The following is a 144,179-nucleotide window of genomic DNA, read 5'->3' as shown; positions in this document are numbered from 1 at the left end:
TGCTCTCGTTCAAGTCTCGCGGCCACCATGCAGGAAGAGACTCTCCACGACACGGAGGCGGTTCTGAGAAACTGTGCTTTGTGAGAAGGCCGCCTATATTTCAAAGGATGGGAGTTAATAAATTGGATAATTATTTTGAAGTAGGTTGGAAATCTTGAATGATGGTTCGCGCGACGGGGATAAGACTGTTACAGAGGTTCGAATGCCTGTCCAGTTCAAGGGAGGTTAATGTTCGAGGCAGTGTACCGATCACGTGTTTGTACTTCATGCTAGTACATGACTTTACGCTGAGTCTATGTCTAGGTATCAACGATTGATTTGGAGCTGAATCAGTGCGCTAAAAGTTGTTGAAGATTTCTGATAATGTCAATGATGGAGAAATATGATGATGATGATGATAATAATGATGATGGTCATAATCATGTGGATGATGGTGATGATTGATACAGGTGGATGATGATGATGATGATGGTTTGATTAATTCTCCACTTAGTTGTAAAGTTTAAACATTTGTTGCCCTGTTCATGATATCCGCCCATTACGTATGGTTGACATTCTACATCGTAACAGGTTACTCACTACTCAAGAAAACATATTTAATTAACACAACAGTTACTGGAGCATTCGAATACTCTGCACGAACATTACCGTTGGTTTACGCAATTATAAACACAAGATCCTCTTTCTATATACTTCGTGCAACATGTTCAGACACCTAATGAATTACGTTGATAGTAGTTTCAGGGAAACCCTTCATAACTCAATAACAGCTCCCCTCGACTGCCCAAATAACCCAGCCACTTTTGTTGACTGAACTCGAATATGATTGTATTTCAAGTGTACATGATGTGGAGACGAAGTCTGGGTCACATTGTCTCCCATTGCATAACAAGTGATGGGTTTCACCATTGTCTGGGTAACATTGTCTCCCATTGCATAACAAGTGATAGGCTCTCATTGTCTCCCACTGTGTAACAAGTGATGGGTTTCACCATTGTCTGGGTAACATTGTCCCCCATTGTGAAACAAGTGATGGGGTTCACCATTGTCTGGGTAACATTGTCCCCCATTGTATAACAAGTGATGGGTTTCACCATTGTCTGGGTAACATTATCTCCCACTGTGTAACAAGTGATGGGTTTCACCATGGTCTGGGTAACATTTTCCCCATTGTATAACAAGTGATGGGTTTCACCATTGTCTGGGTAACATTGTCTCCCACTGTGTAACAAGTGATGGGTTTCACCATGGTCTGGGTAACTTTTTCCCCCATTGTATAACAAGTGATGGGTTTCACCATTGTCTGGGTAACATTGTCCCCCATTGTATAACAAGTGATGGGGTTCAACATTGTCTGGGTAACATTGTCCCCTATTGTATAACCAGTGATGGGGTTCAACATTGTGTGGGTAACATTGTCTCCCATTGTATAACAAGTGATGGATTTCACCATTGTGTGGATCACATTGTCTTCCATTGTATAACAAGTGATGGGTTTGTTTGGACCATTGTCTGACTCACATTTCGTCCCATTGTATAACAAGTGATGGGCTTCACCAACGGGATGAAAATCCAGAAACTAAGAGGTTACAGATGCAAATCATAATAAACTCAACTTAAATCCTCTCGCTATCATTTCACTGTCACAAATCGTGTAGATATTCTTTCGAGAGCTTTATCCCCAAAGTAGCACTAAGATTTCCATGTTAGCGGATATATCATGAAATGTTTCATAACACCATTTAATGTTGACATTTTGGTAGAGGAAGAGCTGGTGATGGGTTTAACCACTGTCTGGGTCACATTGTCTCCCATTGTATAACAAGTGATGGGTTACACCATTGTCTCTAATTGCATAACAAGTGATTCATTTCACCATTGTATGGGTGACATTATCTCCCATTGTATTTCAAGTGATGGGTTTCACCCTTGTCTGGGTCTCATTGTCTCCCTTTGTATAACAAGTGATGGGTTTCACCATTGTCTGGGTTGCATTGTCTCCCGTTGTATAACAAGCGATGGGTTTCACCATCGTCTTGATCACATTGTCTCTCCCATTGTATAACAAGTGATGAGTTTCACCATTGTCTGGATCACATTGTCTCCCATTGTATAACAAGTAATGAGTTTCACCATTGTCTGGGAAAAATTTTCTCCCATTGTATAACAAGCGATGGGCTTCACCATCGTCTGGATCACATTGTCTCTCCCATTGTATAACAAGTGATGAGTTTCACCATTGTCTCTAATTGCATAACAAGTGATTCATTTCACCATTCTATGGGTGACATTATCTCCCATTGTATTTCAAGTGATTGGTTTCACCATTGTCTGGGAAACATTTTCTCCCATTGTATAACAAGCGATGGGCTTCACCATCGTCTGGATCACATTGTCTCTCCCATTGTATAACAAGTGATGAGTTTCACCATGGTCTGGATCACATTGTCTCCTATTGTATAACAAGTGATGGGTTTTACCATTGTCTGGGTCACATTATCTCCTATTGTATAAAAAAGTGATGGGTTTCACCATTGTCCGGAAGCGATAGGTTTTACCATTGTGTGTGTCACATTATCTCCCATTTTATATCAAGTGATGGGTTTCACCATTGTCTGGGTAACATTGTCCCCCATTGTATAACAAGTGATGGGGTTCAACATTGTGTGTGTCACATTGTCTCCCATTTTATAACAAGTGACTGGTTATACCATTGTGTGGGTCACATTGTCCCCCATTGTATAATAAGTGATGGGTTTGGTTTCATCACTATCTGACTCACATTCGTCCCATTGTATAACAAGTGAAGGGTTTCACCATCGTCTGGATCACATTCGTCCCATTGCATAACAAGTGATGGGTTTCACCATGGTCTGGGTCACATTGTCTCCCTTTGCATAACAAGTGATGGGTTTCACCATCGTCTGGGTCACATTGTCTCCCTTTGTATAACAAGTGATGGGTTTCACCATGGTCTGGATCACATTCGTCCCATTGCATAACAAGTGATGGGTTTCACCATAAATCCTCTCGTTATCATTTCACTGTCACAAATTGTGTAGATATTCATAACTCAACTTAAATTTCGTTATCATTTCACCTTCGAGAGATTTATCCCCAAGCTAGCACTAAGATTTCTATGTTAGTGGAAATATCAGGAAATGTTTCATGACACCATTTAACGTCGATATTTTGATAGAGGAAGAGCTGGTAACATCAAAAACTCTACCAACTCTTTGAAGAAGAAGGTATAACCTCATTACTGGAATAATTATGTTCGTGAAACTGGCACGAGTCTAATACACAAGTGTCACTTTATGTGGGTTTCCAATTACAGGCCAATATGAGAGTGACATTAGCCTGTCAACAGTCAAATCAGGGTGTGCTACCTTCCTGCAACAAGAGGCACTTCGACAAGCGGTGGGAAACTGCTAAACAGATCAAATAATTTGATGGTTTGTGTGTTTCTTCGGAAGTGTTTATGAGAAAACTGTGAAAAGTATCCCACTCATTGAGTGCCAGAATGTTTGTACAAGATAAAAACGTAACTACATCCACATATGGCAATGTTAGAACTTCAACTTTGAATGTTTTAACTTTCGTATGATCTCGTGTGTGCTCAGAAGCGTGTCGTGGGCTACCATTGAGTACAAACTTCAACTCAGCGTTAATGTTTTGGCATGAGCAAAATGTAGTACGGTATCGCCTAGTGACTCATAATTGTTTCCATATTCTTCCCCGTCAGCATTGTATGACTCTCGACAGAGTAAACCATTGTTGCTTTTCTGAATGAATATTCCCCCATCATAAATGGGAGTAGCTTGTGAAGTTGTAATGGAACTTGCGATTTGTTTGAGGTTAGGAAAGGATGCAGAGCTACAGATGACGTTTTGTGGCATTGAGTTATGTACTCGCTTGTGTTCATCTCAATTGGGTATCCAAATTTTCCTTTGAGTAACCAAATAAATTGTACCCACTTCACTCAAACTCAATTGGGTATTTTGCCATTTTCCATTAATTGTAAAAATAAGATAAAGTTTAAATGTTGGTTTACATGTTTGTTATTTATATTGATTTGTAAAATGAGAAACGATACGAAAGACTGCAAATTGCCAAATTCATGTGTTGAAATAGAACCTCTTAATATTCCTCAGTTATATTATTTATCCACCGGTACACAAGCTAAGATTTGACATTTTTGTGTACGCATGTAAGATCAAATTTACTGAGTATTTACACAAATTCAAGCGTACCTGTACGCAATAGACCTAATAGGAATGGAGTTTTCACATAAATATTTGCGTAATTTACGCGGATACGCTGCTTATCTGTAACTCTGGGATGTTATAAAGGATTCATATCTTTATGGCAATATGATATGGTGCTTAGTATCACAACACGCCTGTTACTTATGTAAAAGCATAACAAGTGTTTTAATAAACGAAACATCAACCGACTAACGGAGCGAGGAATATTTCCCATATTAAGACACGCTTGAATTCTTTTTTGATCATTGTCATATTACTATTGCCCTTTTAAGAAATAAGTACATCAAAATTAACATGAGACACTTGTCGAAACCTTACGTATTTATCCTTGGTAGTGATGCATGTTTGCCATTGCCGTGTTAACTAGAATACAACACTCATTCTTGTTCATATTCATTCCGTGAGAATTATTATCTAAATATGATACTTAAACAGAGTTTTATAGAATAATTAAATCTTTAATAGGGTGACAACTAGAAGTTTGAGTTATATCTCTTGTATAATTTCACTGATAATTAAGTTTCGAAGCAAACCGCTTTCCACTAAAACGCCCCTCTTCCGGTTATCCAATTTGCTGACTTATGTCATTGGGGTATGACATACGTGCGTTTTTTTGCCATTAGCTTATGTCACGGAAAATTCATGAAGTTATATGATAAGCCATTTCATTAATTTCAATAGTGTCTGTGGCAACTTTCCATATCTGAGCAGAAACAAGCGCTGTAATAATGTAACGGTATCAAATGTTTCAAAATATACCGTTAAAACTTTAATATTCCACCGTGGAAGAGGAGTTGTATGGTGATGACAAGCGAACTCAAGATTCGTTTCAATGTAAAAATAAAATAAATTAATACCGTCGTGGTTAGTTTTTATTGCATAGATTTGAGCTTTTGTAGGATCTAAGACATGAATTCGATATTGCGGTCTTCTATCATTGTAATTTAAATTTCAGACCTAACCATTACTCTCGGCGTAAGAAATCGGACGAATATAAAATATCTATACATCAATAATGTAAAGATACCCTTAACCAAAACAGAGCGTTTCGAAAAGACGTAGATGGCTAAGTCGTGTCTACCTGTCATCTCTCGTAATGGATTCTTGAACAGAATACTCTCAAGTAGAAGCATCAGACCCCGATTTCAATGGGTGGTCTGAAAAGGGTCACAAACGGCTTTCATTAAAGGACGAGAAATTGATATTTTTCCGATAACATTTTGCGCGATTTTTATAATATTTCTGATGCAACAATAACAGGAATCATAACAGCCCCATGTCTCAACAGGGCGAATCGACAAGTGATAATAAACGTGAAGGAATTCAGGATAATAAATGCAAATGTCAAAAGATTTGGCCAGCGATCAACACAATCAAAGTTAGAGACCATTCCTTGTCAAATAATTCAAGAAGGGATGTGCTATCCATTTGCTTAGTGTCTAGAAGGGCTATGCAGTCAGACTGATGGCGCGGAAATTAAGTGCAAAATTAACAAACACGACCTTCTACAAGCAAATGGATTGCCTTTTGGGAGTGCAATCCATTTATCTTGGACACGATCAAAGTTTCTAGGAAATAGAAATTCATAAGTCACATAAAATCGCCAAGAAAAATCAATCGATTTTTATCATTTGTGTAAAACTCGTGGCTGGAAGTGTCTCCCGAAAGCATCTTTTACGATAAAAAGCGCATCTAGTTCGAAGAAGTGCTTAATTACGCGCACTAATCAAAACTTGCAAGTTGATATCGACACACGTGAATCATGATGGTCCGTGGCAATTTGTCTGCTAACCAATAAGAAAGGCTTTTAGAGCCGCCATTTTGTTCGCGAAGAAACCATCTCCCATCGTGTACAACGATGCCGAACAACCACTTGCCATTTGCAATCATGTTCGATATGAGTTATGCTGTTGGCCTTTTCCCCTCCCCTATCAAACAAGCCGTAATTGCCTTTGCCCCTTCGGCTTGTTGGGGTCTTCTACATCTTTCATCGATTTCCCTGCCTCCCAAGAAAGAAAAGTTATTCAGCCAATTCTCTAACGCAGTTACTGGTCCCAAAGAAAGCCACTCGCTTAGCTGCCGTATCCATTTTGTCAATTTGTATTAGTTTTACTTGTCCCAGGCAAACTCGAAGAGATAAAATAGCCCAGCTGAAATCTCTTGAGAAAAAATAACAACTGGTAATCAAATTTGGAGTGATTGTTAAAGTTTGTAGGAGGTCATGAAGACTCGTTAACCTAAGATACTCTCTTTAAGGCTGATCGAAAGTCCAAGCATGCGAGTCATTCAATGTCAACAAATTCCCTTTCTGATTCGTGAAGATATGTCGACGTAATCATCAGTTTTGTTTGAATGTTCGAGTTTTATTTCACGTGACATACTTTCTGATGGAATTTACTTTCATAAACTTGACGTCTTTTGAGTAAATTATTGATCTTCATGAAATCAATTCACAAAGTCCACATTCAATCATTATCCTTCTGTTTTCTTGACATTGTTTTGATTTTGCTGAATATTTGCTATTTTAAATTCTCAAATCCACATCACGTTCGAAAATGTTGACGTTGAGATGTGGAGTACTATCACTACATTTAAATTTCCCGTCTGAATTCATGGCAGTGTCACTTGAAATATGTTGAGTCGGGACCAAGGAAACATAATATTAAATAATAAACAAGGAGACTTGATATAAATAATGAAACATTGTAAACACAAAATGTATGAAACATAGAAACGCACTGTTTGACAATAAAATATCAAACAATCTGAATGCAACAAAATAGGAAGGAAGCTCTGTGTCAAATAATACAACTCCAAAGAAACCTACTGAAAATAGAAATATAATAAACAAAGAAACTCATTTTAAAATAATAATATACCAAAATTACTTATAAGAAAATAATAACAAGGTAACCGATCTATAAAAGAAGAAGCGTTTTCTTTAAAGAAAAAGACCAAGGCAACTCAAGAGAAAATGATGACATACCGAGAAGGTTTAATATTCAATAATTAAACATTATTTAACTTCATGTATGACTTTTGTAATCATGTGGTTCAACAAAAACTATATTCATACCTCGGGTATATTGGAAAAGTAGGGACAAACATGTCTTTAAAACGTTTTGGAAACTTTTCAAGGACATAACGATGAGGATAACAGATTTTGCAATAACAACAGTTTTGCAAAATTTGAAAGAAAATGTTCAGCACGTCATAACCAAAATAGCCACACAAAACTATACGTGTTTGTGTATTTGTTTGGTAGTTGGTTTGTCTCGTTTGTAAGTATTATACTGACTGACTGAGTTTGGTTTTACGACGCTTTTTGCAATATTCCAGCAACATCACGGCGGGGGACACCAGAAATGGTTAGTATTATACAACCCCTTTAACAAAACTGAGACTTAAGCTGGTTTTATAGTACTAGCCCACTGAGATACCATGCTGGCATGAATACCCCACTCAGACACATTATACTGACTCCGAGCCGACCAGTCCACCCATTAATGTACCATATTTTAACGTCTTTTGGTCAAAAATGGAAAAACATTTAACACCTGTACCGCTTCTCGTATTCCTCCCATATGAAGCTGACACGACTTGACTTCATTGGAATACTGTTCAAAGAGTTTAATGGGTCGGTCGCACACTATCTGGTATATCACGAAATAGCAAACCTAAATGGGACATGTTAGCAGCCAACTGGTGATCACTACAACAGAATCGGAAACATGTATAACTTCATCGTAAGTGTCCATCGAAACAGATTGTATTGGGCGTAAAAATGTAAAGTAGCGGTGAATGTATAGGAATTGAGTACAGAAAATGAATGATGGCACCAGATGGTGTACACAAAAGTGTAAGGATGTCCTGAGTGAAATATAGAGAGAAACATACAGACACTCAAGCACGCTCACACAGATACAGGTACGCACAACCACACAGGTACAAACACACATGTACTCACAGAGAGGCACACACAGTCACACACATACAAGGGGAGGTGGGGTAGCCTAGTGGTTAAAGCGATCGCTCGTCACGCCGAAGAACCGGGTTCGATTCCCCACATGGGTACAACGTGTGAAGCCGATTTCTGGTGTCCCCGTCGTAATATTGTGGAATATTGCTAAAAGCGGCGTAAAACCATACTCATTCACACACATACAAACAAAACATCTTGAAGACAACAACACAAACCAATTCACATGACACAACTGCTTGCGCTGAAATGTTGTGTAAAGGTAATAATCATCACGTGTCAACGTTTCATTGCATGGGGGAGTTGGGATTGTAGGTGCAGTATTTCAGATTCATTTGGTCATGTAAGTTTAAGTGAAATCTTAGAATACGGTGGTGGTAGTGGCGATATAAAGTGGTACAACGTCGATTTAGGCATGCACATTTGTGCGTGAGTGCGCATGCGCGTACCCGCATGTCTATGTGTCTGTACATGACGGGACTAACCCAGTTTTTACAGTGCTAGCCCACCGAAATGCATTGACGCAGTTTTACATTGACATGGATACCCCATCCAGACCCAGCTGTCTGACGCTGAGACAAGCCTTTGTATCATCCCAGCATTACCGATCGCCAGAAACAACAAACACCATCTTTTAACGTTTTGAATGACACAACCGAGGGTCGACTCTCTGACCTTCTGTGCTCCAGGCAGCGCTCCGTGCACCAGACAGGGGTGTCTATTCCTAAAAGCGTCGACTTGTCTCGCTAAAGGTCCGTATTCGATACAACCAGCACTCGCTCTTGGGGAACCCTTCACTTTGACTTAATATTCTGAAAACCAATTGCTTGAAGTTTATCTACATCCTGCCTTTATCCACGGCGTATTTGAAAAAAAGTTACAGTTCTTGTGTGTTTGGGATTTATCTAGACCTTATTCCGCAATATTCGATGACCTGAAACAATGCTCATGCTATCGGTCACTGTTCGTTTACTTGTTTTGAACGTCGACAGCTCTCTATCACGAAGCAGCAACATATTGTATCTTGTTAACAAAGACATTTAAAATAGTGTTCTCCAATCTAAACAACCACAGGCTCGTTAGACTCTGTTGCTTTCAGGCCGTTGTAAAACTGTCATTGCTTCCTGCGGCATAAAAGTAAATTCATTTCCTCTCAAAGAAAATAAAAACAGTTTAAACATATCCAGGAGTCTTGCACAGTGGCTGGGGAATAGCGGCATATAATTGTATCAAAACTGATTTGTAAACATGCAAGTACATACATCTGCATCGCTAGTATGAAATGATCATAAGAATTGCATAATAAAAGGGATAATAAAATCTCTATTTTGAAATTAAAAAAAAAAGTCTCCATTAAGTATAACATCTTGCTTTTATCTTATTTATACTTTTCCACATCCTTTGGTTGAAGCTGTACAAACAATATCACTACCACACTTAGCTGATCACTTGATGGGTTTCCCGTTTTGGGATATATGATGCAATAATTTCTCTGACTGCTTCCTGTATTTTTGTCTGTTCGTTTTTATGAAATAGTGCAAACCTCGTGGTCTCATTGTCCACTGAGATCTTTCTGATATCTAAATCCATTTGTAACAGCATGAAAACTTTTAATGAAAAATGTATTTCTTTTAGATGATATGATTTATGTCTGATAAAGATGAAAAGTTTGTTGTTTTTTTTTTTTTGTTTTTTTTCTATAAAGGTTTTTCTTCACATTTTCCTTACCCTCTTCTATTTGCAGATTTCTATCATACAATCCATGCGAAATGAGATTTTATTGCTTCTATCTGTTTGAAAGTTATAAATTCCAGGGCAGTAAATCCAAGATAACGGAAGACCCCTTACATTTAGTTCTGGTCTAAGAAACCCGCCTACCAGTGGAAATACATCAAAGCCAGCCCGATACAATCAGACAGATCGAACATGGGCAACCCTGGCCAATTCGTCAACAAATCACAACCTTGTGCCCCCATCAAAAGTTGGGAGATTAGGACTTGCCTGTCAGGCGTAACAATTTCACGACTAGTCAAACTAAATATACCGAAAAATGTAAAACTGTCATGTTCAAACGTTTCAATTAGGAAAAAGGAAATTGTCTGTAGCCTGATCAATACTGCGCTCTTTCGGACCATCCTTCGTCCCCCGTTGACCGATTCGAGAGACGCTCAGGATAAATTAAGCAGAACGGACTATTTTCCTGGCGGTAATTAGTCTCGATAGCGGAGAGACTTCCTTTACAACGTAACACCTCACATCTCACTACTACATTACTCTTAATTACCATTATCTCCGAAGATCGATGACAGATCATTTGGTGAAATCACACACGCTGCATCTTTCTTTCAAAGGCCATGTATGGCAATATTCATTAGGAAATTAAATGGTACAATTAGGATCGATATCTTGCCAAACTTGAATTTATCTAATGCTTCAGTTTAATTAATTGGGTTTTAAAACAACAGGACAGTTAAAAATAAGAAATTTATGAATAGTAGTTTTTGAATTAGACAAAAGGGCGTAAATGAATGTATTTATGATCACAGCAGAAACACGAAAAAAACACATCTGGAATTTATACAGAAACCGTTCTAAGGCGTAATTAGAAATAATATATAATATTTGTATCTAATCATTTTACATCTATGTGCCTTTGTGCAATTTGTATTTAGTATTACTCAAAGAAAATGACTGACTGACTGACTGAGTTTAGTTTTACGCCGCTTTTAGCAATATTCCAGCAATATCACGGCGGGGGACACCAGAAATGGGCTTAACACATTGTGCCCATGTGGGGAATCGAACCCGGGTCTTCGGCGTGACGAGCCAACGCTTTAACCACTAGGCTACCCCACCGCACCCAAAGAAAATGAACACCAGTTAGTCCTTCTCAAGACAGATGTCGCGGCAATGGTAATAAATGTATTATCTGAAACAACTATGTAATCTTCAGAAGTTGTCATAAACCTATTAAGGTGAATCCTGACTTTAGAAAGACTGTTATGCTTAGTTGCTCTGCTTAATGTGGCTTCAAATGAGTGAAAGGAAAGAGAGAACTTAAAATGGGAACACAATATTTATAAATGGCATTATCATTCGCACGATAATAAGAAAATGATTCAGTCAAGGAAAGCATTGAATTCGTTCCTCATGTCCACATTCTGAAGACGAAATCAGAATGTATTTAAACATCTTCGTTACAAATACGAAACAAAAAGTTCAGATATCACATGGGAAAAGGCGGGATCTCTTAACAGTTAGGTGTACTTCTTTACTGTGCCATTCTGTATAATTGCTATCAAGAGTCCATGTAAACAATTACTATGTACGAGAGAATGAGTTTCCAAATTTGACGCATCCGTGACAAAAAGTATGTCCAGTGCAATACCCTATTTTGACTTGTATACCAAACATACATTGTTTCAGGTGTACAGTTAACAAGCCTTTGCATGTGTTTATGACGGTTGTCAATGGTAAGACAAAATACGCTCGTTTTTCTGGTATCACTACTTTTTGATAGTGATTCATTAACACGCGCTGGCCATTAGTCGAAACCGTACAATAGACTTACATCTTGGCAGCGATTTCTTGTGGATATGGAATGGGTGTTTTCGCTTTTATTCCTTGTCACATCACAAAGGCAGCAAGTTTGCGATACATGTCCAACAAGAACAGTATTGGGCGTTTTTTATATTCTGACAACCTGTTTCTGTAGTGCCAGGGCCTTCTCCATAGTTACTGTAAAATTTACTTATTTAACTATTTCAAGGAAACGTTCAGAATTTTCATTAATGTAACAAGAAAGTTGTGTCTCAGATCAGAATAATTGTAACATGATTCAGAGAGCACGCGTCCGGGAATTGAGAGGGGGGGACAGGGTTGACCGCCATTAAAAACGCTGAAAGCTTATCCTAGTCTATACGTCACCGCCCATGTTAATTGTTTCCTGATACGATAACGCAGTGGTTCTAATGCGATTAACACGTTTTGTAATACTAACTTTTGAATGAAATGTGGAAACCTGTTGCTATGATGCTGAAACTGTCAATAATTGGGGGGGGGAGGCTGTTACCGTATGCTTAGTCTGCACTGGTTCACTGTGGCGTTTTAGCATCGAGGATGCAGCGGAAAGCTAGTTTTCCCATGACCTTTTCATTGAAATTCAGGCATATATTTATTGACGTTGTCTGAACGTCTATCCGGGGTCATACAAGTCATTTTAAAAAAGGTTTTGGCGAAAGATACTGATGAAAGTGACACAGCTAGTGAATGAAGTACAATTGTACATCGGCAATATTGCAGCCATAGCGAATGATGGACGGCTTGATGATGATTATGATGATTATGATGATGATGATGATGACGACGATGATGAGTGTAATAACAACTATAATAATCCGGTTACAGACCATTTGATATTAAAAAGGGGTTTGGGCGTCGTCAGCTTTTGTAAATTTATGGACAATAAAAATCCCTCAGAAAATGATTTAAAATAAATTATGCTTCAAACAGTTGAAAAATACATGCCACAAAGAATACACTCTTGCAAGACGTATTTTAAAAACAATATTTAGGCTCATAGTTAAAATTGAAAACAAATTATCTGGCTTTGCATATGCAGCTCCAAAATATATATTCCCCCATAACAAAATTCCAGTCACCGGTCATCCATCCAAGGAATCTCCGAAACTGACGTTGTTTAATTTCCCCCGTGTTCGTGCTACTAGTATCAGCGATTCAAACGTAGTATCAGGAATGCATATAATAGAATAGAATAGAATAGAATAATACTTTAATGCCTTTTCAGGAATTTGTGTTACATCAGCAGAGCTACTGACACATTATAGAGATACCAAACATATTTACATAAATTCTTTGATTTAGGTATCTTCACATTTGTTTAAGAGATATATGGTACTTGGAATAAAGGATGTACGGGCTCTCTTAGTTTTCACAATTGGAACTTTGTAGCGGCGGCCTGAAGGGAGGAGGTTGTATTCCGAATTTAAGTAGTGAGTACGGTCAGATATAATTTTGACAGCTTGATTCACGATTTGCCGCTCATATATTGATGAAAAACATTCAATCTGACTCCAGCCATTTTACTTGCAGTGTTAACAATTTTGTCTATTTTAGATTTGAGATGAACTGAGAGAGACCCGTACCAACAAAGGAAGGAAAATGTTAAAATACTCTGAATAAATGCTACATAAAAAGATGACATCACAGATGGGTTAACATAAAAGATCTCAGTTTACGCATGAGATGAAGACGTTGTTGACACTGATAGGGATTCAGTGTTAGAGATCACACACAGCATGTAGAAGCTCATACACAATGTGAGGAATCTGGACCAGTGGTTCATTCCCCAGCATGCTTAATACACCATCATTACCACTGTACATAGCGTTAGAAGTATGTCAAATACCACACTCCATACAACATTATCGTTTTAATTATCTCTCCCATGGCTCAATGTGGGTGAGTCATGCAGAATACTCCTATTGTCCTCCTATTCATTTCATTATTAGTCCAACTGTCAACAGCGAGACATTGTATGTTTATGATATGAAGCTGGTATATTGAAAACCGCAAGGGGTTTACAATAGATAGTATGATATACTCTCAAAAGCGAGGCGGTGCTTCTTTATAACTAGACTAACAACTAGTCTATGAAATGAACATATTTTACTGAAAAAAAGTTCATAGTAAAAAAAATATATATATAATGAAAAGGAGCCCTGAGACTTTCTTCATTTTCAGAAGCTGAGGAAATCTAGACTTGCCACATTTTCTAGACTTGCGTGGGCTTTCTTGGATATATTTACTTATGGGTCTGTACGACAGACTACTTTATAACATACAGGAGATGTTTTGGAAACAGTTTACAGGCTGTCTGTTGACAATATATAGTGTATTATCTTGTAAACAGCGAGACGCGGTCTGTTTATAACATAAAATAAATATAGTGTCTGTTTACAATATATAGCGTATTTTTTTGTAAACAGCGAGACGCGGTATGTTTATAATATACAGGAGATGTAGTGTAAACAGCTGACAGGATGTCTGTTTACAATAACTCGTCTACTATATTGTTTTTAACATGAAGTAGATTATTATAGTGTAAACAGTTGACAGGCGGTCTGTTTACAATGTATATTGTATGATAGCGAGAGGCAGTCTGTTTATAACATAATGCAGAAATATTATAAACAGCGAGGTGTTGAAAAGCTGTCTGTTTACAATATATTATAGAATATATTTTAAACATCAAGAGGTTGACACGCTGTCTGTTTATTTTATACAGTACACAGACGTATATGCATGTACACATTGTTTTGATATATATTGATATTATGTACAAACAGCGATAAATTGCCACGCACTATCCATGTTTCGATGGCATCTACTTTGTTAACGTGTGGTATGTTATCCAACTGTTGCTCTCCGTAATGCGTAATCATAAAACATCCAGTTTCAGTCATACATCTGCAATAGTCTTTGTGTTAAAGACCCGTGTTAGAGTTGATCTTCAGTAACCCATGCTTGTCGTAAGAGGCGACTAACGGGATCTGGTGGTCAGGCTCGCTGACTGGGTTGATACATGTCATCGTGTCCCATTTGCGTAGATTGATGCTCATACTGTTGATCAGTGGATTATCTGGTCCAGACTCGATTATGTACAGACCGCCCCCATTTAGCTGGAATATTGCTGAGTGCGGCGTAAAACAATAAATTAACCAACCAAGCAAACAAACAACTTTGTGTTAAAAAATATATTTTGTAAGAACCCTCGGCTGCATAAATCAAATGACGTTATTTGATGGCACATATTGTTCTACTGCCTGGAGCATAAAAGAGGATATATAAACAGGGACTGGTCGGATTGTATCTGAGTAGGATATCCATGCTAAATTGCGGTATAGTGTCTCAGTGTGCTAGCTTTATACAACAGCCATTTGTTCAGGCATACAGGTAGCAACACTCAAACAAGTCCGCGCACACTCACGAACACAAGGACGCAAGCGAGCGCACACACGCACACACGCACGCGCACACACACACACACACACACACACACACACACACACGAATGTCATACGAATGCCTTAAACTTGAACAAGACCATGAGCCCCTTTTCTACACATCTTACCTCATCGGTATCCGTGTGTTAGGACAAATCGTAGGGACATGCCGTGTCAAAATGAAGTGTGTTAAGTAGGTTAAAATAATACCAATAACATTGTTATTGTTTTATCGACGATGTGGGAAAACGCTCACTGAAAGGGCGAACGCAATAACTTTAACTGTTGATAGTTTTCCTTTCCCGGATATGAAGGAATATACCAGTTCCGGGAGCCAATGCCTTCATGCGATTCTGAACTGCGCCTTGTTGATTGAATTTGTGTGGAATTGTTTTAGAACACAAATGGAACCATGTTTGTAAAATAGCCGTCTCAAGTTTATGCATTCTTACATAAGACACGTGATGAACAGGTATTTGTGCCTGAGCAGTTAAACATCGCACAATATCAGAAACAGAAAAGAGGTAACAGTATTTCAGAAATGGGCCGTCACAGTTGAAAAGAAATAATAAATTACGTAAAAATCCTCCACGCCAGCAAAACGTCTGTCTTGGTTATTCACAGAAGTAAATTTCACTGTGAGTGAAAGGCAAAGTAGTGGTGGAATTTATAAAGAAAACAATACCCCGAAAAGTCTATGCAAATCCTGCCTTACCGGTACAATTTGCATGCAAACATTTAACAAAATAATTTTGAAAATTTACGTGCTTTTATTTTAATAAAATGTGAATAACTCTCATGGTATTAGAACATGCAAGAAATAATTACTTGCAGAAAAAGCTTTCATGTCGACAGAACAATTAAGTTCACATCTGCAGTAACTGTGACATATTGTGACGTTCATTAAACAATACGCTACAGTAGGCAGCTTCACAAGTTCAGTTTTCTCATGTGAAAACATTGAATTTTTTTAAAGATACGTGTGTGAAGATGACGCCAATATTCGAGAGTTCAAGTTATGAAACATTTACAGACTGTTTCCATGTGGTACCTTTGAACCTTTAAGGTTAAAAACGTTTCTTTGATTACCACCGCCATAGCAGCTTCATGCTAGCATTTAAGCCATTGTCACTAATGTCCTACATAAAGTTAAAACACCAAACATCGAAATATTCCTCATGATAAAAAAGAACTTGACATCCACATATTAGTTTTTTTCGTTTGTATTTCCCCTTTGCGCTCCTGTGGACTATGTAATTGAAATTCATGAAGTCTTTATTACTGAACACCCATAATGTCAGTTCTTAGTTTGTAAAACGCAAGATCACCTTGGAGCAATGATTCCACAAGAAGTCACCTAGGGACAGGTATTCCCCACAGTGTCTCGTTACTTCTGGACATGATGGTTCACGTTGAAGTGAACATTAGAATCTGATATAGTTTCTAGATGTATCAAGTAACACCTAAAACAAAAAACATATACGATCGGGTATCAGGTCTGCTGAATATTAAGTTTATGTCTCCTGCTATGGAAGTAGTAGAGGTAAAAGATGCATAGATATCAAGCATTTTGAAAATACAATTTCAAATAAGAAAACATATGGACATATTATGTACCTTAACATGTCCATAAAATAATATAACTGATGCCAGAGGTGTTCAAGGTGTATAAATGCTTCGTAACAGAATGTTTCAAATGTTCTGAAATGACAGTTAACAAAAGCATTTAGTCTCATGCACTGAATGTTCACGGTGCAGTATTTGATAACAAAATGTTCATTCACTGTGAATTCCCCAAATACCTGAAATATTTAGCCTCCTGCACGATGTGATCAAGCTGTAATATGTCATAAGAAATGTTCAAGTACTTTGAGATATGGTAGGTATTTTCGATTTGTAATATTTAAAATTTCATGAATTTTTTTTCACGTTTTGTGAAATAAATGAAACAAAACATCACTCACAACATATGTTCAAATTGTAATTTACCACAAAACGTTTAAATGCAGTGACACGAAATTTACAAAAACAACCAAAATAATACACAAACCAAGGAAAAACATCACCCAAAACGTTTAACCTCGTGCATGGGATGTTCAAGGTGGAATAATTCAAAACAAAATCTTCAAATTCCGTGGAATGTCTCCAAGTGTAGCAACTGATCAGCGCCATAGTGAGGCGACTTAGTGAAGAACAGAGAAGTACAGAATTCATAATCACGATGGACATTACAGCATAGAAAACTAACTAAATTTCGGTGGCGGACAACAGGCTAAGCTAGGACTTGTATATCCAACAAGAACACTACATGTGTTTGTCAAAGACGGGAAATGTTAAGTTTTGTACTTCACAAAACAATAACAATTGAAATACTTAATAATATATTGAATATATTGAAAAACTTACTCTGGTGTCACCCATGTTCATTTCGAGGGACACATATACGTAATAACATACAAAATAAAACAATAACAATTGAAATACTTAATAATATATTGAATATATTAAAAAACTTACTCTGGTGTCACCCATGTTCATTTCGAGGGACACATACACGTAATAACATACAAAATAAAACAATAACAATTGAAATACTTAATAATATATTGAATATATTGAAAAACGTATTCTGGTGTCACCCATGTTCATTTCGAGGGACACATACACGTAATAACATACAAAATAACGTGTATAAAGTCTGTCAGTTTAATAATAAATGAAATGACAAGCATTCAGGTAAAAATTGGTGAGCAATTATGTCATTTCTAGGAACAAAAGAGAATGCGGCAGTGTATAAAGGTGTTCATTTTTTAAAACAGGCATCAGAATACGCAGCATTTCATACGAATCAATTGAAAACACTTTAATTGTTGTATTGTTTATATGGCTCCATATCTTGCTTGTGTGATCTAAAACGGCGGATTTTAGAGTAATTGTTTTCACTTATCTTAAATTATAACAAAGACAAGTATATTCATGTTTTGGAATGTTATTTTGTCTCCCATTTTCCACTCATGTGAGAGGAAAATGTTCAAGTCAAATATGTTTTTGCGCCCAGTGTTGTTTTAAATATAATTATGTGTGTGTAGTCTAGAACATGCTGCAAAAATATAATAATATGTATATGTTGGCAGCTGGGAAAAAGACACGTATGGGTGTGTTTGGGCAACCTGCATCCTCAAATATGGTTCCACGCAAATAGAGGACTAGTTGACTTTTGACTTTTGAGTTTCTGTATAATGATTAAAGCTGGACGTATTTGCATTGCTACACAATGCAAACACACAGCATTGTATTATCGTAAAAATAACATTTAATATGTGTTAAATATCACCCAACAGTCTTTTGTAATATGTGATGCTGATTAATTTCATACCAAAATAACGAAACGAATTCGATAGGGATGTAAATGATCGTGCTACGATGAAATAATAATAATAACTTTGGATTTATAAAGCGCTAGTATCCAGTGATCACTGCTCAAAAGCGCTTCTAGGGGTTCTACATTGACTGGAGTCTATTCAAACACATCTTTCGTGAACATATATGTCTTGAGGTGTTTCTGGAAAGTGGCAATCTGTTCCACAGATTAGGTGCAGCTGCTGCAAAGAACCTATCTCCAAACGATGCTAATGAAGATTGTATCAAGGACCAACGTTGTATTATAATAATAGCATTTTATATGTGTTAAATATCACCCAACAGTCTTTTTTTACGTTTGATGCTGATACATTTCATACCAAAATTACGAAAATAACTCGGAGTGGATGTACATGATCATGTATTTTAGATGTTATCAAATTAATATAATTTGAAAAAAAAAAGAACACGAAGAAGAGTTAAAGGGTGTTTCATTTTGACAGGCGTTCCACACACTACAGGACCCGATAACGGTCACCCCCTGATGACGTTACAAATCTGACATCTACTGCAAGGGTCCACAAATACAGTGAAACATCATTAAGCGAATTTAAATGGAACGGATAAGTTATAAACGGAATTACCAGATTCAGTTTAATTATCATGTCTCATTTATTTCAATTTAAAAATGAACTGTAGACTTTCTTTGATACAAATTGCGCAAAAGTTCTTCGCTGGATTTCGGGAAGTTCCAATGCATCAAGATGAGACAGCAGCCTTTTAAGACTTCATTGTAATGGGCACGTTCATTAAGAAAGTGTGCTAAAGGGAATCCCTTGAGATTGTCATTGGCCTTGATTTGAATACCGACTTTCCTGGGTATGAGGCCGGAGTGTTTGTTTCCTTAGTTTGTTTGCTGCACTTCTGGAACAGATCGATATTACTCGTCCCGGGACATGAAATAGATAGCAGAGAGACCCATCCTGGCCCATCGGAATAAAGCTGAGCTAATCAGATTGTATGATCTTAGTGCCCAACACCAAGCATAGATTAAGTTGCAGGCTGAGAGCTCCACGGTCCATCATCAATAATATGACAGCATCTCTCCCATTTAAAGATGAGCATTCCCTTGAACACAACCACAAACTCCGACAGTAACATTGAGAGGACCCTTCCCACCTCGAGCGCCCCTCTGCATCAACTTGGCATCTCAGGCAAGTTGAACATATATACTTCCTATATTCCAGGTGGTTATGTAATGTGTTAATATTGATGACACATCGACTTGAATTATGTATTCATTATGTATTGATCTTTGATCTGTCTTTTGTCACGAGGTTTAAGTAGGGAGTGAGGGTGGCTTATGCCGACTGTTGTTCATTTCTTGTAGAATGAGGGCATTGGGGAAAATTGCTGATGGTAAGTGTTGGAATTAACATGTTGATATCCAGATACCCCGCTCTGATCCCTGCTGGATCCAGTCATGTGATGGTGTAATGATACCACGCGAGTTATATAGCCCATGTCAATCACGTTCATGTCTTGGGACTTTGATTATTCATAAACGTAATCTCATTCCACCATCTACATTCACGTGACATCCAAACAGCTTCTTGTGTCAGTTTCTTCATGCCATACCATTATCTGCTTACCAATATTTCAAACCAGATCATACCATTCTTCGTGTTTTATTAGTTTACTTATCTCAATGCAACAAAGTTTGAACATTTTATAAACTTTTAAAACTTAACTTTGGAAATGTTAAAAGGTCATACGACTCTTGCGCTAAAGTTATTTGATCAGACAGTCGTAATAAATCTTTAATATATTATATTGTTGTGATTATAACAAGGTTTTTTTTCACTTTTATTTTTAATTATCCGTATGTTTGTTTCATAATGATGGTTTTATTACGCATGAAGTATCAGATATATTCCTTCTGATAGAGCTGTTAAAGTATCAATGTAACTGTAAGTAAATAATTTCAAATTGGAACTATCGCAAAATACCACCTATATGCTGTTGTGCAATTATTGTAGACTTATCGTGTATTTATGTTGGTTTATATGTGTGACGCTGACATAGTTTCTTTTTGTCATAAGTTATACCACTATACATCCGACTATAAACTTACTTCCAAGACAAATTATCATTACTGCACTTAGACGCAAGCTTGAATAGCGCATTCAATACAAACATCACAAAAACTTCTAGTTCTATTCCACATGCTAATAAAATCACTTAGCTGTTATCTACATCCATTTTGTCGTATCAAATTAATATAAGAGTACTGCGCATTAAATAAATAAATAATACTAAGTTATACCACTATAAATCCGACTATAAACTTACTTCCAAGACAAATTATCATTACTGCACTTAGACGCAAGCTTGAATAGCGCATTCAATACTAAACATCACAAAAACTTCTAGTTCTATTCCACATGCTAATAAAATCACTTAGCTGTTATATACTTCCATTTTTTCGTATGAAATTAATATAAGAGTACTGCGCATTAATTAAATAAAAAATACTAATTTTATTTTGCCATTCCATATGCTGGTCGGATTCCAACATAGGTTGCTCCAAGAACTCCGAATATAAGTTTTATAAGGTTGCTATCATGTTATATCATCTTGTTCAATTTCATCCAGTAGCATATTTGTAATATAATATTGTGTTTTTTTATGTTGGTATCCTAGATATAGAAATACATATCAAATTATCAATGTGGAAACAACCAACAGAAATAAACAAATAAAAAACAAATGACGTAATTTATTTCCGTCTGTATATTGAAGTTAATTTTGGTTTGCTTTTGATATTGTGTTTCTGGATGTGCGCATTTATATTTCGGATAGCAATCAACATATCAAAGTATCAGTGATAAATGTGTAATCTATTCCTGCATGGAGATTATCGTGCGTTTTGCTTTTCCCTCAAAATGAACGTGGACTGAAACATTAATAACACCAACATTATTAATATAAGGCAGGATGTATAGCTTCAAGTTCACATGTAGAACAAAACTGAATTATATTTTATTACTTGTGCAAGTTAGTGAAATTGAAGTATTAAAACTAATCTTTCATTTGAGTAGAATATATACAACTCAATAGTTATATGCCTCGGCTGTGCGTGATATTAAACGTTTAGCACCCATGATTACATATCCAGCAATGTATATAAAATATATATTTTATTTCTACTGCATGCCAAATTGTTATCTTTAACGTTCTACCGTCTCCGAACATTTATTGTTTATCCACCTGTAAATAAATACTCTTCGACTGATCTCACTGTAGTTACTTGACACGCCTGCAATTATATTTGAATTAAACACAATATTCTGTTCATTATATAAACATCTATGGACGCGTGCTACTGGGTGAATACAAAACGCCAGAGAATAATGAGAAATAATCAACAAACAAATTCCCTTGGGCGTAAAAAAGAACAAAGAAAGGAAAACGATGAAAAATATATACACTCAACACTATAAAGCAATGACGATACCAGATGTTCGCAAAAAATACCCGAACAAAATGATTGTCATTTTTAATACCTTTATGCCCTAACAGCTCCTTACTTACACCAATTCATTTTACTGTGAATTTTAATGGAGATATCAGTAGTTAAGAAGGAATATAGGCCAAGTCCACAGGCTAGACAGATTCAGGATAACGCCAGGGCGGACCTGAAATGTGCTGGGGTATTACACATATACCCAACATCTAAGTAATTGGTTCATTGTTTATTGTAGTTATTTTTTAATCTTTCTATCCGAAAAAAATAAGATCTTACATTTATGATTTGTGCAATGACATTATGTAACAACTGACTTATGCGTGAGATTGAGTAGAGTGTTTCAGTCTTGTGTAATGCGACAATATTCAACCAACAGAAATTGTGTCATTTAGTTTGACCGAAGCATCGATGGTCAGTCGCGAGTATGCTACGATCCCTTGGGCTTGAGGCAAGTAAGATGGGAAATGTTATGCATGGATCAGTGAAAATCAGTAATGACATCTGTGTTCGCGAATACCAGTAGCAACCGTGACTCTGACTTTTGCTTAAGAAGTAAAATTAATGCTTGTGTGTTTGCTGAGGCTTCATGGCAGTATACACCGGTCTGAAAACAACCATATCTTGAACAGACAATCAAGTGATGGATAAGAAAATCCACTGAGGCGAGAGAGTATTTTTTGTTTCTGTTGAAACGTCAACTTGAAGCAATTTAGCGCTGCCGTCTTTTACTTTTAATTGTAAAAGTACATATTTAGTTGTCAGAAATATCCGTTCTGAATCTATTCCCTACAACTAGGACAAGTCGTTGGAATCTACGGGCTCTGTTCTCACAAAGTTACCTTTCTTAAAAATGGTTCTCGAACACATGAAAAGTTACCACACATGTCCCGATCAAATGTACGGTTTGTACACATAATCTACCCATGGCGAGACCGAGATTCAAATATACATTGTCATGTCGGGGTCGAGTATACTTACTTTTGACGCAAACTGCATGAATAGCGGGTCCTGTACGTGGAGCAGGATATGTTTGCCGGTTTGGTGGACACCTGGTATAGTCATGGGTCCATTCATATAATTTGGATTCACACCAAAAGGAATATGATTCTGAGGATGATGACGTGTGCGTATTCTTTTGCACTGACGATATATTTACTAAAGTGTAACCATTTGTTATAGTAGGAAGTAATGTCAGCAAATGTCAGTCTAATGTCAACATGTCTACGAAGGGCGTTTGATGAAGCGCTTCTTCTTTGTTCGTTAAAGCAATGGTATGACATCAGACCAATCCTTAACGAATGTGTTTTGAAACGTATAAAGCAATACACTATGTAAATAGTGAATTCTGTAACGCATTGTAACATAGGTTAACATAGGAAACACAAGTTGAAATATGAGTTTGGTACTATATAAGCTAAATCATCCAGGTTATATATCCGACATTATCCTGCAAAATTCCATTTTATGCCTGTATGATAAACGTTCGAGAGAACCATTCCTGTGTTCATCAGCTTTATAAGCCAAACATGTAAACCTTGCTTGATGAAGCTGGCACATCGTCATATAAACTGTTGTAAGCAGCACTGAACTGCCAGTTGTTAACACGAGCAGGAACGGCGTGTCTGGCCATGTCACAGATAACCCCACAGTGTTTTGAAATCTGGGGTCGAGTCACTGTAGATTCGGTACTTCATACTTTATCTCTTCACGTGTTGTGTTTCATGACGTCATAGTTTACAGAATCATGGGAATTGACCGGTAATAAGAACCTCTGATATGTTACCGCCCTCAAACATCTGACAGTGGAAGTCTATTTTGCACAATATTTGAGCATTAAATGCAATCAAAAGTATCGCATGGCATGTCATCGCATCGCATTGCATCGCATGTCATCGCATCGCATCGCATCGCATCACCTGGCATGGCTTCACATGTCCTCGCATGTCCTCGCATCGCATCGCGACGTATTGACTGACATAATATCTCCTGGTATCGCATCACTTCGTCTTCCATGGTTCGGCTTGTCATCGCCTCACATCATTTTCAGGCATACCAAAGAAAACTTTCCCACTGCGCAGAAAAACGCAGAAAATTCCAGATTAATCGTGGAAATAGCAACATAAACATAATACCTCGTTACTGAAACAGTAAAAACGGCAACGAAAGACTATGAAACTGCAACATTTTTATATAAGCGAACTTTGACCTCTACTGCGCATGCGCATTACGTTCTGTGCTTCTTTTCAATTTCCGAGCAACCGTGAATCGCCTCGCGTAGAAAAGGTATTAAATATGTCGAAATAATTGCTGTCAATCATTTCATACGAATGGAAAGTAAACTAAACAAGTGTGCACACAAGTATCATGATGATAAATGCCAAATAACACAACAGAAATACTTAAAAAGGGAATGTAACTTTTGTCCAAGCTGGAAAATGTCAACATGCGGTCGAGACTTCCTCTTCCATATGCGCATGCGCAAAATCGAAGTTGCAGGCTCTTCGTTTTTTTATGCAGTTTTAGCGATTTAAAGTTGCCGTTTTTACTGTTTCAGTAGCGAGGTATTATGTTTATGTTGCTATTTCCACGATTAATGTGGGCTTTTCTGCGTTTTACTGCACAGTGGCAAAGTTTTCTTTTTTTTCCCCTGCTTTCTCTGGCAGGGCATTGCATCGCATCGCCTGTCATCGCATCGCATCGCATCGCGTCTCGCATCACCGCGACGCGCACCGCACTGCACCGCACAGCACCCAATACCCACATGAAATGTTAAAGCATTTCTCAATGCCATTGTGTTTCAGTATACAGTTTCTAAAAGGACATTCCTATTAACCAACTGGACATTTGGGGTGTTTTATGGGACATTTCTCATAACATGTGATGACGTCCAGGAAACTGCACCCTTTTTTGTTTTTCATGGCATGAAATTATTCTTTCAAGGAGAGGAATTTAGACATAAATCGACGTGATATAGTTGATAAAAACAAAAATACACACGTATAATAAAAATAGTGTTGAATACTTCAGCGTTACAATGAACAATGCAGGGCTTAGAAAGGATTTATATCTAAAACAACAAACATTTAAACTTTTATCTAAAACGCCCTAAATAACCATCCGAAAAATATTCAACGTCTTGTTTCGTCTGCGACTTCTATATTTACATACGGATGAATATTGTCTATCGATCACGGTCAAGTCCATTTCCGAAGGTCACACGAGGTCAACCCTTACATCTCGGCTCCCATGCATCTCCGGACAGTGCGTGGAGTCGATGGTTTCATGTTTTGGCCAATTATTACTTCCCTTGATAATACGCCCAAGTCAAAGCCACGGGAACCGTCTCTGCGGAGTCGTTAAAAGATAAATTTCGGAAACAATAGACGAATAGGCGGCCATTGATGTCCCAGGTCGCTGGTTCCACTCCAAACTGCCAGTATTAATTCAAAACGCAATTATTTAATGGCTAAATGAGATGTGTAAATCGCTTAACATGTGCTGCGCTTTTGAGAAAATGTCCGTTCAAAACCATTGAACTGGGGCATTACTTACGAAAATCAAATTTGAAACCGGTATAAAACGTAGCTAAGCTAATGGTTATGAATGAACCCTCTCACTATTTGATTATTTGTCTCAGTAGAAATAAATGTAAGTGTAATTCTTTCAGATGTAGCCACCAAAGGAGCTTATTTTGAAAATATTGTCAGTTTAGTTTTGTGTCCGATTCCCAAACGTAAGATAGGATCGTATTTTGTTTGGATCAGTGAGATGTGCAAGGCTTCACAACCAATTTGCATCTATCTGATTAGACATTATAATAGACAAGACGACCAATATAACTAACGGGTAGTGTCAGTTATATTCTGCGTCAAGCTGATGACCAAATATATCCAAGCTGGTTTTAACATATATACTACCCATTAGAAGTCAAGGACGTAACCACTAGAGTTTTTCCATTGAACATTAACTATAGCAATATGAAAGATTCGGATGTTCCGTAACTTCTTTCATGCAGTATAGCTGCAGCTGAACAGAACCAGTATGTGTTAATGGTGATCATACACGTAGAGTATAGGACAATATAAGGATAGAGTGATATAATTACGGCTAATATTTGTAAGATGTAACCAATGCGTCCAAACTGTGTATACGCCCCTTTTTAATAACGTTTTCATCGAAGTTGTCTTTGCTTGTTTGATGTCTAACTCATGAGTCATTTATGTGATGGCGACCTGTAAATAATAGCATCCTGACCAGGCATCCAGTGAGCAACGTTATGAGCATCGATTTGACATTCTAAGATACCATGACATGCATGAACCACTGCATTATTAAGGACCACCAGATCGTTGGTCGGCTCTTACGACACGCATCAAATCTTCACAAGTTGTAAAGTATGCATATGAGTCTGTTTGTAAATAACTTGAGTCGGCGGAGTAGCCTAGTGGTTAAAGGGTTCCCTCGTCACTCCCAAGACCCGGGTTCGATTCGCCACATGGGTACAATGTGTGAAGCCCATTTCTGGTGTCCCCAACCGTGCTATTGCTGGAATACTAGTGAGTGAGTGAGTTTTGTTTTACGCCGCACTCAGCAATATTCCAGCTATATGGCGGCGGTCTGTAAATAATCGAGTCTGAACCAGACAATCCAGTGATCAACAGCATGAGCATCGATCTGCGCAATTGGGAAGCGATGACTTGTGTCAACCAAGTCAGCGAGCCTGACCACCCGATCCCGTTAGTCGCCTCCTACGACAAGCATAGTCACCTTTTGTGGCAAGCATGGGTTGCTGAAGACCTATTCTACCCCGGATGTTCACGGGGCGGAATACTAGTAACTAAAGGCGGCGTAAAACTAAACTCACTCACTCATTGTGTATAACTGCAAACGGGATTTTGTAAGTCATTTCCCGACTGTCCGAACCAGTGCGTAAAACATGACAACTACGCAAGGACTAGCATATAAATGTTTATATGTTGATATATATTATTTCCTTTGGCTCTGACCCATAAAAAGCTGGGTTAGAATTGGTCTTCAACAACCGTACTTGTCGTAAGCTAGGCGACTAACGGGATCGGGTGTTCAGGCTCGCTTACTTGGTTACAGCTTGTGAACGTAATCCCGATTTCGTAGATCGATGCTCATTATGTCAGTCACTTGATTGTCAGGTCCAGGTTCGATCATACAGCTGACACTGGCGTTAAACAATAAACAATACAAACAAAACATCTTTTGGCTCTGAAGCAAAACATCCTTTGGCTCTGAAACAAACAAATTAAAATAACACGTCTCTTTGAATAAACTTCAAGGAAGAACCCTCTGATTTACTTTATCCCATCTCGGATCTGGAAACAGTAGTATAAACGAACCTTGTGTAACTGGGAGTGTAACGCGTCACCTTTCCCAGACAAAAGACTTAAAGAACAATGTCTGTTTTATATACAAATAGGGAATGATAGCTCCGAGGATGTCATTGTTGACATCCCGAAGGGGAAAGGTGAGCGTTTAACGAACATTACAGATGATGTCTAAACAACGAAGTCACGGGTTAACTACCTACCACTCTCAAACACGCCATGTGGCCAAACAAAAAAATGGCGCCTATGTCGCATCCGGGCACTTAGATCAAACTGCGCCCCCTGTAGGTCAGAGGAGAGTTTATGTCTGGGCAAAAGGATGGGAGCACATAGTTCACGTGCGTGTCTGTGTCGGCTCTGGTTGTGACTCAGTCCGGCTGATACAAGATATAATGGGAATGGAAATATAGTCATATATGTCCGCTGTAGATAAACCAGGAAACACAAAACCAGCTTTGTAAGCGTTTTGATTATATCCCTGTGCAAATACGTTGTCCTTATTGTTCTCAATTTGCTATTCATCATATTCTGTTTTCGGTGCAGCATATATCGCACGCCGGAGACATTGTCTGCTGTGGAGTGTCTGTGTCGTATGTAATCAAGAATCTAGTTCTTTACACAGGAACGATAAGTCCCCATGGGACGTCGGTCTGCACGTTCTGTAACATACGAAGTGTAAAGTGTGCTTTTTTAGTTTTTCTCTTTTTTACTCGGAAAGTAAATGTCTTGAAACTTACCTTTCCCCAGTTCTGTATTGCGCAAAATCGCAATAGTACATTTCCCTGATGAGTAACACTTAGTTTTTAATGTAACATTTTCAAGAAAAGTTTGTAACCTTTACAAGAATATTGTAATATCATTTATATGTCAGATACAAATTCAACAAGGATTAAGATTTTGTAAATAAAAACGAATTCAAATTTTCGTTTGAAAGAAGATTATTGTATCATTTGTAAGAACTGTATCCCAACACAAGTAAAAACAGTAGTGTAACACTGATAAGAGCAGTATTGCAACATTGGTAAGAACAGTAAGAACAGTATTGTGGCATTTGCAAGGGCAACATTGTAACATTTGACTGTCTGACTGAGTTTGGTTTTACGCCGCTATTCCAGCAACATCACGGCGGGGGACACCAGAAATGGGCTTCACACATAATTTATTTTATTATATTGTGCCCATGTGGGGATTCGAACCCGGGTCTTCGGCGTGACGAGCCAACGCTTTAGCCATTAGGCTACCCCACCGCCCCTGTAACATTTGAAATATAAATAATTGTAGCATTTGTTAAAACGCTCTTTAAACATTACTAGGAAGAAATTCATTGCGTCTTTGATAAGACTATTCTACAATAAAGGCATGAAAAATGTATCTGCAGATAAAACAATATAATACCAATGGTACCCAAGCATGTTTCCCAACTTTCATGAAATTAGATCTACACAATTATAGTAACACAGAATTTTTGAATTATGTACCGAATTAGATATTTTCTTCTTCGTTTCGTTGATCTTGTGAAGACAAAAGACTAAATTGTTTTGACGGAGAGAATGAGCATGGTCATAACAACAGGATGAGCATTCCAGTGATATAAGCGAATATGGAGGGAACGCCTAAGTGACGCAGGTCATTGCCGTTTTCCATTTTGTTGAAAACCACAAACACAGATATAGCGCAATGTAACTACGGATGTAGTCTGGACGAAGAAGATAAATTAATTTAGAAATACATGAAACTGTTCATGAAATGTCAGCTTGATCCTCTTTCACGATGTCAATCTGTTAAGCGCTTAGCGATACCAGAGAAGAGGAAAAATGAACCACATTCTTTTATTAAGTTCTCTTCCACCCTGTACTTTCTGTAATGCTAAAAGGTATAAAATGAAGCAAGTCTAGACTTCCTCAGGTTCTGAATCTCCTAACCCAATGGGACTCCTATTCAATTTGAATGGATTGTTTTTGTTTCTATCAAAATTATATATCTTAAGAGACTAAGCAATTGTCTAGAGCATCCATTACATTGATTAAAATAAGTCGGTCCATTGATCAGGAAAGGACTCAAATGAAAATTCGAAACCGTTTACAGTAGGTTGGTCTGTCTACGACCGTGAGTGGGTCCATGTTTTGACCAGTGTGGGACGGATGATTCAGCTATTCAGTCATGCACACCCGGAATGTGTGCGCACCGTGCGAACTCTCTATCCAGTGTACGTTGCCATCTACAACAACAAATGTGTGACATGGTGGCTCGATCCATGGAATTTTTCAAACATAATAGGAGTTCATACACTTGGAACTAAGTGTATTTGTAAATACCGCGTTCTGTACTCATGCCCTGGTTTCATCATCCAACTTTCCAATCAACTTCAGAAGATTCGTCCTGTCCCAAAGGAGAATACTCATATGACAATCTGTAATGTCACTAGTGTGAACGATCATCGCGTTTACATTATTCGATTGCCTGTTCCAGACTCGATTATTTACAGACTGCCGCCATATAGCTGGAATGCTGCGGAGTACGGCGTTAAACAACAAACCAATCAACTACATGTACATATTTTAGAACATTGTGATTGTGCGGCGTGTATTAGTCTGACAGTTTGTGTTATTGCGATACTCACACTTGTCCCTTAGTTCAGAACCAAAAGGCAGTACCGTCTCAGTACCATGGTATTAATTCATTATATGTTCATTAATGTAAATCAAACGTGAAGATCCGGGTAAGAATTTGTCTTCAATAACCCATGCTTGTCGTTAAAGTCGAATAACGGGTGGTGAGTTATGCTTATCACTGGATTATCTGGTCCAGACTCGGATATTTACAGAACGCCGCCATATAGCTGGAATATTGGTCAGGTCGGTGGTAAAGAACAAAGTGACAAACAAATATGAATGTAAATCACGTTGGTAATACATTCTCTTCGTGTATTTTGTGAATGTGAATATCGTGCTGGTTAAAATACATCATTTCTATATTATCGCATGATGAACCAATGTCTATTTTTGAGGTTCGGAAGGGGACCTGACCTATGGCTGTCGTAAATGCATGGCGCCTCAGAACCAACGTCATCGCATTGCTACAGCATTGTACGTTACTCATAATATCTCCCACCAGTGTGTCTGGCCGAGGTTCGATACGCTACAGGCAGCCGCCATAAAGCTGAAATAGACCTGCGATGCTGAACTACAAATATATTTTGGCTGTAAGTTCTTTTTTCAGAAACAAACTATGTAATTATACTGGAATTTAACACTATTTAACTTTTATTTCAGGAAGCGTTGGTTGTGAAAGTGCCTAAAGATTTTCATACAGGTAAGGGCATTCATAACACTTACATAAAGTTTACCAATGTTGTCTGGTAAGATCAAAGGCTTGCAAAAAAGTTTTCCGACTTTCCATCGGCTGATGTAGGCAGTAACCAAAACCATGCAACAAAATAGCAAACAAACACTTTACTTACTTTGCAGAACTTTATTCGATTTAGTTTACGCTCATAACGTTTTAAAATTTCTTCAAAAAGTAATCAATCTTTCATCTGCAGAGTAATAATATCGAAATTAGCAAAAACCTACAAGTTGGATATCAATATTTGTTTTGAACTCTCATTCCGAGTTTTGGAAGCCGGCAGTCAAGTGCCTCCGAGAGTGCTCGATACATCAAGCGGAGGAATGACAAGTCTTATTCATATATTTGATAACTCGTGGGAATGAGGGGGCAACTGACAATAGACGCTGATGAAGTAAGAAAAATCGCTGAATTAATCGTGTGATGGAAGGACTCTGAGCAAGGGTCAAACTAAAATCACTTTCTGTACAAATTGCCGGCTGACGCTCCTTTGGCTGTGACCGTGGAGTTATCCATCTTTGAAGAACTCTCCTCTAATGCGTCTCCAGTCGATGCCATTTTCCTCCTTCGCTGTCCAGAGAGTTCCAATAAATGTTATTTGTCCTTAAATGGGATGTAACAAATCTCGTTTGGGTAAACACAAGAATCGATCTGAGTAATTTGCTTTCGGGCCGCGCTCAGCCATGTTCCAACGGCTCTATATTGGAAGTGAAGCAATTGCTCTCTTAAAGCGCCGGGAACCTGGGCTGCCTCTCCTTCATTTACACCGCCCGTTAGTTTCTTTTGGGAGCAAGTAGCAAAGAACTGCGACAAATTTCATTGAGGAATTGATTGAGAAAACCTCTTGAAAATTAGATTGGATGGAAGAACAAACTTGTTAGATTTAATCGTACATTGAAAGTAGTGGTATTTATGACGTGAGCCGTTCTCGGAAGATTTGACACCCCCGATACTGCGGGCAGCTATATCAAGTGTTAGGTTTTTCAATCAATCCTGAAAAAATGTGCAGCAATAAAGACTGATATAGGGATCAAAGATTGCACGGGGAGGAATCGATCCACTGCAGGAATGGAAACAACTATTTTGTTTATGATAATGTTCAAATAGTTTTTAGGATGTTAGAGAAAACCTGTAGAAATGATAATCAAGCTAATAATTAAAGTACTTTTTATAACATACCAGAATAGAAACAGGTTTTGATGACGACATACAATGTATTTATCAGCATTGGCAGAATACAGGATAGTCTAATTCTATAAGTAAATGTGTGTGTATTTGTTGTTCATTAAAGCACATCAGTTTATGCACACGCATCTCCCATATTACTGGACTGACTGGCTGAGTTTGGTTTTACGCCGCTTTTAGCAATATTCCAGCAACATCACGGCGGGGAACACCAGAAATGGGCTTCACACATTGTACCCGTGTGGGGATTCGAACCCGGGTCTTCGGCGTGACGAGCCAACGCTTTAACCATTAGGCTACCCCACCGCCCCCCGTATTATTGGAAGCCAGAGCCAAGAGTAAATGATGGAATAAGAAAACAATTGTATCGATGACAACTATATTTCAGTGTCTGATGAAGGTGTTTGATAAAGGTGTCTGATGAAGTGCTTGATGTAGTGTTTGATGAAGGAGCTTGACGACGTGTTTGATAAAGTAGAGTTTGAGAAAGTGTTTGTTGAAGGCGTTTGTTGAAGTGTTTGTATAAGGTGTTTGATTGGATGTTCGATAAAGTGTTTGATAAAGGTTGTGGATGAAGTGTTTTGATATAGATGCTTGACGACTTGTTTGTTGGAGGCGTTTGTTAAAGTGTTTGGATAATGTGCTTGATGGGATGTTTTTTCGATAAAGTGTTTGATGAAGGTGGTGGATGAAGTTTTTGATGAAGGTTGTAGATAAAGTTTTTGTTAAAAAGATGTGTGATGAAGGTGTTGACGACGTGTTTGTTGAATTCGCTTGATGAAAACTTTGATGAAAGTGGTGTTTGACATAGTGTTTGTTGAAGACGTTCGTTGAAGATTAGATGTTTGACGAAATGTTTGATGAAGTGCTAGATGAAAGTGATTGATGAAGATGCATGATAAAGGTGCTCAATGTAGGTGGTAGATAAATGTTCTCAACATCTGCCCATCATCAAGGTTCTTGATTAAGAACCAACGGAACGGTGTAGATAACGATGTTTCCTTGCATACCAATGTCTTGACAGTTTCTACTCACCTTCGATGCTAGTTCAGGAAACAAATGGACGAGTCTGGTTGTTCATTGGTTCAACTGAGCATCTGTCTGATAAACCGCCCACGTTCCCAATGGCCCCGACGCGTTATTTAATGAAACCGTAAAACATCAGCTTCAATATATTGGAAGTTTACTAACACCCGACCAGCTTCTTTAAGTTTGCATGAACTTTACACTTCTAGCCTTAAAAGCCGTGATCGATGGAAACGTTTCTAATACAATGACCGAGAGTTTATGTATATCCGTATATGATGATGTATTAATGTTTCGCGAGTTCCTGGCGCCATCGGTGCCATTACATTCTCACGTTTAACTGCGAGTGTTGTGTAGTGTTACTCCGGATTACTGCTATTGGTACCATCTGATTAATCACTTAAACGCCTTCTCATGATATTCATATACCGCATCATCTGGCGGCGAAATTGTCAGAAGACGTTAAGTGATCTCATTTGGTGATATTCTCCCTGGTGCTCGCCGTTAAAGGGATAACACGTGTTAAAACTGGTATCCGAGAGGGCGAAGTACTATTAAACCGGCAAAAGTCCTGACTAATACAAACAGACTCACACACGACGCTGTAAGAGTTGAATACTCCTGGGCAGGGAGTTATTACTCATTTCATCTCATCTCCTGTAGTTTGATTTACTCATAAACACGTTTCGTAGTCATGACGTTAAATCGGGATATCACAAAGTCAGCATGATCAACCTAATTCTTGTACCCATGTATGTTAATGTGAATTGTGGTTATTAGAATTTGTCCTCATCATTTGGTGGAAATACTGGTTTGGTTGCTTCCCTTTGTTGTGTCAGGACCCTGAATTCCAATAAATATTCTATCATTATTTGCTGGAATATTGTTTAAAGCGCCGTAAAACTCAGTTCAATTCAACTCAAGTCACTCACTCACTCACCCACAACAAAATCGTGGTATGTGGCTACTGGGCACAAGAGGTTTATGAAAATATACAGGAGGTGATTTCGCACGGTCACCGAGGAGAGCAATGATTGTGTCATAATTAAGTACCAATACAGAATGGATGACATAAGTTAAAGGACACAGCTGTGGATGTTTCAGGTGATTGTGTAGCCTTGCGGTCAGGCCCAGCAATATCATACGGGCGTAGTTCCACAGCAACTTCTTGCATACCTGACGCTCTCCTCTTGCATTCCGCGAGTGAATTAGATAGCCCCAGACATAATCTAGACAATATTAGGTGTATGCACAGGGTGGTGATAACAGGCAGCAGGCACGTGTTATAAGCTGGTATGCACTGTGGAGGAGATAGGTAAGTGTTTACGTGTGTTAGACTTCCAAGAACGGATGAGGGCACTCTGCTGGTGTTTGATGCATGATCGAAGGGTTTTTACGGTTATTGTTTGTTTTCAAAACACATACTCAAACTAGGCGCTTACTTTTTGCTGCATTTATGAATAACATCCACGTGACGTTTTCTGTTGGAACAGTGTACCACATGTATATGATTGGAAAAAGTGATGGTCACGGTGAATGAATGCCAAATATTTGGTACAGATTAAATCGAAATAGTGTTCTTTTATAATGGATTGGTGAGTAAAGGTTGTTTGATAGCAGAAAATATTCATCATCTTAAAATGTGAAGACCCGCTTCTCTCGATTCAGTCTTGGTAGCTACGAGATGTTTTATTCTTCTCTTTGTCATTCTTGCCCGTGTCCATATCGTCCTTGTCCTTGCCCATATCGTCCTTGTCCTTGCCCATATCGTCCTTGCCCTTGTCCTTGCCCTTGCCCTTGTCCTTGCCCTTGCTCTTGCTCTTACCCTTGCCCTTATCGTCCTTGCCCTTGTCCTTATCGTCCTTGCCCTTGTCCTTGCCCTTGCTCTTGCTCTTACCCTTGCCCTTATCGTCCTTGCCCTTGTCCTTATCGTCCTTGCCCTTGTCCTTGCCCTTGCTCTTGCTCTTACCCTTGCCCTTATCGTCCTTGCCCTTGTCCTTATCGCCCTTGCCCGTGTCCTGCCCTTATCGTCCTTGCCCTTGTCCTTATCGTCCTTGCCCTTGTTCTTGCCCTTATCGTCCTTGCCCTTGTCCTATTCCTTACTTCCCTTTGGCCTCCTACCTCAGTTACATCCCTTTGGGGTACCGGAAACCAGTCATCGTTGGGTCGAATCTCAGATACCCGCACTGATTTTGGGACTTGGTTTGTTACATAAAAACATGCCCGGCATTCTGTTCGAAATAATTCTGTTCCAAGCGGATCAACCGCACCCAGTCAGTCACATACCCATTCATATTTTGGTTTTAAGGTCATTCTCTGACAGTCACTAACTGTGTTTCCCTACATGTAACAAGGAGACTAAACTCCGTGATAGAGTGGAATGCAGTTCATATCGACTTTAGCCCAAGCTTACCAACAAACAAATGTTAACGCCCAGTTCAATGAATAATAACAAACATCCTATTGCCAAAACAGGACCATGCATTCAGACTTACCATATGGTATCAGGGGTAGCTGGGAGGTAAGAGTGAGCGGGTGAGTGAGTATTACGCCTCATTTAGCAATATTCCAGCAATATCATGGCGGGGGACACCAGAAATGGGCTTCACATATTATACCCATGTGGGGATTCGAACCCGTGTCTTCGGCGTGACGAGAGAACGCTTTAACCACTGGGCTACCCGACCGCCCCTGAGTGGCAAGAGAGATGGCTCAAATTCTCGAATTCCCTGTGTGTCTAATGTGTAGAACCCATTTAGTGTCCTCTTCATGATAATTCCCCAATACAGATCAAAAGGGCGTAAAACCATTCTCCACCGATCAAATATTAGTAGATAAAATATTAAGCATTTTACTGATACTCCAATCGAACAAAAAACAATGAAGTCATTAAAGAAAAAGTTTTACAAATTTCCCAACAGTAAAGCATCCTTGTTTGAAGCAGAACGTCATGATAATAAATTATCAGAATAAGAGAAGGTAAAACGAAGTTGTTTTGTTAAAGGTAATTTTCTTAATTTCCATCCAAATCATTTCCCCGCAAATGTTGATCTTCACCGCGACAGTCCAGTAGCGTTATCTTGTTCCTTGTTATTACTGCTTCAATAGACTCTTGCTGGGTAAGGAGAACACTGGCGCCGAAAGTGGCATGTTCAAAGCCATTTTAGACACTACTAAGATTTCCTTAGTACTAAATTATAGAAATCAATAGTTATTTACCATAACAGGGATACAATTTGCTGGCCTCCAATCTGCATCGGTTTGGACGTGATGGAAAGCTTCATTGATGGAAAGTGTTTGATTTCAAAATTACACCATTTAGCTGAATTCAGTGTGATTAAGTTACAAGGTTAACCTATAGGAAATATATGCGTGGTATTGAAAATGTAAATTATTTGGAGTTATATTTGTGGCGATCAAAAAGAAAGCATGGTCGTGTTGAATATTACATCAAACATACACGCTGGGATAGATTATACAATTTGGAGGGAGGAATGTTCTCGTTTGAAGGTCCCGGAGGATGTAACTGCTTATTTACCAAGATCATTACGCAAATAAGCAAGCATATATATTTTATCTTTCTTAAACCTCGGTGCTCACGTGTATGGCTTTGTGTGTGTAATGAGTATTGAGGACTTACACATGAAAGGCAAACGTTTAGTAGAAAGATCAAAATGTTATGCGTATACCTGTTGTATATGACAAAAGTTATGCATAAATTCCAAACACTTGTAGCATTTCGGCAGGAATACATAAATGGGACGGTTGTTTTCCCCATACAAATTGAAGATATTTGTGGAACTAGCTGGAGATACTGAGCTATCCCAGATGCAATTTACTTTATGAAGAATGATAACAAATATGATAGTCTTTCCCCTCAGCATTTGAGACTGAGGACGAAGTATGTTACGAGATCAATAGACAATTGATTAAGTCTGTAGATATGACAGCAGGAGAGGTTGCTTGACTTCCAACAAATACCCATCGGCGTCCGAGATAATATTTCAATTCTCCATAAATCTCGCGAGAAGCCAGACTATTCCCCATCCCGTCTTCCGCTTCTGTGACGTGACGCCATTTTGACGTTTTGTGAACCGGCCATCGCCTTGCAAACGTGGTGGCTGTTGTTGGTCAACCCTGGAGCTCAGCCAACGGCGGAAGAACGGATCCCTGGCGAATATTATGGAGTTAAGAGTCACTGATTCGTCTCGCCTCGCCTTCATTGTGAGCGAGTTTAAGATGAATGGCTTAGAAATTTCGGCGTCAGGGTAACACTCAAATCATGACTGATGCAGTTTTGCATACATATCTCAAGTGTGTGTTATTGAATAACGCCAGATAAAGGACGCAGTCTGCAAAGTTCCCTGTACAGCTTTTGATAACCGGATTTGATGACATAAGTGTCAGGAATATCATATAGGCATTCATGGTTCATGGTACAATATTTTCCTTACTGCTGGTCTAAATTACTTAATTTCTTTCTGTCAAAGGATTCTGAATAATATCTTTAGACTTGAGGCTGCATATACAGTGCTGTCCAATGCTCTATGAAAAGCAGAAAATGTATATGATCGTAGCATACATACGTTTCAGGAAGTGTACGAAGGTGCAGCTTTGCATCAAAATTCTGCTGTTTGCAATTTACCCCTTTACAGTCTGGGGGTATGATCAGGAAATGGACAGATATAAATATATTACAGTTATAGTTCTGTAGTTGGTCTATATACATATGCTCAACCACTTCATGCAACAAAGGGTGTATGCGCCATTTTACAGAATATGAATAGAGTAGTATTTGGTGGTTAAAGACACTAAAACGGACCCTTAAACGATCGTTGCTGATTATTCCTGCAAATAAATAATGTGCGATATTCGACATAATCGAGTTAGAAAATGAATAGCGATGATGTGTCCTCATACGAGGGTCGGTCAAAAGGTAGACGGCCTCACCTAGAATATGATACAAATGCAGCTGTTTATATATTTATTTTTCTACATACTATGTTAACCTCAAGCAAATTGGTTTTGCTATGTTCCAGCCTTGACTTTTTATCATGGTAACCCCCCAAAAATGCAAAATCTGCTATAAATGCATCACAAACTTCAGGAAACAAAATACGCAAGAGACATTTTGTGTGTTTGAAATAGGTAGAAGTCGGCTAGAGTCAAACTTAGATCTTGTAGTGCATACAAAAGCAATTGGAAACTACAATCGCATGTTAAAGTGACTCCCCCTTCATGTTTACTGAAAGAGCTTGTTTTGGAGACACTACCCACCCCCTTTTAGATGACGTAATCATAAGGACATAACTTATTCTAATCATTTCACTTATTCACACATGATGCCAAAGGTTCAAACTAAATACCGAATGGTCACATAAGTGTCAGCTCTCAATATATTCTCAACAGGGCCAGTTTGAATATCTGGACACAATGTTTTTGAAAGCCCCCGTTTAAATATAAATCAAGCAATCCAAACCTTTGACTGTTGATTATGCCGGGAAGTCATTCAATACTATCCTGAACATATTTTATATGATATCTGAGGCCATACCATTATCCAAGAGGTACCAAATGACAGATCGTTTTTCATTTTCTGCAATTGTTTAGAAATATTATACCCCAGTCTGTTGTGATGACTAATATCTCGTTAACCACATTACCCACATATGTGAAATTTTGGATTTGCTAATGATTCCTTCAACATAAAAAGGAAGCTTTTCAAACATTGGACATCGGGAATATACCGACCGACCGACCCTCGTACGTTTAGTGTTACTGTGGCTTCAAACAAAATCAAACACGAAGATATTGTAAATGTACTTTGTAACACAAAGTCTTGGGTTGTTTTTTTTGCCATATAGGAACGTGTATTTTTCCTGTTTCAGCAAAATTGGTGATTGGATTTTCCTTTCTGATGTTGCTTTTGAAAAGTGCAAGTATATTTGGAAGTGGATTCTGACAATTAGAATGTGGAAATGCGAAGCGCATTCTGACCTTTGATCACCGCTATTTCGTAAAATAAACGAGTTTCAACACCAGCTTAATATTCAAATATTAAGTACACCATGAGAATTAATTATGTAACGACTTGAGTAACAACGCACGGTGACGCTTTAATCCCTCACTCAAACTGTCACCCAATCAAATATTTGTTTACAATTAATGTCTCTATACGACCAAAACAAACAAATACAAATTCAATCAAACGCATTAAGACTCCTAATTTCGTTGCCGACAGAATCTTAGTGAAAATGGCATCAGCCCAAAAGACAACCTTCGGTCATTCCAGTAATTTACTGAAGCAAGAAAGATGTGTCAAATTCAGCCGTGATAATTTCTACTTTAGAAGCGGAAGTTCCCAGATCAGTATTTGTTATTGTACGTGCTGGCTGAAAATCCAACTTTTTGAAGAGAGAGTCTTAAGTTTGCGTAAAATCAGCTGAAAGGGTGCATACAGCAACGTGCGCCGATTCAAAACTAACAGTTCATAGCTTTTAGCCAATCATAATCGATAACCACGTTGGTTGTCGGACCACAATTCCGTGTCCAACATGGCGTAATTGACTGGTGTTGATTTCCTTTCTGCAAGGAAGCGTCCAATTGGCGGTGGCTAACTGAAGACAGACCTGGCTGATAACGTCGCCCAATTTCGATGAAGCTAATCTCCAAGTCTTGGGAGAACTTCAGATAAATGTTATTGATAAACAGGCAACTTGATGGCTATTCCTACAGGAGGGTAATTGAATTTGACCCCCATCGATCGCAGCCTTTGTTAACTTTGGATTCTTGTCATTTGCATGTGACTCAGAACTTAGATCATATGATAGCACCATCCCTACAATAAGCGTCTCAGCGGGATCAATCAAAGGGGGTCCCTTATGGAAATATTTTTGTCTACCATGGACAAAAAATATGTCAATAGTTCCTCAAAATAGGTATCAAAATATTTGCACGTTATATTTGATAGTAAGTCTCTATCCACGTGGTACAGTTTGAAGCACATTAGACACACACATACAAAAGTCAACCGTTAGGTAGTTTTAGTGTGTGCAATTGTTCTACATTAAAATATCAAAGTGATCACAATTGCTTAGAAGTTCCAACCCTGATTGACTTCATTGATAGTTGTTTATGAACACATATGTTTTTTTCAAATATGATTTATTGTCATTCCTATATTTCTTATTCCTTTATGTTATCGCTTATTGTAATTTCAAGTAGTTCGTGTGTTTTGTATTTACACTGACATCCATACAACAACCAACTGTAACGCGGAATAATGTAGTTTATCAAAATAAGCGTATGAAAGTTCCACTTGCTCCACTAAAAATTCTTGTTTCATTAGGTTACGACAAATCAGTTCAGATAACATATCTTACGAATTACCTGAGGTCTGTAACAGTGGTGACTCGTGCCGTAATACATTACATGGTGGATAGCTGGATGGTTGCTTGTTGTTTAAGGCCCCAGCAATCAGCTGTCTATGGTAGACAAAATATTTCCATAAGGGAACCCCTTTGATTGATGCCGTTGAGACGCTTATTGTAGGGATGGGTGCAATCATATGATCGAAGTTCTGAGTCACATGCAAATGACAAGAATCCAGCAAGTTAATCAGCAATATTCCACCTATGTGGCGGCGGTCTGTACATAACCTACGCAATTAGGTTACGACGACATGTGTTAACCACGGACGTTAAAATGGCCTATGCGACAGGCTTGACGAGATATCCGAAGTTGTTCATAAACCTGTGGCGATTATAAGTGTTAGTCTTTGTTAGTAAATTGGCCGTTCACGAAAGCTGATTGTAAAGTTGTGTTACTAAGGTATATCAGCTGTTATTTAAAACAAACATACAGTTTAGACTTGCGTTTCTTCGTTTCGTTCGCTTGGATCGGTCGAAGCGAGAATATTCTTGCACCGGAACGAAAACATGTACTCTATCTTATCCCAATTGTATTTTTAAAACGGTAGGTTCAAGGTTCAAGGGTCGAAGCGAGCGCAAAAAACGTCATTCGCGGACGTAATGGATATCTTTTCATATGCATACATTTCTGGCATTAAGTGTACTGAAATCATTGTTAACAAGTTCAGTTTGATTCAGAGGAAAGGTTTGAATGACCTCTTCAGTTACACAATGAAACAAATATTTATCAATATTTTAAAAGAATACTTAAACCGTGTGTCTCACACGACCTCTGATCTAATACAAACACGTCATCATCAGAAGGTACTCAGATGTCAAACCAGTTACAAAAAACAACTGAAATGAAATTCTGCTAACCTTTAAACATATGGCATTTCTTGGCAAGTGACATTTTAAATTCATGGCTTTTCAACCTATTATTTCATACGGGTCATACCGCTACTGAGGGTGAGCTAAAAATTACCTTTTGCAATATCATGTTAGATATTAAAGGCAATTCACGTCTGAATTAAGTAAGAAACGGCTACTCAATCGAGGAGAGTGAAGAGTGTCAGTTTCAACTGGTTCACAGACAACTACCTACTAGTAGTATAATTTTGACAACGTGTATAATGTTTTTGTTACATCTAATTTTTATCTATGTATATATATTCTGTTGCCCGTTAGTTTACCTTATTCTTACTAACACTCGTGTTACTGAATCTAGAAGCTACATCTGCCGCTTTATTATATTATTACATCCATTTACTTCATATGGATAAAGCCATCGGGGATATGGTTATAGCCAAGAGGGTAAAGCTTCTACCCATCACGACCAGACCCCGGGTTCATTCCCCCATATGGGTGCAATATTGGAAGCCGTAGAATGATGCCACCGGCCCCGATATCTATGGATTACTGTGCGTAGAACCCATCTCACTCACACATTGAAGTAGTCATCGCATATATTAAACATGCCCTCATACATGTCGTTGGGACAAAGCTGACCAAAGTATTTCCCACAATAACCTGTTCTGCAAAATTAATAGAGCCATTATAACAATGCTACGAAGTCGGAGTTAAAGAATGCTACTCGCAACTTTAACACTACGTTACTGTGATAGCATTGCATATAGGTTAACTGTTCTCTTATATGAGCTTAATCTTAGATTGGCTTTAAAAAATCAGATCTGGATTTAACCTGCTCCAACAACTGAATTTACTGAAAGGATAAAATGAAAAGTGTGTATCTACCAAAGTTCACTCAAATAAATTTTATAGACGTGTAATTATGCAGACAAAAAATGAAAACATAGAAAGAAAAAATTAAGAAACACATTTCCACATGTGGTAGATTAGATAACCAGATCAATTTAGGCCACCTGTCGAGAAATGAGAGGATATCTGTTACTGTTGTTTGTATAATGACAAAAAAATGGCGTTGCGTAATTGAAATAAAAGTGAATTTGAGATAGAATACACATAAGTATAATTTTCACTTGTTCTTGATGACACATATTTTTTCAGCACAGCAAGCAACACATCATCTTAGTATCCATTGGAAATGAAATGAAAATATAATATTAGATTTTGCAGGCAAACAAATACCAGACGCCGAACCCAACCTTTAAAAAACGCCCAAATCAAAGAAAACCTAATAGTCCTATCTGGAATGTCAATTGACATCCTCGATAATACAAATTAAGCAAATGTATTTGGACAACAGTCGAATTAGGCGCTGGCTATCGTCAAATTACGACAATCAAATCAGGTCGGATTATTCTGCGGCACTCGTTGGAAACCGATGAAGGAAAACTACGACCGACCATTTGCAAACAGAGACACTTGCTGCACCAATCATTGGCTGATTCCCAGAAGATTCTTACAAAGCCTTGAAAAGCAAAATGACAAAAAGCAGCCGGATGTTTGAAGGCATTTATGGATAGTTTGGTTCCACTGCTGCGTTCTTAATGCTACGAAGGCACGCAATAAAAGGCTAAGTTATCGAAACGAGAATCAAATTGGACCAATCAAACGCAATTTGAAAGGCAATGAGATGAAATGAAATATGCCTGTTGTTTCGCTAAACATGCAGGATTTTTTGTCCTGTTTTTAGACCTTTCGCATCTGATGTATGCGTGTTAAAATTGAGCAATACAGTTTTGACAACCACTCGTTTATTCATTAAGATTTTAGATATGTATGTATTTCTCGTCAAGTTCGAATCAATCTTATTCTTCCGTGGATGAGTAGAAATTAATGACAATTGACGGCGTCATGAGATCGTAAGTTAAAACGCATCGATCCCTCTCTTGTTACGCATCTTAAAAAAACATGTTGTTATTATAAATACAACTTAATTCAAAATGATAAACAACATTAACGAAAATTGTTTCTCATATTTAAAAATAGGTTATCACCAATGATTCGTTGAAATTTTAAAATGAAACAAGTTTGTAGAATTATTAGTCAAAGGCGCTGTTCATATATCACATTGTGCACACATGAATTCCTTAAAATAATGCTGACTTATGGAACATGGTGGTTCATTCTACACTGGCTATGCTAGGAAGTCCAATTTCGGGAAAAGCTTTTAGACTTTAAATGTCAGACAGCACTGGCTCTTTGGCGTTGGTGTCCAGCTTAATCCTGCCACCCTCATGGCTACTATGTGACGTCATTGCACGTGCTCGGGCTCCCGCAACAGCAAATCAATATTCCAATCTCTGCGAAGAAGTGGCCATTTGATCAGTCACAGTCAAGTAATATTTGCAACTGCGGAACACTCGCTCATTTATGGCCGTTCATTTCCCTAGAGATTAATCCTAAATAGTATCTAACTTGCTTAACCATTCCGATCAGACGGCAGTGCATGGTCGTCGCTCGTCCTAGATTGGACCGTCCTGTGACTGCTGCTAGTCATTGTACAGCGAAGACAAAAGTTTGAAACTTTCATCCGGAGAGAAGACATCATTATAATTTCCCGCCCTTTCTTCCAGCAGCAGACGACAATCGCAGCTTCCAAAGTCCGGTCGGAGGATCATCGTCTGCAAGTTCTGAGGCTCTTCTAAGTCATCATCATGCTTGCGGGAGGTAAGCAAAGATGTTTATCAAAGATGCATGCGTTTTATCTAGATTTTCTAGGGTGCTTTTCGTATCCGTGTAAGGTCTGAAAACTGACGGACATATAGATTTTTTGTCCCACGCCATGCCTTGTGGCCAGGCATGGAATACATTTGGGTGTACTCTGATTGCTGCCAAGAATGTTTGTATTCATTTATACATTGCTTAGAGTGTTACTAGATAGACTCACTGGGGGGATTCTGCAAAAGAACCCTCTTCAGATCACCCCGCTACGAGTCCGATGTATTATTCATTGTTTTAATGTTTCGTTTTGATGGAAACTATTTATCTTACTTATTATATATAACATTTACATATTTTCAAAGGAAAAACGTAGTTCATTAATTTAACTCTGGACAAATAATAAACAGTATTATATCATAAACATCATAAAATTGTAGTTTTGAAAACTTGAAAATAATTTTCTTGAAAGAATATGTTGTCCAATATTATCAATTTAAGTATTCGCTCCCAACTGTTGCTTATGCTATATCACAATTCTGCTAATGACGATAACGAAATTGAAACTAGAGTATTGCATATCACGATGCGCTCTTTCAAAGCATTTGAACTGTAGTACATATTTTCCTGATCTTCTTAATAGTGTACAAGTGGTTTGATTAAAATTCTGTTTTCAAAATGTAGAGGTCTACAGTATATGTTCGGTTTTGGGGATGAAATGTCAGACATATGCAATGTCTAAAGTTCCATTATCTAAGGCAAATATACTATATTACCTCCAGTGCATTGTAACAAGTTGAATAGTTAACACATGTTGAATGTTTGCAAACAATGCTATTTAATATTTGTATTAATATTCAGATATTCCTATTATTCAACATAGTGTTTCATAAATGCATGCGGAAGATTTTATATATAGATAACAATTTTGAAATAAATGATCACAGCAGTTTACAAAACTGTAGTGAGACTATATACGTGTATTTGTGTAATAATGAAATAATGCAATATCAGAAATCCAATTCATTATTTATGTTATTCTTTCACCAGTCAAGATATAAAAAAGTATTGCATGATATAGAGATTTCTTAAAAAGAAACGATACAACCTTTTATGTTATTGTATTGCGATGTGTCCATGCAGATTCGGACATCGTTATCGAGCTGGACTGACCACAACCTAGCCACGAGAGGCCTGGTATTTACACCACATGTTGTGATAAGGGCCAGTTAACGTTATCGTTGTTTTCATTGTATATCTGGCTTCATACACTTATCTGTGTGCTATTTATCTATAACCTAAGGTAGATATTTTATTCACTTTTATCACAACACAGGATGCATACATACATATTTTTACTTGGTTGTAGTCACGCGTGATAGCGGTTTTTGAATCTAGTTCCAAATGCTGCTTCATGCTATAGACCAGAAGTTGTTATCCATAAACTTGTACATTCTCTTTGTATACACCTACTTCTGGAATGCCAATCAAACCATTACTGAGACTTGTTGCTCTTGCAAACGACTGTGATTTCTAAAGAAGGATTTCCAAATGCGCAAATATGTTAAATATGTGTATGACTGCAAAGTTGACTTTAACTAGAGTCAGGATGACCGGCCTGACAATTCGTTACTGGACTACCATCCCTGTATCAGAAGTTTGCAAGTAGCCTGTCTAATACAACGCGCCTGCTGCTAATTGGCGTAGTGACCAATCAGACAAGTGACCGTTAACTATCACTGGGAAGAATCACCAGAGTTGAGTCAGATGCTCAATACCCACCCCTGAAGTGAACAAGGGGTCCATTTCGTTTAATTACTCGTAAAAGAATAAGCGTTCGTTTTATATGTTTCGCGCGTGCCTAGAAAACATCGCGTGCCCATTGCGCTTTCTCCTAACAAGGACACAATGGAATAATTATCATATTATTCAGATTTGATGAGCAGCGTTCCTCAGAAAGGGCTAAGATTGCGACGCCTGTATTCACTGTGCATAAGACGATCTTCCTGTTGTTTTGTGGTATCATGTTTGAGTGTGGGTTTTAGTTTTGTATAAATGTTTTTCGGAATATGCTACGATGCAGCCGTTTCTGAGTTGGGTTGAAGGAGACGTATATCAATAAATATGTAGGATAAGTTTAGATTTTGATGTTGCATCAGTTCGTTTTATGAACAACTATTTCAATGCTTACATTAATACGCAACCTTAATAATTATTTCTGATAGATTGTGTTAATGTGAGATGCCAAATTCGTAGTGTCACTATTTTCATTAACCTTATTTTTAACACACTTAGGATCGGGGTGGGGGTTGATGCACGAATCTTGGTGTATTTGGTAACGATCTCCAGCAGTTACTAATGTAAGAGATGCACGAGTCTAGGTGCATTCGGTAACCGCTTCTTGCAGTTACACATGTAAAAGATGCACGTGCATAGATGTTCTCCGCCGTGGTATGGCTAGAATATTGCTAAATGTGTCGTAAAATCTCACTCACTCACTTCAACACACGCAACTCACTCACAATGCTGGTCATTTGTTGCATTAATTTGAGCTTGCCTATATTATATCGTTCGCATATGAATTTTTCATGTCCCTAATTTGCAATGACATGTACATCTTTATTATGCCTACATTATATCAAACCGATGGTGAAGGAAGTCCTCAAACACAGTAAATAGTAATTATACATTGTCTTGTACACTATACTTGGAGGTGATGTTCAGTAAACCGATAGCCCAGTGTTTTGCCACTCTCTCCTTCACATTATCTAATTTTCAATGGCATGACGATGAATTATTCATCTGATCTGCCACGACCCATACTAGTGGCAGTCAACCTGCCAGGCTGGGTTACATATTAAAGATAAACAGAACAGTTAGACATGGCCGTAGGGGAGGTCTAATGTAATCAGCAACGTCCTGAACCTTGTCATTCATTATGCGCGTCTCCATTTGTTCCTTTGATGTAATTAAATTTGGAAAGTTATGTACAGTAAACAATTCACTCTTGTGTCAATCATTTAGTGTTGTATTTGTCGCTTTCGTTGGAAAGTTATTTACAGTAAACAATTCACTCTTGTGTCAATCATTTAGTATTGTATTTGCCGCTTTCGCTGGAAGGTTATTTACAGTAAACAATTCACTCTTGTGTCAATCATTTAGTGTTGTATTTGTCGCTTTCGTTGGAAAGTTATTCAGAGTAAACAATTCACTCTTGTGTCAATCATTTAGTATTGTATTTGCCGCATGTTTAAATCGGTTACACGTGTAACAAATGCACGTGTATTCGGTAATCGGTTGTAGCAGTTACACATACATGAGATACACGAATCTCGGTGTAGTCGGTAACGATCTCCAGTAGGTACACACGTAGGAGTTGTACGAGTCTAGGTGTATTCGGTAACCGTTTCTTGCAGTTACTCATGTAAAGGATGCACGTGCAAAGATGTGTGCGGTAATTCGGTAACGATCTCCAGCAGTTTCACATATACGAGATACACAAATACAAGCATGATCTGTACTCTCATCTAGCAGTAACGCTTAACTGATGAACGAGTGGACAATGCAGTGCACACCTCTGACAGATACTAATGTACAGACACACGAGTCAGTGTGCCCTTTAACCGCTTCTAGCACTGACACACAGTCATTATTAATCTCAAGACAGTGACTTAATAATGAGCTGAAGGGGTTAAAACTGAACACTGTATCAGTCACTTGTATACTAAGTTTACAAACTATTTAAAGTATTACATACCAGCATTAGGGATCAGCATTAAACATTAGTGAATCAGCGAAGGCCGATTTCACAAATGGTTATCAACTTGATTATGATTCTTTCAAATGTACTTTTGACACACCTTAATAAAATTGTATTGTGTGTTTTCCATAAATTTCGTGTTGGGTGTTGATGACAATAATTCTACAATGTCTGTACAGGCTCTGTAATGAAGAGCCATCAAAATGCACTGTGTGATATATTTCCAAAAAAGACAACTAAAGCTACAGCTATGTTCCTGTACAAAGTCATTGCCGTACTACAGATTTAATGCCGTATGTTCGCAACAGAGCCACCACCTATTGGCAAAATAACCATTTTAAAAATAGCTGATGACGTTTATCCCTATCCTACCCCGTGCAAGGTCGTTGGGTCTGAACCGTGGTCAGTCTCACAGACCCTGAAACAAATATATCCGACCCATGTAAATTTATATTAGGTGGCAAATCTGAATACCTCATGTTTTTGAAAACGTATCTCCTTGTTCCTTTCGACTGAAAACAAGCGTTGACTTAAATACAGAACAAAACTTTAAGGCTTTCAGATTGGTTCGTTTGTTGTTTAACGCCGCACTCAGCAATATTCCAGCTTTTAGGCATTTAGAAATCACACAAGAATACAATTCCAGTTTGCTCAGGCGCTTAATGTTTTATGTGAGTATGCGACGTTGATGAATCGGCTGCAGATAAGGCCTGTTTAAAAGCAGTGGGCAAGAGTTGAATCTTCTTGTACTCCTGCTTGCCACATGTCAGTGGAGGTAAGGGTCAAGCTGGTCGAGGACTGATGAAAATTCATCGTCTCTGGTGATTAAACCCATCCAAATTGGACTGACAAATTAGGAACGGTTGAGCGAGGGAAAGGGGTTTGCAGTTTGACCTTGCACGATGGGGTCAAGAGAAGATCGTGATGGGAGATATTAGAGCCGTGACAACGACAAATAAGATTAAATGCATGGTAATTGTAGTTCGTTATCGGGATGAGGATGAGGATGACGAGAGATAATAGATAACTACAAGAGGAATTGCTTGTTCCAGTGCTGTTAAAGCGATCGTGGACAGCGATGCCCTGCTAATCTTGGTGATGATTACACTTGTCAGTGACATTCATCAGAGATATCGGGAACTTCTCGATAAGTCGCCTTCATGGTAGAAATATATTTATGGGAAAACATAATTTGTCAATAGCCGATGAATAATGGATACTAATAAAATAGTTATGGAAACCGTTCTCGATTGTATACATACATGTATAGAGCACCGTGGAGACAGGGGCACTTGGAGTTAATCGTGTAATGGGCTGCGCATAATAACCACGTCACTATTGGGGATCTATGTTATACATTGACGTGAAACAAATAGCGCCACAGGTAGCTTCCAGCAAGAAGGAGTGTAGCAAGGTTACTGTGCACTCCAGCCTTTCTTGTCATGTTATTTTGTCTTTTCAAGTGTGAAACTGGTTTTGGTTGTTTAGGTATGTATTTTTATGGTTCTTTGGTAATTGTTTTCTTTTGGTGGGCTGGGAAGTCTTTTAGCATCAAAACGAATGTAAGACTCTAAGACACACACACACACACACACACACACACACACACACACACACACACACACATACATATGAATAAAACAATAATTAAATTAAAAAATTGAAAAATTATAACCATAACAATAATAAATAAATGTGTCACTTTACCTGTTGTAACACTTTAAAAAAAGAGAATACATGTATATATATTACCGAATCGTTCACGGCGCTGTGTGACATTAGTGAGTGAGTTTAGTTTAACGCCGCCCTCAGCAATATTCCAGCTATATGGCGGCGGTCTGTAAATAATCCAGTGATCAACAGCATGAGCATCGATCTGCGCAATTGGGAACCGATGACATATGTCAGCTAAGTAAACGAGCCTGACCACCCGATCCCGTTAGTCGCCTCTTACGACAAGCATGGGTTACTGAAGGCTCATTCTGACCCGGACCTTCACGGGTTGCATGACATTGAAAACCTTCCGCTTTTGCATTTAAGATTATCTTTGAAGATTCAGCAGCTTCAGATGTGTAACAGACAATTCAGGTCCATAAGTTGCATAAGCATCCATTTTACTCCTGTTATAGTATGTATAATTCCTGTTCGATAGATCCTAATATAACAATACTTACAACCATATTGATCTAATGCATCAGATTTCTCGGACTAACCCTTAGTCTCTGAATATATGTAAGTTGATAGGAAAACTTAATTCCTTTCAATTGAAAAGGAATCCCAGTCAGATTGGGGATTCAGAACCTGGGGGGATCTGGACTTGCTTCATTTAGGGCTTTAGCATTGCAGAGTTGAGAGGAAGGGAAAATAGTGCGGTGCAGGGACTGTGAGACAAACTACATATGCCTTTACCATGAGCATCACAGATCGTGACAGTAAAGTATATTTAATTCATCTACAGTAATACATGTAAGTTGTTTGCATGTAGAACAGGGTCACAAACGATAGGCATAGGTTTTGAATAATTCATCATCATAATAATACATATATTCATATTATTAAAAGTTGCAGTTCATTGTAACCACTTAGTCTTCAACTATTTCATGACTGATTTTTTTCAGATTTCCTTCCTCTGTGGTACACACTGTTCTCACACTGTTATAGGCGACAGAACTTTTATAGACTTCACTAAATCAGTTTTGCTTCCGCCTTTCAAACTGTGTCACTAGCACCTTACATAGAGGTTACAGTGAGTAGAGGAAGTCCACATGCAAACACTTCCGATTAGTGATCCGACCGAGAGAGGAAGAAACGTGTGACGTCACTGATTTAATGTGAAATTGCACAAGCAATGTCGCTGGCCAGAGTTTCTTAAATACAAACAGATCTTGGATATATATAGGCATTTAAAGTTTACCGACATCACGGAGAGTCAAAGGTCAGGCATGTGGTCCACAGTTGCACGTGGTCGCCATCCAGGGAACCATCTGGGTCACGTGACTTTGACGTTCATGTGACGTAATTGAGGGGCTTCATCAACTCTTTGATTCTTTTGTAAAACAGACGTACGTATTAGAAAATATTTGTATATTGATGTTGATTGTGGAGTGGGGAAATGACAGTTTTATCTGCATATACGATTGTTTTGAATATCGATTAGGGACTTTGAAGGTGGCGGGAGGATAAAACAATTTTGTTGGGGAGGTGGGTCGTGCGGGGCGCTGCTGCATCAAAATCTGATCCAGTCACATGACCAAGGCATCCCAGCCTTGTAGAAATGAGCTTCTGACTTACCTAAACATAATCGTGCTTGTTTTTGTGTGTGTTTTTATGTATTTGAACTACCATTTTCTAGTAAATATGAGGAGGCTACTGAATCTGTGTTTCACATCTTGTCCATAACTGGGTGATCGAAACTGTTAATGTCTTCAGAGTAAAGTTCCCACGTTTGAAAGCTACCACGAGTCCACCAATGCTACGTTAAAGAGCACGTCCTCTTTGTGTCGAGGCTACCAAAATACACACGAACCATCCATATATTTTCACAGGAAATGTGTCTGAACAATTTTCATATTTCATTTATCAAGACAGAGATGCGTGTTATGCTGCGCAAACTCTCGGGGACGGGTTCCTCGTCACGTGGTCTGACTGTGGGGCGAGAACTAACCCAGACATGTTGTGTTTTTGTGAAAGTTAAGAACGCGGTGTGAATCTACTCTTGGAAATGTGGAGACAATTTCCAGTATTTATACAAAGAGCAGCCAAAGTGCTTTCCAATGCCTACCACCCGGGAATAATTCCCCGGCATGACACTGGAATCGTAGGTAATTTGGTCGCTTTTAGAATCCACACTTTAAAGCACAAACTGGCATTTGTGAATATTTCAGAAAATACGCCAAAGTGTTTTGAACGGTTTGCCTGGTCTGTGAGAGGGTCTTGCTGTTTATTGTGATTTTTTTCAGGATTTGAGCCTAAAATTAAATCATATAAATAATACCAAACATATAGAGAAAGACGTGTTAACAAATATTTTAATTCAATAATTACTTTAATGGCCCAGCACATTATCTTTAGGGGTTTTCTAAATGGAGAGCTTTATATTAATTTTTATATGTTTGAATTATGATTATTTTTTCTGTGGTGGAGTCATCTTTTGTGCTAATGGCTTTTAAATATAACAAGAAGTTATATATGTAATTTAACACCGCAATCAACATTATTCCAGTTAAATGACAGCGGCCTGTAAATAAGGCAATGCAGCAACTTGCAAAGTCGTTGCACGATCAACCCATTTAACCCACGATCAACCCGATCAATCCACGATCAACCCAATCAACCCACGATCAACGCAATCAACCCACGATCAACCCGATCAACCCAATTAACCCACGATCAACCCAATCAACCCGATCAACCGATCAACCCACGATAAACCCACGATAAACCCAATCAAACCTCGATCAACCCAATCAACCCAGGATCAACCCAATCAACAAACGGACAGACACGAGTTTATTTAATGGACCACTTGATCGTACGACCGGGAGAGGTAGCAGAACGCCTTTTCTCAAAGCTATCATAGCTAATCGACTTTCGTGAACACATGTCGAAGTATCAGAGGTACGATGGCGTTAACGTGTAAATGGATTTGTCGAATTGGAAACAATTCTATCGTTGTGTGTAAACATACAATCTGTCTCTCAGATCCTAGAAAATAAATAAGAAATGAAACTATCTCAAAGAATGATTTGGCAATTTGGATTACCTCAACTATATGCTGAAATTGTTGTAAAATATGTTGTAAAATATACACATGCTTGCATACAGACAGAGGCAGATTGAATTACGATCGCGTTTACTCTAAAAGGATTTTTCGAACGGATCATTTGGGAAACACTTTCATGTATGAGGAAACCAACAATCTTTCTCCCATATCCTTGAGAATCTATCTCGAAATGAACCTATTTTAAGTCTAAAATGATTTGGCTACCCAAGAATACCCCAGCTTTATGCTGAAGCTGTTCTCGACTCTATTGTGGTTTTATTGTATATTGTGTGAATATAAATTATGTTATGTATGAGGGAAACCAAACACTGAGACATACTAATATCCTACATCAATCCTGGTTTCATGCAATCAAGTCTGTGCACTGCACGACCGCAACAGATGCTACATGCACGTGCATCTGTCGCCGTCTTATTACCTTTCTTACAGCCGGCACCTAACACAAAACCAGGAACTGCGCCCAGAACAATGGAACGTCAATGTGGAAAGTACTTTCTATGTAGATTGACAGTGACGATAATGGAGAAAGATGTTACAATCTGTTCTGAACATGTGAAAGGAAACTTATTTACATTATTGAAAATACATCACATGCATCAGTGGTTCTTTGAATAGGCAAGCTCAATACCATAACTTTGTTGATTGTTTAGCTGACAGGCATTGATTCCCATTCGCCACGCCCAGCGATGTCGATCTATACATACATAAGTACATTTTACGACACTTTGGTAAAATATTATCAACTTAATCTGATATGATTCCGGCTGCGATCCTGTTGACATGAAGGTATCAATGTAAAGTAAATATAGTGAGTGAGTTTAGTTTTACGCCGCACTCAGCAATATTCCAGCTATATGACGGCGGTCTGGACCAGACAATCCAGTGATCGACAGCATGAGCATCGATCTGCGCAATTGGGAACCGATGACATGTAGCAACCAAGTCAACAAGCCTGACCACCCGATCCCGTTAGTCGCCTCTTACGACAAGCATGGGTTACTGAAGGCCAATATTCTAACCCGGACCTTCACGGGTCTAAAGTAAACATAAAACGTTGAAGTTTGAAATACCAACTTTCGCTTTTCCGAAGAAACAGTTTGACTTTGTCGTAAAAGGCAAAATAGAGGTGATAAATTTATGAATTGATCACTGTATATCAATGGTGACACCAGGTGTTCACTAAACGACAGACGTGACCGGATGTGGCCATCAGCGTTTGACGTGATTTATCCCCGACATCTGTAGGCGAGGAACAGAAATGTGAGTGGCTGAAGTAAAAGTAAAAATCGACCGTCATACAGTTCGATTATATAAAACAGTAAAACATCTTCAGTATCACCGGCTTGCGTTTCAAACAGATGGTTGTGACTATTATACGACACTAAAACTCAGAAACAGAACAGCCTAGAACACAATGTTACATGCATCGCAACTCAGTTTGTCGAGCGACAGCTGAAAGGAACTCGAAGTACGTTGTATGCTTGTTCTTTCGCTACAGATATACTTAGTTTTGCCACATTGATACACCCTGGTACTGATACACTGCACTGAGTATATCACAAAACGTCACCCAATGTAAGGATTTCATAACTTAGCAGTCTCTCCACCTTGTGGAGATCCTGTAAATTAGGGAGGGATTATGTAATCTTTTTTGGCCGTTTATCTATCCTTCTTATGTTAAATTTAATCCTGGAAGATAAACAAAATATATATATTTACCTTCCCAATAATTATAATTTGATAGGCCATGAAAAGTTTTGAACGATAGGATCCTGCTTTGCCGAAGGGACGTTATTCGGTACAGCGAAATGTTGTGGCAGGACGACAGGTTCAGAAACGCGCGCAACCCACGTAAGAACATTGTTTCCAAGTTCATGACACGTATTAAGATGTTGGTATCAAATAAGGTGCATAAGTACAGTTACTCAGCTTCAGAAGCTGCTGTTGTCTTCCCTATGGTGATGCTTCAGCTCTCTTGAAATCGATAGTGTATCATTTAGTACATAATCCGCAGCTATGTAAACACTCAGCACTGACGAAATAATGCCACAGTAATATACATCATACACCGTTCCTGGTTATGATAATATCGCTGAAATATGAACATTACAGGAATTGTCTGGAGAACAAAGTTCGGCAGCATCTGTGTAGCGAGGTCATGGCCTCACGTGTATCAGCTCTGAGTCAGCGGTATATAGCCTTCATTATGTCATAATCATATCTTATCTCTCGCATAGCACACCAAGTAACTTGCCTCCATATCTCCAAAACTGCAGCATTGGCTTCATAGTGTGCATGTTTATGTAAGTCGGCTCCTGGTGCGCGCTTTGAGCTGCAACTGTTGCTGGTACAGGTTAGAGGATGCATATTTCCCCATCCGTGCATATTTCTTTACACAGGGATTATGCAACTGCTTTTTTGTGTGAGCAATCATGTAGGGATGATTTGATAATTTGTGTATTTACTCGTATACTAGTGTTGCTGGGTGGGGTGGATTTGGATGGGGTTGGATGCCATCCTCCCAAAACGCAGACCCGTTAAAACAACACTTGTTATGGTTGGTTGCATCCATGTTTAGTAGGCTGTACCCTTGATTAAGAAAGATGGTACCACCCATGTTTGGATGGAGTTGGGTGGAGTTGGGGTTGGTGAATCCAAGATCATCGCTGATTGGGATGCTAGTTTTTCAGCATTATACAAGTGCATTGTATACGTTAGTCTGTCTCACGGTTCCTGAACCGCATTATTTTCCATTCTGCCTAGACCTGACTGCAATGACAAAGTCTTCAAGGAATCAAGTCTAGATACCCTCAGGTTATGAATCTCCCTTCTCACTGGGATTCATTTTTAATTTAATAGGAATTGTTTGTTTGTTATCAAAATTATAGATATTCAGAGACTAAGCGTTAGTCTATCTATATGCTTGTCGTAAGAGGCGACTAATGGGATCGGGTGGTCAGGCTCGCTGACTTGTATGACACGTCATCGTATCCCAATTGCGTAGATCGATGATCATGTTGTTGATCACTGGATTGTCTGGTCCAGACTCGATTATTTACAGACCGCCGCCATATGGTTGGAATGTTGCTGAGTGCGGCGTAAAACAACAACAAACATCCAACTTAATCGTACGCCTTTAACAGAGTAGTTTACATGCAGCGTGTGTATTGCACAAGGCGCTGTTCAAGACATCTGCATGTTGCCATGGTAAAAACGTCATAACGAAATATTGCAAAAAACATGCAAAGGTATCTGGGACAAATCCATGCCAGGTGTGTTGGCGTGTCATCACCATCAACTTCATCTACGTTGTAAACATCAACGACCTGCCTCACAACTACGTTCCCTCACCCATAACGCTGACACGGTGTGGTATAACTGTCATTAAACCTACTAAACGCTGCTATAGTAGCTGGGTTTACAAACGCGTGATGATCTTTTCCTGATAATTGCGATAAGAAGTAACATGTTTATTTTCCTACGTCGTACGTAATCTGGAAAAGTGTTGATTGTCTTTTAAATGAATCAGTACTTATCGTGCGTAATAACACGCGTACGTGTAAGAATCTCGTCATCCAACGTGAGACTTCACGCCATGGAAAATGCAATAAGAATCATGACTTGATAATGGCAACATGCTTTATCATTTCATAAAACGTACACGTAAAACGCCAGTAAAATCACGTACAACGTAATTGTATATTTGAGATATGTCAATCATTCCACAATACATACAGTCAGGAATAAACGGTTATAGAAAACACAGAACCCACTGTGTAGCGAGTTCATGGCGCGACATGAAAAGTTCAAATTTCTTTGTTGACCTTCCCACTCTCTCTGGTCCAATCTGCCGGTTAATTTAAAACGCTGATGTCATCGACGTGTTAACAAAGGCCTCGGTACATCTATACCCCCGACTCAGCAAATCTCTGTTTTTTCTATTACTCACATACGTGTTATGCCATTTGCTGACATTCTCGCAGCGATTCCAGAAATCCAGGCACAAGGGAAGGCAACAGAGCCCCTTATGTAATCATTAGGCAACGGCCGTCACATCGTGGAAGCACGGTAGGGCGAGGTGACCTTGAACTTGGAACGCAATGCACATACATGTGCGTCAGGTGGAGTGTTTGACGGTATCGCACTCGGCTCCAGAATAAGAATGGTATATTTAGCTTCGTGAAGCACATGCATTGCTTTCCGGATTTTTAAAAGGAACTTAATTCCAACTTCTTGCGGTAAAGTACTTTTGCTTACTGTGCAAATATTCACAGTATTTTGTCCTTGAGTCGAGATATCACTTGTTGAAAGCTCTTCATTAAAGCTACAATATGCAAGTTAATATAAAATGTATAAACCCAAAAGCAAATATATATTCATAGTAATTTCACCAATGCATCCATGCATCACTGTACCAGTGAAGGTCCGGGTTAGAATATTAATCTTCAGTAACCCATGCTTGTCGTAAGAGGCGACTAACGGGATCGGATGGTCAGTCTCGCTGACGTGGTTGACACATGTCATCGGTTCCCAATTCCGCAGATCGATGCTCATGCTGTTGATCACTGGATTGTCTAGTCCAGACTCGATTATTTACAGACCGCCGCCATATAGCTGGAATATTACTGAGTGCAGCGTAAAACTATCTCACTCACTCACTCACTGACTTAAGTGGGCGTCGAAATGGGGCAAATATAAGTGTAACGATAACATCAATGACATTAAGTGGATGATTAGTTTTTTATTTTAGTGTAACAGAATAAAAGATACTTTAAAACAAGACTCAACACGCAGGACAATGTTACCTGCACTTGAAGGAACATATAATTCACATAGAGCGTCCGATGTCGTGAGTCAATCAATCAATCAATCAGTTTATTGCATGAAGGCCAGAGGCCCATATACAAAATAAATATGTATGATATGTACAGCATATACAACATGCGACACACACGTTACATTGAATCTCTTCTCAATATAAGCACGTTATAAATAAATAGAGCTACCTTATACTGTAACAGGGATGCTTTACATGAAAGTATTGAATACAGTTTTGTAGCATTAATGTTTGATTGTAGCCATTGTGGAAAATACAGTTGCCTTAAATCATTATATGCAGGACAAAGAAATAGAAAGTGTAATTCATTCTCTACAGTATTACAAAATGGACAGAACCTTTGTGATTTTATAATAGATGAATATCTTCCTTGATTGATATATAAATCATTTAGGCCAAGTCGAACCAAGAGGTCTGCCGAACAATCGTACATTTCCGCTCCTAAACGTTCGCGAAACTTGCGTTACGATAAGTCCACTCTGCAGACTCGGAAACAACTACATGTATATCCACTACAGCCCATGCATGTCTATAGCAGTTGGAATGTCTAGAGCATTGCAGTTTCTGAAAATAGTGAAACCACCTTGGCTCCTTGTATGATATTATTAAGTTAATTTAGAAACTATTTATTTCTGTAAAATATTTTTCATTTCTGAGACAAGATGTTAGACTACGTTATGATCAATTCCAATATACATTCCATGCCTAACAACAATCGCGTCTCTACCAAAGACGGAATACTGTTGAATGCGAAATAATAACATTATGTTAGACAGACTCGAGCTGCAGGCAGACACGGGGCTTCTCGTTTAACATATTTTGATAAGAGAAACCCTTCGAATATCGTCATGGCGTCTTGCAGCAATCTGATCGGTCGCGGTAGGAGACAGGCAGCCTATGTGAACACAGTGAACAACACAATACTCTGAGTCATGTTGTGTGGAGTTGATAGCATAGCAGGACAACAGCATTGATAGCATTGGCTTGCAAACACATTGATAGCATTGGCCTACAAATACATTGATAACATTGACCTGCAATTAAATTTGTAGTATTGGCCTACAAATACAGAGATAGCATTGGCTTGCAAATGCATTGTTAGCATTGGACTGTCAGCTTCATAGCACTGGCCTGCAAACACATTGATAGCATTCGCTTGCAAATACATCGATAGCATTGGACTGTCAGCTTCATAGCACTGGCCTGCAAACACATTGATAATATTCGCTTGCAAATACATCGATAGCATTGGACTGTCAACTTCATAGCACTGGCCTGCAAACACATTGATCGCATTGGCTTGCAAATGCATTGTTAGCATTGGACTGTCAGCTTCATAGCACTGGCCTGCAAACACATTGATAGCATTCGCTTGCAAATGCATTGTTAGCATTGGACTGTCAGCTTCATAGCACTGGCCTGCAAACACATTGATAGCATTCGCTTGCAAATACATCGATAGCATTGGACCGTTAACTTCATAGCACTGGCCTGCAAACACATTGATAGCATTGGCTTGCAAATGCATTGTTAGCATTGGACTGTCAGCTTCATAGCACTGGCCTGCAAACACATTGATAGCATTCGCTTGCAAATACATCGATAGCATTGGCCAGCAAACACATTGATAGTATTGCCCTGAAAATATACAGAATACAATGATGGCATTGAACTGCAACTACATTGATAGCATTTGCCTGCAACTAAATTGATAGCAACGGCCCACAACTACATAGCATTGGCCTGCAAACACATTGATAGCATTGGCTCGAAAAATAAATCGATAGCATTGGATCGCAAATGCATGGATAGTATTGCCCTGAAACTACAATGATGGCATTCAACTGCAACTACATTGATAGCATCGCCTGCCACTAACCTGATAGCACCGAGATTGATAACATTGGCTTTCGACTGCTTCGATTGCATTGTCTAGCATCTAAATTGACAGAATTGGTCTGCAACAACATTGGTAGACTAATGCTTAGTCTCTGAATATATATAATTTTGACAGTAACAAACAAGCCCATTTAAATTGAAAAGGGGCCCCAGGGAGACCAGAGATTCGGAGCCTGAGGAAATCTAGACTTGATTTGTTGAGGGTTTTAACACTGCAGGGACGGCTAGGCAGTAGGGGAAATAATGTGGTTCAAGGATTGTGAGACAGACTACAACATTGGAAGTGTTGGCTTGTAACTACATTGATAGCATTGGCCGACAAATACATTGTTGGCATTGGCCAGCCACTAAATTGATAGCATTGGCCGACAAATTCATTGATAGCATTGGCAAGCAACTAAATTGATAGCATTGACCGACAAATACATTGATAGCATTGGCGTGCATCTACAAAGACGTACACGCAGGCGTATGTACTTCAAATCAGACAAGCGAACTCGATATAACAGCAAAGTGGTGCAAAAACACCATCCTCCCTTTGCGGCCATTTATTTCTCGGGACACATGAAAAACGGTCATGTTTCCAGAAACTGTAAAGCTTCTCCTGGTCAGATCTACCACACGCAAACAGAAATAAGTAGCCTCTCGGCTTGTGGGCAGATCCTCCGAGACCGGATGGTCCGTTTCCACAGTGCAGGATTTGCCATTCCTGGAGGTGCACCTGTAGATTGGACGTTGTCCAACACACCTTCGGATGTACAAAGGCTGTTGCTGACATCCCCAATAGCGCAGGTGATGATTGTTTAACCTCGGGCAATCAGGCAGAATGTAGGTGAGGCGAGGTATATACAAATATGTTAGCACTTGCTTAGTAAGAGGATAGTCTTGTTGGAGACGGGTGTCTTTAATCTTGGTATTTAAGTAGTATTTATGTTATATCATTGATATAATATGAAAAATATTAACATATGACAAAATAATACATATTATACATTGTTCTTAGATACAGTCCGTGTATTTGACTGGGTCAAGACTGGGTAACACTGTTCATATTCTACTGTTTAAAGGGGCGGTGGTGTGGCCCAGTGGTTTATGTGAAAGCTCGTCATGTTGAAGGACCGGGTTCAATTTCCAACATGGAACAAGGTTCCATGAGATCCCCATTGTCATATTTCAAACATATTTACAAAAATCGACGTAAATGGACTGATATGTTATAAAACAAATTCTTTCATTTATCTCACAAGTGCATCCTTATGGAGCAATTATGTGCAAAGCGCACTGGTCACTGGACATTTTAACTGAATTTTACTTTAGAGCACTATGTGCGCCGGTCAGTTTACACTCAGATTCTGAAAGGGATTGGCGATAATTACATTATCTTTAATGAAAATTGCTCGTTTATCAATCGATGGCGTGTACGGGATGATACGCCACGCGAAGAACCAATATCCCTCAAGACGCTAATTAATAATGTTAAAACCGTACAGAGAGCATACGTCCGTACCATTGACTATCTGACACTGAGGTAGACAGACACAGCCGTGCAATCAGCCGGGCTAAAGAACGAGTGCACTTGAAATTGAATTTGACCCAAAATGTACAAAACGTTACGGTCGTCCATCACTGCCAACCTAAGGTCCAAAACATTATGATACTCACATCGAATACATCACCATTTAATAGCCGTTTCTTATTTGCTTTGGGCCGGGCGATGGGGTAGCCTAGTTGTGAAAGTGTTCGCCCGTTCGCGGGTTCGATTCCCCACATAGGTACACTGTGTGCAGCCCATTTCTGGTGTCCCCTGCCGTGGTATTGATGTAATATTTCTAAAAGCGGCGTAAAACTTAACTCACGCACTATCTCTTATTTGTTTCACTCGTGACAACAATCTAACATGGGTGTATAGTTTTTTTGCCGGCAATCAATCTACCATTGTATTCAGTCAAAAGGTCTTAGGTCCACGTACATAAATGTTACAGTTTAACGCAGTTGTGAGTTGAGTTTCAACTATAGTTCACAGCAGTTATAGGACCTTTGTAAGTTCAAGGCGTTTTTAATGAAATTAGACAAAGATTTGCCCGGAAATTCAGTAACATGGTTAGGCGGCTGACTTTGTGTGCTGGCGATTAGGTGCCTGACTCTGAGGGTGTGGGTTCGAAACCCGGATGGGACTCAACCCAACAAAAGTACTAGAATCTGTACTTTACTAAGAACCAAGTATAACATATGTTATGAGTCACATTTCTAGAGAAGTAGAAGTTGAACTTGAATGGAGTTTAAGTATGATTACTGATTTTATAAAGCGACGTTCTAAAGACAAATGTCGATTAAGGAGGTTTCGTTCCAGACAAAGTAATCTTGGATTACAACTACGACACAGGATATTTTAAGTCTTAAACAAAGTAATAATTAATGTTTACCGAAATTCCTTGAAATTCATAACGGGAAAGGCTAGTATCATCACCCACACATGGTTCATGAACATGGAAGAATTATAATTACCAACAGCAAATTAATTTGTACAGCACAAACTCATATCTGGTACCACATGGTTGTTCGTTGTAGATACTGTAGGTGCACAGATATTATTACAATTACTGAAATAACGCAATTATGTCGAATGCGGACAATAAAAGCTAATTACTATCATTACTGCTTGTACAATGACCGGCAATTAAGTTATCCGCTTCGCTGCACAAAAGACCTCCTCCGAGATTTCAATCACAATCGACACATGGTTGAGTGTGGACAAGGGACCATTGTTTTTTGTTCAGTTTAATTTTACCCCTAACAAAGGTTGTGTCTGTGGACTGCGAACCCTCCGCAAGCCCTCCACTCGGACCTGTCACCACGTGGTCTCCATATGCTCCGACATTAAATGGCAATATAAACACGGATGTAGAAACTCGACTTTGCCTTATTCTGCTTCACAGATGTTCAGATGTCTGTTTCTTTAGGGAAATTTACAAGTCATTCCAACATGGCTTTGTTTTGTTTTCATCCGATGAGAACGACATCCCGCTTTTGCTAACACGGCAAGTTAACATAGCACGGTGTAGATATTCCTTTGACGCCCTCTTCTGAATAAGCAAACAGTCATTCTACTCTCACAGTGCGTTGCCCTCACGAAGCTTGTTATCGATTCAGTTTTTTTGTACTGCCATGAATTATCATTGCTGTAATATTAAATATCACGTATTTTTTACATACGACATTATATTTGAAATACGGTTAGTGGGGGTCTTTATAGGCAGTTTGTGGGATTGGTCGACTGCTGTGATGCGATGATAATGATTATCACGTAATTGGAATGGAACTCAACACGCACTGACTGGAGAATAGCTGGATATATACCAAATACATTTGACATAATACAATTCAAGTTAGCAAATTTCCGTATACAACCATTTGATATAGAAAACGTAATGCTTTGTAATACAGAAAATAATAATAATAAAAGTAACAAACTAATAATAAACGCCGCAGGATGTGATAGTCATCATCAACCTGAAATTGGTTAATATCTACTGGGAGAATATTTCATATCTATAAATAATGAGACATAAATAATTTTGTAATATCCATCATCTTCCAAGTGCTTCCAGTTATTTATTGAGAACCACAATTACACTCAATTACGTGATCAATTCACGTCGGTTATTACTGATACACGATGGCTACAGACAGGATCACGCCATCATGAAATATAATGAATTTCCATCATGATGAATATTTTCAATTTACATGATATAAATAACTTGACCCACAGATTACGTGGCCCCACGAAGCCGCGGTGTTTAGGTATTTCCCCAAGTATTTAAAACCCGACGATTTCTATTATATAGGAATGCACTGATGTCATAACTGGTCGCATTTAGGACATACGTGTGACGCCGATGCGGAATAGTAATTGTCTTGTTATCCGTATTAATAATTCATGCCTCTGCCCCGCCGGGTCCGAATGACAAGACAGAACCCAGTCTGTCAGCCATTAAACCCATTGCTCGGTACTCGATTAATCCGGTGTACATGATAGATGTGAGCTGATACAAATGTTACTATGGTTACGGATCGATATTACGTTCATTCCAAGGCTATACCAACTGTGCCGCGAACCATGACTGATTATTCTCGGTGTTCTTTGATATCTGATTCCTTATTGTAATAAATGGAACATGAGTGCTTTTGTATTTAAAGAGGTATAGCTACGGAGGTTGTTATTAATGCATAAACAGGCCGCGTCTCTATCACAGTTAGCTCATTTTGATGAACTGGTTTGTTTGTTAAAGATGGTTGAGTATGTTTGATTGACAAAAAACGTGAAACAGTGGCGCGCGCAGATGATTACTTCACAAAAACGAATACATATATCTGTCGTTAAATTAATGACAGTTAAATGTCTCGTATGCATTTTAAAAAATATTTCATAAATAAAAGAATGTGTGAGTTTGGTATTGTGGCGCTTTATGCAATTTTCCTGCAATTTCACGGCGGGGCACACAAGATGACATAAACAAAGGCGAGGAAGGGAGTGCGACATTTCCGCAGTATGCGTACGAATATGTAATCTTTATAATATTGGGGTAGAAATTGGTATAATTCTCAAACACACATGTATCAATTCATAACAAAACACGTCACAATAACAAATTACTCATTTCCGATAATTATGTATAAAAGATGTATGAAGTAAATAATAGCTATACAGGGAAGATTGCTTTCAAAAAGCAGAGAAATATATCAACGGTATTGTTGACTCATGGGTCCCCAAGGAATCCGTTTTTCTAAATGGTAAGAATGGCGAAGAGGAACAGTTTTTAATGATAGACAACTTCTTTACTGCAATAGAATGCCATAGAATGCCACTAAAAGAAGTAAAGAATGGCCACTAGCATCGTATAGGGAACCAACCGGTGACGGCGGATGAGACAAAGAAATGTCTGTTTTATAGCCGAGTGTTGGAGACAGATTAACACCGTACATCTGTGCTGTTCGCCTCCACGTGGAATCGACCGAGTTTGTCACCAAGCTGGATGACTCATGTCTGAAGTAACAACACTCCCTCGCTTACCGCAGAATCTGGGAAGAACGGCGGACAATCGCGTCAGGTTGAATGAATATTGTAGCACTCGACCTTTCCATAGTCGCGTTGTTACGTCGTTCACAGAGTAGAGTCAAGCGACGTTAACAAGCCAGATGTGGCACTGCCTTGTTCGTAGATAGTGATATAGACTATAGACTTTGTTTACCTGATGAACGGGATGTATGTCAGATATATGAACTGGCTGTAGGTAGAAATACTGATTAGGTCTGACAGTATCGTTACGTTTATTTGACACGTGTATCAGGTGCTCAGAATGACGAAGGACGTTCTGTTGGGATTGTAAAGGGATCAGTATACATCGCACTACCTGTATGCTTTGATCGGGATGTGTCACGAATAGTGTCAATGCTAATTGACCGGGATAGATCGACGGTCATTCATTCATTCACTCAGCTGGCTAGCCGAGCGGAGTCCCAGGCTCAACGATCGTCTGCTTCTGTCGACTGGCAGCGAGTCGTCTGCTCGGAACACAGGAAGTGCCAAGCTACCATATTTAGAGGGTTCAGCTAGCAGCTGTGGGGAAACAGTGTGCACCTCAAAGTCGCGCGGTGTATTAACTGGGTCGGATCTAGTAAGACGGCTAGTTAGATTGAACACACAGCCCACGTTTTGGCCCTATATCCTCTCGCTCAATTTCCCCACATTCAAAGACGGAGGCCCGGAGAGTCGGTAGATTCCTGCCAGACTATATTTAGAACCGGTACACGGAGCGTGCGCCGACTGGTGCTGATCTAGTTGGAGTTGTGAGCGAGGGAGTGGACGGGAGTTTTGACAATAATTCCCCCATATGGAGAGAAGGACTTAGCAAGGGTTAATCCCATAACAGCTTGGGTACAGTGTTGTTTGCAAAATGTGGGATTAGGATTAACCGGGAACAAGGATTTGGTCCGAGAGAAGGAAACATTTCTCCAACTGTTGAGATACTGCTCCGGACTTGTGAAGTTGCCCCATCATTTGTTTACCTTTGTCTCAGTCGCCCAGGACTATAAGGAGCTGGTCAAAGGATGGAATCTGGATACCGACTGACCAGTTGTCTGACCAGGAACCGATGTGCTCGATGTAGCAACATGGACAAATGTTGTAAACGTGATTCCTCGCGCTGCGTTCGGTCAGACCAGCCCAGGTGTAATTCTCCCCTCTCCTCCGTCGACAGACTCTCTCTACCTGCCGTGTCTTTCATCATGCTAAAGTTATGTATATTAGTCGTTTTGTTTGGATACTCGAATGCCATATCTAACACAGAGAGACACAACAAGGAAATGAGGAACAAGGCTGTGGTGAGTTCATTACATCCTACTTATAATGTATACTTAGAATATATTTAATTCATTTACATTTATGTTTCATTCATTCATTCCCCTATTCATTCATCCACCCACCCACCCATTCATTCATTCATTCATTCGTTCATTCATTCATTCATTCATTCATTCATTCATTCATTCATTCATTCATCAACATAGGTCTCTATCAAATGTCACAGTACAACAACGGAATTGTTCGTAATTTGATTTTTTAAATACCGTTCACAGACATGACATCAGCAAATATGATCACGCATTAAAAGTCAGTCGAAATCATACAAATCTGAATTCAGTCTTGAGTTATAATGAAGATAATTATTTAATCATTATTCATATGAAATATTAAACCCTCTTAACATAATAAACTGAACTTATATTGATCGATTTACAAAAAAGCTAATGGTATGGCAGACTTTGTGCAGCTGTACCAGTTAGCACTTTAGGCTATTAAAGCTATTAAGAAAGTTAAATCTATATCGTTCTGATTTATCCATCCACTATCCAATGTCTGTATTAGATTCCACCATGTAGAAGCTGTTTATCGTTAAGGTTGGTGATCTATATCGGTGTCTGTGTGTAATGGGGCACGTGAGATGATGTGTCCGATACAGATGGCTGCAGTCACAATATCGCCAGGCCTGTGTGACTCATAAACTACTTAATCAATGTGCATTTGCACGGGGCACACCTCCTATTAACGATCTCCTGATACGTCCCAACTTCAGGGGATGGAGAGAGAGCTATGGGGAGGTGATTGTTAGGATAGGAGTTTAGGGAGAGCGTCTCCTGACCCCTAACAAAAGTGTACCTGTGAGACATGTATCTGGACATAAAACAATGTGTTATGACTGATAACATCGAACCGTGCCACTAATGAATATTAAAAAAAATGTACGTCTGTGATATTCGTTTGCGCTGAGTTTACTTAGCGTCTGTCAGGGTATATATAGGGATACATGCATGTATGTGGATATAAAACTGCGTTATGACTGGCAACATCGAACCGTGCCCCTGATGAATATATATATACTCATGTGCCAATAATGGTTGTCACCCCCTTCAATTTTTTAATTGAGTTTCGGAGGGGGTTGGGGAGTTGGGGTGGGGAGGCGGGTGACAACCATTATTGGCATGAGTATATAAATGTACGTCTGTGATATTTGTTTTGCGCCGAATTTACTTAGGGTCTGTCAAGGTATAGGAATACATGCGTCTATTTAAACACAGCCAACAAGCCTACATTTCAAGTTATTCAACAAGCTTCATCCCAAGATGCAACAACACGTATTTAGTCCGCCCATCACCACAAAGCCTGTTATACTACTAGTACCAAGGACGTACACACTGCCAATTTCTGACACAGTTTTAACCGACTTGTCTACCAGCCTGGCGAGTCTTAAAGAAGAGCATCCGTCTGCACTTGTACATTAAGGCAAAATGCCAAAGGATTTAGTTTATTGGAAATACATGTGTATGGTACCTTATCTTCACACCCACGATCGTTTCACTTTATTCATGGTATCCCTACGTTATAAGGTCACAGTTTCGTATTGCTTCCTTGTCTACGAAGTCATATGAGAAATGAAATCAAAACCTTTGTTCGCATGAATCAACGGAAAGTTAATCATAGTCACGGAAATGTTCATTACTCTCCCGGGAAGCCATTGCAGTTGCACTTTAACAGCCTCTGTATATCCATGCAACACAGATGATCGGGTTTAAGTTTGTTTTGACTTTGTGGAGAGAATAATCCGAATGGAAGATTAGATGTAGTGATAGTTTTTGCGTTTATATATACTCATGCCAATAATGGTTGTCACCCCTCCCCACCCCAACCCCGTACACTCCCCTCTCCAATTAAAAACATCGAAGGGGGTGACAACCATTATTGGCATGAGTATATTTTCTTGTATGAGTGCGGTGAGACAGGTAGGGTAGGACATGTTTACCCGTTTCACAAACACCCGGTGTCATGGTAGACTTTCGTGGTGTCATAGGATACATTCATAAGACAGTCGGGCTGATTTTACTTTAAAACCCAGATACTGTTCTGATGATGGAGATTTGTTTTCTGGCGCTGAGGTTATCCTTTTACTTCAACATTACTCATTATGTGAGACTCACTCTTTCTAATTCACTCTCTTTCGAAGGGCCTCTTTCGAACACTCGTTCTTGACAACTTATGGCAATACATCATGATTCTAATTATAGTATGAGGAAGATGTCTCTACAATCCACTACGTATCTGCAAGATTGATCGCACAGGATTAACAACATGCAACTCGCTATTTCACTTTTTGCTGCATTTTTATAATTTTCTTTCTTTTTCTCCGCGTGACACGGGCCTACCCAGATGCTACGTGGGGCACGTGCTGTATCCCCATCTTATGTCATCACTATAGTATAACACCGGGGGTTATCAGTGAACCTTTCGCTGCTTCAACAACCCCCACAACGCCCTTTACAATGCGAAGGCACACAGCGTTGTCTTGTTCAGTCAGTTAAATAAGGCGGTGTCTTCTTAATTCTACACCGCCGGATCACTGATAATAAGGGGCGAGTGATTGAATTAGGGGTCTTTGAGTCATCCTTTACTGGCTATTGTTAGGGAATTATCCGTGCACTTTAGGGTTAGGGTCAAGCAATAGAGTATCTGAGATGCCTATTTCAAGTGCACATTGGTCTTTAGAAATGGCACTCAGATCAGAGAATTTATTTTAAGGCGATGACGAAATATTGCTTTGAGTGTCTTTGTGAACTTGTGGACATTTGATTAGTTTTGCTATAAAACAGAAAATGATTGATCAACGCCCGTTTTGACAAAATGATATTTCCAGGATGTTCAGGCTGTTTTGCAATAAAGAACACATGGGTAATTACAACACAGCATGGCTAATAAGATGCTGTTTGAAAACGTATGATATTCTGGTAGCCATGGTAACGGATGGTGCTTTAAATTGCGTCAATTAGGTTTCCTGGTTTTATTTTGGTTAATGTGACTTTGATGGATATGAAAGTTTCATGGCTGGTTTTGTTTTAGACGATTGATGCCATTTTAAACAGCTTCGTTGTTCTTACCTTTGTCATGCATCTGAACCATGTGTAAGTAATGATCGCTTTGTTCATTGTGCAGTTATCAGTTGACTGAACCGTGAGATATTTACTTTAGTCGTTTCACTACAGGTTTCAGAACTTTAGTCGTTTCACTACAGGTTTCACTACAGGTTTCAGAACTTTAGTCGTTTAACTACAGGTTTCACACAGGTTTCAGAGGTTTCACTACAGGTTTCAGAACTTTAGTCGTTTAACTACAGGTTTGTTTCAGAAAGGTCGTTTCAGAACTTTAGTCGTTTCACTACAGGTTTCAGAACTTTAGTCGTTTCACTACAGGTTTCACTACATGAGACTTTAGTCGTTTAACTACACAGAACAGTTTAGTCGTTTCACTACAGGTTTCACTACAGGTTTCAGAACTTTAGTCGTTTCACTACAGGTTTCAGAACTTTAGTCGTTTCACTACAGGTTTCAGAACTTTAGTCGTTTCACTACAGGTTTCACTACATGTTTCAGAACTTTAGTCGTTTAACTACAGGTTTCGCTACAGGTTTCAGAACTTGAGTCGTTTCACTACAGGTTTCACTACAGGTTTCAGAACTTTAGTCGTTTCACTACAGGTTTCACTACATGTTTCAGGTTTTTAGAACTTTGTTTCGTTTCAGAACTACAGGTTTCACTACATGTTTCAGAACGTTTAACTACAGGTTTCGCTACAGGTTCAGAACTTGAGTCGTTTCACTACAGGTTTCACTACAGGTTTCAGAACTTTAGTCGTTTCACTACAGGTTTTCGTTACTACATGTTTCAGAACTTTAGTCGTTTCACTACAGGTTTCAGATCGTTAGTCGTTTCACTACAGGTTTCAGATCGTTTGGCGTTTCACTACATGTTTTACTACAGGTTTCCCTACAGGTTTCAGAACGTTTGGCGTTTCACTACAGGTTGCACGACAGGTTTCAGAACTTTAGTCGTTTCACTACAGATATTACTACAGGTTTGTGTATTGAGGGTGGGGGTTATACATCTGACACCATCACTACACATACTGATTCTTTAACCCATGTCACTCTGCCATACATATCCTGGAGAAAACATATCCAAGAAAGCCAGCGAAAGTCGGTAACAAGTGGCAAGTCTAGATTTCATGTAGGATATTATGAAGGTCTAAATATAATTAAAAACCCTGGCTCCTTTTATTATTCTTTTAATTCAAATTAAGAACGGTTTCTCTTAAAATATGTTCATGTCCGATTCTAGATGTCAGTCCAGTTTAGAGTACACACGAAATCGTAAAACATTCAGGAAATGGGCTTCATTTTATCGAACCAGGTCTTCTATGGTGATGGAACAGTTTTAGTTTAGATATGGCTGAAATCGTAAAACATTCAGGTTCATTTTATATCTCCTATGGTGATGGAACAGTTTTGGATATGGCTGAGAAAAAAAATCGTGACAGAATTACTTACCTGAACTTTACTGGGACTTCCAAAGTTTTAGACGAAGTACATTTTTCAAATACTAAAATGGTACAATATGGTCATCCTTGTAACCGTGTTGAAAGCGATATATAGTTAAAACTATTGCCCTTTGATAACTTTAGACTATAAGTAGTGTCTCTGAAAGAAATATGATTTGAAAAGAAGCAAACTGCGTGTGTAAATTGAATAGGTTCCCAAGTGACTTGGTAGATTAGACCTGTGAAATATCTAGATCTGCATGAAGGCAAGAATTTTATGGATGTCAACTTTTTTTGGTGATGGACACGACGTTTCGGAATATTCGTACGTCATGTCCATCACAATGAAGAAGTTGACATCCATTAAAATTGTTGCCATGTGTATCACATGTAAATGCCGTTCAAGGACTCTAGATCTGCATGGATCCCTAAAATAACAAACTGGCTGTGTGAAATTGGAAAGTCATCTTGTTCACTGGCTGAGAGACTGTATGCTCTACATGATCCTTTATGAATTCACATATATTTGACATTTAATCTTGAAACTATAGACGTGTCCATTGATGCCTGATAACGGCATGGGTTATCAAAGCGTCCTTGCAATTGAAACCTCCATCTGTGTACGTTAGACCAGGAAGACAATATGGCTTTGTCTAATTGACACCGGAAGTGATAGTGTTATGATACTTATGCAGAGTTCCGGGCCCAAGGGGATGCTGGGATTCATTAACACTGGGGTCACATTGCAGGGGTCGCTGGTCTCAAGCGTCACAAGTGAAACACAGATGTTAGACATGCTCATAAAAGTCAAATTGAAATATATTGGAAGGGCTACTGGTTGTTGTCCAGCTTTTAACCAGTTACACTGGTGTTTCATTGACTTGCAAAAGTCTCTGAGGTAATAATTAATAGTTTGAATGAAAATTTCTAAAAATATAAATAACAGACTGGCGTCCCCAGTCCGCTTATCAAGACTTGCCTCTTTAAAGGATGGAATTACTATTCATTCATGGGCTTAGCATTCAGTACATCCTTGAAGCAGGGTTAGGGTTTCAATATGTGTGTGTGGTTGTGTATGCTCTTTTCTTAAATAACGCAACCAAATGCTTATATAATGCAACAGTAATTTTGTGTAGCTGAATTCAAAGTTTAACCGTAACGGGCGGTTGGGTAGCCTTGTGGTTAAAGCGTTCGCTCGTGACGCCGAAGACAAGGGTTCGATTCCCCACATGGGTACAATGTGTGAAGCCCATTTCTGGTGTCCCCCGATGTGATATTACTGGAATACTGCTAAACGCGGTGTAAAACTAAACTCACTCACTTTAACTGTAACGGGATATTATTTCTTTTTTTTTAAAGAATGCTATTTGTGAGAAAAGCAAAGCACTATGGACAAAAAACACGAAATACTAATATGAATGATAATGCTGTACATATCTGCACACGAATGTTATCACAAATGACAAATTAATGGCCGTTCCACATCTGTCGATGCATCACGGTCCATGAATGACACACGATCAATACTCGACAGACGACACAATCGATCCTGAGCGACTGTGTACCGAGAGATTATATTTACACGTGCATGTGTCACAGCAGTACGTGACGCACATGGAACTCATCCCACACCTGACGTCGTTGCACTGATGCAGCTCAAGCTGTGTGTGTGATGTAATGACGACTTAATCTGGTAGTTGTTCTGCGTGGCACTGAATGTTCACAGATTGCGTGTTACGTGGGCTGTTGGGAAGGGGAAGGGATTAGTGCTTCAGAAGAAGGTTTGGGAGGGAGGTGGGAGGGGGTAGTCTTAGACTAACAACTAGTCTCTGAAATGAACATTTTACAGAAAAAGAAGTTCCTCAGGTTCTGAATATCTGGCCTCCCTGGGGCTCCTTTTCAATTGGGGCGGTGGGGTAGCCTAGTGGTTAAAGCGTTGGCTCGTCACGCCGAAGACCCGGGTTCGAATCCCCACATGGGTACAATGTGTGAAGCCCATTTCTGGTGTCCCCCGCCATGATGTTGCTGGAATATTGCTAAAAGCGGCGTAAAACCAAAACTCAGTCCTTTCCAATTTAAATGTTGTTATTTGTTACTATCAAAATTATATATTCAGAGACAAAGCGTTAGTCTAGGAGTGGGGTAGATGTCGGTAGGTTGTGTGTACAGTGTAATTGCGTTGGATTAAGAACGTATTGTAGAGTATCGTTTTACGCCGCTTTTAGAATTTCCAATATTAGGCCTACGCATGGGAATACCCGAAAGTGAGTGAGTGAGTATTGTTTTACGCCGCTCTTAGCAATATTCCAGCAACATCATGGCGGGGGACACCAGAAATGGGCTTCACACATTGTACCCGTGCGTTCGCTCCCCCCTCCCAAATGGGTGCAATGTGTGAAGTCTATTTCTGGTGTCCCCCGCCGTGATATTGCTGGAATATTGCTAAAAGCGGCGTAAAACACAACTCACTCACTCTCTCGTCCATTCTGTTCCATATTTACCGAGTACTATATCCGCTTGGCCGTGTATGGAACATTCTCTCTGAACCTCTGGTACAAGTGTGTATCTATATACCAAATAAATACATTTGTGGAAAAATACACAGAAATGTCACATCTCCTTAATCACGAACTTAATGGATGGCGAGGTTACTGAGACTATGGCCAAACGCTTCTTGCCACGATGAAGATGAAGCACTATCATACGAACAACCTGTCACGTAAACGGTCTCACAAGGTCACGGGGGACCTCACCGAATGTGACGTGGCGTTCAAGATGTCAATGTACACATGAAGTGCCATTCATGAATAATTAAACATTAGTGTATCGTTAGGAAGGTTATGACATATTTGATGGGAGTTGTGGCATGCCTCATCCTTTCCCGGGCTCTCCACTTGCAGGAGCTGTCAGTCGACGTAGTTCTTGCACGGGATGTTTGACATTTGACGTTGCTGTTGCCGTCAGTCATAAATTCGTGACGACAACAGGCTGTGATCTCTTGTGTCTGATCCGCGAGAAATGCAACACGAATAGTTACATAGCTATAAGAGAAATCGTGATATATTTAGTAGGAGATAAAGGTGTTGGAAAATCAGAGGTATATAACGAAAATATAATTTCTCTAAAGCGTCAGGTTTTAATATTTTTTAAAATTATATTTTCGTTGTATACCCTTTGATTTTCCATCACAGTATCTTTATCTCCATTCTGCCATAACCGCGTTATTAAGATCTTTTTAAAAATACATACTGTGTTGGAAACGTGATTATATACCTCTGAATGGCTTTAATTAACCAATCACAATCACAATCCATGACTGAAGTCATGGTAGAATAATTCGTGCCATCCTTTAGTTTTGCAGAATCGTGCATGAACGCTTGTAGATAAGCAAATCATATTTCATTTTAGTAATCCCGGACTTGACATGACACAATTATTAGAATCTGTACTTTACTAAGAAAATGTAATATAACATGTTGCATTCGACAACTTTCTAAATGCCATAGTGTGTATTCATAGTCACACCGTGTTCAAATGAACCCACCAACATTACTTTGCAGTGTTTAAAAAAAAAATCATCTTGTTACTAAATTGGGAAAGTTTATGTCAGAAAAGCTCAAGGGTGAAATTTCAAACATCTTTAGACAAACTGATAATTCATCTCTGGTTAAATGAAAAGTACAAAACGATTTACTTCTGTGTTTTCTTATATTATGATTTCATTTGGTTTACACGACAGGAAAGGTTACGGAGCCGCCTCATAAGCAAATATCAACCTACTTCACATAAACTTCCTAGACATCTTTAGTCATAATGAAAAGTACAAAACCATTTACTCGTGTATCGTTGAACTCTATTAATATTAATTAATCTTATTAAGACGTCAAGAAATGATGCTTTACATCCCCTCAGACAAATTATCAAGTCTAGATTTCTTCAGGTCCTGAGGCTCCTTTTCAATTGAAATGTGTTTATTTGTTACTATCAAAATTATATATATTCAGGGACTAAGACTTAGTGTAGTGTATAATGGATAGAATTACTATACATCCATGGACTCCGCTTTCAGTACAGCCTTGGAGCAAGGCTAACACTGATTTTACGAGAACACCATCTTTGTATCGGAAAAGCTGTCATAAGGATCTTTAGGTTCTCGTTGATCGTTGCGTGTGGCATATGGTAGACAAGTAGGGTATCCAGTGTTTATTATGCCGATCGAGACTGGAACATAACAGTGTAATGGACGCCGGACATCCATAGTAATGAATTATGCGGACGTGATCGTTTCAATCCCACGCGCTTTGGGACCGTTCATAATTTATGGCTAGGAGGGGTGATGATGATTTCTATGGAGAAGCATGTATAATGTGAATGACACCCCCCACCCCCACCCCCACTAAACTCTATGTACAAAGAGAGTGACCCCCCTGCATGTCATGTACAAAATCAATTACCCCCCTCCCCTTCCAATAATTTTAAACCATAATTTTTAATAATATTTATGTAAAAACTTCTGACCCCCCAATGGATGTGTACAAAATTGATGATCCCCTACCTTCCCAGAACAAAATGGGTGACCCCCTTAAAATCATCATCACCCCCCCTAGCCATAAATTATGAACGGTCCCTTATCTCATCATGCACATATTTTTTGCATGTCAATTGCCAGACAAAGTTTGAGTTTGCCCGGTCGACGGTGTTGTTTACTAATTTCGCGTCTGACATTTGTCGTCATGGTGAACTATAGACTAGACTGGTATGTGACTCTGTAATTGTCGGCACAATTGGTCACATTGGGGCGACCGCAGGCGGAAGCGTGTGTGCAGGATAGTCGAGTCTGAATGCACAAAATTCAGAATATGAGGTTATTGCCCGACATTTCATACAGCCCCTAACGTGTATTCAAATTCCGGTTTCTATGTTCTTTGTAGCCTCACAGTCCCTGAAAAAAAGTACTTTCCCTACTGCCTCGCCCTTCTAGACTGTCTCACAGTCCCCGAACCACATTATTTTCCCTACTGCCGAGCCCTCCCTGCAATGCTAACTCTCCTCTGGACGCAAGTCTAGATTTTCCTCAGGTTCAAAATCTCCCTTTACTTTGGGGCTCCTTTTCAATTACAATGTTTTATTTGTTACTATCAAAATAATATATATTCAGAGACTAATGTTCTTTATTACTTATGGAGATACATTTACTTATGGAGATACATTTACTTATGGAGATACAGAGGTAATGGGAATGGTATCGTTCGCCGACATTTTGAAAATTGATATTCCCATGATATTGTCATACCCCGAGGATGCATACTGGCTGCATTTATGTTGGATATATCTCTTAATTTGACAATATAAGTAGATAATTTTCTTACGGAGGTAGTCAAGTGTTGTTCTGTAATGAGACGTTATTGATTATGAGATTATCAGGTATTGTTTCCTGCATTAATATTCCACCGCGTACAAGACACATTACGACCTGCAACTACTCCAGAACATCGACGTCAAGTAATACTTGAACAGAGTTGTAGTATAGAGTATTGGTAGTGCTGCTAGTAGTAGTGAACACTGATGTTGCCTCAAGGTTAACGATGGTCTCTGCATGTTCTTTATTCCCTTCATGTTGCTGTTCTCTCGAACTTCCGATAACTCGAAGTACATGCGTAGGTCGACTTCGACACAACGGTGTTTGTTGATACAGTGAATATTTACAGCAGTTATTAAGACTGTTCGATATATTTCTTTGAGGCAACACATATTGTATGACTTGAAAGCTACGAATGCCATTTAGAAAGTGATAAAATATATGATATGTTATCCGTGCATATTCTCGTAATGAATCGGGTGGAGTCGCATCCGGGAATCCGATCCACAATCTCAGGGTCAGGCGCCCAATCGTCAACACACAAAGTCAGTTGTACCTTACTGAGAAGGTGAGGTGAGGTGAAATTGGGTTTAACGTCGTGCTTCAGCTCATATGACCGCTCAAAAGACCACGTGCATGCATGTGTATGACTAAGTTGGTTTTATGGTGCTAGCCCACTGAGATACCATGCCGCAGTGAAGCATGAATACCCCCTCAAAGACACATTATACTGACTCTGAGCCGACCAGTCCTTGTTGTACCCATTAATGCCGAGCGCCAGGCAGGTACCAACAAGTACCATATTCTAACGTCTTTGGTATGACGCGGTCGGGGATAGAACCCGCGACCTTCCGCTCTCCGGGCGGACGCTCTAACCACTACACCACGGAGGCGGTCGCCCTTACAGAGAAAGAATAACTGCAAATATAACATATTCCACCACGAAAGGTTTAGGGCAGTCTAGGGAGGGTTCTTTAACACCCCACGCCCTCCCTCCCGGAAAAAGATGGCCTATGGGTGACAGACAGTGTATACACGATCGTCTACCTTTTAGATCACACTTTCTGTCGGCCATGTTTCCTGTGACCCACGTCGCTGACTAGACACCCGTTGTTACAGATAGGGAACGTAAACAGACCCTCACCGCCCTCTATGTTATAAACATAAGCATCTGGAGGAAAAGTGTGGCGGCTTGAATCTAATTCACCAGAACGGATACCAACGCTTTTGAAAATTCTCTTGCCAGCGCTAATTACCAAACCGACTAATTTTTGTAGAGTGGTTTCTTAGCTTCAAAGAGATTAAGTAGGTCTATATAGTACGATAAACTACACTTTTCAACATCCTACAAACATTTGTTCTTAGTACGCAATGTCTTAATTTTAACAAATATCTTGTATCTGTATTATCTAATGTAATTCCTTGTGAACTAGAAGCCGTACCACCTGTTCAATGATATATCAATGTTTGTTTATTTAGGAGATTTACCCCAAACCCTGAATAACAATTTGCAAGGATGTTACCTAACCTTCAACCAACTTGATAAACCTGCACCACAGGTGTCCCGACCTTTCAACTCTGACCCTATGACCTTCAAGGCACATGCAACATCTTGAATGTCTCAAGCCTCGTTGATAATTACCCGCAGTCGATCTGGACGAACGCAGTGATTCAGATGATGATGAGAACCTTTGGCGTTACGAGATTCGGCGACAGTAGTACTGCCGTGTTGATGTTCCTCAACCTCAATCTAATTACATCCATGTCTTCTTTAAGTGCATTGTCTGCTGGAGATGTAGGTCACGTCTACTGTATCAACTAGGCCTGTGTACTAATGCTCATGAATATATATAATACAGAACAAACTATATGGATAACAACTTCTTTTTATTCGTGAGTGCGACGTTTCGATACAGATTCTTGTACCGTTGTCAAGCATAATGGAAGCATCCAAGATATATAAACATCTCATTATTATTTGTACATCATTGGCTTCCACGCCTATCCTTTGTCTACTCTCTGGCTTCATCAGCTTTCTGCCTAGCCAATTATGTTAATTATGTTGTTTTCTTTGTTACATTGTTACATCCAGTATATATATACTTCCCCATTCTTCATGTTCCATTATGCTTGACAACGGTACAAGAATCTGTATCGAAACGTCGCACTCACGAATAAAAAGAAGTTGTTATCCATAAAGTTTGTTCTATATTGTACTTCCCAACTTCTAAAATGCCACTCAAAGAAATATATATAATATTTATAGTAACAAATAAACCCAACTGAATTGAAAAGGAACCCAGTGAGTTGGGAGTGAGTATGGTCTTACGCCGCTTTTAGCAATATTCCACCAATATCACGACACCAGAAATAGGCTTCACACATTGTACCCATGTGGGGATTCGAACCCGGGTCTTCGACGTGAACGCGTTAACCACTAGGCTACCCCACCGACACGGTGAGTTGGGAAAACCTGAACCTCGGGTATTTTGACTTGCTTCATTTAGGGCTTTAGCAGGGAGGGCTAGGCTTTAGGGAAAATATCGTGGTTCAGGGACTGTGAGACAGACTACAACTAGGCCGCTATACTCATGTTACATACATTGTGATACTTACTGAAAAGGTTAACACTGTCATTGTGGTATTAATATATCACATAAGGTGGAAATATAAAGGTTACATTTAAGTACTACATTATGTCACATTGTGGAGTATCAGGTATTGACAGATGCACTTCAGAGATAACATGGATGACGATGGATGTCCAGATTAACTGTGCATATACCATGATAACCTGTTCTGGTTAACATTCAGTTTTGTGTCGTTCCCTCGCTTTTCCAACTACTATAAACGCATATCCGTTCTGTACTGTGTCTAGCTCGTACTAACCTATTTAACTTCGTTTTAATTTTGAGTCATACAACATGATGTCGACAGTTACATCCAACCAAATTACATGACTTTTTTTTGTTAAAAGAACTATTATAAAATTTAAACCGTATCAAATATATCACAACTGATTTTCTGTTTCGGTTCGTTACATTTTAGCAACCATCATCATTATCCATAGACCGGCATTCAGAACGGAGTGAGTGAGTTTAGTTTTACGCCGCACTCAGCAATATTTCAGCTAAATGGCGGCGGTTTGTAAATAATCGAGTCTGGACCTGACAATCCAGTGATCAACAGCATGAGTATCGATCTGCGCAATTGGGAACCGATGACATGTGTCAACCAAGTCAGCGAGCTTGACCACCCGATCCCGTTAGTCGCCTCTTACGACAAGCATGGGTGACTGAAGATCAATATTCTAACCCGGACCTTCACGGGTTTCAGAACGGAGAATATTTAGATTTCATAAACAAACTATAAACAATACAGTACAATAAAGTAAGAACTCACTAAAATAGATGTCTCTAATTTTAACCGTAATTCGTTATATGCAGTTCGAATAAAATCTACCACGGTCGGGACAAAACGAGTTCACTATATCCAACAGTTCGTACAAGGGTGTTCGTTATAAACGTAGCTTACTGTAGAAAAAATATATGGTGATGATACGTGTCACCATAATTGTCAGTTAGAGCATGAGCGATTGACCAGGAACAATATATTTATCTGTGTTTTCTCAATTTTCTCTATATATACAGCATTCAATTACAATACAGTAGCGTAACAGACAGTTCAAACAGCGCAAACACAGATTGTGATTATATACACTTATGCAGGTTTACGGCAGGGCGGTATCCTTGCTCATTTGCTTTTCAACTTCAATGTCCACATACATTTATGCTAGCGGTCATGTGAAAGGGTTTCTTTGAGGGTAAACCTGATACTGCTCCCTGGAACTAAATAAGCATAAACACCCCCTGGCCATGTCACTGACCACGTCGTCGCCTCGTTACAGCTGGCATACATTAGTGGACAAGTTTACATCTTGGCAGCGTGCGTACCGAGCGCTGGTGCTGACCTAGTGACTTAGTGTTGACCTATTCGACAGAACCGATCCAACATGATGTTGTGTATGTTATATATGTAGACACAAGTGTAGGCAGTACTGGAGGAATATGAACTCTGGATGTGAGGGAGCACTTACCTAACAACCTAGTGGGTGGGGCTGCTTCAGTTGAAGCTTCAAAATTGTTTTGTTTTTTTTCTGAAAAGAGGCCTAGGTGTCCAGACTGGGTTCCTCACCATGAAAGTGGATTCGAATCCCAGATCGAACCCAACCTCATAAATCTGGCAAATTTGTATTAGCTTAGAATTTTTTTTGCGAAATATGTAATTTTTAGTTTCAGTTCACTATATGTAGGCGACTCATTGGTAGATAATGATGCATATAAAAGTATAATTATTCAAATACCATCCCAAACATGAATATTTATAATTTATGAACAGTAGACTACTCAGTTTGATGTGGTTCCAACCAAAGAGTAAGAGGCCAGACGTATGTTCTTGCTTCTTTTGATACAACGCATGCAGAGGTTCCGGGGTATTTTGTAATTGCAACAAGTTTTGCTCACACATTCCATATTGAAGGGAAATGTCACAATAATGTTTCATGGCATATGCCCAATATAGCAATACTTGTCCTTTCACTCATGAACTACCGTTGACATTTACGAATGACTCAATCTTGACCTCAAAACGCTCCAAATTTGGCAACGTTACAATCAACTAACATGTGAGCCATTCTGGCGATCATCCGCGAACTTCCGTCGACAACCGGAACCCAGGTATGGTTCTCGTTTCCCAATGTTCGCCAGAAATCTTCCACATCTCGTAAGATATAGCGTAACCTCAGAGCCTCCATCAGTACCTAGTCTCTGCCCAATCTGAACGTCATTGCCCGATGATTGGCGGCCGTCCAACAATGCAGTACACAAGACTGGATGTATAACTTGTATAGCACATGTTATTGTAGCCAACAGATCTACACGGAAGGGGGTGTAACTGTTGTTGTGTTAGGATGCAGGTATTATCGGTGATTATGTCACCTTGGGGGTTCCCGTGGCGGCAATGGTAATAGCGATGAAAGTGCAACATAATCCGCGCTCGTTGTGGAGGTGATGTATTGGCCGTATCTGATGAATGTCAGAAATGTTATGAAGTGCAATTCAGTATTCGATAACAGCACCGCAAAGTGCATATGGTGCAGTATTAATAGACGAGCACTCAGTCGCTCAATCCATCGCATTTCGACGTTCAGAGATGAGTCTCACAGACCTAGGTTCGAGTTCCATATTCGCTTTGTTAATGGGTCTGATTCTTTACGCTGTACCATTTCTTGTGAATTCAGCTCACGAATACTTCTTAACACAAGGAGGGGCGGTGGTTAAAGTGTTCGCTCGTCGCGCCGAAGACCCGGGTTCGATTCCCCACATGGGTACAATGTGTGAAGTCTATTTCTGGTGTCCCCGCCGTGATATTGCTGGAATATTGTAAAAAGGGAACGTAAAACTGAACTCACTCAATGGTAAATACAGGAAATAAAATACTTGTAAAGTTTTTTATACGAACACTATTATGGTTTTACATGATGAATCTACGTACAAAACCAATGTTACGTGAATCCTGCATGTCTCATTACAGTGTACCGGATACATTCTAAATAAACCTCTGATTCCCGAATTCTTGAATCTGTTAATGGCGATTTCAGATATTCCAAGACACTTACGACAATGTACCAAATGTTATATTTGGGATTGCACGTTCTCAATAAAGTACAGTTTCTAGTACTTTAGTTGGGTTGAGTCCCATTCGGGATTCGAACCCACACCCTTAGAGTCAGGCACCTAACCCACTCAGCCAGCGCAGCTTACGACAATGATTTGTTAATCCTGTAAAGTGTCAGTCCGGAAGTATTACAAGTCATAATTGCATAAGCCCCTTCATGCAGCCGTTGGAATTTACGACTTAAATCTTTTCAAGTCAGTATCAGTAATATATATTTGCGAAGAAGACTGATATCAATCCCAGTAGGTTTCAGCAAGAGTATCTAAAAGAAGAAGTTTTTCTATTTTTCACTAGGGTCTGAGAGACAGACTAATTTCCAAGTAACGTCACGTCAACTATAAATATCTGATTCATAAATCTTTCATTCCGCGTTACTACGGTCAGCCTGTTTGGACTGTAGTATAACCCCCCGGATATATTCATTGAGGGTTTGCAAACGTAATAACAATGGTCGCGTGCCCCGGCTGCCCGATCCTGTTACCAGGTGTGAGTTCACCTTCAACTCCCCACACCACATTTCGGTTTCTACGGCTATGAGTGAAGCCTAAATGTCAGAGTGAGGAAAATAGCTTTTCGGGCGGAAACTTCAAAGGATTCCATGACTGATTCATTTTCTGCGCAGATGTGAACGTTGGCCTGAAGAACCGAGTTACTACACGCCGTTACCTGTACCAATATAAGGGAGGTAACCGCTGGGGATAACTAACGGAATTACTGACCCGGAAATTTGACCCAGCCGTCAATGTCAGCCATCGTTGAAAGCGTTACGGACTGTACGCGTCCATTGTTTGGCACGTGGCTGGTTGTCGTCGATAATCAAATGTATTTGTCACGGTTTCTATCGAGGTATTAATCACGGGGATGTTGATCCTGGACTGAAAAGACGCTCGTCATCCGTGTTTGAGAAAGCAATTGGAGACAAAAACGTCCCATTCAGCGTGTATTTCGCGCTGTTTCACAATATAAGCCCCTTATTGAGAACACTTCAGAACAAATTACATTATGCGAACTATTTTTGGAATCTAAATCTCAATATTGCAAATGTTTAATGATAGCAAGCTTTAGGAAAGCTGAATCTATTTTAGTTGTTTTTTTCATCGCCGCAAAACGTTAAGAATTTTGATCGATGTTTGTTTTCGAAATTACACTTTCACTTGTTTGTTTTTTAAAAGCGTTGATAAACATCTGCGCAGCTTTAATCGATGTTTTGCATTCGGAAGCAAAGTTTCTTCAGATGCTTAATCGGAACAATGCAGAAAAAATAGTGGCTTTTGTCTGTTTAGCGACTAGGTTTTTGACACAGTACTTGAGACAGTACCACATCCCAAGGAAATTGCTATCTTGAAGATCTCAATGACCAGAAATGACCAATATCCTGCAACCCACGACATCCAGCCTGTGCACGGCCCAGTAGACACCGTGTGTACGTGAGGGATGAGGTGAGCCAGTCGTGGGATGCTGGGGTCCGCACGTCCACGTACATATCGCTGATGAGGATTCACTCGATACAGGCAATAACAGCTACGTGTGTTTGTTTTTTTATTGGGAATGTCGGGTGACTACTTACATCGAGTTTCATTTAAATCGATATTGCGATATATGTTGGTTTATTGTTTAAGGCCGCACTTAGCAAAAATCCAGCTATATGACGGCGGTCTGTAAATAGTCGAGTCTGGACCAGACAATCCAGTGATCAACAGCATGAGCATCAATGGGAAGGATGTTGGAACGGGAAGGGGAGGTTCAATCTGACGGGGGGGGGGGAATTGTGTCCTTTACTAGTACAGTAGCCTCTCTTTCAACTCGTCATTCCTTATTTTCATTGAATAGACGCCGATGCAATTGCTTTCATTTGTGATATATTTTTCGGTAAACGTTATTAAGCAAGGGTACTTACAGTAGGTGGAGCAAGGAAATTTATACGATTGCAAACGCTCTCAATATCTTTTAAAAATAACAAAGTGATCCTAACTGTTTTGATGACTTCATCACAGCCGTCATGCTCTACTGAAGGCACACGCGTCAAAGCGATGACAAAAAGTACACACGATATGAATCACAACGCACAATTGATTAGACTGTGAAACAAAGCCAAGACGCATGAGTCACAGGCACTGTCTGAGTCGACAGATGCTTGTTCTCTCCCTGTCGGGGGTGGCTGTAATACCCGCACTGGGTAGACAGGGGGTGGGGCGGGCAGTAAGGAGATCACAGGCCTTGTGCTCGGAGTTTTCAGTGGAATAATGAGGGGTAGCGTCGTGTCTCGCAGTCCCTGGACCACATTATTTTCTATACTGCCTAGCCCTCCCTGCAATGATATAGCCCTGAATGAAGCATCTAGATTTCTGAATTTCCCATCAAACTGGGGTTTATTTATTATTATCACAATTATATATATTCAGAGACTAAGCGTTAGTCTAGGGTTAGCGTTGTAGCTGCTCATGGTAAAATCTTGGTTATGTTTAGTACAACAAACGCACAGCAGTTACAGTATACCTACTAAGGGCTCTGAATGGCCATATGGTTTTGAATGAAAACCGCATGTGCACGATTTTTGATGTAAACAAACTACTAGCAATGCATAAAGAGTAACCCCAGCGTACCGAAAAGTCGATCGATTACCCAAGGAAAGGGCATTATTACGTCACCTGTTATTACCTGGTGGTGCATTAGTTAGTTGTTTTTAACTCTTTTGTTCAAACTAATTATTTCAGGTGTCACTCTTTTGCTTCCAATCAATGAATTATCGCAAGTGTTCCTGAAGATCAAAACAATACATCTAATCCAAAGGATTTTACTCTCTACAAAACTGTCCGGTATATCGAGGTTCTTTTGTATAGTGATTGAGTTATCTTAGATGAAGACAGATCGCAGGCTGGCGTAAATATATCACTGTTTAATAACCATTACAACCTCAATTCTTTACCAAAATATTTGGTAAGTGAGTATTTGTGCAAGTGGCACACTCCCTACTTAGAACTCCAAAGCTTTCTATATCTCCACAGGAGCTCTGACGCACACGAACCAGAAACTGGAGATATACCTAATTACTTACTACTAAAACAAACAGTTTAGGAAAAGCCTCTTTTCTCACAACTCTCCTGACCTAGCTTGGATAGTTCTAGGGTCTGCATTTCACTGATAACGGGGATGAAAGGGAGATAACTGCCCCAGGCGATAATGCGATCCATTCACCTGGTCCTTGTAAGTCATCTGCACACGTGTATCACATTAAATTTGCTGGCATATGTTTATAACACACTATATGTTAGCCTGCACAACTTAACCTATGTGATTGGTGTGTGGATTAGTTTAATGCGCTCCGTCATTAGTGCTTTCTATGGCACTTCCGGCAACATCATTCGATATGGGAGGTCAAAGTTGGAACCCTTTGTCAGTCAAGGTCATACGGCTATCAAGATGGAGGCATGTCGGAAAGATAGTGGTCTGATATTTCTTTGAATATCGGAGACTGCCAAGAGAGATCGTGGGCATATTATTTTGGGAGAAATATTTCTGATAACTCTTAGTATAAACACACTATATAGTGAGACCATACGCGCCCCGGGTGAAAGATAAAAAAATATACATTCTCTTGCTCCGTCTCCACACCAGATGTTTGCTGTCCGTTTGGGTTTTGTCTTGGTGCTAGCTTAATCTTTGAAAAAAAATATAATTTGATCGAAACCAGTAATGACAGAAAGGAACCCCACTCAGATAATTAGACCTGCTTCATTCAATGCTATGGGATTAAAGGCTTAGCAGATGGGAAAATAATGTTCAAATACTGTGAGACAACTCTTTAAATGTAAATAACCACTGCCTCTTCTGTTGGTGTGGCAGTGACGTCTGTATTGATATTCAACAATTACGACCCGGTATACTGGCGATGATAAGCTCCCTTATCAAAAGTTTAACACTGACCACTTTAGCTCGTAATGTACCAATGGTTTCCAAGACTACGACCTGGGCGGTTTCGCGGTTTGGGATGCAGTCATGGTTTAACGGGGTTTGTCGTGTGAGAGTTCTTGCAGTCGACGATGACCCCTGACAGCTCCTCATTGGGGGGTAGTGATGGCAGAGGAAGAACCTGCTGGGACACAATCTGCATCACCAGTGTGGCAGATCTGCCACTTCTGGAAGGGGTATAGTATTCGTACTCAGTGGCACTTTAATGGTCAGAATGGTCATGCTTGGTGACTTGGTTGACAGCATGGCGGCGTGCTCTGACACGGATCATTGCACACTGAGTTATCCATACTGATAGCTGGATTCCCTTGTCCAGACTGGGTGCCGTTGTATGGCAGGAGTATTACTGGGCGACCAATAGATACCTCCTCATCTCTACGAAACGTGCTGGAGAGGATGGTGCTGCAGATTGTACATGATATGGCGTACTTTTATTATGAACACCCGATGTCATCACTGATTTTCATATGCCTTAAAACAGTATAAGAATCTATACCGAAACGTCGATATTGTGAACAAAGTTGATCATCCATAAAGTTTTGTCATCACCGACTTTCTGCATTCCATTCATAAAAACATCATAAACTATTTGCCATTTACGATCTGTGGAATTAGAAGTTCAGATACTCCAGAATGAAATTGTCGACATTCATGAGTAAAAGATATACAACCCAGATAAAATCAGGGGCAAAGTGTACACACTTGAGCTGTGATATGCAGTGGCGTATCCAGAGGGGGGAGGTGGGGGTGGGGTGTGTTTCACACGCACACACACCATTTTGAAAACGACGAAAGACCACTTTGAAGTTAATGTTTTACAATGGCCACCCCCAACCCCACCCCCACCCTGAACATTTCTGGATCCGCCTATGATATGTGTGAGGGAATCGGCAAAACTCCTCATGATGCAATGTGAAAAACACCTAAACGAACATAACAAGTCGCAGAGATAGTGTTATCCCCCCCAGGGTTATTATCTTTGTGTCACAAGCCAATTTGCTAAACAAACACCGTCAATGCGGTGAATAATTCGAAGCAATTTTCAAGCAGGGTGAGATATTTATACACCTTGGTGATGTCACCTGGCTCCAAGGCTATGCTCAGAGTCTGTGGATGTGCAGAAATGTGCATTTAGCATGGACAAGTCTAAATAAACGGGGGCAAATGGGGCGGTAATGTAGTATAGTGGTTAAAGCATTTGCTCGTCAGACCCACGTGCGATTCCCTACAAGGGTACAATGTGTGAAGCCCATTTCTTGGCTGGGCTGGTCCCCCACCGTGATATAGCTAGAATATTGCTTAAAGCGGCGTAAAACAAAACTCATTCACTTAGTCACTATAGGGACACTATTATATGTGTATCTAGAAGTAATATTTAAACTAATAATTATTGCATGAGATACTTGTGCAAGCCTGCCACAGCTGTTTCAGCTTCTATTCCAACCTCCTGTCTTACTCACGACTGGAGAATTTCATTCACCTGGTCGCACCATGTGCTTGTCGGAGCATAGTGCTAGTCGTGGCAGTGTTCGCAGAAAACTGGCGTCTTATTTATTTCCCTTATAATTGGATCTGTATCCTTGCGTGGATGAGCACATGTCTGTCTCCAGCTGCAGGTAATGCATCCATCAGAAGTAGGATTCATCTCACACCGCATCCCTCAAGGCCAATACCGGAAGCCATACTTCTACATCTCCGACATGCGAGAGTGCTATCACGTGATGTCTTTACTTCCGGTGGAGTGACGTTAGTTACCTAATGACTGATGTTCAAAGCAATTTCCAGCCCATTATTATGGGATTTCTCCTGCTTCATGTTGAAGAATCGTGTTCGATACCTTGCCGAGATCATTATTTGATTGTTACCACGAATTTATTACTAAAACGGCGCATAACATACGAATTTGTAACTGTTATACAAATGAAAACATCGTTTGGTGTTTCTGTTTACAAAATGCTAAATTGGCATGTCCGTAATTCTGAAACCATTAAACATCATCGTACAGATAAATTACATGATCATTATCCACCCCGCGTCTGCATTGACAGCCTGTTGATGTGTTCCGTAAGCAGCTCACGTCTCCGTCACCGAGGTGCTGTCAGCCATGTTGGGAATGTCTAAACCTGCCATACTAACCCTGACATCTCTGATAACGGTTGTGGATTGTTTCCTGTATTGAGTTACGTCTGTACGGGGGAGGAATGAACATAAGGTGGCGGTTACGTGAGGACACATGAACACGAGGCACGTCTTGCAATAATGACTGTTTGTAGTTTTACCTTCTTTGAGTGACCCGTTTGTAGTTGATGGTGTTTCTAGACTAACGCTTAGTCTCCGATTATTCTAGACTAACGCTTAGGCTCCGTGTAATGTTGATGGTAACAAATGCTCCAATTCCAAGTGAAAAGGAGCCACAGTGAAATAACAGATTCTAGACCTGTGTATTTAAATCTAAACTTGGTTCGGTTTGGTTCAGGGCTTTAGCATTGCAGGAAGGACTTATTGGTAGGGGAAATAACGTGGTTCATGGACTGTGAGACAGACTACGCTGTCCCTCATTATTCCACTGAAGACTCCGAACATTAAGCCTGTGATTTCCTATTGCCCGCCTCACTCCCTGTACGGGTTACTAGTTGTTTCCCTGCTCTCAATAGTACTGCTACTGAAACTACTTCGACGCCTTATGCTACCATTATCGCGTCAACGTCTGCTACTACAGAGACTACGCTGGAGGAGAGGGAAACCCACTTGAAGACGTTCTCTGTAAATCTGACACGTTCGAATCCCGGTTCATCGCGTGTGTAGGTTTGTCAGCACCACACCCGTGCCCAAGAGTTTGCATGAGTCAAAGATCAACATCATGCTATGATCACACATTGAACTGAGACGTCGTGTGCTAACTGAGATAATGTTCAAAGCGGTGTTAACCCAAGCTCACTCAACCACCACAACATCCACTTTATAATAATGAGGGGCGGTGGGGTAGCCTAGTGGTTAAAGCGTTAGCTCGTCACGCCGAAGACCCGGGTTCGATTCCCCACATGGGCACAATGTGTTAAGCTCATTTCTGGTGTCCCCCGCCGTGATATTGCTGGAATATTGCTAAAAGCGGCGTAAAACTAAACTCAGTCAGTCAGTTATAATAATGAAATCTAAGCCACTGTTAACAATGTATAAACGTGTATATAGAGTAATGCCCACTAATTTATGGACACCATTCTTCACTGTTAATTAATAAAATAAAGATGCTTTAAATTCTATTTTGAAAAACTAACAGCTTATGCCATATAATTGTAGCCATGATCACACGAAAGCTGGAACTGCAACACGACGTCGCATCTCACGAGTACATCAATCAACCTGAGGCTAGCTTGGTAGGGGTAGCCCCTCGGTTTATGATTCGATTCTCTACATGGGTAGAACGTTTTGGTGCCCAAGTCTGTACGCTTTTTATGCCCATTTCTATTGAACGCCGAGGTGACAACACTGGAATAGTCCTAGAAGCGGCATAAAACAATACTCACTGAAGTACCAGTTCACATTGGCGATACCATCCCTGTTCTTTATCACTTCTAAGCGACTGTGACCACCAAAGGTCGGTTATCTATCTGCCAAGTGTCAGCTGTCGCTACAGAACGGGAGCGGTGGAATAGCCTAGTGGTTAAAGCGTCCGTTCGTCACACCGAAGACCCAGGTTCGATTCCCCATTTGGGTACAATGTGTGAAGCCTGTTTCTGGTGTCCCCCGCCGTGATATTGCTTGAATATTGCTAAAAGCGGCGTAAAACCGTACTAACTCACTCACTCACTCACTCACTACAGAGCGTGTTGTCACAGCTAAACAAGTTCTGTCAGTGTTATCCAGTCGCTGCCAATTTGCCCAAATTGTTGAAATTGTTTTCGTCAAATTTGTCCGAGACGTGTAAAAGGAGGACAAACCCCTTCGTCTTCGTCGCCAGAGACAGCCGGCACAAGGGGTCGGAGTGCCTGTAAACGCTGCCTGCGCTGTAATAAGATTAAAGTGCTTGACTTTAACTCATCTCCTGCCTCTCCAGCTCAAGCACTGGTTTGATCACCGCCGAGTCTCTCCGTGCTAGTCGATAGTAATTTACTGAGCTAGGCAGACAAACTCGCAGCAAATTGGCAACTGGCTTTGACCCTGATTTACAAGTACAGTATAATCATTCCGCTAATATCAGACGCGGTTTTGACCAGCTTCTGATCGGGACACTTGTTAGTGTGATCGCGGTGTCATTAGGGACGTTCAGCGTTCTCTTTAAAGTTGATAAAATTTGTTTTAATCAAATGCTTTCGTTTAAATAATGAGAAATCCTGACTGAACGAATCCGTGATGAATATAACTGTTTCGGCTTCAGAGTCGTAATTCAGGATCGTTTAGAAAGCGGTCCTAAAGACTTAGAATGTTGTTTTTGTTGGTATTTAAGGCATGAAAACGTGAAAACATAAAATAATTCATTTCAACTAAATAGTTTTTTTTAAAATGTGGAAGTTTGCGGTTAGGCGTGAAATTAGCCTGTCATGCTGTTTTCCAAGGGAAGACCACTCTTACTGCCTTGTTGCGACAGCTGTTTGAAAAACTGGGTCAGCCGTTCGGAGCTGTGAGGCAACACACAGGCAAATAGTAGCGCAGTTAGGGTTGCGCAACAAAGAGAACATGACCAGTCTTTCCATATGCGAGCGAAGGGAGCAAAGGTTGACAATAAATGAAATCTCCATCGTATTATGTGTATTTGCAATAATGTTTGTCTCACGATTGAACGGACCATCGTTAAATACTGCAACGTATTTCTCAACCTACAGCTGAGATTTAAAACATAAACTTCTTAATGCAGCCAGCTATCTAAAATAACACTGACATTGCAATAACTCATGTATTGATATATGTACCTCAATAAACACGTGCTATTTGTCGTGTATGTTGTTCACTGTTCAAGGCGATAGGTCAAGTGGGAAAAAGGTATATCCCCCAATGGCAACAATTAACTTTGAAGCATACCGACACTGACAGATAAGCGTCGTCTCGAAAAGTATTACAGCGCTGTTCTCCGATAACGAGACAGCGAATATTCGTCCTACAGAAGGCCTTAGGCTGTATTTCTATTCATGCACCCGTCACACCCAGGGTAATCTGTAGAAGGTTGTACAGATCCTGACGAGACATCAGTATATACCTCGTCCATTAACAAAAGTTGAATAGGGGCGGTGGGGTTGCCTAGTGATGAAAGCGTTCGCTCGTCACGCCGGAGACCCGGGTTCGATTCCCCACATGAGTGTGAAGCTCCTCTCCCCCACCCCCACCCCACCCCCTCCCCCCACCCCTTGATATTGCTGGAATATTGCTAAAAGCGGCGTAAAACCAAACTCACTCACCCAGTTGACTTGGTAACTGGCTAGTTAACAACGTGTTTCAATAATTCTGGTTAGTTTTAAATTCTACAGTAAACATTAATACATACACACGCACGCCCACACGCACATAAATACATACATACGTAGTCTTGGAAGTTATTTCAGGATCGTGTATATTGCTACATACAAAAGTGTCAGTTATGCCTTTATACTGATCGCTGTGGCATCTCAAAGCCTACAGCTTTAACATGTATGTAAATTGTGGAAACTGATATGAAAATCATCGTTAAATGATCGTTAGCGTCGAAACTGCTCATATACACCGATAATCACTAGTATTGGTCGCAAGTGCTATTCGCCCCCAAGACGGCAAGATTACATATGATTTCAAGCAAGTCCAGAGAATTATTTTAACATCCAAGGAAGCCACCACGTATTTTTAGTCATGAATTACACATCTCTAAGATCGTACTTTATCTGTTCACAGCTATTAATGTCTTTGGGTCTGTAGACAAAACCCCTTCTTCCTCCACGACCACTTCGTTGCCTAATTGACTTTCTGAATTGAAGCAGTGTTATTAGATCTGTCTTTAACTTAAGACTCATTCACAAGATCGATCGTCCAATTCACACCAATGTTCTAAACGTATTGGATAAATTGTGGTTTTCTAAAGAGTTGAATTGCTTTACGTGACTGGACGAGATTCCACTTACGAACCAGCTTCTTTGGGCCCGAGAGAGATTACGGGAGGATCGTTAGGATCGTTAATGCGATGTCTGGCGATGTAGTTTTATGTAATTCCATTACGTCTTCAAGTGCACGAAAACAGTAACACCATGCTTGGATCGTATGTATTGAACTTATTCGATGCTTTGAAATGTTCTGACTGTCCGTACAGATTGCTACAAACGTTAAATAATAGCATGTTTTCTGTCGATGAATTTGATACATGCACATTTAAATGTAACTAAATGACAGTTGTGCTGAATATTATATCAGTTGCACTACGAGATTCAGTGGAGGGATTATCTTTAATACCACGGTGTTGTGGTGATGTAGAATTATCGGGAACAACCATGCAATGGCCTTCGCTGTTTACAATGTTGAGTGTTTCCTGTTTTCGACATAGCTGTCTAGTACATGCATCCCTGTAGGATGCAGAGACGGATAGCTACACTTCCTGACAATGTGCAGCCTCTTGTCACTAACACGTTGGGCTTGTTCTCATATACCCAACTACAAAAGAAACGCGTCTTTTTGCTAAATCAGTTTATATTAACTAATTAACTCTCGGGATACATTATCCCATACAAATCTTGAAAAGAATTATTTGTGCTGCAGACTGGTGGAGAAACAGAAATTATTCGACTAAAAAGTATAGACTATCAAATAGTTGCCGGTCAAGCCAATGAATTATATACGACGAGTTCCATGAATACAGGTTAACTGGTCAATGCAGTTCAACTGGCAGGGCAAAGGTCTTTTCAAAACCATCATGGACAGTTCACCTACAATATGACATACATGTACAACCGAAATAAGGCGCTTATCAAACGTTGATGAAACGGATAAAATGTTTATTACTTTTTACCTCTTTCACTATCAATGTAGACTATTTGCGGCAGAGAGGCAAGAGTAAACGATTGACATGACCTAACTGATCACGAAGTTATTTAGTATGTATATATCTTGAAATACATTCAATAGTATATGCATTGTCTTTGCGTTTGAGAGTTCAAAGGGCGGTGGGGGTAGCCTAGTGGTTAAAGCGTTGGCTCGTCACGCCGAAGACCCGGGTTCGATTCCCCACATGGGTACAATGTGTGAAGCCCATTTCTGGTGTCCCCCGCCGTGATGTTGCTGGAATATTGCTAAAAGCGGCGTAAATCCAAACTCAGTCAGTCAGTCAGTGAGAGTTCAAATTGACTTGTTATTTTCCAGGAATACCTCGCAAAGTTCAAGTACCTGTCAGGTCCAAGCCAGGAGACAGGGAACCTCATGTCCCAGAAAGACATGACAAGGGCCATCAAGAACTTCCAGAGAGTCGGACGGATACCGGAGACAGGCATCGTGGACCAGAGGACCATCGAGTTGATGCAGAAACCCCGATGCGGGAACAGCGACGAGAACCTCTCCGATGCTGTACGTCGACGGAGGAAGAGATACTTGTTGGCGCCGACGAAGTGGGAAAAGAAAAACCTCACATTTAAGTAAGTAGTGTACTCCACAGTAATGTATTCAATATTTTCTGCGACCGTCGCCTAGACGCGAAACATTCGCGAAGGATTCGCGGCGCGGTGGTGATGGAAGGGAAGGTTTCCTATTGATGTGAATGTATCTATCTATGTTATAGTTGAGACAGGACCCGTTTAGTATGTGCAGGTCGACTATTTCAAACGGACGCCTTTCCTGCTTGGGATTTTAAGTAACCAAATTTATGTTTCAAAAAGATATTTGTTGTTACCCTGCCTGGCGCTCGACGTAAGGGGATAAAACGGAGACTGGTCGGCGTTCGACGTAAGGGGGTAAAACGGAGACTGGTCGGCTCGGAGTCAATACGTCTGAGTGTTGGATTAATGTATAAATGATTCAATCGGTATGTGAATTGGGGAGCGGTAGGAAATTGATTATAGTAAAATCATGAAATTCTACATGAATCAATAACGCACGCATGCACATACAAACACATACGTACACACATTCATATTGTAACTCCATTTCCCTTGAGCGCGTTTATTACCCAATGCTGTATAAAAGGGGCGGTTTTGCAATACGATGCTCAGCTACATTAATTTCATTCACGTCCTTGTTTCGCACACATGGTTGCAGACCCTGAAACAAATATATAAGTTCACGAGGAAGGCTATACTCTGGCAAATCTAGATCTAATTCCTGAAAAAATAACAACAGTTAACCTGCTTCTTTCACCACCTGTTGACCTGGTATGTGCTACCTTTATCTTGATGGACACGTATGTAAACTGCAGGTAACATTTAATGTAATAGGTCTCTTTATGAGGAAGTGTCATAATGAAATCCCAAAATGTTTTTCGTTTGAGACATAATGATAACGACGTATCTTAACAACGTATACCCTGGTAGATTAACAAAATGACTGGTCAGTATTATAGATATTTTCGAACTTTGGTGAAAGATTTATTTATAATTCTGAAGCCATTGTATATTAATATATATATTTAGAACCAAGTGTTGACCATATTTGGTAGCGAGGCAATAAGGAAGCATCACACGTGATCAAACAATACAAGCACTTATACAGGCATGACCTAATATGGAAAGTGCGGCCATGTTTTAGAAAAAAGTAATATTAACACCACAAGCGCAAGTGCTAAAAAGCGATTTGAATCTTTCCTAACTCAACCGATTCATTTGAATGAAATTCCAACTGTTCGGTGGCACAAATCTGTCGAAATAGGTCAAGTCAGGCAACCTGCCCTCAGATGTAGCTAGCTTCTGTTTGTGACCTACTTCCCGGTCGTTTATCTGGAACCAGTAAACAGAAGAAAATGAGGACTGGCGTTCTTCTGCTCACCCTCCTCCCCTCCCCACCTCCCCCGATGGTTTTGGAGAATGGTGTGAGAATCTCTTCCGAGCGTCCCAAAGACGATATAGTATTCCGCCTGGTGAATGAATTTACCCGACATTGACTACCAGACTGCAGTGTTTTATCATGAACTTGGTGTGCATAATTTGGATGATTGGTGACTGAAATACCATTTTGATATTTTACTTTGTGATGTCAGCTGAGCATACACCTACCCTAGCTACAATGTGGGCGACGGACAGATTATGGAATCATGATGTCTTTGATAGAGTCACGATCAAGGGGAACCAGTGCAACCATTTTCTGCCCTGCTTCAAGTAATAAGGGTCTTGTTTACAGCCGTGATAAGTATCATTATGGCGGATTCACATTTCTGAAGATATTTTGTTTGGTTCAAGATCCACGTCTGTTTGGTTAGGTCGCTCTTGAAAGAGCTGTGGTATAATTGTCCAGTTTTCGATCAGCTTTGGTGTCAAATATCAGTGCGGATGTACACAAGGGGGCAACACGACTCGCCCGAGCCGGCAGGAAAACAGCTCTCAGCGTTCCCGTACTCCATTAGTCATCTACGTTATAAACTTATGGGAGAATTTCAAAGCAAATCATTTGCAGCCAATCAGAACGCGTTTCCTGCGAGCTGGCCCCGGTACAGAGGGTATTAATTCTCAAATTTACTTCTTAAATTACATCTGCTTCGTGGGTTCCCACAGCAGACTGTCACAGACCTAGTCGCAGACGACAAAAGGACAGGCGGGAAACTTGGCTGGACATGGAACTGTCTTGGGAGATGCTGTGGAGGTCTTCGCACATGGTTTCGAGGATAGTCGCCTTGAGGTAACATGGCTGCAGATAAATGTGGCGTGTGTCCTTGTTCAGCGTGGTTGTGATGTATGAAGAGTCATCACAACCTGCATGAATGAGGACATGGGCAGACATACAGTCACGGAAAGTCTGGAACCTCTGAAACTACTTCACTGACCTACGGCAGAAGATGATCAACAGGTTTATAACGTAATTAGTGGATGAGAGAGGATGCACGCCTGGCGTGACTTCATTGCCAAGTTTCTGTCTACTGCGTTTCTTTGAGATAATCAAATAGATTCGGAGGCTGTGCCACGTGGTGTGTGAAGGGATCTGTGGCTCTGGTTGTTTCGTTATTGTGTTTGAACAACATCTTAACACCGGGTGTCTTGTGTTGGAGGATTTATTCAGGGTTTGTTCGAAAATGGCGTCGTGTGTCTGTCGTTGAAATTGTCACGTAATTGGTTTCTGAAATACGGCGTAGCATGTTGAAGCTCTTTCAGTTGTCATTCCTGCTACATGTTGACAATGAGCTGTTGTATTGGTTTCGTATCAACATATTCTAGTTTCCTGGTTTCTGTACTTTGTTGATGTCAGCATCCATGTTTTTGGCGGCAAAACAAACGAGTTCCTCTCTTCCCTCATCTCGCCCCCAATCTTAAGGTCAGGTCAACCCTCAGAGCTGGCTTGTAACGATACACCGTACACAGCTACCGTCTCTTAGCGTCAGCTCTCGGCAGTGCTAGGCACCATCCGACCATTCCTTGGTTTAGAATTACGGCTGAAATGAGGCGTGTTCTGACTCTGTGAGGAGATTTATGCCCTACGATAACTTCACATTATGACTCAGCCGTTGCCCTATTGCTTGCCTTTGTGATGAAAGCTGTTCACATATGAAGGTGGTTTATATCAATATATCAAATATATATCTTTGTAACATAGCACTACACTGCACAGTCGACAACAGATGACAAATAGCACTGAACGTGATAGAATACAAAAGTACGAACTCGTAGTAATAGTCTATGCATTTAAATAAAACATTTGCATGTATATTTGAATATATTTGACCGTCGCACTATTAACTGAACGACAGGCTAGGCAAGATTGATCACAAACGACTTACTATTTTCATGAATTATTTGCATAAACGTATATTTGAAAGGATATTGGCACCATGAGCCAAAAGTTCAAATGGTCACAAATGATTTTGAACAGACATGAAAATCCATCAAAACCTGATATATTGAAACTGGCATTTACGTCTAAATATATTTAAGATATTGCACTCAATGTGATGTAATATGACTTGGAACAAACTTGAAACTCTGGTGAACGTTAATACAAATATTCACAAGGACGATTCATGGAACGACACCCACAATGTGAAATATGTATCCGGCAATAGCCATAAAAACACAAACCAGCGACGGCGGCGTACGAGGAACATGGAACCATTTAGCAGAATAGTTTAAATATATCAAATAGAATAGAATAATTATAGGACATTTCACAAATACACCACTAATTTAGATATAAACAGGGACGTTTTGAAGACTGTATGGTGGTACAATAAATGAAGAAAGAAAGATATGAATTTTAGATTTGCGACGACGTGGAACCAAATGCTTGTAAGGAATGCTTGTACTAAGCTGTCATCGAAACACATTGCTGACATACATAATATAATTTTGCTTGTAACAAATAAAACCATTTAAATTGAAAAGGAACCCACGTGAGACCAGAGAACCTGGACTTGCTTCGTTTAGGGCTTTAGCATAACAGGCAGGGCTAGGCTGTAGGGGAAATAATGTGGTTCAGGGACTGTGTTTCATATCATGTGATCTGTGAGCCAAATGATTAAGTTACAGCTATCAGCGAAGATTCCAAGCAATATTTCATATATTCCACACCGGTAGATGTTTGCTTTCGTGAGCTATTTCAGCTATTTTACACACATACGTTTTGAGGCATTTCCGAATTCGTACTTCCGATTATACCCAGTTAACGATAGTTTTTCTCGGGGATATTGTGAAAGTGTCCTCCTGTGTGTGTGTATTGCCAAATTCCGACATGCAGACAGTACCAACAGTTCCTTATCTCGTAGATTTCTTGCAGGGCAGACATGTTTCCATGAACGCGTCTATCACAGTAACCAGGCAACACATGTATCTAAGTTGCTGGGCAAAACAGAAAATAACGTTATCAAAGTGTTACTTGACTGAAAACAGGTGTTCCAAAACCCGCCAAATCACGTCCTGTTCCTTGCGTTATTCTACCCTCCCCTCGTCATCATACCACGTTATATACCCTATCCTCTTGTTCATACCACGTTACATACATTACCCTCGTGTTCATACCACGTTACATACCCTACCCTCGTGTCAATAAAATATACTCTACCGTGTTCATACCACGTTATATACCCTACCCTCGTACGCGTGTTTATACTACGTTATCCATCCTACCCTCGTGTTCATACCAAGTTATACTATATACCACACCCTCGTCTTCATACCCCGTTATATACTCTACCCTCATATCCATAGCAAGGAAAATACCCTACCCTCGTGTTCATACCACGTTATATACTCTACCCTCGTGCTCATACCACGTTATATACCAGGGCGGTGGGGTAGCCTAATGGTTAAAGCGTTCGCTCGTCACGCTGAAGACCCAGGTTCGATTCCCCACATGGGTACAATGTGTGAAGCCCATTTCTGGTGTCCCCCGCCGTGATATTGCTGGAATATTGCTAAAATGGCCGAAAAAAACTCGATCACTCACGTTAAATACCATACCCTTGTCGTCATACCACATTATATACCCTACCCTCGTGTTCATACCACATCACATACCCTACCCTCATACCCATACCACATAAACCCACCCGCGTGTCCGTCCCTTGTTTCACCCCCTATCTCTGTGTCCTGCGGTACTGGTCGGTGGGGTAGCCTAGTGGTTAAGGCGTTCGCTCGTCACATCGAAGGTACGGGTTCGATTCTCCACATGGGTACAATGTGTGAAGCCCATTTGTGGTGTCCCCGCCGTGATGTTACTGGAATATTTCTAAAAGCGGCGTAAAACTACACTCACTTACTCACTCTTGCAGTACTGTTAACAACGTAAAATACATGTGATCCGTCTCATGCGGAATTTGTTAACTCAGATTATTATTAAACCAGTCGCCTTCCCGGGGAACAGATGCCGGATTAAAAATGAGTTCATCACACACAGCTTGTCTGATGACAATGCCTGCATCAAGGTTACATTGACACTGTTTGCATAACAAAGGAAGTAAATGCTCAAACTACATAAACTAACATCTTCACTGATATGTCACAATGGTGTTCAGCACCCAACCAATCTTTCAGATCACATGATAAACACGAACCAACGAGGCCTGTGCTCACAACGAACTTCCGCGTGTGGCGAGCTCTACAGGAAACACCTTGCAGCGGTGTAGTCCATCCACCAAGTACCAACAATGTAGCCTGTGTGTCAGATCGCTAACACCGACGGACCAGCATCCCCTTCGCAAAGTTGACTTCCTGTTGACAGGGGGTACTTCCGTTTGTACTAAGCTGATAAGAGCTCCAAACACACCCCAGCGAAGACTGGTTTCACAGCGCAGTTTTATCTGCACTAGTTAGCGTTCGTGATTGTTCTCACAGTGATTGTGTTCCTAAGTTATAATGCGTTTAATAATTGCCTAGATGCATATATATAATATGAGTTATATTTATTACTTCATGTTATCTGGTTCTTTTTAAAATGGACATTTTGAAAATCAGTTATGTGCACCATGGAACGCGTGAAGATAAGATAAGTTAACATAACATAAGATGAGATAAGATATTTATTGCATAACATTCCATGAAGGAACAGTGGCAATATTCTATACACTGCAAATATAAACACAATATAAAACGTGAAGTATATATTTATATGCGGAGGAAACTATATTAACATGGTATTAGGGTATTCATAATTACTGCAAATCCACGTTACTAATTTGTGATTTATTTAAATATAAACATAACTATTTGACAATCAGTTTTGTGTATCATGGAACGAGTATAAAGTGAAAGCATATGTTTTCAGGCAAAATAGGAAAACGATATCTAAATGGGATTAGCGTATTCATATTTGGTACAAATCCACGTGACCAATATGTTATCTTAAATATAAACATGATAATATGACAATCAGTTTTGTGTATCAAGGAACGAGTGAATAGTGAAACTATATATTATTCATATGCGGAAAAAAGGAAAACTATATCTAAATGGGATTGGCGATCTATATTTAATGCAAATCTATCTGATCCAAAAGTGATTTTATTTAAATATAAGCATGACATAACAATTAGGTTTGTATATCATGAAAGAAAAAAGGTGAAAGTGTACATCAGTATGCCATACAATACACAAAACCATCTAAATTGGATTATCGTATTCATATTCAATGCAAATCTTCCTGACAAGTATGTGATTAAGTTTAAATATAAACATTACATCAAACACTTTTGGTTATCATGAAAGAAAAAGGTTAAAAGTATACAGTGGACTCCCTCTAAACCGACATCCCTCTAATCCGACATTAAATTCCCTGTAAACCGAAATATTTATTTGGTCCCGAATTTGTCTCTATATTATAAAATATCATATAAGAAACTCTCTCAAATCCGATATCCCTCTATTCCGATTCCCACACTCAAATCCTGTCCCAAAAACATGTTTTTAGTGCAAATTTATTCTCTTTAACCGACATTTGAATTTCACAAGAGATTGCATAAGCCAACACATGGTGTGTATTTAGCACTCAATCTGTATATAATGCGATAAAAAGACCCATCTAAATTGGATTAGCGTATTCATAGTTAATGTTAATCTACTTGACCATTATGTGATTCTATTTAAATATAAACATGAATTTATAACAATAAGGTTTGTGTATCATGAAAGGTGAAAAGTGAAAATATAAATGGATATGCCATAAAAGAACACAATACAGTCAGCTCTCGTTAATCCGACAATCACGTTAATCCGACAACAATTTAGGGAACCATTTAAAACAGTGATAATTACGCTCGTTAATCCGACATTCTCGCATTCCGACTCCGACACACCAATCTAGCAACTGTTTATTGTAAATACATTGTAAAACATTCGTTAATCCGACAATCAACACAGCCGGTGGGATAATCCGACCGTATACAAACAATCACACGTGAGTGGTAATTAGCGTATGCCTTACTGGCTGCTTGACACCGACGTCGGTGAACATCACACTTGTTAATTAGGAACACAGGAAAATTAATTGAGACGATTTAATCAAGAAATAACAGTAGAGCGAGCTGTATAAAATGTTTACAACCGACATGAGTTTTCATCAGAAGATGTCTGTCACGAGTACACCACCTGCTAAGCGAGCCCGAGTAGAAGTTACACCATTGATCAAGAAAGAAATCTCCTTTTGAAGAAAGACAAAGTACATCTAAATGGGATTATTGTATTCATAGTTGTAAATCTACCTGACCAAGATGTGATTCTAATGAAATATTCACATCACATAAAACAATATGATTTGTGCATCATGAAAGATAAAGAAGAAAAGTGAAAATATGTCAATCTGCTGAAAAAAAAAAACCCCAAACAAACATCTACGTGGGATTAGCGTATTCATATTTAATACAAATCTACCTGACCAATATGGCGCAATTTCCGGCTCACACCTCTCCAGGGAGCAGTCATTAATCAGTACCACTCACACTCTGACATCCTTGTTAACTTTTCTTCTCGTCCTTCATCACGTCCACATTTCCCCAAAGGCTCCATGTTAAAATGTAAGTAGCCTTAGTGCCTGATTTTCCCAGCCGAGAACGATATCGCTGCGGGAATTGCCTATTTATCTTTCCAAGTGACTTTCGACATCAGCACATGCTTTTCTGATGATGAAGAAAACTGCTCATGTGCACACGCAGATGGCAGTTGGCTGATAATCAGATAGCCTGGAGAACATATATGGCTTCCATTATACCTAACCAGGGAGAAAGGTTCACTGTCTTTGCCCTGTACAGTATGGACTGCATGTGATAAGGACCAAAACCAAAATATCTGCGACTCAAATGCGTATATTTTCCGATGGTGTTGATTTCCTACTCATGGAATTAGTATTAAGTTAACACGGTAGAGCTGGAATATTGCTGAGTACAGTGTTAAACGTGCAAAAATGTATACGCAAACAAACTTGTATATCGGGTACCGTATGTATATATAGTGTAGAGTGGTTCTGTTGAGGCAATCATGTTTAGGTTTCAGTTTCACTGTTATAATTAGAGCTGGCGACACTGGCACATCAACTCTGCATTTATTTGTAAATATTAAACAACCAACTGCAGCTTGGGGCGGTGGGGTAGCCTAGTGGTTAAAGCGTTCGCTCGTCACGCCGAAGGCCCGGGTTCGATTCCCCACATGGATACAACGTGTGAAGCCCACTTTTGGTGCTCCTGTCGTGATATTGCTGGAATATTGCTAAAAGCGGCGTAAAATCATACTCACTCATCACCAACAGTCATTGGTCTAATTCTTCGGAAAGGTCTGTAAACATTATAGGCTGGGCCAAACAAGCCAGTGCTCATGGTATGAAGTAGCACATCGCAAAAAGGGGCGGTGGGGTATCCTAGTGGTTAAACCGTTCGCTCGTCACACCGAAGGCCTGGGTTCGATTCCACACATGGGTACAATGTCAAGCCCATCTCTGGCGCCCCTCTTCCCCCACCTCCCCGTGATATTGCTGGAATATTGCTAAAGCGGCATAAAACCCAACTCACTCACCAATATCTCTGTTGTTTGCAAAATCTCCTGTCTCTTTGATTAGTTCAGTTAAATGTTGTTTAAGACAACAGCCATTGGTCTAATACCTCGGAAAGGTCAGTCAATATTACAGACGGGGCCAAACAAACCAGTGCTCGATGGTATGAAGTAACACATCACGCCGTCGGTTGAGGATGTCGCACAATCAACTGGACCTCACTCTCAGAGGTTGTTGCATCTTACAGTCTTGCGTCATGCTAGAGAATGTCGGGATCTATTCTGAAGCTGGTCCAACTGGATTGGTTTTCGGTCTATTCATGAAACATTACTCAAATGTGTTGTTGCCAGCGTAATTACTTTATTGCTAATAGTATTTGTAAATGTTTAATTGTCTCTGGCTTTTAGAATATCAGTAACATTCCTAAATTACTCATTGGATTACTCAGGCTTGAAAGTGTCGGCACTTCCGCGTTAAGAGTTGGACTCTAGCCAAACACAAACTAACACATTGTGAGTGTATAGTTGTCGCAAGGTCATGATGACCTTTTTGCAGAGTGTTAAACTTCAGTCCCATGTCCCAATTTTAAAATTCTCATTTACAAAACAGACTGTGAAGCTATTACGAGCGCAGTGCCTGGTGCAAGTAGCGAGAAACATCAGCCATTCACTTCCTGCTTTTAAAGAACTGTCGTTACTTGGAGGAATAACGTGCTTGAGTGTAAGCGATATATCAACTAGGCTAGGCGTCTAATGATACTCCATCACCTGGAGCCAGGACCATGCAGGCCCAGGGTATTGGCATATAGGTTAATTCCTTAAATTGTAAAACAAACACGCAACAAAATTAATAAAAGAAGCAACAACCAACAAGCAAACCCATGCTGTAACACAGGCCCTCTTGTGTTTGCGAGGATTCAAGATTTACAAGAAATAGAAGAAATTTGAGATGACCCCCGACTCGTGACATGATTTATTGTACTGGGGAGCATTTTGAATTCGATTTCAATTTTTTTATATTTTAAAAAAAGTCTTTAATCCTCGCAAAGACACGAGGGCATGTGTTCAGTAGTCCTAGCTTGTCATAAGAGGCGACTAAAGGGGTCGGACGCACACTGACTTGGTTGACACGTACCCAAATTGCGTAGATCGATGTTGATCACTTGATTGTCTGGTTCAGACTCGATTATTTACAGACCACCGTCATATAGATGGGATGTTGCTTAGTGCGGCGTTAAACAACAAACAACAACAAACTTCGACTACAGTAACTATAGACCAACGCTTAGTCTCTAAATATATATAATCTTGATAGAAACAAACAATTCCCTTTAAATTGAAAAGGAGCCCCAGTGAGATGGGAGATCCTGAACCTGAGGAAATCTAGACTTGCTTCATTTAGGGCTTTAGCATGGGAAAAAGGGCAGAAGGGAAGATAATGCGGTTCAGGGTGAGACAGACTACGACTACGACTACTAATATGGGGGCGGTGGGGTAGTCTAGTGGTTAAGCGTTCGCTCGTGACGCCGACGACCCGGGTTCGATTCCCCAAATGGGTGTGAAGTCCATTTCTGGAGTCCGTAATATTGCTGGAATATTGTCAACATACTTACTCACTCACTCACTCACCATCGATATGTGTAAGCCTTACCATTCCCTGAAGGTCTCCGATTAGATGTAAACTGCACTGGCTGAGCATATTTACGAGGATCACAACATACACATATCTTAGTGAATTATCATGTCCCGCTATCAGTATACGGCACATGCAGTCCGCGACTGTAGTGGTATTTAACAAAGGTCATAAAATTGCAATAATTGACCAGTCAAGACAGGCTGCAGCAACGAGCCGCATGCACCAGATTACACATCAGATGCGTACAAACCATTTTGTTCATTATATTGGAGGTGATGTTCTCGTTAAGATCCCGAATTCCAACAAAGTCACGTTCCTAGCGTGGGCACCATGACTTTGGAGGGAGGCCAGAAACAGTAAATGGAATATTTAATTGATTGCCCCTATTCTGTCAGGTTTAGACTGTGGCAGTCCTAGGTTGAGATTCCGTAAGTAGGATAATTGAAGATGAACAACATCCGTTACTTAGCATTACCTTCAGCTGCAGGTTCACCTTTGATGCAACATGATCTACGGACACATCTGGTAGAAGTTGTATACAAGGCAGATCATCTGTGTCAGGAGGTAGTTCGTAGCGTAGAGAACGGACGAATACGTATGTTGTGCTTTTATGTCCCTGTCACGGATGCATCGTAATAATACCAAACTCCGATGTGTCGTAATATAACCAAACTCAAATTCATCATAATATGACCAAACTCAGAGGGATCGTGATATTTTTAAAACAAGGCGCCGATGTCTCGTAACTTCGTGGTCTCGTAATACATCTAGACTCCGGTGTATGTTAATATAACCATATTCTGATGTATCGTAACATAAAACAAGGCTCCGATACATCGTAAAAGAAGCAGGCTCCGATACATCGTAATAAACGCAGACTCCGATACACCGTAATAAAAGCAGGCTCCGATACATCGTAATAGAAGCAGGCTCAAAGGCATCGTAATATAACCAATAAAACTAAGATGTATCGTAATATAAGCAAACTAAGATGTGTCGTAAAAAGACCAAACTAAGATGTATCCTAATATAGCCAATCTCGGGGGCATCATGATATAAATATTCCCGATGCATCGTAATATGATCAAATTCCGATGTATCCTACCATAAACAGACTGTGATGTGAGTGAGTGAGTGAGTTGAGTTTTACGCCGCACTCAGCAATATAGACTGTGATGTATCATGATATAACCCCACACGATGTATCATAACCAATGTCCAAGCACTCGGGATCCATGCATGAGCTTACGTCACCAATTTTTCAAGACATTGTTAAATTCAAATCTGTTTATTTCCCTTGTTCCAAAAGACATGACATCGTTTTAAAAATATTACAGTCCAAATTGCTGATGGGATTGTCTGACGTGTCATACCTTTCCTTACATTACCATAGACAATAATCTACTACTGAAGAGCCTAGCTCCACGTGATAGATTAACCCAATGCAGGGCATGCCCAGTGAACACAGCCGAGTGTACGGACCATACCGTGACATGGATTTCAGTTCAGATGTCTAGTAGAGAAATCGATACAACGACAAAGCAGGAAAACAAACAGGGTATCATTATTTAATCAGACTGATGCAATTTCGCTGCCACATAGTATTAGGTTGATCAAAGCGTACACATTGCAGAGGATTGGTCAATTGTACATGCACCACTGCCAGATGCCCGATGGTCATCGCGGCTAGACGATGTTTGATATTTAAAGCGCCTTCATGTCGCCGCACATTGTACTGGAAACGTTGGAGGTACCGAATGAAAGATGTATTGGCCAGATGTGTTCAAATGTCAAACACTGGAGATTTGGGAGATAGTTTCCCCGTTTAGCTATCCGTCAGTGACATTCAAAGAGATTCTGTATTTGTGTACATATACATAGGATATGAAACTCCAAAACTTTTCAGCCAGACCACAGGGTTGGTTAGGTGTAAAACTTGCCAGCCCTGACCAAAACTTACCTGCCCATAAAATCATGCCAATAATGGTTGTCACCCCCTTTAAATTTTTTAATTGAAGAGGGTGTGTGGGGTGGAGTGTGTGTGTGTGTGTGTGGGTGTGGGTGGGGTGGGGGTGTTTGCGGTGGGGAGGGGCGACAACCATTATTGGCATGAGTATACATGTCTAATTTTAACCCCCCGACTGTCGGGCAGGTGAATTTGAGAATCTGGCAGTCCGTGTTGAAAATAACCCGTCCCGGGCGGTCGGGCAGGCATATATTTCGAACACTGCTAAACAGCGTGTGCATAAAAAGGGGCAGTATATATAATGTGGGAGACCCACCCTTACAAAAACACACCCCTGCTTTTTTGTTTTGTTACGATATTTAAAATTTGTTTATGTAAAAGTGAAATATTTTAGAGATTTGATTGTATACCAGTTCAAGAAATAAACTTTTGAATAAAATTGACAAAACCCTAACAAAGAAAAAACTGTCCTTGTACCCATACGACAAAACGGTTTAGATTTATGCCTGTGAATTGTGTTGCATGAAATATGATAATGATGAATATGATAACACTAAGACTGAAGTTAAACAAATGTAAACAACGCCGTCCCACCATCTGGTATGAGGTTAAAGTTCAGGGTTGTCGTATATCACAGTGCAATATATCTGCTTGGATGCCGACCATGATACCAGCAATGAATTAGTGTCGATCCTGACAACGTTAATTGTCGTTACTGTCCCTCCAACGCGTGCGTGCGTCTTTAACATAACCAGCATGTCTTCCTGCTGCCTGCAGAGACAGATGGTGGCTTATCTGCCGATGTATCTGAAGACTGTCTGCAGACTGCAGACTGATATCGGACTGAGGGCGGTGCAGCGAGAGGGAGAAGCAGCCCTGCTGGCTTGCTAAACAGTGCATCAAGTATCTAGTTGTGTTGAATGTGGTGTTAGGTTGGTTTGACATTATGCCGTTCTGTGATATTTCGCTGTCTGTGGGTGTGTAGTGTATTCTGTGGGAAATTCCAGGAATAAGAGAAGTTCCAACTTCAGGAGTAATTGTAATTGAACTTTTCAAAATACGTTCTGTACCAATTCTGAAAGGCCCATTATTTATTGGGGAACTTTATGTCTTGGGTTTTCTGTGATATGTTTATCAATACATGGGTGTTTTTTCAAATAAGATAAGATAGATAAGATTTATGCATAGCATTCCATCAAGGAACAGTGGCAATATCCTATAAACTACAAATGTAGTCGACACAGTAGGTACAAAGATATAGAAAAACACACAGATACATTCCACATATTAAAGATGTACATAATAATAGTTCATAAATATATTTACTTGAATAATGACAAACTATTAGCGGTATGCTTTAATTTAAATAAAAAATTATTTAAACTTTTATTTCAAAGTAAATACAGATATCAACCACTCAATACATTTACGTGATGACAAGACCAGAATTTGTAAAACATATCGAATCTATTTGACATTTCAGATGTACATTTAGTAATATTTAATAATCACGGACTTTGCATATTAATGTTTTGAAGGTTGGCAATCGGTTCTGTATATGGTATGCTTTAATGCTAGTCTAAATGTTAATCCAGGTCTATCGTTGAAGAGACAGAAGGACCTCACAGGGCCAAAGAGTCCGTACTTAAACCATAGATAAGATATATTTATTGCATAGCATTCCATTAAGGAACAGTGGCAATATTCTATAAACTACAAATATAATCACACCATATATGTCGAACTTAAAATGTTACCTTATACCCTTAGAAAAAGACCAGTCAACCGACCCCACCTGAACCCCACCCCTCCTTTAACCCCCAGCCCCTAACACCGATTAAAGGGTGCAGTGCTACGCTGTAAACATGCAGTCTTCCTTACGCTGAACATTACTCGTTTCACATAATCCTTGATTCAGCATAAATGCACAAAAGCTTGATAATGTCTCAAACCGGAGCCCACACCCATCTGCACATATGATCCAACCAGAGATGGCAACAAAGTATATGTATTGCTAAGTGCACAGTCGCCACGCAGTCAATGTGCAAGCTGGGAGACCCACCCTTACAAAAACACAACAGAGCCGGGCTGTTGAACCCTCCACATGGGACGCTCGTGAACCTGCCGGGAGTGAAATATGTTAAATGCTGACAGCCACACGACTTCTCAGTCTGTCTCACAGTCCCTGAACCACATTATTTTCCCAGCAGCCTTGCACTCTCGGCAATGCTAAAGCCCTAAATGAAGCAAGTCTAAATTTCCAAGGGGGTCACACTGGGTGTCCTTTTCAATTTAAAGGGGTTTATTTGTTACCATGAAAATTATATATTTTCAGAGACTTAGTCTGGGCTCCTCTGTGTCAGGGTTGATGTGGCTTTCACCTCCCCTACCTACCCCTTCCCCAGCCCCTACTTCAACCACCCTACACCCTCCCTAACCCCGCTCTTGTGGGATTTGCTAATTCTGTAGGCCATCTTGTAATGGCGGATTAACATGAAGGGAAAAATCAGCTGCTCCAGTAGTAGGACTTCCTCTAGACTAACACCTAGTCTCTCAGATGAACATATTTTACAACAACAAAAACATTTTCATAAAAAATAATCATTAGATATAATGAAAAGGAGCCGAGTGACTTTCTTAATCTTCTCTGGAAATCCAGACTTGCCACATATTCTTGCATGGACTTTCATGGATATATTTGTTTCAGGGTCTGTATGACAGACTAGACTTCCTCGTGATCATTAATTGTCCTCTGGTTTCTTTGATGTGTCCTCCTGAAATTGCCTCTGACAAACAGGCGGCTAACTATAACGATGTAGACAAAATGTGGACATTTAAATCACAGCTTCAGGGCGAGAGTGGGATATTTTCAAATGTTCAAAATGTTCAAATCTTCAACCATCCATGCCTCCGTGACATACATCGGCTGAAACATCTGGATAACAGACTTGGGTACAGCAGGAGAGATCGCCGTCACTCTCATCTCGCTGTTCCCCATGTCTTGTAGGGGATTGCATCACCAAGTCAGAACCTCCCACGTGTTTGCCATTTCAATGCCAACTCTCCAGTGATATCCGAGACTGTTATTCAGAACCCCAAACGCGGAGGGGGAGCGGCCTCACCATAGGCCATGCCAGCTCAATATTTGCTGGAACATCTCACCCCGGCTCAGTCTGTGGGACTTGGTGTATTTGTTGGAATGAGATATATGGAGGTTATTTTGAGAAAATGCGCTGAATGTATTGCATCCGTGGGAGTTTATTGAGCGATGAAGGGCTGGGTTAGTAGTGTTAGAACATAATGTCTCAGGATATTGGGGAGTTACTCTTTGTGTTTTACATGTTATTGTATGCTACACGCTTACAAAGGTTACTTTTTGGAGGCTATATTCCAGTAGAATGGTTTCCAGAGTTTCAGCTGATCTATGGTGACGCGTGGTGGAGAAACGGCTACCATTAAGTTAGACTAACGCTTAGTTTCTGAATATATTTCATTTTGATAGGAACAAATAAACACATTTAATTTGAAAAGGAGCCCCAGTGAGATGGGAAATTCAGACCTGAGGATATCTAGACTTGCTTCATTTAGGACTTTAGCATTGCAGGGAGGGCTGGGCGGTAGGGAAAATAATGCAGTTCATGGACCGAAATAAACGACTCTTAAAATCCGACTACACTTGGATAAAGGAATGTTTTTAAAGACAAACTTGACGTCTCATAGGAATTTCAGATTGTAAGTTTCACAGTGTATACAGCCCTCCGTACATCAGATAAAATATTTTCTCACGAAAATCAATACTTACCCTGGAGACATGTGGGTGGTACAAATTTGTATCTGTAAGCGTATCGTATATATTAGACTAACAACTAGTCTCTGAAATGAACATATTTTACTGAAAAAAGTCCATAGTAAAAGAAAATATATACATGTATAATGAAAAGGAGCCCTGAGACTTTCTTCATTTTCAGAAGCTGAGTAAATCTAGACTTGCCACATTTTCTAGACTTGTGTGGGCTTTCTTGGATATATTTACTTCAGGGTCTGTACGAGAGACTACGTATATATTTAAAGCCATTACTACGGTTATTACGAAGTCGAAGGGATCTCTACTTGAATTCGTTATATTCGTGGTTCGTTAAACGCATTACGACTCATTATATGTATAGTAAGTGCTAGGGACCCCCCTAACAGTTCTTCATATTCGCCAGTTCGTGATAAGCGTGTTCGTCATAAACGTAGTTAACTGTGATAAAACACGTATTGCCAGAAGGCGTGAGAATTGCCTTAAATACTACATGTATTGCACGTGTCACAGAAACAAATAAAGGAACACAGGCAAATTCAATCGTTACTTTATTATTTTCCAGTTTCCATCACCACGGCTCTATTCAATGCTGGTGATGAAAACTAGAATATATTGAAGGAACGCTTGAATTTTCCTGTGTTCCTTTATTTGTTTCTCTACGTATATGTAGTAACGCGCTCTTGTTTCTCCCCGTATCGACATCACCCTTACCCGGGGCGGTGGGGTAGCCTAGTGGTTAAAGCGTTCGCTCGTCACGCCGAAAACCCGGGTTCGAATCCCTACATGGGTACAATGTGTGAAGCCCATTTCTGGTGTCCCCCGCCGTGATATTGCTGGAACATTGCTAAAAGCGGCGTAAAACTAAACTCACTCACACACTCACCCTTACCCACTTCCTCTATACGCCCTGTCCCCGCTTTCAGGTTTCTCGCTGGTGTCCCCCGCCATGATATTGCTGGAATATTGTTAAAGGCGGCGTAAAACCCAACTCACTCCCTCAGGTTTCTCGACTCATTCATCATCTTTTCTTCAGTTTCCTCTTGATTCTCTCCCTTTGTTTCATTCTCCCGTCCTCTCTCACTATCGTTCCATCGGTCCAACACCGCCAGAAGTGTGTTATTTAACTGTGCGTCCAGTCACCAGTGTCATACTATAACCGTAAATCTAAAGCAGTATATGAAATAAGGCCCGTCCGACCGCCCGAGACGGGCTAGATTTCTGACGGACGGTCTAAATTTACAGCTAGCCAGCACGATGGACGGGTGAAAGAAATATTCAGATAACGTGCCACTTGGCACTGTCTATTTAGTATTTAAGAAGGACTGGTTAAATCTCTTCTGGGCTGGTCAGTTTTTGAAGTTACCAGCCCAGATGTCTGGCTGAGTTTTGGGCTTATTTCATACACTGTCTAAACACTAGGAAAATCCCCCATTTCACTGGGGCGCCTTTTGAAGCTGCTTAAATTGTTTCTGTGAAAATCAAAATATATTCAAGGACGAAGGCTCTGTCTCACTCTCGCTCTTTCTCTCCCTCTAAATTAAATCTCTGTCCCGTTATCGCCCCCCCCCCCCCCCACCACCTCTCTCTCTCTCTCACACACACACACACACACACACATATGCATGAATGTTATAACTCTGAATGTGTCAGTACACCTACAACATCATCAACAGAAGTGTCAACAACACAATACAACTTCGTCTTCTCCTGTTTCCAGGATGATCAACTACACCCCCGACATGCGGCCGGAGCAGGTGCAGTCAGTCATCCACAGTGCCTTCAAGGTGTGGAGTGAAGCTACCCTCCTCAAGTTCACCGAGGTCATGCACGGGGATGCTGACATCATGATCCAGTTTGCCAGCAGATATCACCAGGACGGATATCCATTTGATGGAAAAGGTTGAATATTTTTCAAATAAACGCGCTAAATATTACAATCGATAGCATTGATTTATCTTTGGTTCGATAACTTGCGGAAATGGATTCTAGATATTTCAGTGTAAGGGTGGCTCGGACCACTCTTGAAAAGTTGCTAAAATAAGCAAATTTTGCTCACTTCGGAATTCGCTTCAGCAGATTTTAATCCGAGTTCACAGTGTCTCGCAAATTGTTATCGCAAGTATACAATTTTCTAACAAATCATGTGTGAAGTCCATTTCTGGTGTCTCCCGCCGTGATATTGCTGGAATATTGCTGAAAGCGGCGTAAAACCATACTCAGTCAGTCAGTCTAAAAAATCATGATGAAACATTGAACTATTTGTACGTGGTTGAAGAAATCCTACAGATTAAATGCAAACAATATCTCCGAAAACACAAAGGAACACCGTAGAAACTGCGTTCTGTTGAACTTGTTGACACGGTAGAAGGTCAACGTGAAAATGTGTCACTGAGGACAGAATTGCAACTGCGCAGTCATTACAAGTAAAGGGAGACAACTCGCAATAGCTTGGCGTGTTTTGTGAATCACGATGAATGTATTTGCATAAAGGTTCGTGAATCTATGAAAGAAAATGTTTGATGTTTTCAGGTATGATTCTGGCTCACGCGTTTTTCCCCGGAGACGGCAAGGGAGGTGACACCCACTTCGACGACGATGAACACTGGACGTATAATTCCTCTGATGGTAAGCACTATAGTGAGAGATGCGTCCGTAAAATCTTCTCTGCATCGCACGCATTCGTGACCAACTCGTGTTATTCCGGGACAAGCCGAATAGCTTCTTTGAGGTTACGGAAAGGGGCGAGTGGTGACGAATGCATCGCACGACGAACGAAGAGTTCCGAAATTGCGGTTGAAAAGTTTCATTTGGTGCATTTCATAAAAAGTGGGGCAACGTGGAGTTTCCGGGTTAGAATTGACACAAACAGGCTATGCTCGTTGTAAGATGCTAATGAAATCGATGGTCAGAGCTGGTGACTTAGTCAACTGCTTTTGACCACATCTTCTTCAGCACAACATATTGCTGGTAATATTAATCAGTGGTCATTGATAATATTCAGGTGTGAGGTGAGGTGAAATTGGGTTTAACGTCGTGCTTGAGAATATTTCGCTCATATGACGACGTGCATGTGTATGTGTATGTGCGGCTGCCTGTACTAGCCCAGACTTAAGCTGGTTTTATAGTGCTAGCCCACTGAGATACCATGCCGCAGTGAAACATGAATACCCCCACTCAGACACATTATACTGATTCCGAGCCGACCAGTCCTTGTTGTACCCATTAATGCCGAACGCCAGGCAGGGACCAACAAGTACCATATTTTAACGTCTTTTGGTATGACGCGGTCGGGGATCGAACCCACGACCTTCCGCTCTCCGGGCGGACGCTCTAACCACTACACCACGGAGGCGGTCAATATTCAGGTGTAGTTGTATGAATTTAGAATCTCATTCGCAAAAAAGGGAGATAATGTATGGGTGTCAACTTCATGATGACTCACATCCTTCATCAACTTAATTATGTTTGTCACAATAAAGAATTTGACACCCATAATTAATCTCCCTTTAAATACACATCATCGTTTAGAAAGTGGTTATAATTCAGACCCGTGAAGGTCCGGGTTAGAATTTTGATCTTCAGTAACCCATGATTGTGGTAAGAGGCGACTAACGGGATCGGGTGGTCAGATTCGCTGAGTTGGTTGACACATGTCATCGGTTTCCCAATGGGGCAGATCGATGCTCATGATGTTGATCACTGGATTGTCTGGTCCAGACTCGAATATTTACAGACCGCCGCCACATAGCTGGAATATTGCTAAAACTAAACTCACTCACTCACATGTATGATTGGGGTTTGCAGACTGTCACACAGGAGTGTGGAGTATGTGCTTCGAGTTTTATTGTGTTCCTCATAATACACAAGTCCACATCCATACGGCATTGCACTGTACTCCATGATATAGTGTCCAGTGAGACTTAACAACCTTTTCTTCTTGTTGTTTTGTAGGTGTGGATCTCTTCATGGTGGCTGCCCACGAGTTCGGCCACGCCCTCGGCCTGGCCCACAGCACTGAGCCCGGGGCCCTCATGTACCCCTGGTATCAGGGTTTCCAGAAGACATTTTCACTACCTCATGACGACATCAGGGGCATCCAAAAATTATACGGTACGTATATGTACTGCCACTCCTGAGTGATTGAGTTAAGATTTGTAGACACAGTAGTTCAGCCGTGCCGTGCTGAAAACCGTCGCATTGATAATGAATAAAGTTTGGTTGTAAACTCTGTCGACAAAGGACAGTAAAATAGCTAGAATATCACTCATAAATATTTTTAAAATAACATTTAACCTTTAAGATGATAGTAGTAGTCAGGACAGTACAATATAAAAACGGGCTATATATGCCATCAACTGAAGGTAGATAGCTACACAAGAGGCCAAGGTGATATCCAGCACATACAGGACATTTGCAACTTGTATGGACACCAAGCTGGACTTACATTATTCTCTCTGCAATAGTTAGGAGTTTTAGCCTAAATGTAAATGACAAAAATTCTAAGAACAAATACGGCTTGAATGATATGGACCCTTAAGATCTGAAGTGATTTCACGTGGCAAGTTGATTTGGAGGATAATCGTAACGATACGTTTCTGAAAACATCCGTGGAATGCTGCAAAGTTAAGGTACAAAACTAACGATAATACCTGCTTATAATACTAGTATATCACCATCGAGTGTTGGTTTCGGGTTAGCCACCATCAAACACTGACGTGTGCTCAGACTAACGCTTAGTCTCTGAATATGTATAATTCTGAGAGCAACAAACAATTCCTTAAAAATAAATAGGAGCCCAAATGAGAATGGAAATTCAGACCTGAACTTGAAGAAATCTAGACTTGCTTCATTTAGGGTTTTAGTATTGTTGAAAGGACTGGGCGGAAGGGAAAATACTGTGAGACTTGTTGATCCGGAACAGGGTCTTTGCTAAATTGTAATTGTTGCTCAACTTACCAACTTGCACTTGCAGGGTTCAGAAATATAGAACTTCCTAAGAAGCCTACAGTGAAGGTTATCACAAACGCCACAGTTACCAAGAGCAAGGAACCAACAGAAGAAACCCCGACGGTGGACATTGACAGATCCAAGCCTGCTGACCCGTGTGTCCACTCGTTTGACGCCATCACTGTCATTAGGCAGGAGGTGTGCCTCTTCATCGGGAAGGTGAGGGAAGAAAGGATTTTGTTAGTTTGCTTAACGCCGCGCCCCAACAATATTCCAGCTGTATGGCGGCTGTGCGTAAATAATCGAGGCTGAACCAGGCAATCTAGTGATTAATACCATGAGCATTGATTTACGCAACTGGGATACGATGACGTGTCAACCATGTCAGCGGGCCTGATCACCCGGTACAATACCATGGTTCTGTTATCTGGTATCCCTGGCCTTGGGGTCGGTGGGGTAGCCTAGTGGTTAAAGCGTTTGTTCGTCACGCTGAAGGCCTGGGTTAGATCCCCCACATGGTACAATGTGTGAAGCCAATTTCTGTTGTTCCCCGCCGTGATATTACTTGAATATTGCTAAAAGCGGCGTAAAATCCAATTCACTCTCCTACTCGCTCCTCGGCCTGGGTATATAGGAAATATTGCTTGACTGATGTAATACCAAAATCACTGTCACATAAAGTTGTATATGTCGTGAGATTAACAATTCAAATACAATATGTAAATACCTTTACACTGTCAAAACCAATAATGAATGCATATACAACAATAACTCAACAGAGTTGCGTCCATTTAAATTATCAGGATCCGGTAACGGACCTGCATCTGTTCGAGTTTTCTACCTCCATAGCACACAGTCAAATAACATTTTTAACCCAAATATACTCATCCCCAACTTGAAAACACAACGATTTGAAACATTGCTGTGATGTATAATTTATTCTATCCTCGTTTTCAGTTTTTCTGGCGCTTGGACTCGCGTCATATACTGCGGGACCCAGTCCACATACACAAGTTCTGGTACGGGCTGCCGGTCACTGTTGACCACATAGATGCACTATATGAAAGACCGACCGACGGGAAAATAGTCTTCTTTTCAGGTACGTTTTGAAGCAAATAAATTCAATAACCACATGTCGCTAGATAGCTGAAACGATGCCGATGCAACGTAAAACCTTAACTCATCCCACCTCGCCAGTAACTACACAACCGAAGTACAAAAACATGGACTGATTCGGGGTTTGGGTGAGATTAGAGGGTTTTGTCGATACAGCCTGGATAATTATGGTATCATGTTGCCTTTCTGTGTTTCCACTATCCGGTGCTCGTGGGAACGAGCTATGCTCTTCCCTAGTGTCGCTCAAACCACGAACACATTGTTTCCCTTTCAGCAAAACCCTTTCCTCAAAGCTAAAGCTAAAAAATAGGCAAGTCTAGATCTTTCTTAGGTTCAGATCTGAATCTCCCAACAGCTCCTTGAGCTCTTTTATAATTCAGACCCGTGAAGGTCCGGGTTAGAATTTGTATCTTCAGTAACCCATGATTGTCGTAAGAGGCGACTAACGGCATCAGGTGGTCAGGCTCGCTGAGTTGGTTGACACATGTTATCGGTTCCCAATTGCGCAGATGGATGCTCATGCTGTTGATCACTGGATTGTCTGGTCCAGACTCGATTATTTACAGACCGCCCCCATATAGCTGAAATATTGCTGAGTGCAGCGTTCAACAACAAGTATACAAAACAAACGTATTCAGACATTCTATATCTGTTTCACTAATTATCCCAATATTAACCTTCAGGGGACAAGCACTGGGTATTCAACGCCAACTACCTGGAAGCGGGCTACCCGAAGGAAGGACGCCCCATCACAGAGCTGGGTATACCCCCTGACGTGAAGAAGATCGACACAGTGTTTGTCTGGGGGTTCAATAAACGCACCTACCTGGTGAGCGGCGACATGTACTGGAAACTAGACGAGAACAACACCTACGTGGAGTACGACTACCCCCGGGACATGAGCATCTGGCGTGGTATCCCCATCCCCATCGATGCCGCCTTCCAGTACTGGGATAGTAAGTGATACCTTGTAACGCCTTTGTTTTGGAGGGATGTTAACTGGTCGGTAGCAAGGCCCTCTTTTGATACCCCCAAGTTTTCAAGTTACCATGTCTCCAACCATTATGGCGGCGGTGGGGTAGCTTAGTGGTTGAACCGTTCGCTCGTCACGCTGAAGACCCGGGTTCGATCCACCTGGGTACGCGTGAAGCCCATTTCTGGTGTCCCCTGCCGTGATATTGCTGGAATAGTGCTTAAAGCGGCATAAAACTAAACTCAATCACTCACTATATTTAAACTTAATATGAAACGTATTCTCATGTTTTCGTCAACATTTTAAGGTAACGTTGCATAGAAATAATAAAACTTTTCCTCGACATGGACATAATTTTTTTATATTTTTCTTGCAGAAAAAACGTATTTCTTCCAAGGCCAAAATTACTGGGAGTTCTATGACCTGAAGATGCGCGGTCGACGAGGTTATCCAAAATCCATAGCTAAAGACTGGCTCAAGTGCTCTGGAGCGCGCATTCAGTTTCCCTTACAGAATAGATTCCATGGCGCAGCGCCATCTATATCCGGTCACGTGATCCTCATAATTTCATGTTTATTTCTTCTATATCACCAATCACATTAGTGCCGAAGACTTGTACCCCTTTGTCGGTTGTAATTGTATGTTAGTTCACAGGTCGCCTTTTGGTCTTTGCACCTTAAATTAGCCTTTTGTTACAGTTTTCAGTCACCAAGGAAGATAGTTGGCCATATTGTGATTTTTCGTTAAATATACAGTATTATAATCTTTGGCCAGAAAATCCTCCATTGTTTTGTGTTATTCAAAGATCGATGCATATTTTATTGGCTTGTGAGTCAGAGAGAGAAAATACTCATACTGGTTTGATCCTTGATAAGATAATGTAAGTAATTGTCATACTTATTTATTTCTTTTGTGTACATAATGTTCCAAAATATTTGTGTTGTACTCGTTGTAATCAGTCCGGATTTCTGGGGGTATTGAGATGATATAAGGCTTCATCCGTAATACTTTTCAGAACAGAGAGAACAATTTATGTAAATTTATTGGCTACATAGTGTTTCTTATTCTCGGACTGTGCGATGCAGTAGGTATATATGTACATCTGCGCCATAAGACGAGAATATTATGAAATTAATAACTTCAGGAAAGTGTTTAATGTACAGATGATTCCTCTCGATGATTTTGGGAATATATCGTAAACATTGATGAGGAATATGTTACTATGGTAAATAGGGCTGGCTATCGATAAAGATCATAGAGATCGATAATCGTTACCTAAATATTGATCGATTATCGATAAAGAAGACGAAAATGCCAAAAATATCTGAAAATATTGAATATATTTCACTTCATTAGTCAGTTGTGACATGTTTTTACATGCAGTATTAACAGTGCTAAATTTGTATATTGTGTGAGAACCTTTTTCCCTCACATAAGTTAATGTACGATACTGTCGTTAACAGTTTTCATATCGATAATCGTTAATGATTTTTCCTATCGACTATTTCCGATTATCGGTCATTTTAGCCAGTCCTAATGGATAGGATTGTCAAATTAGCCCTTGACAAAGGAAAATACCTTCTGTGAAGCATGTGACGTCATAGAAATATGTTGTAGATGTCCACTGTTCATCTCTGTGTCCACTGTAGGATGTTTGCAACTTTGTAGACGTTGCTGAGACGTCATGGCGACTACACCGACCAAACAGATAAGGCCAGTCAATGAGGCACATACCTCAGTTTTGTCAGGCTAATTTATTTCCATTTCCATCCAACATTATTCGGGATCATATGAATTGGCTCAAGCTCATCCTGCCGGAACAAACAACATAAGGAATATCAGGAGATAAAGGCGATTATTTTAATAACCAAAGTATCCGCCTTTCTTGCCATGTACCACCATCGCCATAACTACGGTATGATAATGCATGTTATTAAATGATACCACTTAGGCTAAGTCTCGTTTAGCATTGTACCAAAGTCGAACGCCTTTGCTTAGAATCTTTGTTACGACATAATTTCTGCATGCGTTTTGCAATACTCAGTCTGAAGGTGTGTGATATTCCATGTGTGGATGCTTGATTGTGGTATACTGAAATGATGTTATTATAATTAGGAAATACTATTTATGTTATTTGTCAAATCGACATTTTTATATCCCGCCTAGTGTTAATATGCGTATAATGAACAACTCTGATTGTTTTCTGCAAGCTTTTCTTGTAAAGCCGTAACTGCCAGTTCAAGTCAGTTTGTAGGGATATCGCTATTTCGTTTTTGCTCAATTATGTCCTCTCTAGTCTCCCGTAGGCTGTGGTAACCTGGGCAATACTCAGTGTGTGTTTGTTTTGCATTGTTCAATGTACGGTAGTCAGTATGTGCCAAAATTGTAGAAAGGATGCATGTGAATGAAAAATATGACACTTGATTTTCAAAGGTTATGTCACACAGGTGGTGAATTTCGCTCTACAATTTTAACAACTTCTAAGAATCTCAGTAGAATCCCAGTAGAATCCTAACACATGTGTAAATGTAGAATGTTTGCGTATTTGTCCCCACTGCCCTTCCGTATAACTCTGGTGCTGATGATGGAGATTTATGTAGCTAGCTTGTTCTCAATAGACCCAATACTCTCATTTTGTAAAACTGTTACACTATAATGAATGTTATATTTTGTGAAGAGGCGGTTAAAGGATATGTCTATATTTTGAGTTTGAGATTATGGATACACGGGCTGTGCGATTATGTTCGATTTAAAATTTCGCTGGGATGTTGATAATATTAATAGCGAAATGCGCTTATAGATTGGGCGTGAGAGAAAATAATCCCACGGCCTGATTGAGCTTTAAGAGTCTGTGGGACTTGTGGGTTTTATTGGAACTGGTGCTGGAGACGAGACGTTTGTTATCACAGACGTCATGTTGATGATAATGGTTTTGATGGGAATATCGTGTCTTGTTTAAGAAAAAATAGAAGTAGAATCTAGGCTTTTTCGGTGATAACATCCTCTTTATTTCATCTCTTACTGACGATTGTTCTAAAATGGACGACGACTGAAGAATAAGTTATTATTATCGTCCAGAGACGATGATTCCCATTTCCATTTTTTTTGCCTGCAACGTCATTTATGATGTTTTGTACATATTCATCGAGATCATAATGACGTTTATAACGTCATCATATTTTCACGTCACATAAATGTATTCACATTTTCACTGTTGCTTGAGAATGTGCACACTGTCAATATTTTCTGTAGAAGTATCCCACTCTGTGATTCCACATGCGTAATGATAAGAATAACTTAACCAAAGTGGAGCATATTTTAGGACGTCTCCGCGATGTTCCGGTGCAAGCTGTAAATGGAGCATCACATATTGGTTTTAGTATGAATGTAACGTTCACATGTAGTGCCACAGAGCTGATGATATTGTGCATATATATATTATATATATACAAGATATGTAAGTTTTGATGTAGACCTGCCTAGAGATTCATATGATGTGCTTTCATTTCCCCACAAAACCGTCCTTTGTAGCCGACACAACGCTCATACTAGTACTTAGCCTTACTGTAGATACTGGACCCTTGTTAATCCGGGCACTGGTAATCTGACAATTCCACCCCCGGACAAACCGTTTTGGAATATATATATTACAATAGCCCATCTCCCATACGTCCGGATATATTTTGGCAGTAAGTGCAGTGTCTGGGTTAGTGAGGTTCCTCTGTATGCAACCGGTTCCATGTAAGCTCCCGCGGTGTTAGACTTGGTGACGATATAATGGTGCTTAATGGTGAAGATGCCACAGTCGGTGTTTGCAATATTTATCAAAACACAATGTTTCAAATGTTTTTAGGATATGCATCACATGTATGAGAACGGTATATTGTGTTCGCAGCCTTCAGTAATTGACTGAAAAGTTTTTGATTAATTCTGTCTGATATCTGGTTGGGGAATCGAGAAGTGGCCTGAAGCATTCCAGAGTAGAAAATGCCACTTTTTTTTAAAACAAAATAAACAGAATATTTTATAACTGTCGCACTCGTAAACTGTATCTATTGTAAATGTGAACTTGATGTAATTTTAGTGATTAATAAATTTGATTACGCCATATCATGAGTGCAGTAAAGTGTAATTAGATTTTACTGTATTTTTAAGGGGATTAACCGTATATACTGATGGAACGAAGTAAGGGAACGCATAGCGAAAAAACTACTGCTGTATGCAATGCTTATAATTAGCATGAGCAAAATCATTTTGGTTTCCTTGGTTAGATGTTGAACAATCTCAAATAATCCTTAATCCTGGTTTGTCAAAAATATGCAAAACCATGTTATTTTTTACTTCCGTTCCGTTATTTTGTATCATCAGTATATATGAACAGTAATAATATTAAGTAATTTAGATAAAACACGATTTGTTTTATCTAAATGAACTGCCTGTGACTATGTCTATATGCAGTAGGTCACTGTTAATGTATTAAGTACAAATACAGAAGATGTCTTATAAAGATTTGTCATGTCATGAAGATGCACCCTAAAAAGCACGGTTATCTCCCCTTGAGGGTGGACAAGGCTTGTGCTGTCGTATCTACACCCGCTGTTTGATGATGTATTTTGAGCTTGCTTGGAACTATGTTCAAGCCACGTCTCTGCAAATAAAGTTTAGTAAACTTATTGCCTGTGTTTCTAGTTCTTTCTGAACTGTCGTATTTTGGTCATGATTTGGTGAATTAATTGCCACAGGCAGAATGCTGATGCTTTTTGACGGAACCTTCCCGTATTATCCCAACCCTATTTTAACATAGATGAACGACAGTGATGGTCGCTCTGTGGAACGGGGTCCACGAGAGTGAACTATCAACTGAACATTGATCTGAGAGACTGATCAACGATTCGCACCAAAGAGAACGGTACAAGCGTATATCTAGTTCTTCAAACCGGCTTAGTTCAAACTCGCATCCACTCGCTATCTCACCCTAATATAAATTACGTCGGTTGTTCCTGGCTCTACCAGGAGTTCTTAATGAGACGCCAGTTCAACAACTGACATTATGGTACCCGAAGAAGGGGATTGGATGAGCCGATGGTTAATAAACTTCCCTGTCAACGTGATGTTGGTGAAATAGGTACGAGCTGACAAGTCAATATTCGGAACATGGCATGTCCTTCACCTTGGAACTGACACCATGGTGCTGTACCTTCAGTTGTTGGCGATCTATGTTGTTTTTCTGTTGTGTTGACATATTTAGTTATATGTTTTAAATTTAATTACTATTTTTAAAATTCATATCGGTGATAAACTGGTTGTTTTACTGTCCTTCGTTGACAGGTTTTCAGAATTTACCTATAATTGTTATTAATATATAACTTGATATAGTCACGATATAGCTGAAATACTGCCGATGTCACTATACAATTTTTTAACTCACTCATTACACTCATCACATCATAGGAAGGTGAGGTGAGGTGAGGTGAAATTGGGTTTAACGTCGTGCTTGAGAATATTTCGCTCATATGACGACGTGTATGCGTGTGTATGTGTAGGTGCGGCTGCTTGTACTAGCCCAGACTTAAGCTGGTTTTATAGTGCTAGCCCACTGAGATACCACGCCGCAGTGAAGCATGAATACCCCACTCAGACACATTATACTGACTCCGAGCCGACCAATCCTTGTTGTACCCATTAATGCCGAGCGCCAGGCAGGGACCGACAAGTACCATATTTTAACGTCTTTTGGTATGACGCGGTCGGGGATCGAACCCGCGACCTTCCGCTCTCCGGGCGGACGCTCTAACCACTGCACCACGGAGGCGGTCTCATAGGAAGGTACACATCTACGTGTAACGATATATTTTACTGACAACAAACCGCGTATCTTATTACAACATGCACATGGTCACTTGATGAAGATCAGACAGATGGTCCAAATACTATCACAAATGAATACATACTATAGGCTCTTTGCAGTGAAAACGTACCGATGAATTTCACTTTAAACAAAAAAGTAAATCAAATAAAGTGAAATTAAGATTGCGAATCCTCATAATTTTACCTTGCCAATTGAACATTTGAATTCATCTTAGGATAAAAGTTGTTTAACAAACGATCATAGATTCAAATAGCTATTATTGGTTTGTATTACAAGGGGGTAAGCGCAGTAAATGGAACGAATGCAGTGCGGTACGTGATGAGCGTTAACTTAGACCAACCCTACTTGTTCTCGGTGTTTCATTTAATGTGCATACACCCTTGTAATACAAACCAATAATAACGATTTGAAACCATGATCGTTTGGTAAACAACTTTTATCCTAAGATGAATAAACTTCTGATATTTAAATGTTCAGTTGGCAAGGTAAAATTATGAGGATTCGCAATCTTAATTTCACTTTATTCGATTTACTTTCTTGTTTAAGTGAAATTCATCGGAACGTTTTCACTGCAAACAGACTATACTAATACACTCAAGACCACTCAATTCTTATCCCATGATGCCAATCATTGGATTGTCTGGTCCAGACTCGATTTTGTCCGTTAAATAAAATTGCTGAGTTCTTGGGAAACATACAAAGGACACAAATCTTTCTTATTACTACAGTTAATGTTATAGTAAGATACGGTACTATAGTACCATAATCTGAAACAATCTGTCTGTCCTTATGTTTTATGTAGTATAAGAAAAACTTATAGCACAACTGCATATTCTACCAATTCAATAAATAATGCTTGATTCTCATTGTATAGGCAAACACCTATTCTCTGAAATGAACATATGTTACAGAATAAACGGTTTATGAATTATATTATAGTCAGGGAGCCCAGATACTATCATCATCTCCAGGAACTGTGATAATCTAGACTTGCCACACATTCTAGGCATGTATTGGCATTATTGGTTATATTTGCTTCAGGGTATGTAGGCCAGATTTACTCATTGTTGAAAATCCTATTAAAATCAGGTATTAGTTATCTCTTATATACATGTACACTTGTAACCGTTACGCCGTTGATAAGTTACACAAAACTAAATATTTTCCATTGACTTCAATAGTAACGTTTTTATTTTGAAAACAAATATTTACTAAGTCCTCAACAGCCAATGCATATACATGTCTAGGACCGTCTTAGAGCAGCAATAGCAACCAAAAATGGTTAACTAACAAATTTTCAGCACAAATTCAGCACAGGTTCGGCACAACTTGTTATCCGATTGAAAATATATGTGGCCACATTCACTATAAGTCATGGTGCTGAAAGGCACAGCACTAGATAATGAACACATGGTCAGCTTTAATTCTTGAATGGATGTAAATTAACAGGAACCACAAATTTTACACAAATGCATCCAGTCACAACTGCATCAGGATAACGTCAACATTACACGAAAGCCGGTTGACGTTAAGAGGCTGTTTCTTGGCATGATTCCGGTATTACCTGAAGCGTTCGGATCAAGTTCATGTCTGGTTGGGTTATCTTCATGTGGATTACTTCAAATTTCTCCTCAATGTATATCTTGAGTTTGGTCAAACAGGGCAAATGATAACGCTCATGGACGGTATATTTGAAGCGAGTGAACATATTCGTTTTCTTTAACACACATAGTTCTATAATTACATTATGTTCTATATAGGACACTCAGCTAATTGTCGCTGTCACAGCTTTTCATCAGATACAAAGCAGCCAAGCCTGCCTTATTAAGACATGAATAGGGCCAATAATTCTGGAAAGGAATGTAAAGTTGAATGCTGATTTTCTAGTTCCATGGCTGTCAAACAAAGCATTCATCGTCAGAGTAGGACCACGCATCTTCTTCATCTGAAAGCAAAGCGAAGAGCACAATGTTCAATGACATAGTAAACACGCTTGAGGGAATTTACAAAATCGCAAATACGGATATGTTGTGGTGGTATTTGTGCACGTTACCTACCGTTATTTTGGGCACCAGTGACACTCGTGGGCGTGTTGTCTGTCTTCCCATTACTGTGTTGGGACTGTTCCACGCCGAACTCTTCAGGTACACTATTGCCCATATCCAGAACAGGACGTGATGGAATAACATTTTCTTTATGATACTCCCTGTCCGTTCCATCAAGTAAAGAACTAACAGTGCTGGACGAAGTTTGAGAAGTGGAGTCTGACAAATCTTCCACTTTCACATCTTTCTGGAAAGGTTCTAATGCTGGAAGCCCTTGTACCTGTTCAGTGTTTGGTGGAATTTGATCTACTGCTGGAACAACTGGAACTCCTACAGTCTCCTCCGAAAATGGAACATCTGCGGGCACATCTACATTATCAACTTGTGCATGGAAGGTAGCATAAGGATGAATGTCTACTATTGTCACAGTTTCAACTTCTACAATATTTGTAGGCATATGTCCAACTATTGATAAATGTTCTTCTCCATCACCCTTAGACCCACCATCTACTGCTGGTCGATCTTGCAGTTCTACAATATGTTCTGGACTAGGATTATCTGTTGGCAAAACGTGGTCTTCTATCTTATCCTTAGGACTAGGACATTCTTTCAGTAAGGCTTGCATATCCATAGTCCCTTTAGAATATATTTCAGATTCGACGTGACTAGAATTGTCTGGTTCAGAAACTATGCTGTCAGGGTTATCCACCTCGACATGAGAACCACCCGCCATGTATCCACATGAGGATGTGTCTTGATCTTCAGCCACAACATCGTCTCTCACGAACACCTCGGTTTCATAGCCTCCACCAGCAGGAGCCAAACCCATCCCCTGTTCTTCGATCCGGATTTTGTTGGGAGACTTTGTGACTGATGTGGTATGCAAATGGGGGGCTGTCTTTCCGTTATAGTCCACATCTATGGGAGCGTGGACATGACCAGAATCCTCAGATCTGCAGGTTTTGCTTGCAGTATTCTCCTTGGACGTTTTGTGTTCAGCATCCTTACAAGATGTTCTGTGAACGGGATCCTTATCGGGCGTTTTATCTACATTATCGTCACTGATCGTTTTGAGTATAGCATCCTTTCCAGATGTTCTGTGTACAGGGTCCACTCTGTCTACAGTATCCTCCTTGGATGTTTTCTGTGTAGTATCCTTACAAGATGATCTGTGTACAGGATTTGTACCGGGCTCTCTGTCTATAGTATCCTCCTTGGATGTTTTCTGTGTAGCATCCTTTCCAGATGTTCTGTGTACAGGATTTGTACCGGGCTCTCTGTCTATAGTTTCCTCCTTGGACGTTTTGTGTTCAGCATCCTTTCCAGATGTTCTGTGTACAGGATGTGTACCAGGTTCTCTGTCTACAGTATCCTCCTTTGACGCTTTCTGTGTAGAATCCTTTCCAGATGTTCTGTGTACAGGATGTGTACCGGGCTCTCTGTCTACAGTATCCTCCTTGGACGTTTTCTGTGTAGAATCCTTTCCAGATGTTCTGTGTACAGGATGTGTACCGGGCTCTCTGTCTATAGTATCCTCCTTGGATGTTTTCTGTGTAGCATCCTTTCCAGATGTTCTGTGTACAGGATGTGTACCGGGCTCTCTGTCTACAGTATCCTCCTTGGACGTTTTCTGTGTAGAATCCTTTCCAGATGTTCTGTGTACAGGATGTGTACCGGGCTCTCTGTCTACAGTATCCTCCTTGGGCGCTTTCTGTGTAGCATCCTTTCCAGATGTTCTGTGTACAGGGTCCACTCTGTCTATAGTATCCTCCTTGGACGCTTTCTGTGTAGCATCCTTACCAGATGTTCTGTGTACAGGGTCCGCTCTGTCTACAGTATCCTCCTTGGATGTTTTCTGTGTAGCATCCTTACCAGATGTTCTGTGTACAGGGTCCGCTCTGTCTACAGTATCCTCCTTGGATGTTTTCTGTGTAGCATCCTTATCAGATGTTCTGTGTACAGGATATTCACTGTGCGCTCTGTCTATAGTTTCCTCCATGGACGTTTTGTGTTCAGCATCCTTACCAGGTGGTCTGTGTACAGAATCCTTATTTCGCGCTATATCTACATTATTTTCCCTGGACGTTTTGTGTTCAACATCCGTTCCAGATGTTCTTTCTACAGAATCCTTAACGTGCGTTATCTAGATGTTCTATCTACGTTATCTTCCTTGGACGTTTTGGGTTCAGCATCTTTACCAGATGTTCTTTGTACAGGATATTCATCCAGCGTTACAGTTTCCTTCTTGGACGTTTTGTGTTCAGCATCATTACTAGATGTTTTGTGCACAGGATAATTACTGTTCGCTCTGTCTATAGTATCCTCCTTGGAAGTTTTGTGTTCAGCATCCTTACCAGGTGGTCTGTGTACAGAATCCTTACTTGGCTTAATATCTACAGTATCCTTCTTGAGCGTTCCACGTGAAGTATCCGTAACAGACGTTCCCTCTTGGGCATCACCCGGTATGTTTACAGGATCTGCTCTCACTGTTTCAGGGTAAGTAAAAGTGTGTTCGCCCTCTTTAATTTTCAGCATGCGGGGTGAACTGCCAGACTCCTTTCGCTTTTGCAAGAATCTGGATCTTGGTGATGATCCTAATCTGTTACTTGACAACCTTATGGAATCCTTGGCCTTCAGATTCTTGTTCTTGAATGGCTTTTTTGGTTCATCTTTCCTGTCCTCTCCGCTGGTATCAGGAACTGATGCCTCGGCTAAACGAAAACACAAACATAGCATTACACACATGTTACACACATCGCATTTCGTGGTAACAAGTTGAAGTAAATAGCTGTGACTGCGTTTATGATTTGCAGTCCAATACTGCTAAAACGAATACCTATACTAATACTAATACTATCTCAAATAATACTTAAAGAATAACAACAAACATGAAGCTTCTTGTAAACTAGACTGGTCTGAATTTTGTACACGAGCAGTTCACCGGTTGTTAGAGGTACGAGGGGCTATCAAAACGTTTTGAGCCTAAAATACTTCTGATATGTGCATGATAAAAATAACTGTGTGATATTGAAGAATGGTTTATATCATTCACATAAACGTAATATTCACATGCACATGTCGTTCGTTGCCACTTGACATCTAATCATGTGTATCCCTATTGAAACGGCAGAAATGGATAAGTTTGAGTACAGAGCAGTCATAAAGTTTTTGGTCCTTGAAGGCCACCCGGTGAAGCACATTGAAGAGCGATTGACAGCAGTCCGAATACTGAGTCCCATTGGTTATCGCGCTGCTGTCAGTAAGCATGGGAAATTAGGATACAAGTAGAGAATTGAATCAGACATACCTTTCCCTCTAATTTGTAAAATTTACAAATGTTCTCCTTATATCTACTTTACAAAATTTGAACCCCAAATGTTGGGGCGTTCTGGAATCAAAACGCTGGAATATACAGGGAGTGTTGTCAGTTAGAAAGCTGAAGTCACACTTTTGTCATGTAGTCCTGTGGAAAGTCTTTTGTCACTCTGAATCTTTAAGCATAGATCTAAAAATGAAACTGACGGGCTCCTATATTTCTAATATCAGGTGGGGTAGTCTAGTGGTTAAAGCGTTTGCTCGTCACGCCGAAGACCCGGGTTCGATTCCCCACATGGGCACAATGTGTTAAGCCCATTTCTGGTGTCCCCCGCCGTGATATTGCTAAAATATTGCTAAAAGCGGCGTAAAACTAAACTCAGTCAGTCAGTCTAATATCAGGTGTTGATCGGTGGAAGGGACAGTGTACAGTTACTGTGTAAAGTGTTCAGTACTGTGGACAGTATGCAGTACAGTGTAATTTTATTCTATTAATTCTATTCTATGTTTATCAATACTGCAACCGGTTTATGGTGCACGACCGTTGTCAATTAAACGTAGTGCTCACAAAGCTGCCTATCATGCGCAACGGGAGAATAATAATCTATATTTAAACGTCAATACCACAGACACTGCAACACAACACTGATGTTTCTCACTGCTTTAAAGTTAATCGACATAAGCTGCAGCCTCGACAGCATAATCAAGTGGCACTCCCCTGGGTGTTTTGTACCGATCGACTGCACGGCGCACCCTGGATTGCATTGCCAACACTAGTACTGTGACTTCACGTCGGGAGACAGTACAGAAAAACGGATATATTTACACAAATACTTGGTCCAGTCGTACACTGTACCCAGCTCACTGTGACCCAGCAAGTTGGTGTATTATCTTGCTTGTAATCAAAGTGAAACGCGTCCGTGTAGCTACGTGTACACAACAACCACTGGCCTCGTTCCATATTCTCCTCGACGCTGACGTACAGCGACCTCATGCGACATTGAAGTCAGCTCGCCGATAAGCTGTTATTCGTGTATTATCTGTCTCCTCGCGTGGGTGTGTTCAAGTTAACTGTAGTCAACCGTGTGCAGTCCCGAAAAAGTGAATGCAGAATATCTGCATTTGATTAAATCAAGACCTATCTTGATGGTAGATTCCCACATAATTTTCCCACACAGGCAATTACTTGAATGGAATCCAAATGCATTATGAAATCCGTTACAATTTTGAAAACGATCAGTGTATATTATCTTTTAGTTTAAGTGTTTGTCAATTTGGGGAACACCAAAGGCACAATGGGAATGGTCAGTCACAATGAAACAATGTACAATCAAAAACCGTTGTGTCGAAGTTGAAGAGACCTACGGAAATACTTCGAATTAACCGATGTTCGACACAACCATTAGAAATAATTATTTGATATGGAATACGCAGATACCCATTTTATACTGCGAAGCAAGCGCACGTTCGACACGTAATACGTTTTACACGTTCTAATCGGGAGTTTGTTGCACCCCTATACAGTAGACTCTCCTATTTTCACTATTATTATTTGTCAATTGATGTTTTGCCCTGTACAGGGATTTACCATATATTTGCCATGCTTTAATTTACGGCTTGGGTTTGGTTACACAACCTATGACGGTGGAAACTCTATAAATGACACTGGTTCCCAAAAGATCTAAATACAGTGAGTAAATATAACACCGATCGAATTTTAATGTTGTGGGCACCCCTTATGCATTATTGTGCAATTACCAGTTGAGTTTTTAGCCACCAGTAAGTACACAAGCAAAAGCGATAAAACTCAAGTGTTATGTGGGGTGCAGCAAGGCTGAATCCTGGCCCTTATCATTTTAAGCGCATATCCTTAAACCAACCGTTGATAGCAATAAGCCCCAGCTCGATAGCCTGACTCGGATAGATCAACCTGCAGCACTAAATCTTTCCTCAGATTACCACGAAGGGCGGTGTATTTACACACTTAAACCGGAGTCATAGGACAGAGGTTTGATATGACGTCATTGACATAAATGATAAATGTTTCACGTCAAAAGGAAATAGATATCCGTGAATTTATAACCTTGTTACGAGGACACGTTTTATTACTATTACATTTTAGGCACACATTCGCATGCAGATTATGTGCATAGATTTAAGTGTCTGAATAATTTTACACCATAATATACTCATGGACACGAATATGGGAACACATGAAAGTACAAGTGTTCCTTTATTCTTTTCCAGGTTTCTTCACAAGGTATGTATTGCACTGTGGGTTAAATTCTGGAAATAGATAAAGGAACACTTGTACTTTCATGTGTTCCCTTATTTGTTTCTATGAGTATATATTGGAATGTTGCTTCTTTGTTTGATTGTAATACTTTGAAATTAGGTCAAAATAACTTCAAGTATTTTTCTTGTAATTCGTGCATCACATTTTTAATGATCATGCAATTTTAACACTATGTTGCTATCGTCTCTGTGTCTAACCCGAATAAGATTTATTTCCGATATTTAGTACTGGTTACAAATTATATGGCTTGTTTACTTCATCGTGATCGTGTGTGGCACGATGGGGTAGTCTAGCGACTAAAGCGTATGTTTGATGAACCCAGATCAATTCCCCTCACAGGTACAACATAAAGCCCCCACAGAGATATTGCTTAGAGTGACATAAAAACCGTACTCATTCGACACTCTCTCATGGTGAGAAAACGATAACCCCAGCCCCTACCCCCTCCCTCAAACAAAGAGAACAAAAACAAAACGGGTTCGTAGTTAGCATGCCAGTTCGTTTGAAAGATTCAAGCGAAAGGTTGGTCAGCACAGCACTAAAAGTGTTCGCTCTTCAAGTCCAACACCAAAGTTTGATTACCGAAACCTGAGTACAAAGTGGGATACCCGTTCTTGGTATTCGCCAACAAGACTAACTCAAATAGTGCTAAAACAGTGCAACACTCTATTCACTCTAAATATGAACTATACTGGACAAAAATAGTTAGGGATATATGGAATTTTGAAATAATGAATAATGATCTATTTATTCATTGACACACTGATAAAATATCCATCATAAAAATGCCAATATCCCTAACTTATTTTGTCCAGTATAGTTGGAAGTCCCGTGGAGTTGTTTTTAGAATAACAACATTACAGGCTAATTATACGTCAAATATGGGTACGCCAGGGTTGTGTTCTTTCCGTCCCATCATTTACCTTCTCCTCCAGCAGACTGACACTGGTCATCCTCCGACTCCTTCACTTCATCCTGTGTGTCAACCTTCACGTCGTCCCTGGGAACCCGCATTGGACCCGACTTCTTTAAGATACTTCGCGACATCGTCGACGTCGAGTTTACAGGTCACTCCATATCTAAAACTGAAACTGGAATAAGATATAACTTGAAATACGTTTCGTGTTTCATAAATAGAGGAATGATGGTGTGTGTACTAATGTTGGGCTACACAACTTCCATACAAAGAATGTATGCTAAATAGAGCTAACATTATTACCCCGGGAAATGGATCAGTGCCCCCTACACACTGCAAACTGAAAGTATTAAGTTGTATCGGCAGCAGCGTTTACTGCAGCTACCTACACACTGTGAAGTTTTAAATTGTAAATAACGTATACTGAGTTTGTTATTCATGTATATATAATTTGAAGGACTCTTTTCATGTTTGATCCTGTCTATTTTACCCATTTCAACCCTGCAACCATGTGTAAATATTAATCTTTGTCTGGATAATTGTCTGGTTGAACGAAGACTCGGGTAAGAATGAATTTGCAGCTTCATGACTCCTACCATCCTGTAAATGTTTTCAGGTTGTACTGATTTTAAAGATGAGATATGTAATATGATTTGTAAGGTACCCATCACCAGGTTTGTGTTATGTGAAAGCTATTTAAAAATATTTTTCATTCAAATCAAATGACATAATAGATTTCAAAATGTGTAAAATCAAGTAGAAATATTTATGATTATTACTAGTAAACTTCATATGTCATTCACACAGTAAATATATCACTGAATCACCGTAGCACTGCCCTTTCATGTCACTGGCTTATACAACTATTAAATTAAAACCGTTAAAGAACCCACAGGGCAGAGGTCCACCATACCTTTTCATGATATATTTGTCAACGATGCCAAGAAGGACCCCACCCGAACTATAAATATCAAAAGGAAGAGAGTTTTTATGGATGTCAACTTCTTATTATGAATATACACAACGTTTCGGAGAATATCTTTACTCCTTCATCAGGTGAATGAATAGTATGAGGCAGAGAGCATACATATGTACATGTAAGGACAACAAAGATGCAAGCTAACAATGGAACAATTGGAAGCCAGTACTTCCAGTTAATTAGCACTGACAGTAGGTTGTGTATATTCATAATAAAGAAGTTGACATCCGTAAAAACACTCTTCCTTATGTGTATCACTTCTAAATCACTTCAAAGACCTAGATATATCATCTCAAACCATATGAAGTCAACGCTCTACGAGTCATCACGATCTCCCTGTTTCTCGATATTGCACACTCGCACTAAAGCGTTCAGTTCTGCAAGACCAACCATGCATACATAGACGATAATGATTCCTATATATTAAATATAAATATGCTGACTGATGTCCACAATCGAAACGCATCTATAGATCCATTCATAATTTGCAAACGCATTCCTTGGCATGACTTGCCTATGCAAAAGGTACTGTGTTTTGCACAAAGCATACCTAGGCTGAATGGCATGCTGTTTGATACAGTATTGAAACTTTCCGTTCTGTATGATGTTTAAGGCCACACTCAGCAATACTCAGACTACGCTACCCACGCGACAGGTTTGTGAATAATCTGGACAAGACAACCCAGTGATTGATATGAGTGTTTGGAAAGCAATCACCCATGCCCCCCAGGCTGATCCCCCTATCCATTTCGTCAACTCTTTCGGCAAGTGCAGGTGTGTTGTGTGTGTCTATATTACAACCCGGAAGCCAAATATCTATATATTCAATATGTATATAGGTATGCACTCAGTCTGTATCTTCTATTGACATACGTACTGGTCATGATCTGTTACTGAGCCTGCCATTCATTTATTCTAATGTTGAAATGGGTACCCCTATTAATCCCTCACGTGACAAATTTTTTGTTCCCTTTATCCAGCTCATCCAGGCATGACAAACACATCTAATTAGTTCTCGGTACCAAACGGGTAAAAATTAGGTGAAATTTGAGGACACCATTCTAGTCCCCTGTCCAACTAAAGGTATATATAAATAGAGGCTGACATACGCAGTCGCCTTGTCGACCACACCCTCAAGCTCTCTATCCATGCTCTATACAATATAATTACACAGCCTCGTACACCTTCACCTGGTTTAGTATTTATAAAGCCTCCCTCGCAAAAACATTCCTTCTTATATTTGTGTGATATTTTACTTCACATACCTGGTACTTCAGTCATATGGTGAACGACATCTAAATATGTTTTATGTTACATGAATCCGAATCTGTCATACAACATGTTGTAAAATAATTTAAAAGGGAAATATGAGGTCATTATAACATGCCTCCCTGTATTTGAATCACGACTATATAAACTGGTGTTACTTGCTGTACTTGTCCCACTAGTAATTGAATATTGATTTGTTGTATTACCCATTATACAATGTATATACTCGATATGGATCCTATGTTATATGACATGTAGTGTACATTCATATCTACTCGAATATGTTAATACTCATATTGCCCGATTACCTAGCCAGTATCATATTTTTGTTCGCAGGTAACATGTCCGCCACAAATGGACATACAGATCGTTTAAACAATCACCCTGGCACTGCGATCATTACCACAAGCTGTCACAGACACAAATGTCAAATATTCAAACAGCTCTAACCACTGATCTAAATACCAGCCATACATACCTCAGTTCGTTGGGGAAATCTCCTATTGGAAGTCAACACGTATCCTAACGTCAAGCACAGGTCTCACACAAATAGGTAGTAATGAGCAAATAAGCCCCGTATTTGCCGTGCACCACAAACGTATTTATCACACACTGTGTTTGCGACAGTGTACTAACGCAGGTTATGTAGGACCGGCCGCCATTGTTGTGGTATATTCACGTTTACGGCGATACGATCTGTGATTGGAGATCGTAACAGTTGGCCGCAGGTAGTTGCGTGTATGGCCATGCCTAAAATACTATTCAATAAAAGGGGTGCGCAGTATATATAGGCCTTATCATCACAGGTATTGTGCTTGCTGCGAAGCGATCGTCTAGCCTTGCTGTGGCGTTTTATCGAATAAATAGGCGTGACGTGTGAATCGTTTTAAATTGTAAAGAGTGCAAGAGACCCTTTTGCTAACATATTCTTTGTCACAATCAATGGGCACCTTTCACTGGTCTATGGCTGTAAGATTGCTGACGCGATGTAAAATGAATACATAATGCCATTTAGAAAGTGTAATCACAAATGTAACATATTGCGATGTAAAATGTTAACGCACTCACTTACCCATGCGCAGCTCTCTGTGTACTACACCATATTTGATGTGAATCTGTTTAATACACACTTACCATATTATCATTATTAGTTTTGTGTACCATAGAAAAATGTCCCTATCAAGACGATATGAAATTGGCCTATATAACGTTGCTAAGGACGAGGGGTTACCGCTGTGGATAAGCCAGGTAATGGCTGTTTCGCCGTCTCGCCAAAGACAACGGACAAATGTCCAAAAGAGAGAGAGAGAGAGAGAGAGAGAGAGAGAGAGAGAGAGAGAGAGAGAGAGAGAGAGAGAGAGAGAGAGAGAGAGAGAGAGAGAGAGAGAGAGAGAGAGAGAGAGAGAGAGAGAGAGAGAGAGAGAGAGAGAGAGAGAGAGAGAGAGAGAGAGAGAGAGATGCACAGACTGTAAAGGGACAGACTATAATTTAAGTGTCGTCGTCTATATTTCAGCCATATTCTATTGTATAACTTGTCGTCTTAGGTATTGATTTTATTCAATCTCACTTATTCGTCAATTATATATTCAGGGGTTGCGGGGTAGCCTAATGGTTAGAGCGTTCCCTTGTCAGACATGGTCAATCCACGTCACGGGTACCCGAGGACCATTATTGGTGTTCCCCGTCGTGACATTAGTGGAATGCTGCGGGAGTATTAGGGTAACACCAACCTCACTCACTCATAAATGTTGCTTCAACAAAATCGTTTTGATTCATTTATGGGAAGAAATTAAATAATGCCTGATTGATGGATACGCGATCAGACAACGCTCAGTCATTGTTCACCAAGTGTTGTGTCGTAGTACTGACACAAACAACTTCATCTAACATAAACGTCGGTGTTTCCATATATATATATATTCAAAACTTCACGTCACACTAAAATGAAACCAGGAAGTAGCCACAATATAGCCACTTTCACAAATGGCACGCACAACAATGTATAAGAAGACGTATAGCAATCCAGAAGTAGTTTTATAACTGTGATGTTAAACTCTTCATGGCAAGTCTATTTGTCCCGGTGACATTGCGTGTGTGGTAATGAACGAGAACCGTCAGGTTTGTACAATCGCACAGTGTCTTCCCTAACAAAATACGCTTGTTACTGCGGCAAATGTAAAACAACTCTTCGGTTGTCCCCGAGACCATATGACGATTGATTCGTCATTTATACATATAGGTATATCATATGTTTTGCGTTAGCAAATGTTTGTTTTTATGAAGTAGGTAACATGCATTGTTGGAGAATACATAAAACAGTTAGATCTCACGATGTATGTGTGATACACGAGTCCCAGCACTGAATCATATTTACCTTACATTCAGTGAATCAAAGGACAACTGACCACACACCTTTAAACATAACACCTAGAACTTCTGGCCATGCATATGTAAACATTTTTTTAACAGTATATGTAGAACAGCTGATCAAACATGTATAAACATGACACATGGAAAGACTGACCATACGCTTGTAATCATGTAAAACAAATCCTCAGTTCTCAAGACACCAGATATTTTCTTCACACATTGCACACATGGTCAGTCGTTCTATGTGTCATGATTACAGATGTATGGTCAGTTATTCTCTGTGTCATGATTACAGATGTATGGTCAGTTATTCTCTGTGTCATGATTACAGATGTATGGTCAGTTATTCTCTGTGTCATGATTACAGATGTATGGTCAGTCATTCTATGTGTCATGATTACAGATGTATGGTCAGTCATTCTATGTGTCATGATTACAGATATATGGTCAGTTATTCTATGTGTCGTGATTATATATGTTTGGTCAGTCGTTCTATGTGTCATGATTACAGATGTATGGTCAGTCTTTCTTTGTGTCATGATTACATATGAATTGTCAGTCGTTCTATCTGTAATGATTATATATGTTTGGTCAGTCGTTCTATGTGTCATGATTACAGATGTATGGTCAGTTATTCTATGTGTCATGATGACAGATATATGGTCAGTTATTCTCTGTGTCATGATTACAGATGTATGGTCAGTCATTCTATGTGTCATGATTACAGATATATGGTCAGTCATTCTCTGTGTCATGATTACAGATATATGGTCAGTTATTCTATGCGTCATGATTACAGATATATGGTCAGTTATTCTCTGTGTCATGATCACAGATGTAAGGTCAGTTATTCTATGTGTCATGGTTACAGATATATGGTCAGTTATTCTATGTGTCATGATTACAGATATATGGTCAGTTATTCTCTGTGTCATGATTACAAACATATGGTCAGTCATTCTATGTGTCATGATTACAGATGTATGGTCAGTTATTCTCTGTGTCATGATTACAGATGTATGGTCAGTCATTCTATGTGTCATGATTACAGATGTATGATCAGTTATTCTCTGTGTCATGATTACAGATGTATGGTCAGTTATTCTCTGTGTCATGATTACATATGTATGGTCTCTCATTCTATGTGTCATGATAACAGATGTATGATCAGTTATTCTCTGTGTCATGATTACAGATGTATGGTCAGTTATTCTCTGTGTCATGATTACAGATGTATGGTTAGTTATTCTCTGTGTCATGATTACAGATATATGGTCAGTTATTATCTGGTCATGTGTCATTACAGATGTATGGTCAGTTATTCTCTGTGTCATGATTACAGATGTATGGTCAGTCATTCTATGTGTCATGATTACAGATGTATGGTCAGTTATTCTCTGTGTCATGATTACAGATGTATGGTCAGTTATTCTCTGTGTCATGATTACAGATGTATGGTCAGTTATTCTCTGTGTCATGATTACAGATGTATGGTCAGTCATTCTATGTGTCATGATTACAGATGTATGGTCAGTCATTCTATGTGTCATGATTACAAATGTATGGTCAGTTATTCTATGTGTCGTGATTATATATGTTTGGTCAGTCGTTCTATGTGTCATGATTACAAATGTATGGTCAGTCTTTCTTTGTGTCATGATTACATATGAATTGTCAGTCGTTCTATCTGTAATGATTATATATGTTTGGTCAGTCGTTCTATGTGTCATGATTACAGATGTATGGTCAGTTATTCTATGTGTCATGATTACAGATATATGGTCAGTTATTCTCTGTGTCATGATTACAGATGTATGGTCAGTCATTCTATGTGTCATGATTGCAGATATATGGTCAGTCATTCTCTGTGTCATGATTACAGATATATGGTCAGTTATTCTATGTGTCATGATTACAGATATATGGTCAGTTATTCTCTGTGTCATGATCACAGATGTAAGGTCAGTTATTCTATGTGTCATGGTTACAGATATATGGTCAGTTATTCTCTGTGTCATGATTACAGATATATATGGTCAGTTATTCTCTGTGTCATGATTACAAACATATGGTCAGTCATTCTATGTGTCATGATTACAGATGTATGGTCAGTTATTCTCTGTGTCATGATTACAGATATATGGTCAGTCATTATCTGTGTGATGATTACAGATATATGGTCAGTTATTCTATGTGTCATGATTACAGATATATGGTCTGTCATTCTATGTGTCATGATTACAGATATATGGTCAGTCATTCTATGTGTCATGATTACAGATATATGGTCAGTCATTCTATGTGTCATGATTACAGATATATGGTCAGTTATTCTATGCGTCATGATTACAGATATATGGTCAGTCATTCTATGCGTCATGATAACAGATATATTGTCAGTTATTCTATGTGTCATGATTACATATATATGGTAAGTCATTCTATGTGTCATGATTACAGATATATGGTCAGTCATTCTATGTGTCATGATAACAGATATATGGTCAGTCATTCTATGTGTCATGATTACAGATATATGGTAAGTCATTCTATGTGTCATGATTACATATATATGGTCAGTTATTCTATGCGTCATGATTACAGATGTATGGTCAGTTATTCTCTGTGTCATGATTACAGATGTATGGTCAGTTATTCTCTGTGTCATGATTACAGATGTATGGTTAGTTATTCTCTGTGTCATGATTGCAGATATATGGTCAGTTATTCTCTGTGTCATGATTACAGATGTATGGTCAGTTATTCTCTGTGTCATGATTACAGATGTATGGTCAGTCATTCTATGTGTCATGATTACAGATGTATGGTCAGTTATTCTCTGTGTCATGATTACAGATGTATGGTCAGTTATTCTCTGTGTCATGATTACAGATGTATGGTCAGTTATTCTCTGTGTCATGATTACAGATGTATGGTCAGTCATTCTCTGTGTCATGATTACAGATGTATGGTCAGTCATTCTATGTGTCATGATTACAAATGTATGGTCAGTTATTCTATGTGTCGTGATTATATATGTTTGGTCAGTCGTTCTATGTGTCATGATTACAAATGTATGGTCAGTCTTTCTTTGTGTCATGATTACATATGAATTGTCAGTCGTTCTATCTGTAATGATTATATATGTTTGGTCAGTCGTTCTATGTGTCATGATTACAGATGTATGGTCAGTTATTCTATTCTATGTGTGTCATGTTTACAGATATATGGTCAGTTATTCTCTGTGTCATGATTACAGATATATGGTCAGTCATTCTATGTGTCATGATTACAGATATATGGTCAGTCATTCTCTGTGTCATGATTACAGATATATGGTCAGTTATTCTATGTGTCATGATTACAGATATATGGTCAGTTATTCTCTGTGTCATGATCACAGATGTAAGGTCAGTTATTCTATGTGTCATGGTTACAGATATATGGTCAGTTATTCTCTGTGTCATGATTACAGATATATGGTCAGTTATTCTCTGTGTCATGATTACAAACATATGGTCAGTCATTCTATGTGTCATGATTACAGATGTATGGTCAGTTATTCTCTGTGTCATGATTACAGATATATGGTCAGTCATTCTCTGTGTGATGATTACAGATATATGGTCAGTTATTCTATGTGTCATGATTACAGATATATGGTCTGTCATTCTATGTGTCATGATTACAGATATATGGTCAGTCATTCTATGTGTCATGATTACAGATATATGGTAAGTCATTCTATGTGTCATGATTACAGATATATGGTCAGTTATTCTATGCGTCATGATTACAGATGTATGGTCAGTTATTCTCTGTGTCATGATTACAGATATATGGTCAGTTATTCTCTGTGTCATGATTACAGATGTATGGTCAGTTATTCTCTGTGTCATGATTACAGATGTATGGTCAGTTATTCTCTGTGTCATGATTACAGATGTATGGTCAGTCATTCTATGTGTCATGATTACAGATGTATGGTCAGTCATTCTATGTGTCATGATTACAGATGTATGGTCAGTCATTATTCTATGTGTCCTGATTATATATGTTTGGTCAGTCGTTCTATTCTCTGTGTCATGATTACAAATGTATGGTCAGTCTATTCTTTGTGTCATGATTACATATGAATTGTCAGTTATTCTATCTGTAATGATTATATATGTTTGGTCAGTCGTTCTATGTGTCATGATTACAGATGTATGGTCAGTTATTCTCTGTGTCATGATTACAGATGTATGGTCAGTTATTCTCTGTGTCATGATTACAGATGTATGGTCAGTCATTCTCTGTGTCATGATTACAGATGTATGGTCAGTCATTCTATGTGTCATGATTACAAATGTATGGTCAGTTGTTCTATGTGTCGTGATTATATATGTTTGGTCAGTCGTTCTATGTGTCATGATTACAGATGTATGGTCAGTTATTCTCTGTGTCATGATTACAGATATGGTGTCAGTCGTTCTATCTGTAATGATTATATATGTTTGGTCAGTCGTTCTATGTGTCATGATTACAGATGTATGGTCAGTTATTCTATGTGTCATGATGACAGATATATGGTCAGTTATTCTCTGTGTCATGATTACAGATGTATGGTCAGTCATTCTATGTGTCATGATTGCAGATATATGATCAGTCATTCTCTGTGTCATGATTACAGATATATGGTCAGTTATTCTATGTGTCATGATTACAGATATATGGTCAGTTATTCTCTGTGTCATGATTACAGATGTATGGTCAGTTATTCTATGTGTCATGGTTACAGATATATGGTCAGTTATTCTCTGTGTCATGATTACAGATATATGGTCAGTTATTCTCTGTGTCATGATTACAAACATATGGTCAGTCATTCTATGTGTCATGATTACAGATGTATGGTCAGTTATTCTCTGTGTCATGATTGCAGATATATGGTCAGTCATCAGATATATGGTCTCTGTGTCATGATTACAGATATATGGTCAGTTATTCTATGTGTCATGATTACAGATATATGGTCAGTCATTCTATGTGTCATGATTACAGATATATGGTCAGTCATTCTATGTGTCATGATTACAGATATATGGTCAGTCATTCTATGTGTCATGATTACAGATATATGGTCAGTTATTCTATGCGTCATGATTACAGATGTATGGTTAGTTATTCTCTGTGTCATGATTACAGATATATGGTCAGTTATTCTCTGTGTCATGATTACAGATGTATGGTCAGTTATTCTCTGTGTCATGATTACAGATATATGGTCAGTCATTCTATGTGTCATGATTACAGATATATGGTCAGTCATTCTATGTGTCATGATTACAGATATATGGTAAGTCATTCTATGTGTCATGATTACATATATATGGTCAGTTATTCTATGCGTCATGATTACAGATGTATGGTCAGTTATTCTCTGTGTCATGATTACAGATGTATGGTCAGTTATTCTCTGTGTCATGATTACAGATGTATGGTTAGTTATTCTCTGTGTCATGATTGCAGATATATGGTCAGTCAGTCTCTGTGTCATGATTACAGATATATGGTCAGTTATTCTATGCGTCATGATTACAGATATATGGTCAGTCATTCTATGCGTCATGATAACAGATATATTGTCAGTTATTCTATGTGTCATGATTACATATATATGGTAAGTCATTCTATGTGTCATGATTACAGATATATGGTCAGTCATTCTATGTGTCATGATAACAGATATATGGTCAGTCATTCTATGTGTCATGATTACAGATATATGGTAAGTCATTCTATGTGTCATGATTACATATATATGGTCAGTTATTCTATGTGTCATGATTACAGATGTATGGTCAGTTATTCTCTGTGTCATGATTACAGATGTATGGTCAGTTATTCTCTGTGTCATGATTACAGATGTATGGTTAGTTATTCTCTGTGTCATGATTACAGATATATGGTCAGTTATTCTCTGTGTCATGATTACAGATGTATGGTCAGTTATTCTCTGTGTCATGATTACAGATGTATGGTCAGTCATTCTATGTGTCATGATTACAGATGTATGGTCAGTTATTCTCTGTGTCATGATTACAGATGTATGGTCAGTTATTCTCTGTGTCATGATTACAGATGTATGGTCAGTTATTCTCTGTGTCATGATTACAGATGTATGGTCAGTCATTCTCTGTGTCATGATTACAGATGTATGGTCAGTCATTCTATGTGTCATGATTACAAATGTATGGTCAGTTATTCTATGTGTCGTGATTATATATGTTTGGTCAGTCGTTCTATGTGTCATGATTACAAATGTATGGTCAGTTATTCTTTGTGTCATGATTATATGTGTCAGTCGATCTATCTGTAATGATTATATATGTTTGGTCAGTCGTTCTATGTGTCATGATTACAGATGTATGGTCAGTTATTCTATGTGTCATGATGACAGATATATGGTCAGTTATTCTCTGTGTCATGATTACAGATGTATGGTCAGTCATTCTATGTGTCATGATTGCAGATATATGGTCAGTCATTCTCTGTGTCATGATTACAGATATATGGTCAGTTATTCTATGTGTCATGATTACAGATATATGGTCAGTTATTCTCTGTGTCATGATCACAGATGTAAGGTCAGTTATTCTATGTGTCATGGTTACAGATATATGGTCAGTTATTCTCTGTGTCATGATTACAGATATATGGTCAGTTATTCTCTGTGTCATGATTACAAACATATGGTCAGTCATTCTATGTGTCATGATTACAGATGTATGGTCAGTTATTCTCTGTGTCATGATTGCAGATATATGGTCAGTCATTCTCTGTGTGATGATTACAGATATATGGTCAGTTATTCTATGTGTCATGATTACAGATATATGGTCTGTCATTCTATGTGTCATGATTACAGATATATGGTCAGTCATTCTATGTGTCATGATTACAGATATATGGTCAGTCATTCTATGTGTCATGATTACAGATATATGGTCAGTTATTCTATGCGTCATGATTACAGATATATGGTCAGTCATTCTATGCGTCATGATAACAGATATATTGTCAGTTATTCTATGTGTCATGATTACATATATATGGTAAGTCATTCTATGTGTCATGATTACAGATATATGGTCAGTCATTCTATGTGTCATGATAACAGATATATGGTCAGTCATTCTATGTGTCATGATTACATATATATGGTAAGTCATTCTATGTGTCATGATTACATATATATGGTCAGTTATTCTATGCGTCATGATTACAGATGTATGGTCAGTCATTCTATGTGTCATGATTACAGATGTATTGTCAGTTATTCTCTGTGTCATGATGACAGATGTATGGTCAGTCATTCTATGTGTCATGATTACAGATATAGAGTCAGTTATTCTATGTGTCATGATTACAGAGGTATGGTCAGTTATTTTCTGTGTCATGATAACAGATATTTGGTCAGTTATTTTCTGTGTCATGATTACAGATATTTGGTCAGTCATTCTCTGTGTCATGATTACAGATGTATGGTCTGTTATTCTCTTTGTCATGATGACAGATGTATGGTCAGTTATTCTCTGTGTCATGATTACACATATATGGTCAGTCATTCTATGTGTCATGATTACAGATGTATGGTCAGTTATTCTCTGTGTCATGATTACAGACATATGGTCAGTTATTCTCTGTGTCATGATTACAGATATATGGTCAGTCATTCTCTGTGTCATGATTACAGATGTATGGTCAGTTATTCTATGTGTCATGATTACAGATGTATGGTCAGTCATTCTATGTGTCATGATTACAGATTTATGATCAGTTATTCTCTGTGTCATGATTACAGATGTATGGTCAGTTATTCTCTGTGTCATGATTACAGATGTATGGTTAGTTATTCTCTGTGTCATGATTACAGATATATGGTCAGTTATTCTCTGTGTCATGATTACAGATGTATGGTCAGTTATTCTCTGTGTCATGATTACAGATGTATGGTCAGTCATTCTATGTGTCATGATTACAGATGTATGGTCAGTTATTCTCTGTGTCATGATTACAGATGTATGATCAGTCATTCTATGTGTCATGATTACAGATGTATGGTCAGTTATTCTCTGTGTCATGATTACAGATGTATGATCAGTCATTCTATGTGTCATGATTACAGATAATATGGTCAGTTATTCTATGTTTCATGTTTACAGATGTATGGTCAGTCATTCTATGTGTCATGATTACAGATGTATGGTCAATTATTCTCTATGTGATGATTACAGATATGAATTGTCAGTCGTTCTATCTGTCATGATTACAGATGTATGGTCAGTCATTCTATGTGTCATGATTACAGATATATGGTAAGTTATTCTCTGTGTGATGATTACAGATATATGGTTAGTCATTCTATGTGTCATGATTACAGATGTATGGTCAGTCATTCTATGTGTCATGATTACAGATATATGGTAAGTTATTCTCTGTGTCATGATTACAGATATATGGTAAGTCATTCTATGTGTCATGATTACAGATGTATGGTCAGTCATTCTATGTGTCATGATTACAGATATATGGTAAGTTATTCTCTGTGTCATGATTACAGATATATGGTAAGTCATTCTATATGTCATGATTACAGATGTATGGTCAGTCATTCTCTGTGTCATGATTACAGATGTATGGTCAGTTATTCTCTGTGTCATGATTACAGATGTATGGTCATTTATTCTCTGTGTCATGATGACAGATGTATGGTCAGTCATTCTCTGTGTCATGATTACAGATGTATG

The 144,179-nt window shown here is 39.5% G+C and overlaps 2 protein-coding genes across 6 annotated transcripts; one reads left to right on the top strand and one right to left on the bottom strand.

Annotated features, from left to right (window-relative positions):
* Nucleotides 1-43,978: 43,978 nt before the first annotated feature.
* LOC124277099 (matrix metalloproteinase-2-like) lies at nt 43,979-121,001 on the top strand. 3 transcript variants are annotated; one of them, XM_046712755.1, is made up of 9 exons: nt 43,979-44,077; nt 92,647-92,915; nt 111,010-111,191; nt 111,822-111,917; nt 113,244-113,402; nt 114,265-114,458; nt 115,197-115,338; nt 116,039-116,311; nt 116,705-121,001. In XM_046712755.1, exons 2-9 carry the CDS (start codon nt 92,704-92,706, stop codon nt 116,929-116,931), a joined length of 1,485 nt encoding a protein of 494 aa, XP_046568711.1. In that variant the 5' UTR covers nt 43,979-44,077; nt 92,647-92,703; the 3' UTR covers nt 116,932-121,001. The 3 variants fall into 3 exon arrangements, with proteins under 3 accessions (XP_046568711.1, XP_046568710.1, XP_046568709.1); XM_046712754.1 differs by lacking the exon at nt 43,979-44,077 and adding an exon at nt 64,262-65,731 and having other exon boundaries at nt 116,039-116,315; nt 116,705-116,879; XM_046712753.1 differs by lacking the exon at nt 43,979-44,077 and adding an exon at nt 64,396-65,731.
* A 2,364-nt stretch (nt 121,002-123,365) lies between these two features.
* LOC124277098 lies at nt 123,366-133,788 on the bottom strand. 3 transcript variants are annotated; one of them, XM_046712752.1, is made up of 5 exons: nt 133,496-133,788; nt 130,777-130,944; nt 126,208-126,953; nt 124,255-125,586; nt 123,366-124,142 (listed from the first exon to the last, which is right to left on the bottom strand). In XM_046712752.1, exons 3-5 carry the CDS (start codon nt 126,239-126,241, stop codon nt 124,096-124,098), a joined length of 1,413 nt encoding a protein of 470 aa, XP_046568708.1. In that variant the 5' UTR covers nt 126,242-126,953; nt 130,777-130,944; nt 133,496-133,788; the 3' UTR covers nt 123,366-124,095. The 3 variants fall into 3 exon arrangements, with proteins under 3 accessions (XP_046568708.1, XP_046568706.1, XP_046568707.1); XM_046712750.1 differs by having other exon boundaries at nt 124,255-126,047; nt 126,192-126,953; nt 133,496-133,787; XM_046712751.1 differs by having other exon boundaries at nt 124,255-126,047; nt 126,192-126,953; nt 130,777-130,938; nt 133,496-133,787.
* Nucleotides 133,789-144,179: the final 10,391 nt, after the last annotated feature.

Source organism: Haliotis rubra, unplaced genomic scaffold, assembly GCF_003918875.1.
Source record: "Haliotis rubra isolate DU_JTF1 unplaced genomic scaffold, ASM391887v1 Scf218, whole genome shotgun sequence".
NCBI classification, from domain to species: Eukaryota; Metazoa; Mollusca; class Gastropoda; order Lepetellida; family Haliotidae; genus Haliotis; species Haliotis rubra.
Note: the sequence above shows the minus strand (reverse complement) of the source record. Positions and strands in the feature narration are given on the sequence as shown.

Excerpts from the sequence above, each read along its gene's own strand:
- LOC124277099 (XM_046712753.1), top strand. The coding sequence starts at position 65,459 with ATGGAATCTGGATACCGACTGACCAGTTGTCTGACCAGGAACCGATGT. Across the intron at positions 65,732-92,646 it reads AAATGAGGAACAAGGCTGTG|GAATACCTCGCAAAGTTCAA; the intron begins GTGAGTTCATTA and ends GTTATTTTCCAG. Across the intron at positions 92,916-111,009 it reads AAGAAAAACCTCACATTTAA|GATGATCAACTACACCCCCG; the intron begins GTAAGTAGTGTA and ends TCCTGTTTCCAG.
- LOC124277098 (XM_046712750.1), bottom strand. The coding sequence starts at position 126,241 with ATGGAGGAAACTATAGACAGAGCGCACAGTGAATATCCTGTACACAGA. Across the intron at positions 126,048-126,191 it reads GAATATCCTGTACACAGAAC|ATCTGGTAAGGATGCTACAC; the intron begins ATCTGATAAGGA and ends TGTACACAGAAC. Across the intron at positions 124,143-124,254 it reads CACTGGTGCCCAAAATAACG|ATGAAGAAGATGCGTGGTCC; the intron begins GTAGGTAACGTG and ends CTTTGCTTTCAG.